The sequence below is a fragment of the Sinohyriopsis cumingii genome, unplaced genomic scaffold, assembly GCF_028554795.1.
Source record: "Sinohyriopsis cumingii isolate HCF-2022 unplaced genomic scaffold, ASM2855479v2 utg000379l, whole genome shotgun sequence".
Classification (NCBI taxonomy): domain Eukaryota; kingdom Metazoa; phylum Mollusca; class Bivalvia; order Unionida; family Unionidae; genus Sinohyriopsis; species Sinohyriopsis cumingii.
This window is the reverse complement of record NW_028315894.1, coordinates 554,065-698,243: the sequence shown is the minus strand read 5'-3', so window position 1 is coordinate 698,243 and position 144,179 is coordinate 554,065. Positions and strand designations below refer to the sequence as shown.

Below are 144,179 nucleotides of genomic sequence, written 5' to 3'. Positions count from 1 at the left end.
TCAATTTTTAGTAGACCAAAATAGCAATTCTTTTTAAAACTACTGTCGAGCGTGGAATCACGTTCAAAGGTCGCTGGGAGTGCTATGTTCGTATTAATATTGTTATTGTGTATTGGTGAATCTACGTGTTGTATATTTATCTTTGAATACAGCATACATTCAGTTGCTATGTTTCTTGAGGTGTATTTTTATAATTGATTCTTAGGTAGAATAAGAAATGAGTATATAATAAAATAGGTTACTGCATTTGTATGTAAAAACAGCAAGTCCTTTTCTCGGATGAATACGCCACTCCCAAAGGTCGTGCAGTATTAAGCCAAAACTAATCGTTCATATTTTCTCATACAAATACAAATACAGTAACATATTAATATCAGAGGTATATCGACCATTTATTTAGCTAGCCCGTTTTTGTTATGCAATGGGTAGTTTACTGGATTGTAGAGAGATATATACTGGATTGTAGAGAGATATATACAGTTTTCCATTTACAAAATTCGAATGAGTGGACAGAATCAATATAGAAAGAAGCACACGTTTTATTATGGCGTTTCGTGTAGTTCCCTAATTCATAGACGTGAAAAACACTGCAGCGTATGAGCTGAAACAGCATTACATAATTTGATACAAAATTCCTGTGTAATGTTAAATATTTGACTCGGTCATGTCAGATGGAGTCGTAAGGCGCCATATAAATTGGTTTTGATGCGTCTGTTTACAATGTTTCATCTGTAAGGTATGGCGATTAGAACATGGATATTCAACAACCCTGCAGTATAGGATACAAAAAGAAAAATGTCACAACAGTTCGATATTTGTCTGAAGTGATAATTATAGGAGAAATGTAGATATGTTTGATATATGCCGATGCTAATTGGGATTCATACGGCTATATTTAATAATGTCTAGATTGATTGCTTTTGTGACCTGACATTTGCATTATTTGATTTGGAAGAATGCTGTTTTTGGATAACATTTTTTTCAATGAGATACGAGCAGTTGTTCACATCTTGTTCATAAGAGTGTTGAGTTTATTGACTCCTATAGGTTGACATTTAAATCAAGCCTGTTTTCTATGGGCTTTCTTAGCTTTTTTCTGCATTGAGCCTTCATATAGGATATTCTGGATTATATGACAAAATTATTTGGTCAGTGTCTTTTCTGCAAATTATTTTATACCAGTGCGCAGACAAGCAAACAATATAACACAATCATGTCTATTCAAAATACGTTTCCTACATTGTGTCTTTATATAATGTTTATCGGGGTAAGATAAAATTGATTTACAGTGACCACGTCATCAAAACTTGTTTGTTTTCTAAACGGTTGGACTGCAGGAGTTTCATTGTGGTCATTGAAACTGAGCAAATATTTGAATGTAGTTCCATTTTCTTCATTACGCAGGTCTATTCCGTTTGATGAATGTAATTGTAAACAAAGCAATAGACAGAAGATCGTCAATCAAACTAAATCAATATAATTATCATCCAAACAATAAAACTGCTTGGGATGTCATCATTGATTGCATCTTTCAACTAGTTTCTGCATATATTGATGGACATATAAAACACGCAAATGACACAAAGGGTTATCTGTACTAACACCAGTAAGATTTCTTGTGAATATTCTTGAGGCTTCATTGGAAACAAATTACTGTCAATTTAGCTAGTTTGATTGTTTATGTATTGTACTTCAAGGTTACTCAACTTGGTAAAATGCAGTATGAAGCATATTATGTACTAAACCTGTAGCCTGAAATTACTTCAGCTTGATAAAATCAATATATACCTAATGGTAAATAAATCTTACAGGCCTTGAAATAAGTTTTATGTTTTACTGATCTTTGGAATTCCAGTCCATTCATATTAGAGAGTTACGGTTCAAAATATATGTTCCAAAAGTCAGTGTTTTATTGACTTCACATGTTTTATTGTCAACTTTGTTCCATTTTTAATACTTATATTATTGCATTGTAAACGTAAGGAAAACTAGCATAGGTTTTTCTGTATTTGTTTGCAAAACATAATGCCACTATCCTCCACACACCCTTGAAATCTATTCAAATTCATCAATAGTAAAATCATTTTATAGACTATAGTTGGTTGTTCTCAGCATATGGTAATTAGTGTTTACATCTGGATTTGCAAATTTTACTAGAATAAATCTTCGGCATCAGTGATTTGCACAGCCCCTTATCATTAACTTTATTTCCTCAACGTGTCCGGCATGGTACTCTTCTCAAGTATATGTTCTTGTAGCACTTCAGGTATCACAAATCTCTGAATCTTGTCTAAATGTTGCTTGTACTTAACTTAAAAAGATCATCGCTTTGATGTGATATGGCTATGTTTTTCATAAATCTTTGACATCTATACACAAGCATGTTAAGATCAAATGGCTTGCATCCCCGTTTGTTCTGGTTGCATGCTGCTGGGTAAGTGAATGATACACTGATGATCTTGACTGAGGTATTAATCTCCTAAAGTGATTTTCCCTGTTTGTTAGAAGCTATGCATTCACCGTGCATCAACATCTTCGCTATCTTTTGCGCAAAAACAATTATGCAAAATCCTTTATGGAACAATTATTAGCTCTCTTGATAACTGTAATGGAAATGTATTCATATATTGATTGTTCATCTGAATATTTGTAAAGAAAATCAATTTTGCTGACTTAAATTTAAATTATTCTTACCATCGGAATTACCATGGGCAGTAGAAGCATACCGAAAAAGCATTATCTAGGATTTTGAATTTCTCAATGATAAAACTATATTCTCTCCTTTGATTGAACTAGTTATGCATCTTGACTCCATTTTCATAGCCATCTTCATGCTTGTTTTGGTATCGTTCCATTGTCATGTTGTATCTAATTTACCGCTCATTGGATCCATTAGTAGTGAATGACATGCATCGATTTTGATCACTGTCAATATCTGTGCTGTAAAATAAATTAAATTTTCTAAGTAATAGTTGCTTAACAGCTTGTATAATATATACACGCCAAAACGTGGTGGAGTATCCTGCAATCAATACATGTTCACTAATTTCGCAAATGTAAATTCAGGCTTAAACGCTATTAAAAACCAGTTCACATGTTACATATGGTCACCGTTTGCAAATTGGATTACATATTATGCAACAAATTTAAGTTCAATACCATTTTGATAGAACTAATGTTGTTTATGTAACACAAATATTTTACATATTATTAATTTCGTGATCTCATCAGATTTAGTCTTGCTTATCTTGATTTTTTCTCAGTTTATATTTTCTAAATCCCAATGTAATGATCATTATACGTATTTCATGGTTCAGTTCAATACTGATTGCCTCAATAGCACCCCCTCACGCTTGAGTGTTTTTCTTCATTTCAGTTTTATCATCCTCTATGAGAGCAGGCCTATCTCATGTAACTATGTTTTCAAAATCATTTAAACATCCTCAGCCTTCTTATCCGTGTGTTACTTCATCAATGTTACCATGTCCAACGTCTTAAGTATAAACTACTTCTCGACCAATATACTGTCTGTATCTGTTTTAAATTATTCGACGTCAGCTTGTAATTTGCTAAACAGTTCGGTGACTGTTCCAACTAGTGTCACTTTGATTTAAAAGTCACATCTGTAATTTACAGTATAATGTCTCATTTCACACCATTAAGAATTCTTTCACACTATACTTCTTACTTTACGTCTTCCTATCTTTAAGTTATCTATATGAAATCATTATTTGTGTCTGCGGTACTGAGAACATAGTAGTATTAGATGTGATCTTTTTCTACAGAGGTGGCTTGATGATTTCGTGTAATTTCCTAATGATTGTTCTCGGTCCAGTCAGTTTAAAAAGTCCGTAACGTTTGGTAGATTATCTGCTTTCCCTTTACTGAATGAAATTCTTGTACGATGAATCTTTTATTGAATCACAGTGTTAAGAAGTCTAGCGCTTATACATTCTTATATTTTCTAATCGTATTAACAAGCTGTTGCATTTCCGCTCTGTTACAAAAAACCAGTTGATTCGTTGTGAAGTTATTCCATTATGTCTTGAAGACTTTCATATTGATCTCGCTAAACATGGTTAGTGTCTAGTTATCAACGTTTCTAAATACAAATATCTTATTTTGCTGCATCAGTTAATTTGGCAGTTTCATGTAAAAGGAAAGATTAAGTTTAATCCCTTATTAATCGTTTGGCCTACTGCTGAACCTTTTGTATTTTATTTTGTGTCAATATGCGCACGTTTGTTTGTAAATGAAAGATTTCCAAACGTTGTATGCGTGCGCCATGTACTTTACATAAAAAGCACGCCTAACGTTATAGACATACTGGAAAATAAGTTACTCAATCATATTAACATATGATTCTGATTCACAATAATTATGCACCGCTGTAATGATTTGTAACTCCTGTGTTAAATCCGCATACACGTAACAGAACAACTATACAAGTACGTGTCCCAAATCAAACAATTACCTACAACAGCTGAAGATGTCCCACTGCTTGACTATAACCATTTCAAAGTCTTTAGATATATGTCGGTATTCTCTGATCTTTAAGACGTTGTGTTGCTATTGATTTTCTGCACTGACTCTGCAAATCTCACCTTATTTTCTGTTGCTTGAGTATATATGAGACTTCACCAGGTCGAACAATTATGCGACCAGTGTATAAAGGAGTCTTTGAAACATTTCTTCCGACGTCCTGAAATCGGTTTCCTACCTTTCGCTAGTCTGGCAGATTGGTGAAGTGCCGTAATCGTCTCATCTGGGATTTCATCACCAGGGATAAGATACTTCGAATGCTTGCCTGTGTGAGAACCACCGTGCATTTGGCCTTGTCCGGCCGTCCTAAATTCATCGGTTTTCTCATACAGCCCATGTAAAAATAGTGCAGCTTATTTGTGCAGCGTCTATGCAGCGACCATGGCTCGCATTCATACAAAAGGTTCAGTAAAACTATAGTTTTGATGACATTCCGTTTGGTTTACAAACTGACGCATCATCGGTCCCACTTATTAACGCAGTCTGCCAACGTCTGCTTTATCAATTTTATTGTTTGTTGCGTCATCGATGTTGACTGTACATGACAATTTAGCGAAAAGGTAGGGGAACATGTCCACCACCTGAAGCGTTTTGTATCCATTGCAGGGTCATCAGTAAATGGTAGGTCACTAACATTTATTTTCTGTAACGCATTAGATTGGATATCTTGCCCTTAGTTCGGTATATGGCATCAATCCCAATGACATATTCAGCATAGCAGAGAACATTATACTGAAAAAGGCTGACGATAACACATACACGTGCTTGATTCTTATAGGGACTCGGAATGGTTCAGCTGACTCTGAATTGTCCATGACGAGTGAAATCATGCCATAATAGAATTTCCGAACCATTGTCGTGAATTTCTCATGACAAATAGATTTTGCTTTGAACTTACAGCGGTCTTCTCGACAGTGTCACGGCGTTTGTCAGGTCAATGAATGTGGTGTACAAGGAAAAGTTTTTCCAGGCATTTCTCCTGCAGTTCTCAAGCTGCAAATACTGGGTATGTGGCCCCATGCTAGAACAGTTTAACGGTAAAGATTTTGCACTTTTTATGCTAAATAAAAAGGTGATGACTTTTGAAATCCGGATAGCAGATGCGTGACTTCAAACAAGAACTGATGATCCCATGAATCTTAATAGTAGGTGTGGATACTTAGATCCCAACTACAAAAGAAAAGAAAGTGACATTTGCGAAGCTATTGAAAAGACATATTTGCAATATTGGCTCATCATTTCTGAGAAAATATGTGCTAGGTTTGTATATAGATTGTAATTGCAAAAGTTATATCAAGTCCATAAATATTGTCGCTAATACAACTCACTTGAGGATATCTCATTGTTTGTTGTTGCAGTAATAGGGAACTGAGGAGGAAGAACGTGTTGGTTTTTAATATTTTAAGTTTTAGTGGATACAGTTGCATTTTTAGCCTGATAATTCACTTGATTTATTACATATTCTGGATATGAGAAAGCAGTATGCTCATGTATGTGTACTAATCCGAGCATAAGATAACATCGAACATTTTGCGAAGAGTGCTGATCAAATGAAAATTAGCAAAAGATCTTTCAAGTGTTAAAGGTAATGCCGAAAAAGGATCTAATATACAGGCTGAGATGCCTAACACGGCCAATGAGCTCACTGTTCATTAAAATAGTTTTGATAATTGGCGGAAAAATTTAATTTGCAGAGAGATATTTAGACAAAGTTGGAACAAACATTTTGAAAATATATTTAAAAAAATATATGTTTTAGTACTTTAAACACAATACATCAAGCCATCAGTTCGCAATATTGTTGAAAAGTGGGGAGAGAAATCGGATTGATAAACTTCAGACATGTTTAGCTGCACTTTCGTAAAAGGTGCTGGACAAAGAAATCACAACAACAACTCACATCAGTCATTCTAAAATGGTATGAGATGTCATCAGCCCGGCAAATTATAAAGCCTGCATTTATTCTTAGCCACATTGAAAATAAATTGCATGCATGAGGGTTCTGGATGGAGGATTGCACTCTATAAAGTGTTGGACGTAAGCGTTGCGAACTATAGCCCACATAAAAAGTAGCAGTCAAAAAGAAATAACACAATCATAGCATTCGTGGACACAGCTGCATTGTCTTAGATAGACATTACTTTAATCACTCAATCAGAACTGCTCATATCAGCAGAAATACCCTTTTCTGTAGATGCGTGGCATTATGAAGTTTGAGTACTTAAACAAGGACATTACAGCTAACTGGTCTGAGTAGAACAAACCCTTTACCAACCACGATTGTATGTTTATATGCTCCTTTTTGATCAGCAGGCAATATGTTATTAAAATATTGCTCTTTGATTAGAAGAAGAAGCGTTACTATGTAATGACTGAGGGTATGAACAGGTTATATACATACATATATATATATATATATATATATATATATATATATATATATATATAAGAGGTACGACAAAAGATGTACGTCTGGCCTCGCTAATAGCTTGAGGCTAGAATTGGAAATATAAATATTTTTTATGGAAGGAAGGTACCGTTGACAGCATATAGATGGTAAACATATAATTAACCAGGAATGTCATATATGTCAGTAATAGTAAACACAATGATTGACCATAACAGGGTCGGTCGCACGACGAGGTTGGCTCAACAGCTTGCCAAGTGGGTAGAGGTAGCAAAGAAACAGGGTCTGGTGATAACGGATAGCAATTTAGGTCATTTGAAGTGTTTTACGTAAACAATTAATTGTATTGCATTCGACGGCCTTCATTCATTGGCCGCGTGATATCGGTATGACATCATAAATAACTTCAGTAGCTGATCTACTAAAAACAGCGACCACATTGCTCCATCAGCACTATTTCATAAACATACTTATGTTTTCAGCTAGCGTGAGGATTCAACCCCCAACAGTAATCTGCACACGGTGGTGCCAATTCCATCACTATGGACAATTAACATTATGTTTTACCGGCAAGTGAGATATCGCATATACAAACGCATGGCCGGGTTCGATCTGGACTGGATTAAACTGGAACGTATTAGTGAGCCTGTCTTATAACTTTATCATAATGCCACATATACTTGTGACAGATGTAACAGTACGAGGCTCTGTTTCGTTAATTCGCGATCCTACTACAATAACAATTGGATTCTGGAACGCTTTTTGTTGTCATAGGCTGTTTTGCTTTTTGACGTTATCGTGAGGGAGAATGTATATCTGCCTAGTGAATTTCACTTCCTTCGTTCTTATCTAACGCATTATCACAGGAACAACCACGACGTTTTTGGAGTAGTAAAAACATACAAAGATAAGTTATGAAATAATATAGTTATTGCCAATTACAATGATTAATTGAGATGACTTAAGACTTATTCTAACAACTAATTATTATATAATTATTATCTTCAACCGAACTTGAAAATTTAGCGCAATATTTAGCGCGACTCCTTTCCAATCATAAAGCTTGCTGAAATCCATTATCTTGAAGCTCCGTGCACTTGGTCGTTAAAGGAGACCATAAATATAAAGTTTCCTTTTATGTAATTCTCTATGAATTTTAATTAGAATATAGTGTTTATAAATTAAATATCGTAGGCGGGTAGTGACTATATTGCGCGCAAGATACCACGATCCCTTAAGTTGCCTTAAATTGCCGAGTTATTCCGAGTTTTGATGAGACGACAGATCACGTGGTCCTCGAGTACAAACATAAATATGGCGAGCGAGACAGACTGGAGGAAACCAGACTTGGGTTGCTCATTCAAAAGTTGAGTCTGTTTCCGAGATATGTTCGTAACTATATCTGTTGAATTGTGTGTTAACAATGTGTTTAAGACCTGACATTTTTAAAAAAGCAATGTAATTTTAAAATAAATACTTATACATTGTGTGCTGTGCACAAACGTGATAAGGATTAAGTGATGGTGCCCAGTATAAAACTTAAAAATTTACCACAATGCAATAAATTCATTTAAGAAGGATGAGGTTGAATCGTATTATATGTAAATGACATATTCATTACCTACTCCCAACACACATACACACACACGCACACCACCTTCGGTCTGATACATTGAAAAGATATATCCAACAATGAAACACTGAGATATAATATTGAATTCTGGGCGAAGAGACTAGAACGGGGACCGACTTGTGTGTGAAACACTATCCATTATCGGGGAGGTGTAAAAGGCATTGAGAACGGTTTTCATCGGTTGTGACTTAAGCATTAGCTTATCACACAGAAAAAACCCACAAATAAGTCTGCAAAGCAGAAATCATAAGTAATTAATTTAAACATTAAGAAGCTTCCTTCTTATGGTTCAATTACAGTGTATTTTATATGCAGGCTACAGTTAGCGTATTGACAAATCTGATTATATACATGTCTGGTATAAATTTATTTACTGTACTGGTCAATGCTGAACAAATAAATTTTTAGGCACTGGCCCCGGGTTGGTGACTTTAAAACAATCACTAGCAATGACTGAAATTCCCCAAGCCCGGACTGTTCATACCTGTCAACTCTCAAGCCGGGAGAAGAACCTCCCGATTTTGTGGGTATTTCCACACCTACCTCCCGATCTCTTACTATCTCCCGAGTTTTCGCAGAGAACTCTCTATTATTATATTATGTCTATTTATCACTTGTGAATATTGTATTGACGAAATAATTAATATCACATTACAGTTTCTTTTCTTCAGTAAACAGAATATTACGATTAAACATTATTCACGTGAATTACATTTTTTTTTAAAAAAACACTACAACATTACTGTAGTAAAAATATTAAAGAAATTAATTTGTCACCAATTAGCTTCAATTTTATGAATAATCACCGTGAATGCTGCCTAATTTTCACTGCAAACAAAATTGCATCTCCATTTCCGCCAACGAAACTCGGTCAGTTAACACCTGACATTCCTCTACAGTATGTGTAAAGTTTAATTACCATTATTACATTAAAATAAGGAATAAAACAAAATATACCATGCAGTATAAGTGCCCCCACATACATAAATCAGAATAACTATTTTATTCAGTAAACAGTGTTACATGCCTTAAGACTTAAACATAAGGAAATAAGGTGGGATATAAAATATGGGAAAAACAGTTGCCACATGTACGGTAACTAATAGCTGCAGATTTGAACTGTAAAAATGAAGTCATAGGCATCGTAAGTTACAACAAAATAGGGCATCGTTTATTTGCCAATCAATTGCTGATGTTTGCATATACACACTGTAGAACATGGTTTCTTTCAAGTAGGTCTGAAGGACAGTCATTTTCAGAAGATAAATGCGTTGATAAGGATTAACTGTTAATTAGTCACACTGGACTTATGCATGTGCACTTAAGTCTAACCTTTAGCTATTATGCAGTTTAGCCACAGATCACGAGAATATGGATAAAAAGAGTCTTGTCCTGGAGGATAATAAGTTATATAACAGGGAGAAATGGCGCGTCCCATGGGCGCTCGCACATTGGGGCAAAGGGGTGGGGTCAATAGTCACCTCTCCCCAATTTATATTGTCAGCAAGTTAGTTTGAAACTTTAATTTGATACCTGACCTCTTTTCTTTTTGTCCCTGCTATTTAAACATCCCAAGGGATAGTTTTATATCAGTTCCAATCATTACAGATTACCGTTTATACGGACTATGTGTAACCGGCATAGACTGAATTTAAAAAAATATATTTTAATTTTATTTTTAGATTACTGAAAATTGTGTTTTCTCGAAACACGACCGTATAGGGGTTTGTAATTCTTTTTAGCAAAGATTGCAATTGATTAAAGTCATATCTCAATTTCACCTAGGACAGTGGTGATTGTGCCTTGTTAAGGAATGTATGTAAACATCTTGATACTACATTTACTCATTTCATCAGCACGATCAAAGTTTTCTCAGGCCAACAATTTTTGTTCGACAAGCCCGACGGGAACCTCACTTTGAATACAGGATGTGCCCGAACTAAAATTAGAGGGGCCCGGGTTTCGGGCTATCAGATTTATTTTTAGCTCTGCTGGTATAGATAAAGAAAATCTGTGAATTGATTGTTGCAGTTTTTGGCCACTTCCTCTGCTTTCTGCCTATTTTTATAACTCACAAGTCTAACACTTTTCCCAGAATTTTAAAATATCCAACGGTATGTCTGGAACAAAGCCAACTTTTAGTCTAGGCCTAGCATTTGCGTATCCTAGAGCTGCCATTTTTTCAGGATCCCTCTCGTAACATTCTTTTGAAAAATGTAAATGAGCACACAGTGCTGTATGTTGTTACTTTGAGATACTTTATGCCTTTATCTCGTTCAAAAATATTGTTGCCTACAGCCTTTTCTTAATGCGCTATTACACGTGTAAGCCACGCAAAACAGCATTGTCCTTTACTCTGGCAACTGCCAGTCAGGATGCTGGAGTCGCTACTATTACCTCACATTACGAAATTAACCGATTTGGAGCGGAAATTTGCATACGAGGTCACGGAAATTCAGCTCCTAGAAGATATGCCTATATTGAAATATTGGCATTACGGTCACAGATGATACTTCAAAATAAAGTTTTCTTATATAGTTATTTTATTATTATTCTATATTTACGTTTATTTCTGGTCTCCTTAAAGCTGAGCATGTCAGGTTTGTTTAGGAACCTATGGCTAATTCAAGCCAATTGTCCGTAGTAAGCTAGAGAACTAATTTTTTGAGGGTCTGATAAATGTGTTCCAAACAAATCACATTTGTATGCACCCATATTGTAAATTCAAAGGGAAGGTGGCATTCTCTGAGCAGATGAAAATGATTCAACTAGCACATCAAGAGACCACAATGACTGATTTTGAGAGTGCAAATTAAGTAGTTGGGTAGTTGCTTGCAAACAAATGGAACCTTTTCCAGCTGATGTTGCAACAGTGCCCTCTGACATTGATTTGACAGCTTCAATCGTTTCAAGCTGCTGAGTAATTGTTTCTGCAGCCTCAGATATAGCAGCGTTTCTCCAATCAAGTTGGAAGTTATCAAATACAACCCAATTACGTTAATCGCTGTAGAAACGCTAATAACTAAATTAACAAATTTGACATCTGAAATTATGTAGCATTGTTGTTTGTTTCTTTTTATTGTTAACAACCCTGGTTCATGAAATGCAACAGAAGTTTCCAGGTAGGCCTTATGTATCTCCTGACCTTGATTTACTACCATTTCACAAATGTAGCAAGATCTACAGCATTTACCAGCATCACTTTTACTGTTTGGCTAATGCAATGATTCAAGATCTTGTGATAAGTATTACTGACCCCTAGATTACCAGCCAGATAAGATGCATGAGCTAGATGAAGAATATCCTGCCTCGAAAACTTTAGGAACAACGATTTGATAGATCACTGACTTCTTGTCACCAGCGGGTACCTTCACTGGTCTCCATTTCTTCATAAGGACATAATTTTAGGAAATAACAAGCAGGTAAAGTGTGGATTCAGTTTCACTAATAGCCCATTGAAACAAGCGATCTCAGAATTTTCCTCCTGTTCGATAATGAGTGATTGCCTTTTTATCTCTGATTATAATAATAGGATCAAGTAGTAAAATGAAGATACTGTGTTCAACACCTTCTAATTTATTCATGCCAGAAGCAAAATTGACCTCATCAATAAATGTGTCAAATAAAGGAGTAATTTTCTGATTAACGTCATTTTCAGAAGCTTTCCCTCCATAGCTGTAGTAACTACACACTGCACAAGCTGTATGTTAATCCGAGATGTCTTTTCAGTAGGATCTTTCTGATTTCAAACATGGTTTGTCATATGCACGTGAAATGACAACAATCTTATCTCCAGCTTGATTATTGCCTAGCATTAATTTAATGCTCTCAATGGGTTAAGACGTCACTGCTTCCAAAGTCACGCGTCTTGAAACTAAGTCTGAGGATTAATTTACACATTCGAGAGGAATATTAGCATGTCGCACTTTATACCACGAAAAAGAACACTTTCTTTAGAAGAAGGCTCTCAAAAAGATGACAAAGTACCTGATAATAAAAGACTCTGAGAAGCTCTTGCCTCTCCTAAAATATGACTAGGGATATGATTGGCAGAATCACCTATAAGTGATACGGAATCCTTCGACATCAGAATTGTTCATAATTCTCCATAATAAAATTAGAATGAGATTTATATGAGCATACAAATGCATTACATTCAATACATGGCTGTGGCCTTGTTCTCTTGGATGTAAGACCATTTGGGATATTTGTCTTGATTATCTTCTTAATTGTTTGATTTGCAGCAAACATGTATAACATATTATGTCTTCTAGCAATAGGTGTACATAGGAAGAGATAAGGATTTCTCGTTAATCGTATTAGAATCTTGATTCTTATAGGTAGGCCAGACTAAGATTTATGGCTTTGTACCGATGAACTGCCGAGTAGAAGACTTGCTGATTTTGTGAGTCAAGGAATAATCGTCAGCTGTACAAGCATCATTTTAAAAAATTTGGACCTTTCGCTCTTCAAGTCAAGACAGGTCATAACCTCACCATCAACGAAATTCTTAAATTCTTATATTACTATGAGTTGTCGGATGATATCATAATCTTAACCAACCTTCTTGGCTGAGAATCACCTAATAAATATGTATTTTTTTTCCTCTGGCAAATTCGTAATGGATTCGTCTAGTTTCGTTTATTTACAGTTCCTAAACCTTTGCCGATGTCTCAGGTACAAACTCATAACCCTTCAAGATATATTCCACATACATATCATAATCAGCACTTTGTTGTACTGCTGGTTAGGTGCAGACTTCACGAGGATTGCCAATAAGTACACTTTGATATAGTAAGTCAAATGCTCTCCTAGTCATTTAAAACTTTCAGTGTTTTTCCAAGATGAGGAAAATATTTATGTAATTATTTGTCTTTAAAATGGGGTTCTAACTTAACATTTCTGGTAACACTTAACTCTGAACGAGTGTGTTAAGGGAGGAGGTTAAATTCCCTTTCTTCATTTTCTCGTTCTCTCTTTATCTGCATTAGTCTAAGTTTCCTTTCATTTTTCTCTCCCTCTTTACTCTACCTGCAGTTGCAATTGTCTTTTCATTTTCTACGTACTTCTCTTTCGTCGTTTAGTAACTGTATTAGTCGCTCTTCTTTCAGCATCTGCAGTGCCTTTTCCTATTTATATTGCTGCATTTGTTTCTCTCTTTGCTATTTGTTTAATTGAATTTGTCTCATCCGTCTGTCTGAAACTGAGGCCTTCTAAATTCTATTTCCATCATGTGTTTTAATTTCAATTTCATTTCTTTCTTTTCATAACCATGTAAAGACCTGCTAATGAAACTTAATATTTCACCTAAATATTTATTTTTTCTTGCTTCGCTAAAGAAACCTTCGCTCTGAGAGATCATATTGACTGGCAAGCTGAAGAATTTATCCTTTCTTAAGAACTTAGACAATTCCAAATCATAGAGAATGTAAGTTTTCTGAAATAATTTGAAGAAATTCGTGTTCCTCAGACGAGGCCCAAGATGTCCATTACCACTCTATGGTCTTAAACTAAGTTACAGAATAGTGGGAAACCTTGCATGTATTGTAAAACTCAACAAATAATTTAATGACCTATAATACAAAGTGAAAATGTCTAAAGAACTTACAGTATTGTGAATTAAATCCAAATATTCATACACTATATATCACTGGTCCAAATATATACAGTATTCCACTTAAATTGCAATATTAAATGTTTTGATTTGACCTGTAGTCTCGAATGTGGTAATGTTCAAATAGCCTGGATTGAGGTTATGTGCTTAGAGCCTTTTGATTTGTCTTAATATTATAATCCAAATATGTTCTTCTCTGACTTCGCTATAATTTCAAATTAATGTATCTATCAAAGAATATTGTTGATGACCACTTTGTATTGCCCCTGAATAATTTGAACACAACAATGAAACTGATTCCACTTCAAGATGCAAAAGCAAGAATTAATAATTTCTCAAATCAACAACATTATATGAAAAGCTAAGGCACAACAAAAAAAAAACAGGATGTTAGTAAAACGTTCATTTCTAGAATATTTTAAGTTGTCAACAAGTCAAGATCTATTATTAAAATTATGATAAAACATTAGGTACAACATGTTTTCCCATAGGGGAATACCAACGTCCTAGATTCAGATTAAGACAAACATGTTTTGTTATGTTTGCTTCCATTGATAATGATTATAATATTTAGCCTTTCTCAAAGAGATATATTAGCTATGCATTATATTGTTTACAATATCCCATGTCACATACACAGTGAACTTGATTACGGACAAGGCCAGATACAAATTATAAATGTATCAAACATATAATCATTAAAAAAGCCAAAAACATAATTAAAATGCTTAACAGTATCCTCTTCAAATAAATAATCTGTTACTTTGTCTTTCCAGTGACATTACCAAAGGAATGCTTACTGAGTGTAATGCGTTTTTTTGGGGGGGGGAGGGGATGTCGCTTATAAACTCAAAGGTAGGGTAGAAGTTCATCTTAGTTCCGTATACACTTACGTTTACTAAAGATATCATTTTATGAATACTCTTAAAGTTAGAAATAAGGATCAAATTCCGTTCGGTAGTACTGTCCATAACTTAAAATTCTTATGAAAGGTTTTAATCTTACTAAATTGAAACATTCTGGAGACGTACTCATTTTTGCAATGCATTGTTACAAGTTATCTATTTTAATGATGTAATTTTCATATTGTATTTTCATATTGTAGATGACTTTTTGTTTTACTTGGCTGGTTGTGATGTAAAAACGCTATCAGGACAAATGTTGCCCATCTATGCTGGCAGACAATTGCTGGATAGTGACAATAGATGCTCTATTTAATGAATACAAGAGTCAAGCATAGAAACTCCGAGTAGACACTGAATAAGGAATAAATTATGTACTAATATATACTTAATAGATTTTAGCCTTTTGTTGCATAAATCAATTTTATTCATATAACCCTTTTACTGTTTTTCAAAGTATTACATGAACAGGACAGATGAGATATTATCATGTAAAACAACCATTAATACATGCAAATACCTAGGTTTACAATTTAAGATTAAAACTCTACTATCTACAAAATATACATAGACGTAAGACGTAAAACAATATCTTGGAAACAGTAGCCATTTAATTATTTTAATTGTCATATTTGAATTCAGAACATCAAAATCCATCATAAATAATCCATTTTATCTTTGAAGCAGACGACTTCCAAAAATTTGAAGACCACTATAATATGTGGATATAGCTTTTATAGTGTGCTTCTAGTTGTCCTCATGATTCAAGTTTTACATGTCCTCGACAATTCGTTTAAGATATTTTATAAAATCTGATATTTGATACACATTTAAACAATGGCGGCCTTTTTATACAAATATTTTGGTATCAATGATGATGACCAATTTATACTAACGTCACGACGTCATTATGTTCAGCTAATGTTTCATAAGGGCCGATACAAGCATATTGCCCCATATTTCGAAAACTATATTTTGTTTATCATTAAGTAAAGTCAAATATTAGAGAACAAGGTTAACCGATTCTAAACCAACCGTTTGAAATGGCATGGAGCACTCCCATTTGGCTTAATGTTTCATATATAGATGGAAAATAAACGGTTCAGAGATAACACCAGTCCGCAACGGAATGTACATTATGTCTCCTCTGTACGTATGACTGACAACTTCAGTCAAGTTACATGTAAATTATGCTTGAACAAAGCACCAAGCGACATCTCAAGTTAAATCTGCAAACATGATGGTTGCTGAGCAGACAGCGATCCTTACGAAATAGACGTAATGTGTGAGGAAATTCAACAATTATATATATATATATATATATATATATATATATATATATATATATATATATATATATATATATATATATATATATATTAATATATAAATAAATAAATATTTATTTATTATAAATATATATATATATATATATATATATATATATATATATACAAATTTGTTCTACTGGTCACAATATTTGTATCAACAATTTTTTATATCACACTCTGTTGTCAACGGAAACGAATATTTCTTTTATCCATCAGTATATCATATGGTGGTTTGTTTAAAAAACAACTTGTGAAATTTTTTATTTCTCTGAATTTGAGCGACTCATTTAATTAATGACCTCACTAAATTGGTTTGATATGTATGGCGATACTATTTTTATTAACAATGCACAGTTGCTATCTCAGTGGCATATGACCCGTATGCAACATACTATAGACAAATGACTCTTCTTGCGTGACGGTAGCCAGCATGTATTAATGTACATTTAAAATATATTTTGCTGCTGTTATTTTATATACTGAATCATTGTATCTTTATTTTAGGTTGAACTTCTTGAATTGTTAAAACAGATTCAACATATAGTGCCCATTTTAATATTTACTATACGTTTGCGATTTAAACTTCATTGATTATCTTATCTGCTTTAAAGTTAATATGTTGTAAGAAAGTGTCTCGCGCAAATCAAAATTGTCTTTTATGATTAGTGTGTTTAGGAAATGTGATCTAAAAACATACATAACGTCTGAAGATCTAATGAAGAACCACTGGAAAGAACTAAGACGTTGCACGTATATTAATCACCCAGCCGAATATTCTTTTTCTTCATAAAGGTATTAAAACGTATAGCACCAGAAATACTCATAAATGACTCAATACAATTGGATGAAATGAGCTATTTAAAGGAACGACTTTTGTATGCAACAAACATAACCTGGTGATATCACATAATCAGTTGATTACTTCAACATGGAAGCGCAAACTAAAAACACATCTATGTCATTAGGCTAATTTTTTAATACCGATATATTTGTATGCATCAATACAGATAAGTTGACATTAAAAGGGGTGGTTTTCCCTTTGTAGTAGGTCTGAATTAAGTTGTCATCGCGTAAACTCCACCAACAAACGTTAGCTGACTGTCCACTAAAGGTATTCTTGCCATTTCTAAGGCTGGCCAGAGAGCACATATGCCACGTTACAAATCAGCAAATAAATATCACTTCTCAGGCTGACACCATTATCTTTCATCATACTGAAAGTAAGTTGGAATATTAGCAATTGTGATTTCAGTTGAGCTCATTCAGATCCAAATGTTCAAGGCATATTTCTAGAAAAAAATTTTCTGTGTCGACACCAAATATAATCAGCATTTATCTACCACAAATACGACATTAACATATTAAATGATACCATCATTTAATTAGTTTATTAAGTAATGAAAATCCTTTGCAAACAATTTGCTCTTGTAATTATTGACACTCTAATCAGTGATTAGCGCTCGATACGATTGTTCATCTTATCGTTCCATGCATCCTGCCAAGATCGGTAGAATGTTTTCTTGTTTAACGGTGTTAAGGTAAATTATGACACAAACACGCAAGCAAGCACATATGCACATACATACTTTAAACTATTTAAACTCATTATCCAATAAATAAAAGCTAGAGGCAAAATAAGTGTCAATTGTCATCAGTAAGCGGACCTCCAATATGCTTTCCATTATTCCGTTACAGAATAATAAAATGATGTGCAAAAATAATAAGCATATAAAATCCTTCATCCCATAATATACACAAATAATAAACCTGTCAAAATGCAAGTTATTATATCGGGTATTATTTTTTTGCACGGTCCCTTGAGATATATTACTAGTCAAATTCAATTTTCGTCTTGAGTGTATAATTTGTTAAAATTGTGATGCGAAAATTGCATAAATCATTGTATCAACGGGCAATAAACAAGGGCATCACTCTATTCCACTCACCTAGCCGGCATCAAATATAAGCCCAAACGAGCTCTTTATTTTTCATCACAAAGTTATTGACTATTTGATTGTTGGCACATAGTTGCAACAGTATAAACAAAAATACATAATTTAGACCTTTCTGTAACTGTTAATAAGAACATACCCTATAAATAAACCGCAATCTTTTGTCCATCTGAATTTCAAAGACGCTGAAATTGATTCTTAATGAGTAAATTATATGCATGATTATTTACTAATGCTCGCCTATAAAATGTGGTGTCCAAGGGAGTCATATGTTACGTTTTACTCATATTTGTCACAGAAACAACAGTTCCTAAACATTTCAATTGCAGTTAACTTTCTTTACAGTGTTATGTTTTAGGTTCTTTCGCAACGAATCTATCTCCATAACCATTGTCTATTATGTATTTACCTGCTATATATAGGCCAATACAATCTGAATTTAATATTTGTGTCGACTAATTGGTGTGGCTGGTTGATTTGCACAAACAGCCGCTCCCTAAACACAACTATTCATCACTCACAAGTCTTGAAAATCAAAGCCAAAGATATGGCAATAATATCGTCATTTGCTGCTTGAGGACGAAATTGCAATTTTTCAGCTGCACTGCATGAAGCATGGAATTATACAGTAAGCCTTATCAAAATTGCCTGTTAAGAGTAATTTGATGGCAGCACATTATATTAAATCTAGAAAGTATTACAATATCAATAGGGTCGATAGAGCTATTAAATAACTTCATTTGTCCAATGGCTCAAATAACAAAACATGCCCATGACGAATTAATGATTTTGTTTATTTTTGATTTCTTGAAACTTCAAAACATATCTAGTACAAAATAATTATTTATGTTTTCTTTACTAGTAATTTATATCCCATATGTATCTATTATAACTCCAATATTCAAGGCATGATTGCGAGAAGGCACTTTTCACCGATTCCAAAGTCATGCTTAATTCTGACACCTCAAAACCGGCTTTAGATTAAAATACATTTTAATTAAACATTTTACGTTAAACATGGAAATAATTTTTTTAAAATGCAAAACCGTTGTCAAATTAATTTTTCCTACAAATATTAGTATTCAAATAAGTGATAACAAGTATGTGTTATTTGTGCGCTTACTGTTCCATGTACCATTACACGCTTGATAAAAGTAACCTACAAGAAAGTAATATTATTAGCAATGGAATACATATGCTCGCGCACTTTTATCTTATAGAAACATGATTAACCACCACATAAAATGCTATAGATAAACTTACGGAAAATATATATCACTAATTGTACCTATACTCATTGTTTACACTTTCTTATTATGATCTAATCAAATAATGAACATAAAACAATTAAAGGTTGTCAGAATGCAAATTACTAACAAGGCTCTCTGATTTGCAAAGCTACACAATCACACAATTCATTTTACCACTGATCAATAGAAACTCAAAACTCTTATGGTCATTAGTTATTGAACGATGTGTTGTACACTATTTGAAAACAAAAGACGATCTTGAGAAATGTTAAATATAATATTTTTTTCACTCGCCAACAAAGGTCTTTTTAGATGCTGTACAACTCGTCAAATAATTTATAATATATGTTTGGAATATTGAATCATAAGAACGTTCACGGGTCTGATCAACGTTTTGTTCTCCATACAGGTTTGTGAATGGCATATGACTGAGATACCCTGAGGGTGCATCGTCAGTCCTCTGCTTTTCCTTTGCTTTTCCCACACTAAATGTGCTTAGAGAATGAAAGAGAAAACATACAACAATAATACGATACATGAGTCAGTAAAGATTATTATTTCGGGCACGGCAATGAAACTGGAATTTTACAGTGTGTCGCGATAAATAACACTTCAATGTCAATCGTATTTAAAGTCTCTTTAAACTTAATGGCAAGGCATGTTATTACAACTAGCACGCATTGATGTATCATCAGAACTACAACAAAATTTATTTATCAGTTCTTGCATTTACAGGGGACAATGACAAGTGTACAGAGGGAAAATGGGAGGTAAGTTTGTACATTAGTTCCCGTGGAAAGAAACAAGTATTTTTGCCTAAAAACTTGAAATGATTTGCTATAAATAAAAACAATATTCAGTTGCGCATTAACACATTTAATATAAGCAAACATGCTAGAATGCTACGTTGTCTTTATACAGTTGCACCAGTGTCCTCTCCCATTCCCCAATCATCTTTCTTGCAAATAATTTGAGCACGAGTCTTTTCTTATAATACAAATCGCCATAATCTGGCCTGAATCGGCCAGTATCATAGGCTGATAAGTAGTAAATATGTGTCTCATTATTGATTAGTAAGTGATTTAATTCACACATTAGTAGCAATATTCACATAAGAGATAGTTTAGAAATGTCTTGCAGTGTTTTGTTAGTAGCCTTCCATCGGCATGGTGCATCATTAGAAGAAATGCCAAAAGTTCATTATTCACTAAAGATGTAGGATATTTTTGTATTTGTGAAGTACTATCAATTTTGAACCTATATTATGCCACAACATTAACGTTTTCAGGACATGATGGAAGGTTAAGAGGCTTTTTTCTTCTTCATCGTATCCAGTTGTGTGATCTAGCGAAATAAATGAATAAATTAATGAATATATTTCTCCTACGAAACCTAAAATATTCTTAATAAATATACCAGCAAACATTTATAAACAGGTGCAATTGTGTAGGTAGTTGAAGATAACGTTTTATTTTTAACATGGAATTAATAAATATGCCTGTTTTCACTTCCAGATTTCACGAAGTTGATTAAATCTTTTTTTCTGTGACAAGCGCGTAGCATCTAAAGTGTATGAAACACTTTCCAGAAAAAAAAACAAAAAAAAAAAACATTCATCTTCTCCATGCCGAATTGCAGGACAATGTTGGCTACAAAAATAAAACAATTCATGTTCGATAGAGTAAAAGAGAGAGAGTAAAAGAGAGAGTAAAATAGAGAGTAATATGTGTGTGTGAGTGTGTGTTGAAAAGAGTCTAAGATCATATAATTCTCAATGTCCCTGGGCAAATACTTATACTGAAGATCAAATACTTTTCAGCAATGTTTGTACTAAAACTGCATCCATTTATCAACATGTGCTTTGATATTTGTAACGATTTATTTTTTAAGCAAAATAATAATTATTTAGACCGATACTAATAATGTAATTAATTGACGTTACAATTTCGTCAGTCAGTTTTGTAACGGAAAGGAGTGCACAAAGAAATTAATTTACTAACAGACGCTCGTGCAGATAAGTAGGCAAGTGGAGTACACGTAAGAATAGTCGTCAACTGACTGACTCACTGAATAAATGAATGAATACATGAATGAATGATTGAATGAACAAATGAATGAAGGAAAAGAGAAACAGATAGTATAATTACGAAATATATTAATTTACACACAACTAAAAATAAACATGAAGATCAAAAACGAATGTTACAAGAATGCAAGATGATACAATCAAACAAGAATCTTACCTGAAAAAATGCACAAACGACGCGTCATTCAGAACCATTAAAAACCAATAAGACAAACTGGCAATTGTAAAAATCAATCAATATTAGTTTTGAACGTAGGTTTAATTATAGTTTTTATTGGAATGAGCAATAAGGCAATGAGCAGGTCGCTGTCAGGCTCATACAGATACTAGATTTGCAAATCATGCCACCTACTTATTCAGTTTAGTGGCAAAAACAGGTTGGCATTGTATTTTAATTTACTATAACTGACGCTAGTTTCCCTCTGTGTTTTTATAGACATGGATCACTTGAGTGCCTTAATTAATACTTTAGTCTCTTCATGCATCGGGTGATTTAATAGATAGCTGTGTGGGTTAAAACAATTTAGTAAATCAAAACTTGTATACGTGTTATAAACTTAGGATCTATATTTCTTAATACCCCTATGTCATGACTCAAAATGTACTAATGTTTGAAAAAGACATCTTGAACATACTACTGAATGTGGTATCTTTTTACTAAAAACAATGTTTTACAGACTAGTTGACATGTTGGGCGCACCCGCCACCGCAAGAAACCTCGCATGATCTTGATGAATTTAACGTTACCGGAAGACACTTGAGAAAATACTGATTATACGAAAAGGACTGCTAAAAAAGGAACGTTTTCTTTCTTAGCTGCAAGGACATTGCATGTGTGAGGTAGGAGATTAATCCAAACAAGCAGCAGAGAGGGTGAATCCCACAAGCTATTTCGCTTAACAGAACCTTCTATCGAGAACATTTTAGATAGAGATATTATTTTCACAAAATAAACCCTCTATTCAGAAAACACGACAAAATGGGCTTTCTCTGCTGACTTGGAAGAGTTATATCGTGAAAATATCTACCTTACAACTATTTCTGTTAATACAAGGGTCTATCTTGCGAAAACACTCGGAGATGTTTAGCCCTCTCTGCTGCTCTGGAAAATATCCTGGCAGGGGTTGCCTGTCTAGTTAAAAATTGTATCTAACCCAACTCGAGGATATAAAATTAAAAATTACTTATACCAAATAATGGTACACTCAGAATCTTACAGAGCTAGGTTGTCTAGGGAGTGAAGGAAAGGTTTAAAGAAGATGTGCAATTACAACAACAAGCCCAAGTTGAGCATGCAACTGAAGCAAAGGAATTATTTAAGCCTGTTACTGCAGTCACTGAAAAGGTTTTAACTGCTATTGGGGGACCAGAAGAAGGAAAAAGTCTTATTCAAGTATTGCGAGAAGAATCCGCGATGCAACCTGCTAGACGAAAAATAATTGATCTAAAATCGAGATTTACTCCCGAGGGTATAAAGCGAATTGAGGAATTTTCCTTGACAGATGCCCATAGTGGTTATGATTTTGGTAAGTTTGCTTCCGAAAATTTTCAGCGACGAGATCAATATTTAAAACCCGAGTATGTTAAAAGCGCAATTAAAGATACCTGGGGTGATTGGTTGTATAAAATAGCTACAAACGACTACACCACAGACAGAACAGATGTTGGTTATCCATTTCTTGCTAATGGAATATGCGACTACAATAAAGAACAACAAGAACAGCAAAAACAGCAAAAAATAACCAGTCAACAGCAACTGGCGGTAAAACGAGAACAGCAAAAAATAACGCGTCGAAAGCAACTGGCGGAAAAACGAGAACAGCAAAACATAATACGAGAGCAAAAACAACAAGAAAAAATTTAATACAAGAGTAAAAACAACAAGCAAAATGACGTCAACCTTCCCCTGTGCGACAGCCTGAAATAGACCTTTCACTTCCTGCTTCGTTGCAACAGACAGAGAAAAAGCGACGAGGAAGACCCAAGAAACCATCACGGTCGATAACAGTTCCACATGCAGATGTGCCCGATCCATCTCCGTCGCCAACATCTGATGTTTCGGGAGTAGCTTTTGCTAATCATGAACTGGATGAATCTGTTATCCAATCAGTTGAAGAGATGAGTAAAAAATCTCAGCCGCCACCCACTGGCAGTGGTTATGGAATTCCTTGTCCTGATAATATTTTCAATGATGTGTCTCGGCTAGAAGTTCTCATCGGAGGAAGACGTGCCGGAAACAACTCGATGGAAATAACCAATGAGGCCTCTGATATTTGCCGCAGATTATTTCAAGGTGGCATCATGGATGCTCATATGTATCAAGAACTGATCGATGAGCTCGTTGACAGTGATTAAGATCACCGTGATTAAGATCACCGTGACTAGGGTCACCGCGATAGGACACATGACAATAACATAACATAGTCATATATAACATACACACACCTGTGCATGTCAGAGCAGTAAACTCACGATTACCAATCTATAGAGCAACTTAACAGAGATGGCCTTGGCGATACATCTCAGCGATTATTTGCAGGATTGGTACCAAAGTTGGGTCCTCTTGCAAAACAGTTATCTATGAAAGCTATTAATATCGTTGGCGAAAGAGCCCCGACTCAATTGTTGGCGCTGCGGACAAAGCACTCTGGGCAATCAAAGAAAGAATAGCGCGACTAATGAGACGCAAACCGGTGAAATTACCAACCACCGAAACCATGACCGCGAATGTTAGTAAAATAATAAACCAAGCCGCAAATCAAAAACTAGCGGCGCTGGAATCCGATGTGCAAACAAATATTACAGCAAATTTAATAGCGGGATCATCCATTTGAAATCACACGCAGTAGTATAAAATGTTCAAACTGATATCCGATACAGCATTCAATATAGATGAGCCGGTCGAGCGAGACAGATCGGTGCGTGATTATCAATTTTATTCCTATGATGCACGAGATCCAAATCAGCGAGGGCGTATTTAACTTCAAGTTCACGATACAAGTAGATATTTCTTGCCAGCTGAGGCGTTTATTGAAGTAGAAGGCAAACTTACAAAGGCAGATGGTACTACTAACTACGACGCTAATGACCAATTTGGTTTTGTCAACAATGGAATCATGGCGTTGTTTGATAGCGCCGTGTACATGATTAATGGAAAAAATATCGAAATAATTCAAAACAATACTTGGTTTGGCGAGATACTCTGACGACTTTACAAGGTCATCTTGTCCATCAATGATGTTTGCCAAGGATATCACCGATAAGGTTGATCATAATCAGTATGATATAGGAGTACCACGGAATACTGCCAGAAACGCCGCTGCTGATGTTGAGCGAATTGTTATAGCTCCTAACGCGACTTACAACTTGGTATTTGCAACATGCCGAGCAACTCTGTCAGGAAATACCAGAAATTTCTCATTCGCGATTCCACTCTCTCATATCTTTGGATTTTGCAGAGATTACAGAAAGGTCATCTTTGGAGCTAAGCACACAGTTATGCTTCACAGAAAAAGCCACGACAATGATGCGATCTGGCGAGAACCTGGCGATGCTGATATGGTAACACTAACAAAACTTTAGCTGTGGATGCCAGTGCTAACTCCGTCAGTCACAGAAGAACCCCGACTACTCACTTTTATGAATAAAGGTGGTAAATCACTGATGTCATGGCTCACAATAACCACAGACGCCGTCACAAGTCGAGTCAGGAATGTGATTACTTGACATATAGCATTACAGCAGGGGGTTTCTGCACCACGACATATCTTTATTGCGCTGCAGGATGTTTTCCGGACAAACAATCAGTTAAGGTCTCATATGATATTTGACAAGCTTAGTGTCACTGAGGTTTCGCTGAGAATAAACGTCCAGCAAGAACCATCCGAAGATATATCACTGGATTACACAAATAATCATGTGGCGCGCGCATATCAACGCTGGCTGACATTCCTCGCACGCAACATAAATATAGATACTGGCACACAAATATCGCAACTTGATTTCACAAGTTTGTATGCGCTTTATTACTTTTCGCTGGAGCATCTTGACCTGTTCAAGCAGTCTGTTGTTGATATTCACTTCTGAGCTCGTGTCGGCGAGTTACTAGTTACCGCGGCTGGTCCGCCAGTTGTTCACGGTGACTATAGAGCAATCGCGGTCATACCCTCCGATAAGGCAATGTTACTTGAAGGTATAAGTGGCCGAATGAAGGTCGTTGATGCACTAGTGGAAAACATGTAACATTGTTTTAACAATGTGTAGACAATTAGATCAACTGCAAAGTTATAAGAAATGTCATACAGTCACGTTAATGTCACTCTGACTCCTGGTCAGGCTAAGAAATTACAATAAAAAAACGCGAGCACATGTAGGGCAACGATGACACTAAAAAATGATCAGATTACTGGCGGTCCAAACAAGTTATCGCTAACTAAAACCCAACTAAAACATTTTAATAAAACAAAACAAGCAGCGACTGGAGTTCGACTTGATTTCTCTCCAGCCGCGGTCAAAGATATGGTTAAAACCGGTGGCATATTTCCACTTCTCGCAGCAATACCAGCGTTGATAGCTGCTGCTGCCCCTGCAGTCGCTAAAGCCGCTGCGTTAGGAGCAGTTGGTTAAACAGGAAGTAAACTAGCACAAAAAGTCACTGGTGGAGCGATAAAAAAAAAAAAACGGGGGAGATGTCTAAGACTTCCAGGAACTCCACCATCATGGTACCCAAAAAGGTTCTAAGTGTTTTCACACCGATGTCCAATTTTGATTTGCTCGATGCTGTTAAACAATCAAATATAAAAAATTTCAGAGGCGTCTTTATGCGAGATCAATTACCACAACAACCAAATAATCCAGAAACCGGAATTATTAATCTTGATAACATCAATGGTCCAGGAACTCACTGGGTCGCTTACGCGATCGATCCACGTGGAATTATCTATTTTGATTCGTATGGGTTAGCACCGCCAGTTGAATTTCTTCGATATACAAAAAACATCCCCCTGACAAAGTCAGGGACAAAGGTTTGGTATTCAACGTTACCAACACAAACATTAACCGATCCTCCGAGATGTGGCCGTGAAGTATTAAATGTTCTTGATGCGGTCTCGAAATCAGCGAGTTCACCTCACAAAATCGTGCACGAGTATACCATGGGTCGATTTAAACAGTTTCCTATCAAATAATGATTGATATTTACGGAAGATCACTTCTCAACAGAAAAGTAAAACGCGCCGACGTGGATTTATCAAAATATGCGACCAAAGATGAAATCGATAATATTTTAACGTTAACCGGGATAGACCCAGATGAGGTTGTTATTTATTTTTCGCGGCGTTGCGAGATGATACGCAGAAAGCTGCAGGGGAACGTGTAGCGAAGACCGGTGATACAATGACAGGCGAGCTCAATCTCGGCAACAACAAAATAACCGCGTTGAAAGATCCAACATCGCCGGAAGATGACGACACAAAATATTATGTTGACGCCGTTGACTTTAAATTAACCACGTTGCGAGCCAAGTATGATATTCATATAAGCTCGTTCACAAGACTTCGAAGAAACTTTCAAAAAACCGATGATGCCACGGATAAGTTCTTTGGAACTCCTCCCGTCATCGACATGAAACTTTCTGATATCAAGACGAACATTGACATGATCAAACAAAAAAAAAGCAAAACATCTTAGCGGTGATTCCTGAAATCGTTAGCAAAACTAGTTTGATTAAAATTCCACCTGGAGTTACTTCTGGGCATTTTACCAACATAGTGTACACGGTATCATCTGGATTTCCAACATGGTCTCGAAAAATAATACGTTCAAATACATCGCAACAGCCACTGGCGTGTATAGGTTTTCTGTGTTCAGTGCCGCTAAATTTGAAATGTTTACAACAGCATATCCCTGGCGTCATTCTACTGGCAAGTATTCCGGGGTTGTGTCTGTTGTCTTAAATAAAGGAACCGAAGAGGATTTTATGTTGGTAGCAGCTGATGAGACATTAAACTCAACATCTTACTGGTGGTGTTTGGAATTTGTAGCTGAAACGCCTCAATTAGTTACTGCGTAAAATAATAAAATGGCCTCAATGACGCAACAATACAGATACAATCAGGTGCAAAAATGGCATTCAGAGTTAAAAACCATCATTGACACATGCACGATAAAGACAAAAAAATATCGTCGACGTGTAACCATGTTAGACACAATAGTGTATTCGGTATCCGCGGTAGTTGCGTCCACGGGGATATTATTGTCAGCGCTAACACCAGTAACAACTGCAATCGCGATCACAGTTGCAGTTTCAATATCTACAACAATTGCAGTAGTTGCCAATATCATCGCGAAGAAATATCCTCGTGCTGGTCAACGAAATTACACGAGTATGAAAAATTAAACATCGAAGCCACAAGCGCGTATATGAAATTGTCATCGTTGATATCGTCTAATTTCGACGACACAATCATAACAGATTCCGAATTCGCGCAAATTGCCAAGATGTACGGGGATTACACCAAACATTTTGATTTAAAACAAAAGCAGATAAATAATGACAGAGTGGCTACTTCAGCAGATAGTCGCAATTACAAGCCCGGCGCGAACATCTTTGTTAACAGTAACCTCAACTAAGCCAGAATTCAGCATTAATTTTTCAACTGCGATTCCAGTAAGCGAGATCGCGTTAGCACAATTACGAGTATATCACAGTTGGCCCAATATCAAATCAGCGTCGTTTGGTAAATTACTAGCAAATAATTCGTTTGTGTTTGCATATAAAAATAAACCCGATGACACTCCCGATTGGAACGTCATTGGGTTACCAACTGGGTCTTATCAAATCGAAGAAATCAATGAGGAATTACAACGTCGAATAAAAAACATCACCGTTAAGGAATCCAAAATAGAAATAACTGTTCATGAGCCAACGCTGTCGTCCGCGATCGAAATAAACACCCCAGACTACGCCGTGGATATATACAATAGTTCGATCAGAACAGTGTTAGGATGGCCTGAAGTCGCTCCACCTGCACAACCAATACCTTCAACACCTAAAAAGTCTGACTATGTCACTGACACGCAGTCATATCATGAAATTACCCCGTCATATAAACAAGATCTGGATGCTATAAAAAGTGCACCGGGGGGTAGTTGGTTTATCTTCATCAACAAGGACTATATTCAATGGTTTTTTTCTCGTGAACTAGGAGGGAGTGCAACTGTGCTGATTACCCTAAACGGTGTTATTGTACATTTAAAGACCATTAATCAAGAACATAAAACACAACTAACGCAGCTTCGGCGGCTCTTCCAAGAACATCCTTTTTACATAACAAGTTCACGCAGCGAAATTATTAAGCGGATTGAAATATTAAATCAGCTTGCCGCCGACATTGAGTATATTAACCAGCGACTCGTTCAGGCAATAATTTATCATCACACTGATACCGACGACAGGCCCTATAAACGAAATTTTCTAGCTGCATATTCACTGACGGAAGCCACGCTGCCGAATTTTAAATTTCCTGAGTGTAATGTTCCCGAACTAAGAAAATCCGTTACCGACCTCATCAACGAGTCCTTCGACGACATACTTGCACAACACAAAAAAAAACACTATCGGAACCAGCTGTCCTCAGACATGACAATAACCCCGAAGGGCAAGGCAGGCATAAATCCCCGGGCATCGTAAATATAACTAAAGTGGTCGCGGTCAATCTTGTGTGTGATGTCATTGATGGCAGTTACAACACAGACACGACAGTATCAAATCAAGCCGAGCAAGGATTTATTCTTTATTCATTTTCTCCGAAAGATGCACCACCTGGATTTCTGATTGTGCAAGAGCCGATCAATCCGGTTTATCTACGATGTCATAATCCATGGCTGACCAGAATAAATTTCGCGCTGACAGACCAGTCTGGGAATCTTCTTGATTTGCGGAATGAAACATTACATATTAATCTCCTGGTAAAGTCCTAAGGACTTTCATCGTAAACGATTTTCAATTAATAATATTATATTATAATAATGTCCTTGAAGAAAAAATGTGATGATGATTTCATTGATGATAGCAGTGATGTTAGTGACGTCACTGACGACGACAGTGATAACAGTGATGTCACCGTCAACATAAAAATATTTCAATAAATTATTTTAAACAATAAAAAAATATAGCATGTACACGTACGTGAAACGTTTTATACACGACAAACAAGCACTTGAAGAATATATCAAAAAAGTATTTAGCGAATCGTTGATAGGCGGTGTTAAAATAGTTATTGATGACTACGGCAACGATAATTTTTTACTGACAGAATCGCAGTTGGAACAACTACGAGAGAATCATATCACGACAATCATGTGTTTTCCAGACCAAATCATGAATTATACTCACTCGTGCATTTCACGAGATCATCTTGATAAGATATTGCAGTAAAAGTATTTATATATATTTTCTACAACACTGACAAATTCACTGAAATTTATAGGGTAATTACTAGTAAAAATCACAGAAATCGTCCGATTTGCTAATTTCATAACGGTAATTACTAGTAAAAATCACAGAAATTAGTAAAAAAATATTGAAATTTGTCGAAGACTTCACAATTAATCAAGCAAGTATTATATAATGTATCACCGTGTAAAATGTTTCATACATGATAAAGAACTTCTTGATAAAGCTGTCAGAACCGGAAAAGTTACCCCGGAAAAAATAATGGTTGATATATACGGTCATGACGATTTTATACTGACTGATACGCAACTGCAAGTATTGATAAAAGATCACGTTGTGATTGCGCATTGCAGTGTACATGAAATCCACGAGTATATACGCGTATTTAGATCTTAGATTGGATTAGATTTATAAATATGTACCACCACACCGATGTTTTTGTATATGACAAACAAGCGCTCGAGCAAGCAGTTAGGGCTGCATTTGCACAAGAAGAAATTAACGTTAAATTGCTTATGGATGAATACGGAGACGAAGATTTCTTACTAACACAACAACAGTTGGATAATCTTAGACGCAAGCATATTACCGCAATAGTATGTGACAGAGATCAAATTCTCAATTATGCACATTCCTGCATTGAACCCCACCGACTAATAAAAATACCATCTTCGCTCTGACGAGGAAGTAAAAAAGTGATATATTTTTTTACTTTCGATTTCATTTTCAGGTAAATCAAGGTGAGATATTTACTTCCTTGATTTCATCAAGGATGAAATCAGCACTGACTTTGTCAGTGACTTCGTCGTTGACTTCATCATCCTTGACTTTGTCAAGGGACATACAATGTTTCAATTTTCTAATCCGAGTGTTTATTATCTTTTTTGTTTCATACTCGGCCGCCAATGCCAACCTAATCTTTTCAATTGCACGAGACAATGAGACAAATTCATTTATTTGTGCTTCTTCTACTGTAGCCAACGATTTATACAAATTATTTTGAATTTTTTTATGAATCGATATTGTGCAGGAAGAATATAACGCCCTGCACATTTAGCTTCATGTAATGATTCAAAATCAAACACAATTGTTTCAGAATTTAGTGATATATTAAATCCGCTTTCTTCTAAATTTTTAACAGCAACAATCACATTATTGATATTTTCGTAATTGATATTTATATATATTTTTGTACATTTAAAAGAAAAAAAATGTGGGTCGTTTGACCCTATTTACAGGCATATAATATTTACAATTGCATATATAACTTTTCCTAGGACGGTACAGACACATAGTATTTATAACTTAATTCTAACTTATCCTAGGAGGGTACAGACATAGAGTATTTATAACTTAATTCTAACTTATCCTGGGACGGTACAGACATATAGCATTTACAGTAGTACGGTACAGAAGCATATTTACAGCATTGTATTTACAGTAGTACGGTACAGAAGCATATTTACAGCATTGCATATATATATATATATATATATATATATATATATATATATATATATATATATAACTTAATTCTAACTTATCCTAGGACGATACAGACATATAGTATTTACAGTACTTATCCTAACGGAGTCATTTTCTACACTCAACAGCGGGATAATACCATCCCGAAAATCAACCCCTGGATGACGCAAAAAGCATCCGCCATGAGCGGATATGACGAGACGGTATTGACTGCTGTTGAACTTCGAAGACTCCGTCTTCTAACAGGCTCGTATCGTATATAAACCGACTAATACTTGAAAGTTCAAATATAACTCGGGCGTGACTTGTTTAAAATGTTTTTTTCTTAAATATGATTGCGTGGAAAATACAGATGAACCATAACCCCGAACAAGTGCAATAAAATAAAGATTTCATCTGTGAAAAAAAAGATAGATAGACAATTACGCCTTTGTCAAGGATAAAATCATTCTTGACTTTGTTAAGGATAAGGGAAGTTATTTACTTCCTTGTACACAGAAAACCGTCTGCTTGTTGTGTTACCTCTGTGGTATGTAAACGTTTTACCTCTGTAGTGGTAACAGACAGTTAACAAATTCTAAACTGAATTTAAGTTCTGAATTGAAAAATACGTGAACGCGGAAGTGTTATAAATAATAATTGTATACCACTAAGTCGCGCTGGATAAATTTACCCACAATGACATCTCAAGGAATATTGCACAAAGGGAGGGAACTAATTGCATGAGATATGCCTAACGGAGTTATCTCCGTTTTACATCACAGAAAAAAAATTAAATAAATATAATTCTACGTAATTACTTGAAGGTTATCTTCATTATTGATATTGAAAGGTGATTTTCTGCTTATATTTTTTTGACAGAGCGGATTTATATATTTTTTCTGCGATTTTCGTACCGAGGGTACGCAAATATCAAAATACTTGGCAGCTGAATTCATAGATGGAAATATTATTTTTTCATTCGTATCTAAATTTATGCATACAACTCTCTTGGAACTCTTATCACTACGGCCAGTATTACCAGCCCTACAATTTTGGCTTTGCGTCACAATTCTCAGATTGGATAAATTATTATTAAGTCTTTGTCCATCAATGTGATCAATTACAAGACCGTCTTTGATCTCTCCATGGAAACACTCGACCGCGAACCTATGGTCATAATATTGTTTCTTTCCAACAGCAAACACTAAATAACCAGAATTATTAATAGCACCAACTGGTTTTTTCAATCTGCATTTTCTGACTATTCCCTCGCGAGATGCTTCGTAATTTTTAATGGTTGGATGTCGGACAAATTCTTGGCTCATTTATATAATAATATATTTGTCTAATTTATAATTTGTCTGAAAACTTATTTAAATAATCGCGCTCGGATATATCGTTATTTTTTTGTTGTAATATCGCTTGAGTTCACGGTATCGTTTTCCTCCGCACCTTGCACATAACTGTGTTTTTCCCTGACCCCAATACCACATCGCAGGCATGGTATTGGCCCTAAACTTCCACGTCGTACGCTTTGGGAATGTCCCCCGCAGAATTCACCTCTGCAGGATTTATTACAGCGAGTTGATTATTTTGTACCAAGCCACTTACAATGATTCATATATATAATATTTCATATTTAAATATTTGTCTTATATATAATATGGAGGAGTTTGAAGATTATCTACCATTGGCACTGGAAGATTCGATCTTGACAGACTAACCCCTGACTCGCGACGACAATCCCTGACTGATCTGTTTGATATTATCAGGAATGCCAAAAAAGAATTCCGCGACGACGGCGCATCACACGTATGGTCGTCATTTAAAATTATCCGCGGCACCGAAGGTGTCGTTGACAAAGTCAATGTCACCAAAGGTGTCATCGATGCTACAATGAATGATGCACGGAGAAAACAATTATCAATTATCTCTTTGATCAAGGCAGTCGGAAATATTTTTTTAGAATAAAATGTATTGTGCAGGCGGATTCCGATACTTGGATTATCCGTGACAAACTCGACCCTGTCCTTGCTGGCGGAAAGACCATTCTGTTAAGTAGTGGCTGTAAACCAGGAATGCTGACCGGGATTGATAAACCATATTACGCTCGAGCATATCCTGTGACCACGGTCATTTATGGAATCTATCCGATAAAAAAAACAAAAATTGATAAACTCACCCCGATGAGGACGACTTCGTCGTTGGCGCTGAATTGTGTAGACGAACGAGTAATGGGAACATTTTAAAAATGCGATGCGGGGAAACGGTCTGACTGCGTTAAGACAGTCCAAAATAACAGCCTGGGCTGAGCGAGTCAAACACACAGGAGCATCAATAAACGATGTCGCCAAGCTAGAAAGCGCATTAAGATTTCCCATAACCGTAACAACGATAACAAAGGAAGTGTTATACAAATCGAAATATAATCGATACGGAGCTCCAATAAATATCATTGATCATAACGCTCATGCTTGGACTAACGCAGTTACGACATTTCCGCGGGATCGTGTTGTGAAATATTATCAAGGAAATATATTTGATGCTATCAAACAGATAAGCAAAACCGACCCTGTGTCGATGTGGTTGTTTAAAGGTCCGAAGATGGCGAGTATGATCAATTTGTAAAACCCAACGGTGAAGTATACCGGACGGAGTCGTTGCAACAACAAATGAAAAAACTCGCAGAGAAATATGCGAAAATCGAACAAAACACCGACCAGGTGTTAACTAATTGTTTTACAGTTCCGAGTGTTGTCGCCCACGCTGCAAGAGAAAGAAATTCGTGTAGACCAACCTGAAGTGAGTTTCTTTCGGACATACAATTGAGTTGTGTCGAGTATGGACATGGCGGACTGTGGAATACCCGGTATGACCACCGGGATATGATTTCCCTGGATATGACTGCGTGCTACCCGGGAAGCTTTCTCGGGAACGGCGAGTGCCGCGAATATTTTAAGCGATTTGGACATCCCACGAACTCGATGACACGAGTTGCTATAAACGGTCCTTTACCCGACTTTGACTTGACAGGATTTGCTCGTCTAACTTCGTTTGAATTTGCCGCGGAACTTCATCCGTGATGTTATGCTCTGTTTGGCAGACACTTCAGTGAAAAGCGTTGGGCACCAATAGTGTTATTGCGATATATGTTTGACAGCCGAATACTGGTATCGTTGACGGTCAGTGAAGCAATCATATCATATCGACCGCAGACTTCAGTTTGGTTACCAACACCGGAGCGTATCAGTGTAGCTTATGTTATTAGCGAGTATGCACGAGAGAGTCCAAATACCCCGATGGATGTTATTGCAGTGAAGCTCCTAAAGTTCTCAAGATCAAACTCAGCAATAGTGAAAAAACAACAAAAGATCTCGGACGAAGAATAATCGGTAAATTTACTCAAGGTGGTGCATATGATCATAAACTACATCACTCGCGGCTGATTATCGATGATGCTGAATTGGATTTTATAATTGCTGATGCCGTTGCGAGAAATATATTTTGTAATCGGGACGATGCTTACTTGTCCGACGGGGAAAAGTTGGGCACAATTGTAAGTTATATCGACGGAGAATCACCTCAATACACACATTTAAGATCTTCGATGCTCGCTTATGTTTCTATAAATTTGCTATCAATGATGAATCGATTTCCTGACACCGCAGTTAGAGTTGCAACGGATTCATTTTATATCGATAAAAAATATTCCGAATCACTGGCTCGTTTTACAAGCAACGATGAATCATGGAGTTCGTGGAGAATAAAAGCGGAGATGTTACATGGATATTGTGAATCCGCTGATGTTACGATTAAGGATAATTATTGTAAATCAGAATTATCAGAAATGTCTACCGCGCCATCTGTGCATGATCCAATCACTAGACACAAAACTGTTTATATAAACGGACCGGACGGGTCTGGTCAGACAACTCGAGCGATTTAATTATTTCGAAAATCGTCAGATATGATTGTGCTAACACCTACACACAGACTCACCAGGGAGATGAAACAACGAGGAGTTAACTTTTGTACTTGGCACAGCTTTTTCAAATACAGCGGTGGTGTATGGACTCCAGATCGAATGGGAACAAAATATATTCTTGGAAAAATAATTTGGGATGAGATATGTACGGTACCGTTGGAAACGTTAAAAACGTTTCTTGATTGGCTGCTAACAGCGAATACTGCAGTGATAATGTGGCGATCACGGTCAGCCACCTCCGTTTGTCGGCGTATCTCCACATGATTAGTTAAAAGATTTTTTTGATTATTACGAAGAACTGTTTGATGATTATAGAGCACTTGATGCAACGTTGAAGGAATTTAAAACATTAATCAGATTACAACCGAATAAAATTCAATGTGAAATCATACACGAGATGATTCCTGAAACTTCAATGAGCGACTTTTGGAAAACATGGAAACCAGATGATTTGATAGTGGCAAGTAGAAAGATAGTCAGAGACACACTTCAACAACAGCTATTTCAATTACAACAAGAAAAGTTTCCAATGTTGCCAACGCCGTTATGTTATAGACCAGCTGATATGCGGTTACAGAATATAGATGTTGATATTCCTGGAAACTTGACAGGGAAACAGAATTTAGTATTGAATGATATTGTGCTAGTTGATATTAATGCTGTCAAAGACGCACTAAAAATGAATAAATCCCCGTGGACGCTAGGATACACAATGACAATTCATTCATCTCAAGGACTGACTATCAGTGATACAACTGTCTAGATTGTTGACGACCGCATCGAATGGTCAAACTTGGTCTACTTGGCTGTATCCAGAGTCAGAAGAATATCTCAACTGCGGAGAATTGTCTTGGACGAGTCAGTGATCGATGACAACGATAAATGTCAAGTCGACATAATAAAAAGAAAACTAGCCGGTTACAAACAGAGCGACAAAAAAATAATAATCGCGATTTCGACCTCGACGATGACTTCGTCATTGCGCTGAAACAACAGCAGAATAATCACTGTGCGAGCTGTAATTGTATAATTCTATGGCAGTATTCGAATAAAAATTCAAGACAATTTACCGTAGATAGAAAAGATAACAGTCGCGGTCATACACTTGATAATGTGATGCTGACCTGTCTTGAGTGTATTCGACGTCGGGGTACTGGCACCCTTGGTGCTAGTTGAGTGATCCAGGTGGTAATTGTGTGTCCTCGGAAATTACTTGTAATTGCTCACGTGTGAATCCACGTTGAGAAGCAGTCGAATCCAGCCTGTAGATTGCTGGTCTACCAGTGGATCTTGTTATGTTAGATATCTTATGTGTAGTTATACTCCAGATAGGATCAGTTGCTCTTCGTTTACCACCTTCAAGTTCACCTGGTTCATATAAATATCTCACAGTGACATTACCCAGTATTGGTTGCGCTGAAGAATCACGTCGTTGTACGGGTATATATTTTTTTGTGATCGCGATGGCAGGTTTCATGTTGGTTGTTCGAGTTATTTCATTATTTAGCGCAGCTATCACACTTGGTAATCTTGCAACCCATTCGCGCGATCTCGTATTCTGAATGAATTCCTTCGCGTACTTATATCCAAATAACCGCTCAGCAAGTGTTCGATTAAATCGCTCAAAAATCGCCTGATCACGACGAATTTCAGTATGTCCTCGTCTGATGGTAACGTTATGTTGCTTCATCAGCGACGATACTGCACCTTGAAATTCTTTGCCAGGATCAACTTGTAGCAGCTGTGGCCATCGCAGACCACCTTGTGGTCCAGGTCCTCGTTGATAAATTCGTTCAAACGCAGAAGCAACCTCAGACGCTGTTTTAGTCGCTAACGGTTCCGCATCTTTGTATCTACTTGCAACATCAACTACAGTTAACGCGTACCTATATGTGTTTTGACGTCTTCGGATTTTAATAGTATCGTGTGGCAGAAATAATATATCATCCTGATGAACTTCATTTGGCACAGTAACATCAAAATGCGCAAAGTGAATTTGTTTAGGACGCGGTAGATAAATTTGCCATATTGCCTGCTTGGATAACCAATTTTTAGCAGTAACTAGCGTAACTTTTGCTGCTTCAGCGAGTTTACTAATTGCTGCGCTACCTCTCCAATATCCTTTGGGGGAATAATAAATTGACTCCATTATAATTAATTACTAGCACCTAGCGCTAATTTACCTTTCATCGCGGATTTTATTAACCAACTAGCTAACTTTTCTTTGAAAGATTTATCAGTGATGGCATTTAACGCGTGAATTAATTTCACATCCGCGAGATGGCGCTGTTGCAAATCCTTACTTCGGTAAGCTGCATCATACGCATGACACGCCTTATCAATAGCGTTTATCGGATACTCACCTGGTTTTGGTTGATCTTGGTCATCAAGTCTGATATCAAGTCGGGTTCCAGGACCACAGTAATTATATCCTGGAAGATGTTTTTCTCCTGGGTATTTAGCCCACGGAGCTCCCGGTAATTTTCCTAACTTGGCTGCGATATCACCTCCTTTTTTTTTACTCGACGGAATAAATTTAAACTTGTTTGTACCGCATCGTTCACACCTACCTGTAAGCGCTTGTCGATTATTTTTTGCTGTAGTGGTTGTTATGTCTGCAGTTGGGGTATGTGTTCTACATTTCACACAATATAAATCCATATTATTTTATAATATATCTAATGGAGATCACTGACTTTTCTGCTACAAAACGACGAGAGCCAATCAAACAAAACTTAGTGCTACCAAAGTCAATTCGAATGATTATTATAGGCCCATCTGGGTCGGGTAAGACGCAGTTGTTACTTAATTTAATAATGAGGTGGATGAAGTGGGATAAGTTGTATTTGGTAGCTCCATCTGTGGACGATCAGCGATGCTACAACGTGTTAAAAGAGTTTAATGAGAATGCAAAATCGATAAACGACGGTGATGATGTTATTGAATGTATTACATCGATGATTCGCCGGGTATCGATGATATCGACGGGAGCATCAATAATTTAGTCGTGTACGACGATGTGATGTTGGACAAACAGACAAACCCTGCCAGGATATTCTCACGCGGCAGACATAAAAACGTGGATGTGATTTATGTAACTCAACGATATACACAAATCCCGAAAGTGATCAGGGACAACTGTAACATTCTTGCGCTGTTTAACGGCGTTGATACTCATTCACTGAGAAATATACATCAGACTTGGTGCAGCGGCGACATGGATATAAATAAATTTAGACATTTCTTTAGTCGTGCTCAGGCAAAACCACGTGGATTTGTAACGATAAATTTACATGATCCTCGAACACGGTATCGAGCTGGGTTAGATACAATTTTTAACTAGACAGGCAACCCCTGCCAGGATATTTTCCAGAGCAGCAGAGAGGGCTAGACATCTCCGAGTGTTTTCGCAAGATAGACCCTTGTATTAACAGAAATAGTTGTAAGGTAGATATTTTCACGATATAACTCTTCCAAGTCAGCAGAGAAAGCCCATTTTGTCGTGTTTTCTGATTAGAGGGTTTATTTTGTGAAAATAATATCTCTATCTAAAATGTTCTCGATAGAAGGTTCTGTTAAGCGAAATAGCTTGTGGGATTCACCCTCTCTGCTGCTAAACATGCCTCCTTTTATGATCATGCCTATGACTCTACGGTACTTCTGATCGTGTATTAATATTTTACTGTACGTTTGACTCGTGTGCATCACGAGTGGACGTCTTCAGCCATATACTCCTGTACATACACATATAAAAACATTTACCTAACATTGAGAATAGCCATCTGCAAAAGAAGCGTTCATCATTTTGTACATTATTTACTGTTCAATTATAAACAAATGCTGGATACATACGTGCATACCTGCATGTAAACGTAGATAACGCATACCCGTGAAGTGTTAAATACGTAGGGAGACAGATGCCTCGACGAGTTTAATTTCCACATCTCATAAATTATTGTCAATTTATGATAATACATAGCTGATGAGCATATATAACATTTATTTACTAATTTACATTAGATGTTTACACTGCAATGATCGGTATGGGATTACTTGGATTTGCCGTGTTGCTGGCAGTCATTGGAATTTTTGCTGGTCATACAGAGGCGCAAAATTGCATCTAATAAAACAAGTATGACTTTATCTCAAGTGCCCCTTTACAGGCGCTAGGTTTAAAGAATTATATTTATAATTGTGATTCCTCGATTTTAACCATAACAAGGACTTCAATTGAAGCTCTAATATGAGAGTTTGAGCTAACATAATACTAGTAATAAAAATCGGCACATACATTCTTATAGTTAAACTATGTCCTAACATAATACACTTTGTTATCAATCTGATTAGAAAATGCACGCAAGAACAGTTTTAATTATTTTTTTCTGAACTTTGCAATGTTTTCGGCGTAAAATTAAATTAACATTTGGCTGTCCGTATGAAGTCGTGGGTAATATAATAATCAGTGTGCCTATTTCAGTGGATCACCATGAAACATGTGAAACACTTTATCCTCATCTCCAGAACGTGATCTCGCTACAGCCGTTATACATTTACCTTTTTAGGCATGGAACCCGATGTAGTTTACAACACAGCTAATCTCGTTTTGTAACATTTGATTTGACTCTTCATACCCTTTTTGACCATTATTTGACAATTTGCATAATGACAAATTTATGCGCCTCACACAACCTTTGTTAAAATTATATTGTCATGTGTCTCTGTCAACTAAATGAAGTTTCAGATAGACTCTTGTGGATTCAGCTGATCCTGATTGTGCATATGCCTGTGTTTGCGCTTGGGTGTGCATTTATAGATCATTGTGAAAATTGGTACATATTAAAATATGTTTTTTCAACCGTTTCAAGTTTTGAATGAGTGCCTTTTTAACGTACCACTGTATGCAAATTGTGACATAATCTGTGAACTCAGCTCCTCTTACATTTTTATTCCATTGCTATAAAATGTGGTATATATTATGAACATCATCAGAAAAATATATTTTGTCCATTAATTTTACTCGACCTATTTGCAGGAGTTTTAAATTGGATAAGCCATTTATTTGTTACATCGAGATATACAGGTAGGAGAGGTGGGGGCATAACTAAGTGAGCCAATTGCTCAACATTCGTCTAGTTTGCTAAAACTATTCAACAAATATTATTGACAAGCCCATCTATTGGCAAAATTGCCACCAAGTTTTCAAAACTATAACTTTCTTTTAGTCGGTTTAATATGAAATCTATAATATATTCTCTGAACTGAGCACTAATTAATTTCTCGCCCATACTCTGCTGCCAATAGATTCCCTAATACTGAATCAACCAATTGTGAATCTTCGGGTACCTACACATGGAGAAATGTTACAAGGAAATTTCAGGATACAGAATAGATCATTACCTGATCCAAACACACATCAAACAACAAACAGAAGACCTTAGAGACTAATGTATTGAAATCATAACAGGAAATCTAGAAGTTTGCCTAACCTTTTTGGACTCAACACTAGACTCTTTTTACCCATTAAGGAGTGACGTATCTTCGCAATTATTGTACTCCCCTTCATATATAATTAGGAGGAGCCATACGAATGACACAAAAAATGTGATGCGATAAAGAAGAGACGCTTTCCCAAATGTGAAGACAACCGGTTTGACGATTTAAGTGCGCTTGAAAAAGTTAACAAAATCAAGACAGTCTGTACAGATGAACGTAATCCTGACGCACAATCTTAAATTCTTAATAACCTTGGACATAAAAGTTACAGAAAGTGTCCCAATCTCCTAAGAACATCACAGTTATACTATCAATAAGATTTGCTAACAGATTCGCGGTGTTGAAAGACGCGGGAAGGCGTTGAATACGACCCGCTTGACTCTACATTGTGTTCATCAATGAGCAGCTAGGTGTTTAAACGACATGCAATATTGACTCTGTATTCCTCGACAATCCATGCCCTTGTCCAGTTGTAACGAGGGATATGCTTCTTCTGAGTCTTTCAAATTTAGACCTGAATTCTTGCCGAAGATATGTTGTCAGCACTCTATAATGTGGGGATTCATGTGCAATTAAAATGTAATAGTATTGCTAAAAACGAAAGTTCATCTGACTAACAAATAAGACACCATAATTGGTCTGAATCTGTTCTAGAAATAGAATTAAGTAAACGTTTAGTCATTAATTTTTCTAAGTACAGTAATACTGATGCTATTATAAACGAAGCTTAATATAAACGTGTTAGGTTTATATTCAGCTTTATTGATATGGAAATTGTTGTTGTGGGGTTTAACGCAATTTTTCAGCACATGATAGGCTATGCATGGCGGCCAGTATTATTGGTGGAGGAAGAACCCGGGAAAACACCGGGAAGAACCACCGACCCACGAGAAGCTACTGGCAAGCTTTCTCACATACCCACATTGGCCGAATCCTAGACTCGAACCCACGCAGACAGAGGTGAGATGGCAGTGATCCGTAACGGAGAGCGCTTTAGACCACTCGGCCACTCGGGGTCCCGATATGGAAATTAATTAGCACGATTATAATCCAGTCACAGCTAAATTCTTATTAAAGTACTGCATTGCCCCGAACATTATAAGGCTGTGAATTACGGTACAACCCCAGCCCCCATAGCATACTCATCATATATTTTATTTGAACAAATGAAATGATTATTGAAATGCCTTTGCACTGTGTTTATTTTGTAATTTACCCATGTCAAATTGTTGGAAATATCGTGCCTAAACCATTTTCCTCTGCGGATGAGTGCCAGACAATATATGCTTATGTTTTGATCATTTCATAGGTGCATGTAATATTCTTACGCAGTATTGTGATTGCTGTGGGTGCCATATTATTGAGACATTTGAGTTGCATGTATTTAGATTTATTGTCCGATATACTTTATGTTAATATTATTTATATCTATGTCCCGATATGTTCTGATTCTTATTGGCAATGATGATAGTATGTATGTATTTATACATTCTTTGTATCACAAATGTTGCTTTCACGTAGAAAATGTTTCTAAAATCGATTTACTGTGCACCCTGCTGATATCTAATGCGTTTTGACACTATTGCTACCTATTTCAAATTTATGTTCTACGCGAACTGATGTCAGCTTGAGTGCTATTTTCCAATAGCTCATTTTGCATCCATACGGTGTTTACTAATACAGCAATTATTCATATTTACTTGTTTAAATACTCTCGCTTATTTCTATGTTGCATGTGAATCGTTCATTAACCTTCGCTAGGAATCTCATCTTGTTCTTAATATTTTACATTATCTTTTGCCAAATTACTACCATGTTTTCAGCTGTTCATTCTTTCGTGTGCTTTATGACTGGCATTACTCTTTCTAATACGAAGATAACAAAAATATGAATCTATCTCTCTCATTACAGTTATCAGACCAATTTATTTAGAATTAACAAACATTTTTTGTTTTGGTTAGGTACGTTTAATAAAAGAAATCCTTCTGCCCGTTCATTGCAATGTATTTTAAATTTCTCCATAAATTTATTTATTAAATGCAAAATTCGATGCACAATAGCGCTTACAGTATACATGTCCCATTGCCGAATTAATAAATGATACCTTTCCGGTGTTCATAGAGGTTACACACTTTCATCACTTATTAACTGACCAAAACCTACAAAACGATTAACAGAATGATTTTATTTTACTCTGTGCCGCCTTCATTATTGGAATCTCGATCATTTTACTACACTAACTTATTTTGTTTGTTCACAATTTTTCGATTCAATCGATTCATGTACACTTTATGTTTTGATAGGATGGTTTATCCGTATACGATGACACAAGAGGCAACAGCACGAATGGAAACTCAAATAAAGAACAATGGAATACCAGACACGGAGAAAGAATCCCATTAGGACTATGCAGATTTGCCTGTCCGATACAAAAACATATAGCCTCTGATTCTGAGGAATGAACAAAGGAAAAGTTAAAAGACATTAATTGGTCGTTAACCGAAACGTCTTTGTTTATTATTGCACAACATAAGTTTTTTACCTTTGAAGATCACAGTGGCTTTGCCCCATAAATTGCTATCGTCATATATTATAAAAAATAATACTGCCAAACTATAAGTTGGATGCAATGTCTTTATAAGACGTACGTATCTTTACGAATAGCAAGAAGTAGAGCATACAAATGTTTTTTACGCATTTAATTACAATGTCTCTCAGCAAACGATATTTATTTTAATTTAAGACTTATAAATTGAACTGTTGCATACTTATATATGATACAAACACTGTAACCTACCCTCGCTTCGACATATGCCGAAGTTAACTGTTGGCACGTGCTTCATTTCCCTTTGCATAGTCCAAGAGATGTAAACAAGCCAACACTTACATTCATTGCAACAACAATAGTAGCGGTAACTTGTTATTAATAGCATATGAACAAATCTTCCTACCCGGACTGAATAATGTATATGGGTTTGAATTGCATGTGCATAAAGTACAATCATGATGTATGTTGTCTTATTGGTAAAGAAGATATGATTCTGATCGCTTGCACTTTACAGGTCGACCGAATTCGTCTTCAGGCCGTTTTGCTGCGTATGGATGGTTTTCAGTGATCCCCTCTTCACCACAGCCCAGGCTCATACGCATACATCAAAATTTACTTTCGCCGTAAGTCTCGAGAAATATAGCTTACGCTTTCTATTCTACCAAGTAAATTACTTTATGCTGTAAATAAGACCATTTACAAGGAACATGTTTTCCGTCCAACACTTTACCTCTAAATTCGTTTTAGACAATACGTAAACAGTTTCTTTAACTAACAATATTTTGGGCTCAACTTTCAGAACGTTGTCTTTCCCTCTACTGCTGTATCATTAAGATCACAAATGTTATTTAGATATGGCAAATTATACTTAGATGGAACGGTGTATTTAATGTCATAGTTTATTCAAGTCATAATGTTCATTCACATGGTAAATGGCAAACGTTAGATGAATTTATAGTCTACAAACAAATTGTTTCATTTTCATTACTCAAAGAACGAATGCTATTTTGTTCAAATGAGTGTCACTGGCAAGTAGTCCATTGACTATTTTTGCATTATTGATACATGAAAAATAATTTACGAACCTATGAAACAAATTTGATGGTACAGGAAAAACTCAATAACTCATGCAAGTTTTTCTTCCTGTAAAAGAGATACTTCCCAAATGTTGTATTGCCTGCTCATCTTACTCAGTGTATAAAAAATTATTGTTTATCAATATTTGCTTTCATAATTTTGTTAATAGTAATTTATCATTTATTGCATTAGAAAATTGTTGTATTGTTTGGGACTTGAATATATTCGTCTTTGTATATACACCAACTGATAGTTAATTAAAACAATTGAAGAAATAAGTTTATATTTAACGTACCTGTCTCTGTTTAAACGTTTTTTTTTAAAAAAACAACGTAAATTAAGATATATACTTTTGCTGATTAAGCTGGACCTTTACTACAACTCTAGTTTTCTAGAAAGGTAATCCTCTGAATTACTATATAGGCCTTTTCGAGAAGACATACATTTCTTGCAATATGTTTGATTTTAAATAAATTGTATAATTTATTGATAGTTTATATCTTTGAGTTTTTTCCCAGTCATATAAACAGACTATGTTAATTTGAAAGGATAATACATCATTCCAATTTATCAAGGTAGTAGTTTCAATGTAACGTTATTATATGTGCAACTAAGAATATATTTACATCTTCGTTATTGCATAAAGCTCTTATATTTTTTTCGCTGAATTACCACCATGAATACCACTGAGATCAATACCGGCTCTGTGTACGTGTCTTTGAAATTGACATTATCTAGCGCGTGAGAGTGATAATTTTTATAACAAAATTGCATATGAATCAGTTGCGTGTGAATCACGTTATTCAGCAACTAAACTTCAGTCATATTGCGTGTGATACGGACTGCAAAATGGCGAATAACATGAGATAGAGAAACGAAGAACAATACAAATATGAGTATTGATTTGTAACGTTGTTTCTTATTCTTCATTGTTGTTTTTTCACACAATTGAGTACACTTATTTTCATTCATTGTTGATTTCCACGAGAAAATAAGCGTGTTCTACATAAGAGTAGACTATTGTATTTTATCCCTTGTTAGAATTCCTGCAGGAAGTAGTATTGTCATTATTTTGAATTGTTTTGTGTTTATATTGTACTTTATGCATGTACTGTTCTTTGTTCTTGCCATCGTCTTTATATAACTAAATAAATAAATAAAGCGATTTATCACCTCTGCACAAAACTCAAATGTATAAGAAAGAAATCAAAGAAACAATACAATATACACATAATATCCATTTATTCCCAAAGCCAAGAACCACACTCGTTCGGCAGAGGTGTCATTTTGATATTCAAGGTAAACGATCCATAACGGGTTTCCTTTAGCATCATTTCTCTCTCTCTCTCTCTCTCTCTCTCTCTCCATATATATATATATATATATATATATATATATATATATATATATATATATATATATATAAAGAGAGAGAGAGAGAGAGAGAGAGAGTAGAAAGGGACTGGAGACTTATAACTGATTGTTAAGTGTGTACTAGTTCCATCAACCCTGTTTGTCTAACTTGGAGTTTCCTTAAACAAGTCATTTCACTCAGTTGGTGCTAAATAACCTAAGTGTGTCGTGTGCTGCTAAAACACACAGCCAAACGAAACAAATGGATGGACGACATTCTATCTACGTTTCTGGTAAAATAACTATCGATTCATCTTTCTAGTAAACGAGCTATCTAGTCAGGTAACTGTCCTTCATCCCTTTTCTTTTTACTTCCCGTTTGTGAATCTCCTTAATCTAACCTATCCAAACATATGCGCACATATCCTACTTCTTTATCTCGTTGTCTCTTTGTGTTGCACGTGTTTCGGTTTGTCTCTATCTCTCTCAAGTTGTTTATTAGTAACGTAATCAATTGTTGTCTTCTCATCGGCTTCAGTCTTAAGAATCGTCTTATTCGATGCAGTGAATTAGTCATTTTCTTTCAATAGACGCATCACAATGTTGAAATAAAAATGATGTTGCCACACTTTACACCTGTGCATATTTTGTTTTTAAAGTGAAACATTTCAATAATACCCTAATCCATAACTTAGACACATAATACGGTCGGACGTATTGCGAGCAAAGGCGCTAATCATGATGATTTGATAAAGAATAAAAATGGAGTATCCATTTAAGCAAAATGAATTTGAATTTGGCTCTATGAAGCTACAACAATTTGTATGAGGTGCAGCTGATAATACATCCTCATTGTGGAAACAATTATATGGTGTTTTCTCATTGAGTGGTGCAGTCAACGATTGAGCGTTTGCACGGTAGATGATTTCATGGCAACACTATGACATTTGAATGCATACAATTGTCTGAAGCAAATATTCATTGGCAATTGCAACAAAGTCACTAATATCCACTTTTAGTTCATTAATCATTTAATCTGAAAATTTGGCAACCTCATCACCGCGGTTAGAATCTATCACACACACACACACACACACACACACACACACACACACACACACACACACACACATATATATATATATATATATATATATATATATATATATATATATATAATGATAAATCTAATTTTAAACACGACCTACAAAGATGGTTAATTACCCACCCGGATCAATAACAATTCCTGCAAACTTAATTTTAATTAATCTTGATGATGTAAATACTAAACATTCGTTAGTGATGTTGTTTTAATACGTGAAATTTGGGGCATCCTACGAAGATACCGTAGGTCATTTATTAGCATTATCATTTCATTCAGCCGCCAGTAGCGTACTAAGGGGAGGGCGAGTGGACGGGCTGTTTATCGCTGACGGCAGATGTCTTGGGGCGCTAAAACACTTGATATTTTGTTCATAAATGACCAAAAGTGAGAGTTTTTAAAATTGCGACCCTTCATCAGATTACATAAGACACCGAAAAAACCCAGAAATTCACTAACCCTATGCTTGTGCTTCATGAACAAATTTCTACTCTATCCATGGGCATCACCAAACAGCCTCCTAATCTTCTTTCGTATCAAAGCGACTGAGAAGGATACCGACATCGATCGGTACTAACGTCTGGACACAAATATACGTTTATTTGGAATCTGTCAGACAAACACTTGTCATTGAACAGTTGGAGTAATTAAAAGCTCGGAAAACTTATCGCCTTTAAATTGCTGTGCAGACATATATCTTTTTGTAAACAAACCGACCTCAACCAAATCGAGTATGTTAAAATTGACGCATTCAATACTTAACAGTAATATGTTTGAGGTGAAGTTAACGGGTCTAATGTGGAAATGACAGATATGCATCAAATGGTATTTGTCTGTCTCGTGTTAATGACAGAATTTAGATGCCAGTAAAAGCCACATAAATGGCAATACATTACAGGAAAATGTTTGGCGGTCAGGGCAGAGCTGGGGAAGATCACAGAGCTCCCTAAAATCCCCTAGCTAGTTCGTAGAGACACTAGCTCCCTACCAAGAATCTTTCACAGGTACCGTCCTTCGGGATTCTCATTCTGGCCATTTTGTCAATCATCATCGACTTGTGCGCATTTGGTAACGCGGTCTATTACCCTTAGTGCTCAACTGACAACCGCCATTATTTCCAGTTAGGATAAATAATCACTTATGATCCTGACTCGCACACCTCTTAGATCTGACCTTTAGGTCTGTCAAGGCTATTTGCATGAGAACACTAGTCAATCATTTGCTAAGGTCAACGCGCCAGAATCTACCTCTCCTTGTTCGATTAATATTACGGTACTTTCCACTAAATGAAGTTACTACGCTTGGCGGTGTGAGTACATCGAACACATGTTCATCCGCAAAATGGTACATTCCACCATCAGCATTATCAGCATAACCGTTGATAAACACATCTAACATGCCATCTTCTTTGGTTCCTCTGGCTTCCCTAATCAAAGCCAGTATACATGTAACAGAGCCCAAGAGACTGACAACATTAACTTGAATGTCTACGTTGGAAGTTTGTAATTGGGCAAAACTGATCTTGCAAAATCACAACATCACCACCGACAAAGTCAACTACAGCCTGACTGGTAAACCCAGTCAACTCCGCTTTGGTGGTAAACCTGATCAAATCCACATCAGCACCGCGCCTGGTTAAGTAAAGTGAATAAGTATTGATAGACCTCTTGTATAATGTTAAGCGTTCTTTAATGAAAAAGCTATTAAGGGTATGTATTGTCGGGGAATTATCGTGTGTATGCAGCGCCTCAACAAACAAGATTACACTATATTGGCCCATCCAACCTAGTTGGTATCGGTTAGTTGAATAAAGTAATGATAAAAGTCCTTGGCCGCCCCTGGTCATATAAAAAAAAAATTCAATTTGGGATTCAAGACCATATAAGTCAAAATATAAGAAATGACTGTCACTTTGTATGCAACCCAATGAGTTCCAGATCATCTCGTCAAATCTAGGCTGACGTTCAAAATTTCATGCAAGTTCATTTCCCATCAGGATACATCTGATTGTTTGATTTTACCATTGCGAGTACATCACCATTCGTCAACGGATTTGCGAGTTGAGTCGGGTAATCTAAGACCTCTTCCATCTGGTATGTTGCGACTTGTTCCTGGTAATAAAGGACGTTTCTCTTTATTTAATCATATGTGAGCCTTGAGAGCCTTTTACAGCGCTACCGCATGCTGTTCCGACAGCCCCTAAAGAAACCGCTTTTGAAACCGTTAAAGTCACCTCTGATATTAACACTGGAAGGGATGCAATTAATGGAAATATCCCGCATGTACCTTTTCTCAGTTGCATCACCTCTAATTTGGATAATTGTAATGTCACCGGGGTCTTATTTCGTTTGTCTATATTAAGTTAATTAATTTTTTTCTGGATCAACCACTATGGACAATTCGAGTTAACTATGTTAGTGTTTCAGTGTCGTGAGCATGAAAGCAAGCCTATGGGTTGTATTTACAAAACACGTTGCATCGCAACATACGTTTCATGAAAATATGCAGTGTCGCATTCGCCTCAGATCTCTTCATCGATGTCATGATATGCAAAATGAATTCATGCATCAATGCGCACGATGTTTTCCAGTCTTTAACATTGCTGTTGAGCAATATTCCGAAAATTGATTTGGCCTCAATAATAATTTGTGGTGCGTTATTGTTTTAAATTGGAGTTAAGCAACTGATATAAATAAGTGATATCTTTCCTGATTGGAACCAGTCATAACATGCTACTTAAAGGAGTAATAAAACAAGAATCAACGTATGGAATGTATAAACAAGTAGCATTGATATCTTCATTAATCGCAATGGATGCCCAATGTTCAGAATTTCAACAGTAACATGAAACAATGATTCATCTGTCACCAATGGTATCAAAGTAGAGGATTTTCACAACTATGAGTAAGGTATGATGATGTGGCTGTGGGTGATTAAGACAGAAAAATTAAAAAAAATATTAATAATGTTTCATCCAAAAGTAGGATATAAAATAGATAAATTTCCTGTAAGACGCTATCAAACTAAGAAACGATCGAATTTGATTTTTTCTTAGTTCTTGGTCGATACGCATTTTGCATCGCTTCAATTTACTTATGGTTGGATTTTAAGTTCCCTTTCCTGTTTACTAATTTGCCAAATGATTCCGAGTTAGAATATGTTATACTACACTTGTCGGTTATTTTGCACCCCATATTTGATTCATTGAATTCACCAAGGCTTTCTAATCGTGTGGTTTGTCATTGGAAAACTTGGTTGCCCGAGAATGTTCACCACCCTTATCAAGCTGTTAAATGACGACACCACATGAGAGGCTTTGATCAAGGGAAGCACTCAGATAACTTTGGCGTCTCTACCCGAGTTAAGCAGGGTTGTGTGCTCGCCCTTATACTACTTATCCTCTTCTTCATGCAAATACATATACATTGGGTCTACATCAACTATCGCCTTGACGAATCCCCGTTTGACTCGAGTCGGCTCACTGCAGGATAAAGTCATTGGAAAGACTACTTCTCGAAGGTGTGTTTGCAGATGACTGAGCTCTTATTGCACACAAGAAAGCCACATACAGACCATTGTGATTACGTTATATGAGTTATCCAGGCTGTATGGTTTGACAATAAGCCTGGATAAAAAGAGATGTAGTCCTTCAGCCAAATCGTTACATAGACCCACCACAGCCCACCATCAAGATTGAGGGGAGAGAGTTGAATATCTGGGAAGCACCATATCTTCGGGGCTCTGGACAATGAAATCACAGCCAATATACGGAAAATAAGCCACGTCTTATGATTGACTTTGTATCCGTTTTCTGCAGCAAAACGACATTGGGATGCCTACTGAGATCAAGGTCTTTAAAGCTGTCTTCCTCACCTACCTGCTCTTTGACTGTGAAATTTGGACCGTATACAGCAGGCATGTGAAGTGGCTAGAGCAGTTCCACGCGCACTCACCACGGTCAATCATGCAAATCCGATGGCAAGACTGGGTTTTCAGCTTAGAAGTACCCAACATTACCGGTGTTTCTAGCATCGAGACACTACTGCTGAAAGCTCAGCTTAGATGGTCTGGCCAAGTCATTCGGATGGAGGTGACCAGAAAACCGAGACAGCTCTTCTAAGGTGTGCTTAAACAGGGAAAGCGGCAACGAGGGCGCTTCGTGAAAAGGTACAAAGACAACCTTACATGTAACCTAACATGGTGCGGACTCCATGACAAGAAGCTTCATTCATGAATCGGTATGTCTAGCTCAAGCTCATTGCAAAGGCTGTCGAAATAGTGGAAGATGACCGCAAACAACGCATCACAGCCACCAGGGAAAAATGGCACATCACAACATCCCGGACCATCAAGTCTACACAGTTCCTATTGCCAACCTGTAACATCCTGTGTATATCCTGCTTTGGACTCAGGAGCCACATGGATTGTCACCGTAAGGTGCACAAAAGGCATCATGATTGTACACAATAGACAACCGTAGAAGATGAAGAAGGCATTTGTTGGCTCCATCAGTAAAATTGGCTTTGCGGATATTGTCGAGTAGGTCGATTATGACTTTAATATGCTCTTCCTTGATATGCGTGTATACATGAATATTGTTAAATGAAACTGTCGATGTTTTCCACCTTTTTCAACACTTTGCGAATAAGACAAGCTTACAACCCACCGGCGCTCACCAAACCAAAATGCAATGATTTAAATTGGTATAGACCATTACGGATCGTGAATGCCTTTAACACGGGAACATTATCTTCTATGGGTACCTGCTAATAACATTTGGTGAGATCTAACTTTTAAATATATTGGTGCCTGACAATTTGAAAACAAGCCATCCATAGCTAGCATCGGTTCTGTATCAAACAAGTTGAATTTATTTAGTTAACGACAATCTATACAAAAACAGTTTGTTCTGTCTTTCTTTCCTAATAGTACCACGGGGGATTAATTAAAGGAGCTGTATGGTTAAATCACATTACCCTTTTATCTTATCCTCATCAATCTTCCACTGCGCATTAAGATGTATTGAAGATCCTTTAATTCTGGTTGATTCTGAAGTACTTACATTTATTTCAAATTGTATTATCCCAGATTTCCTGGTCTGTCCGTAACGCACCTGGCTACTTACATACAATTTCCAAACGTGCTGCAGTTGTTATTCAGGAAACAATGAGTACACGCCAAACGTATCTATTTCAGCTTTTCTTATCCGCATAGGGTATTCAATGGTAACCTCTTAATGAGATCCTCTTTTAGCTCGCTACCCGACTTGTTCTCGTTTACCATAGTATATACTCCATTCAGTACTCGTTTTACTACATTTGTATGACAGTATTCGCACGATCGACATAAAGATATGTTGCTATTCACACCAGGCCAATAATATTTGGCTAACACCTTCTCTGACAATCAATGTAGTCTCTTAAGATCACATTGTGTGAAATTTATCCCCGAGTTTCAACGGTATTGTCTGACCATGTAGCCATATCAAGCATATCAAACATTTTTCTATCTACTATAGTCAACCAGCCGTTGTAAATAAAATTGCCATCCTATGTCATAGCGTGTCAAAATTGCCGTCTTAGTGTGTCATAATTTAACACGTCGTCCGCGGGGGCCCTGAGTGGCCGAGTGGTCTAAAGCGCTCTCCGTTACGGATCACTGCCATCTCACCTCTGTCTGCGGCGGTTCGAGTCTAGGATTCAGCCAATGTGGGTATGTGAGAAAGCTTGCCAGTAGCTTCTCGTGGGTCGGTGGTTCTTTCCGGGGTTTTCCCGGGTTCTTCCTCCACCATTAATACTGGCCGCCATGTATAGCCTATCGTGTGCTGAAAAATGGCGTTAAGCCCCAAAACAACAACAACAACAACAACGTCGTCCGCGGAGAAACGCGAATAAAAGCTAACGTTTACCAATCAGTAGCTCGGGGAATCTCTCTTATGGACACTGCAATAGCTTTCAAATATAAGTGAATATCAATCCATGTGATCCTTATCGTCGTCAAATTCAGTAAATTTTGGGCATCTTAACTTGCTCGAGTCAGACTGTTGTTTCTCATTTCCAACTTTTCCATTTCAGCTTTACTATTTCCAACTTCTTTTCTTAAACTTCTCTTCTTTTCTCCTCTTACTGATTTCTTTTGCTATTTTCTAATTATATCATTCCTTCTTTATTTAGTCTCCATGTGTTTATCATTTGTCATTGGTGCTAATTTAACGTGTGACCTTTGCATTAGAGAAAACTGCTAAGAGTATTTTACACAGGATTTGATAAGATTGTCTGGGAGAACGATTTTTCGAAGTATTGAGGAGGTGTTTGCATCCGCAACTTAAGAGTACGTTATTAATGAATTATCTCTTTAACAGATTTACCAAGTTCGAGGCTGTCTTTTGCGATCACAATCGTTTCTCAGGCGTTTTCGTTGACATCAACAATTGCGTGTGGCATTCATTAATTAGTCTACGCAACTGTTAAATGACTTTCTTATTATCCTTGGTGGAATTGGCTATTTTACAAATTGGACCCTCGTATTCTTCTGTTTCTGAAAAAGCAGAAAAGTCACCAACCCCAGTATTTTGGGAGGGGAGTTCCAGATCTTTCCGTCGAATAAGAAATTATTAACAAGATCCACTTGATCAATCACAAAGTTTTCTTAGACAACTATGTTGTCCAATCTCATGATGTCCGAATGCAAAAGTCGTAAATCAGTTGGGAAATATCCATTGCTTGGTATCTAGCGGTGACAATCTTTCTTTGTTGCAACGGTCAATTTTGCATGGCATTACCAAATACGATATTGTTAATGAGCTTCATCACATCTTTTCCGAAGTCGGTGGTGGCCTTTGCTGTCAGATCATTATTTATTTGGATATATCTGACTATTCAAGCGATTTGGAGAAAAAGATGCAACCGATGCACTTTACTTATACGTATTCCGAATCGTATGCACAACTGCAGATTTCATATGTGCTATACATAATTGTCTTAGGTAACAAGAATTTAGACAAGCTTCGTGGATTCAGTAAATGTGCGTCCTGGTTCGTCTGCGATCATTGTACATTGATACGGGGATAATCAATTGCGGGGTACTGACAATGTTTTTGGTATTCATGCATAACAGTTACTGGTGTGGTGAATTACTTCACGGTAGTCTGTTCTAACTTCCAAAACAAATACCCATTGTCATTATTGCTCTTGTAGTTTATGTTTTTGTATGTCAGTATGCTCGGGATCAATCCATTTAAACATCCGCAATAGGTGCACCGATATAAATATTATTTGCACACACACACACACACACACACAGAGATATATATATATATATATATATATATATATATATATATATATATATATATATATATAACTGTTTGCGTCATGGTGGACGTATCCGTCTATCTCTGGATTGCTCTAGCATGTCGATGATTTGCCATTCAAATACTTACCTCGAACTCTTTATCAACATCATCTAGCAATTCTAACTCGAGTCTTAATTTTCGTAGATATGCATTTCATGCAATTTCCCGTGAAATGAAAGAATATGCGGGATCGTGCTTCTACCCCTGCATAGCAGTGTCACGATTTGTTTCAAATGCATATGACAGCATGCACTCTGCAGCCTTGGATTGATTCCAATGCAATAAAAGTTATTTTCTCAAGCAGTTGTTCTTTTCAAAAATGCATGCCGGAAAGGTCGGAGTTGAAATTTCTTACCGTGTCGGTTAAGAAACCGGCTAGATTATTTATACAATAATAATGAAATAGCAGCTCTGTGCTAATCATATCGCACATCGCCAACAGACCAATATAGTCTGCTCGATTTGTAAATATAGGGCTATTGCAAATTTAATGATAGTGCAGTCGATTGAAACCTTTATCCTAAGTGAAAACATTAACGGGTTATGTAATTCTGATTGTTAGCGTGGCCTTACAAACCTACACCGGAACTTTTATATCACCAATATTGATTTCACCCAAATATTGCTGATTTTGACGCGTGTTCTTTATGGTCACTGGCGGTATGTAACGTGGCTAAGATAATCCATTCAAAATGTATATCACTATCGATTTTATATTTATCGCTGACTGTGGTGAAACATACTCTGGGGTTCGTATATAAATCGATCCGCAGAACAGATGGTTTCGGGATGAAAGAAGCTTCAAATGTAAGTAATCAGTCAAACGTTCATTCTTATCATGAATTAGCATTTTTGTCCCAGGTCTCGACATTCTTCTCAATTTCTTCGTTGGTATCTTTGGTGACTTTGCATTATACAATTGTACGAGTACCACTGTGAATCAACTAAGTTGAGACTTTAAAACCACCCTTGTCATAATTAAGCGGAATATTCAAGTGCCCAGTTAGAATAATATCAACTTTAACTTCTGAGGTAAAATAATACTAGTATATTTCCAGGAACCATATTTGATAGGAGCTGACTAACACATTAACCTCGCTTGTATGTTTGTTGGAAAATTGACTAGTTATTGACTCATTCATTACTTCTTTTATGTAACGTAAATTCAGTTACATGTAAATGTTGTGCTTTCTTGGTGGCATTAATAGTAATGGTACATGTGATATGATAACGACATAGATCTTATTCACGAACATACTCGTCAACGTCAATAGCAATAGCATATGTAATACGATGACGGCTTTTTCCTCTTGGAACACACATAACAATTTAAGTATGTCAGCTTTTATTGCACCTCTAGGTATTCGTATGCTGGTGTGCTCGCGTGAATATTGTTTCATCAGGTGCACCGTTATAACCAGTTTCGGATTATAAGGTGGTATCTGGTGCAAAATCATAGGTCCTAATGCCACAAGTATGTCAGCATTTTCGCAGATTTGTCATTAGTATTCCAAACTATTGCAAGATTGTTCTTAGTTAAAAAGCTGATGACATGCTTACATGTAAAGAAATCTTTCTCTAATTGCAATTTTCTTCAATGAAATGTTTTAAAGATTTTCTCTACCAGTCTATAAACATGCAATCACTTGAATATAATATATTATTTAATTTACTTCGGTGTATGATTTATCAACGGGAATTATAGGTTCGGCAAATCTTTGTCGACTAGCGCGATACTACTCGTGAACAGACCAGCGTGTCTGGTAAAGCTGACTATATGAGTTGACTCCGATACCGCATTTTAATACATAGCTGATTGTACCTGAGATTTGTCACACCTATAAGTGTTACAAAAATGTTTACTTGAATCTAACTTCAGGACCTTACAAGTTTGGGCGCAATGAAATCTGTTACGTCGCAGGACAAGTGACGTTTGCATATAAAACGGTTAGGTAAACAATTATTCATTCATTTTTTTGTGATCAGTCTGTATAGTCACTAATCGATGTGATAAGCTATTTTGTGGGAGGAAGTATGAATGGTTTTATTGGAATTACAAACTGCTCATGACTTCTCGGACGTAAACACTACTTTGAGTTTATTCAGGACTCTTTCAAAGACTTTATGGATAATACTGTTGTGATGAATAAAGATTATTAAGATTATTGAAATTCATTCAGAGCATTTCATATTTCTGGATTTGTGCTAGGACATTCGATATCATTTAATTCAGAATAAATACTGTATTTGTCTCTTAAATTTCACTTTGTTTCTGATATAAAATTGACGATCATACGATCGCAACATAATATCAAGCGCAATTATATATATATATATATATATATATATATATATATATATATATATATATATATATATAGAGAGAGAGAGAGAGAGAGAGAGAGAGAGAGAAAGAGGAATAGATGAAAAAGACCCAATTTAAATCTGAATTCTTTATCAATTCTTAAAAAAAATAACGTATGCAAAGGGACATGCAAATGGTCCCGGAGAAATATAATATCTGAAGGTCGACACCGTTTTGTTTTGGTCGTTCGCCCCCACCCCTTTTTCTACTACACCTGTATAAGGACTGTCATTATCTCTGATTGCTCTCGACGAACTCCGTCAATACTTATTTTGTAGATCAAGCATTATCATAGGTTTAGTATGTCAAAGAACGATCCATGTCTAGATCTTTTTCTCAGGGGTGGACTATAGACGGTCCATATATGGTATTACAGTGTAATCACCTTACGGGCTTTGTTATTGATTTAATATGTTTAGCCCATATTGCTCGCAAGCAGTTCAACAAATTTTCGGAAAACATGTCCTACTTTCGGAACTGGTCGCTGATTGTAGAGTCTCATACACGGTTTGACATTATATTGGTAAGCGGGGTTCAGAAAGTGCAGTGCACTGAAACAATCGGCCCACATTCCACCTCCTGTGTATAGCCAGTGCATATATTGAGTAGTTGTGATTGTAGCGTTTCAACATAGTATAGGAGCCCACTTGGGCCAATAGTTGTGAGTGCCCTGAAGAACGTTCAAGTTTATAGCATTTGTAATCTATAACAAGTGGCAACATACTGCATCCGGAATAATGAATACTGAACAAACTTAATGTCAAAATTTTTAAATCGGTACTATGTAACTGGTTACCTATTCCTTATTCAAACAGTAACTTATTCCTTATTTCTTATTTAATTGGCAATGTGGGTTAAGGAATGATACCCAAGTTGATTTCAGTTGCAATTTAGCAATATATCACTCTTTTCTGACTCACAATGAGTCGGGCAGATGAGTGTTATTGATTTTGTATGCTAAGGTAAACTTAGAAAGTCTTGATTTTAGAGCCACTAGTCCAACTATAAATTTAGTATCACCGAATAAGGTTTTAAAGATGAAACATACCAAATGTTAGTTTGAATTGCAGCTACAGTTCTTTTCTATATATTTATATATTAATGTCTGATTGTTTTTCTATCTATCTATATTTCTATATCCTAGTAGTTGGGATCGATCATGTGTACAAAAGCCAACTTTACCTAGAATTGTGACAGCCTATCCCTGTATAGTCTGATTTATCACAACAAAACCCAGACAGGCTGCTTGATGGCTCTATATATGTGTATACATGAACCCGCCTATTTCTTACCTGATACGACGCCGGAAATGCAAGGTGCAAAGTTTTCATTTACATTTGAGTAGTTACCAAGTCTTAAGTATTGTATTTCACACATTTTAAGCGTACATTATTTACTTGTATGGTATAACTGTCTGCATTATTAGCACAGAGTATTGTGGTAAAGTCCTTTTATTGTTATACAACTCAGTTTTGAAAAGGTGACCGTCGTTTCGCACCGAGGAATCTAGTGTATGTTACTAAAGAATAAAAAAATACCTGGTAGTGACATGTATTAGACAGGCTGCCACAATTAAACGTTGGCTTATTCAGGATTTACCTGCAGTGTACGTGTTAAATTGTAGGACTTATATTCTCCTACCATCGTCAATCTGGGTGAATTGTTTGTGGATATTACAGAAGAAGTTCATAGTATGTATAGCATTATTTATTTGCTAACCTCATTTAAAAAGTAAGTAACGATGTTGCATGGGTATATAGAAAGTGGTTCTAAAACGTCACGCCTTCTGCTTATCTAACTAATAGGAAATAGCGGTTTAGAACATAGTTTTTATTTCAATATTTGTATACAACAAGGTAAAATGAAACAAATGTACAGTATTCTCTAGAACATGGTTCGATAGTTCTGGAATGCATTTATTATTGATTTAGGAACTGTGTTGGACGCATGGAAAATTACTATATATTAGCTACAGCTGTTGGCCTGAATCAGTAATAACTTCCAACTTGACCTGAATACGTTTCAGTACTTCATAGATTCCGAAAATGTGCTCATTTAAACTACCTAGTAAGATTTGTTTTCGATACTTCTCTTGATATATATATATATATATATATATATATATATATATATATATATATATATATATGTGTGTGTGTGTGTGTGTGTGTGTGTGTGTGTGTGTGTGTGTGATCTTTCCTGTTCATTATCTAAATATGAATAAATGTAGTGATATTGGATTTGGGTACTCTAAAGAAGCATTAGATATAAGGAAACATGTCTTCGATCACAATATGGATAAATTAAATAATTCTTGTATTAACTGGTGGGCAATAAGAAAGGGGATAACAAGCCTTTCTTTAAAAAAAAATAACTGCTGGTTAGGTCTGCGTATTATACGGCTCATTACAAACGGCGTAATTACCATAATACATTACTACATACATACATGCAAACATAAATACATACATATTTACATAACATGCATACATACATACATACATACATACATACATACCTGGGGGCCCCGAGTGGCCGAGTGGTCTAAAGCGCTCTCCGTTACGGATCACTGCCATCTCACCTCTGTCTGCGTGGGTTCGAGTGTCAGATTCAGCCAATGTGAGTAGTGAAGGGGGATACCCTAGCGACAATGGGAATTAGCATTACAGACCCCCCCCCCCCCCGGGACAATCTGGCGACAATGGAAAATTAACATGGAGAAAAATCGTGGGACAATCTGGCGACAATGGAAATTAACATGGAGAAAAATCGTGGGACTGTTGAGCGACAAGGGAAATTAACATGGAGAAAAATCGTGGGACAATCTGGCGACAATGGGAAATTAACATGGAGAAAAATCGTGGGACTGTTTAGCGACAAAGGAATTTAAACAGGGTGGGACTGTATAGCGTCAAGGGAAATTGAACATGGGATTTTTTTTATTTTTAAAAAAAAAAAAATAAAAATAAAAATAAAAAAGGGGTAGGCAATCGAAAGTCATTCTCTTTTCGAGACCTATGAGTGGCCCTGAAAAGGGCCTTTGGATTTATGTTAATGTATCCATTAACATAAGGGGCACCGCATTGGTCTTCTTCTTGTCCTTAGGCTGCGCCTCACTGTAGGACCGTAAATCAGCACTCTTTTGAGGCATCCTTGTCTTTCTACGTAGATCCTACGTATCCACAGACTGGTGTCTGTCCTGTGGACAACGGTCCACTTGGATCGGACATACATGAGCATGTCCGTCCTAAACATCATTGAAGACACAAGGGTGGATGATTCAACTGTGGTCCACATCTTGAGGCGACGAGAACAGGCGAATCAATGCAGTGAACTGCGCTTATTTATAGGTAGAGGAAGGATTGAAACGGATTGAGTTCATTCACCAATCCGAACACACGTTACAAAATTCAGTCAGCCCGCATCCAATCCGAAGAGAGCAGTCTGTGACGTCACGTGGTCTATATAGATTCGCTAGCGCCTGTGTGCTGTCAATCTATGCGACAGTGATTGAACATGACGGAAACTCAGAAAACGATCCATTGGGGTGCACCAGCAGTGGAGACCTCCCAAGGGAACCCGGACTTACTTTCAAAAGAGGTAAATTGGGATTTTGTGGATTTTCTTACCTCGCAAGAATTTGTTCCGGAACCTTCGTTACCTTCTTCATTACCTCAAGTGGAGAATTTTAGACAGAGACAGAAAGAAGAATTGGAGAAATTTATACAACGACAAAAGGAAGCGGAACAAGCTTTTCTCCTACAGCAACAGCAGCAAGAAGAAGAGGTAAGAAAAAAACAACAACAAGAAGAAGTAGCAGCAAAGAAACAAGAGGGTGAAAATCAAACGTTCACGGTACTGTTGGACATTTTAGCGGAGTTAAGGAGTCTGAAACAAATGTATCAGACTTCTTTAGTACGACCGAAGAGAATACGACCTTCCCGAGCTAAACACGTCAGCCCTGTGACTAAGCCTGTCGTACCACCCTTAGTGATTTCAACCAAATCATCATCATCATCAACAGTACGCAGTCCAGAAGTAGGCCTTGGCCGTGGCAAAGGTTTAAGGCAGTTAAAGTTGATTGCTTAAACTCACCCCTACACCAAAAAGTCCCTTTTCAGGGCCACCCACATTTCTCGAAAAGAAATACAATTTCAAGTGCCAATAACTCAAAACAAAAAAAAACAAAAAAATTTTTACCCCTATAGTACGTGTCTGTGTATGACTGCGTGAGTGTACGTTCTTATTTTAAAATCAAAACTCAAAGACACTTACCTTATATAATTAATTTATTTTTTTATCCATAGTTACAATCCAATTCACAATTCACAACAGAGCACTTTAAAAAGTTCGTTTACTTCTTCTGTCTCATTGTTTAGTCTCTCTGTTTTTTAAATTTCTTTACCCTCACTGTCTTTTCCTCCTCTTCCTCTTCACTTTCTTCCCTTCTTCTTTTCTTCTCCTCTTTCTTTTTTTCTTACCTGGCTGCTTTCTTCCTCTGAAGAATCCCTCTCTTCCTCTGAAGAATCCCTCTTTTCTTCTGACTCATCTTGTTTCTTTTTTGGGCAATCTGGAGACCAATGTCCTTTTTCTTGACAATAATAACAGGTATCTTGACTTCTGTCTTTTCTAGCCCCTTTTTTCTTTTTTGACGGTCTGGACACTCTGAAGACCAATGCCCTTTCTTCTGACAGATATAGCAAGTATCTTCACTTTTATCTCGAAAGGAAGGAGAGTAGTCCGTGGGCTGGTCTGAAGAAAATTTTCTAATGACCCCTCGCAAAGCTCTGATGAAACGTTCGATTTGGCTAGTCTCTTCCATCGTTGTGCTCGGTTTGAGAGTAAAATGAATAGTGAAAGGACAAGACACACACCCTTTTATATACGCTGGTCTACCATGACTATAAATTAGTCCATGGTGTTTAAACTTGAGTCATTTGACGTTTTTTACTCAAGATAAAACGATCCTATTCATTCGAGAAGAAAGAAGAAGAAAGTAAGAGGCAGAAACGTGATCTATCGCCTCGTACCAGGGCTGAAGTCTTTGCACAAATTCATGCCAGTGATTTTGAAGAGGACATGAGTGAACCAGAATCCGAACCCTCTAAACCAAGTTCGCCACCCTTAGTCAACCCTGAAAAGTACTATTCCATTCGAGAGACCGAAAAGCGCTCCTCTAGAAAAATTAGAACCACGGCTTACAAATACACAGTGAAGTTTAAAGATTTCAAGGCTGAAGTACCGTTAGAGAAAGCACAAGGGTTCATCACTGGGGTGTGGGATTCTTTGCTCACCTCACTCAAGCGACAATGTCAACCCAAAGAAGACGATCGCTTGAGACTTTCCATACAACACGACGGTTTGAAATCCCCTGTTTGGATCGAGTTTAGCACCCCTGCAGAATTGACCGCTTCCAAAGTCATGGACAAGATTCAACACGTGCAACAATCTAATGAACATTTGACATCACCGATGGAAAAGCCACACTAGATATGACCAACGTCTCTCCTCCTCAAGGGACTGGACGCAAAAAGATGTTATTGGTGGACGACCTTCGTAACACCAAAACAAGTCTCGTCCGAATTAACAACCCTCAAGACCAGATGTGTTTAGCCCGTGCCATCGTGGTGGGACTAACCTATGCCAACAAGAACGACACGGCAGAATGGAAAAGAACCTGGAAAACTATTCAACGATCCGACCGAGCCAAACAACGAAATGAAGCAGAACTCCTGTTACAACAAGCCGGACTGTCCAAAGACACACCCTTTGGCATTCCTGAGATGCAAAAATTGCAAGATGCCCTCGCTTCACGATACACATTGAAAGTGTACCCTCAAGAAATGCGCGGGCCTCTGTTGTTTCGATGGAAAGACTTTAAGGACGGAAAATACATTCATGTCTATTATCACGATGACCATTTCGATACCATTACCAGTATCACCGGATTCCTGGGATACGGTTATTACTGTGAGAAATGTGACCATGGTTATAATAATCGAGCATTGCGGATTGAAATGCTCAGGATGTTTGGCCTCTCCACCCTGTCTGAGCGAAGGACCAGTGCCTTGTTCAACTTGTCTGCTCACGTTTGTCAGACCTACCTGTTACCAACAATATTTGAAGACGCAAGGTTCACAGAAGAAATGTGCTTGTCAACTGCTGAGATTGTGCCCTACGTGTGGACAAGGCATACGTACCAATAATGCCAAGGCACACGTTTGTTCAAAAAAGAAAACATGTCACATTTGTCATGACATCGTGGACTTGGAACACCAATGCTACGTGCAAAAATACCAACTCCCACCAGAGAAAGAGGACGGTCACAAGAACAAAGGCAATTTCATCTTTTTCGATTTCGAATGCATGCAAGAAACCGGCATTCACATTCCTAATTTCTGCGTGGCTCATCGAGCGTGCAAGAAGTGCATTCAGGAACCTATCTTCAGTCATTGCCCTCACTGCAGCAAGATTCCTGGAGGGCGTGAAAAAATCTTTCGGGGACCGAACACGTTAGCCGATTTTGCCCAATGGGTTTTAGACCCCATCGACAAGACGTGGAGCCAAGAGGACATCGAACGTTACGGAGATTGTCATCGTCATGCCACAGTGATGGCTCACAATTTCTCCGGATACGATGGACAGTTTCTTTTGAGATACTATACGGAACAAGGCACCGAGCGTCCTAAAGTCATTTTGAACGGAGCCAAAATCATTTTCATGCAAGTGGGACAAGTACAGTTTAAAGATTCGATGAGCTATTTGGCCATGCCTTTGAGCCGAATGCCTAAAATGTTTGGAATGACAGAAATGGCTAAAGGGTACTTTCCACACTTTTTCAATACGGAAGCCAATCAACAAGCCGTTCTACCCCATTTACCTGAGGCTCACTATTACGACCCCGACAACATGCGTACCGAACAACGAGAAGCTTTCTACGCTTGGTACCAGGCTCACGCCTCGGACCCTTTCGACTTTCAGGAAGAAATGTTAAAGTATTGTCGTTCCGACGTGGACATTTTACGACGTTGCTGTGGAAAATTTCGAGAACTGTTCATGGAACACGGAGGGGTCGATCCTTTGAAAGAAGCTTGCACCATTGCCAAAGCGTGTTCCTTAGTGTACCGGCAACGATTCATGCCTGGAAACACCGTAGCTGTCATCAGTCCTCAAGCGACCCACTATGTCAAACGTCAATACTCGGTCAAAGCCCTACGCTGGTTACATTACTTGTGCGACAAGGAAGACAAGTGGATTCAGCATGCCCGCAACGGAGGGGGCGAAAAGACCATCGGAACGCATTCGGTCGTGTGCAAATTCTTCGGGGGTCGGTCCTCCCAGATACTTAATCGTGTGCAAATATTGTCGCTTTCCTACAGGGCACCCACAATTGTTCACGGAACACATCGACCTGAAAAACTTTCGACAATACGAAGGTCTGATCAAGTGTAAAGTTTTGCCGCCCACGGACTTGTACCATCCCGTGTTATCTCACCATTGCCAAGGCAAACTGATGTTTCCTTTGTGCCGTACTTGTGCCGAAACGTGCAACCAAGACCAACCTTGTCAGCACACCCAGGAAGAACGGGCCTTGACGGGAACCTGGGTCAGCGTAGAATTGTTCAAATTTCTGGACATGGGATACCAACTGTTAGAAGTGTACGAAATTTGCCACTTTCCCAAGACACAACAATACCACAAAGGTGACCCCAGTCAGAAAGGCATTTTCGCAGACTACGTGGATGCCTTTTTGAAACTGAAGCAAGAAGCCAGCGGCTATCTTTCCTGGTGTCACACTCCCGAAGACCAAATACAATTCAAAGAGAAATACTATGAACAAGAAGGCATCACTTTAGACCACATCGAGAAAAACGAAGGCAGGCGATCGTTTGCCAAAGTGATGTTAAATTGCTTGTGGGGTAAAGTGGCACAACAACCGTGTTTACCCAAGACGGAATATTTGACAGAACCTTCCCGCTACTTCCAGATGATTCACGACAAAACCAAATACATGAAACACGTGGACGTCGTTCGCGAGGATTTGATCTTGGTCAATTACGAAGAAGATCTGGACTTTGTACAAGACGACCCTTTTGAAAATGTCATCATTGCGGCTTACGTGACAGCTCATGCTCGCTTAAAATTGTACGAAGCTTTAGAACTGTTAGGGGAACGCGTCCTGTACTTTGACAAGGACAGTTGCATTTACATCCATCATCCGAGTCAACAGCACCCTGACATCGAAGGAGACCGTTTAGGAGCCTGGCCAGACGAGCATCCCGACGACAAGATTCTAAGTTTCGTCAGTGGCGGTCCCAAAAATTACGGCTACGAATATCCGGGACCCACAAGGAGAAGTGCACACGACGTGCAAAGTGAAAGGACTGACTCTGAATTATCGTACCAGTCGTGTGGTCAACTTTGGGGTATTGAAAGAAGCCTTGCAATCGGGAGAGGATGGAAACTTTAAAGTGACCACCTATCAACCGAACAAGATTGTACGTTTACCCACTCACCAAATCGTCAGTCGGCCCTTGGAAAAAGTCTATCAAATCGTGTACCAGAAGCGAGTGCGACTACCCAACTACTTTACATTGCCGTATGGACACGTTGGTATAAAACATTGGTTGTAAGAGGATATCCACCCACCAGAAGGATGACTTCGCCACAGCAAGAATCGAGTGAGAAACCCGATGAGAACTCCAAGTTCAAACCCTACCATTTCCCAGTCTTCTTACCTGACTATTGTGATTGTGTCCGTCGATTGGACACGTTTCAGAAATGGCCTACGGATAGGGAAGGATTACCTTCTTCGCATGTTTTAGCTAGAACAGGATTTGTCTACTTGGGACCTGAGTCAGGATTGGGATACGAAGTACAGTGTTTCGCCTGTTGCCTGAAGTTACGAATGGATCTATGTATCTACAAAGATTCAGCTATTCTGGAACATACTCGATGGTCTCCGCACTGCCCTTACCTTTCTATGGCCTTTCCACCCATGACATTACGGTACAATGTTGATGGTACCTTAGAGACGGTACCTTCCAAAACAAGACATAAAAAACATAAAAAAGGAACGATGTACATGCTTGAGACTGCATTGCGACTAGTATAAAAAGGGGCTATGGTCAAGATCGATAGTTCATTGGGACTACCAAGACCGAGAAAAACAAGATGAATACTTTCAGAGAAACACAAAACAAGTTTAGACAGGCACAATTCAAGTGTGGGGCTTCGGAAGTGGAATGCGATTGTGAGCCTTGCGATGGGTACGATGCTGTACGTTGTGACCTTAGTGATGCCGTAAAGCATCGTGGGAACTTTGTTCTCACTACCTCTATCATGGAAAGTGATGCTGTTCGTGTCAAACCTGAGGGATGCGAAAGCGATGCCGCTCGTCCTCTTGGACATTTTACTGGGTTTCGTTTTAAAGGGGAATGTTCACCTTCACGTCTACCCCCCTACGGATGTCATGCAGCTCTGAGCAAACTCCTGTCCATGTCACCCAACCCTCATCGAAACGAACCTATGAAAGACGAATATTCGTTTCCTGTGAGTTTGTCGGAATACTGCGACTTTGAAAATCGACTTCAATCGTTCAAAGGAAAATGGCCTAAGTATCTGGGAGGACCGACCCCCGAAGAATTAGCCAGAGCCGGATTTTTCTACTTGGGCGAAGGAGATAAAGTCAAGTGCTTCAGTTGCGGTGTGTCACTTCACCGCTGGGAACCGCAAGATTCGGCCTACGTAGAACATGCTCGATGGTCACCGAATTGGCATTACTTACCCTTAGTGGGACCGAGACATTGAAGTAACTTACCATAATCTGTTCATGGATACTTTACAAGAGAACATTCGTGCTTTGCCTGTGGAGTTGAGAGAACGCATTTACCGAGAGCTGGTCAAAATACAAGTGAAACATAAAGAACAATTGCATCCGTTACGTAATCGGTGTTTGAACCACTGGTACCTGAATGCTATACAAGGACTGATTCAGTTGAAAGTGTTCCATTGCACAGACATTGATCAACGATCCCCTAGTTTTAAAAAGGATTGGTTTGCTCTGGATGATTATATCTACTACATTGTAAACTTACTGCATCGAATTCCAGAGGAAGAGTTAACGAATTACCAACATCTTGTACACAATGTTAACTTAGTGAAAGAGGAAACTTCTGAACGAATTGTAATGTGTAAATTAGTAACTAAACGATTTAAATTCGGCACTGAAGTAAAACCATGTCTGTGCAAACGGTACATTTCTTGTGTCAGACAAAAGAGGATTTAGTATGACCTATTCATGGATACTTTGCTAGAGAACATTCGTGCTTTGCCTGTGGAGTTGAGAGAACGCATTTACCGAGAACTGATCAAAATACAAGTGAAACGCAAATGCAAAGTTATTCAACTGTTTTTAAATTATGCTCTGTTCCAAAGTATAAGAAGACTGATTATGAGTGGATATTACATCAGGCACAAAGGTAAACGAGGCTATTGGCCACCACCCAAGGATTCCAAAAACAGTGTATATACTTATGGATACTTTACAAGAGAACATTCGTGCTTTGCCTGTGGAGTTGAGAGAAAGAATTTACCGAGAGCTGGTCAAAATACAAGTCAGACGTAAAGAACAATCGCATCAGTTACGTCACCAGATCTTTAACCACTGGTACCTGAATGGTATAAGAGGACTGATTCGTCAGAAATTTTTTCAGTGGTCAGACCTTGTTGAACACTTTCAGTTTGTGAATGATGAACTAGACGTTCGTAATTTTGGTTACTTCGAGATTCACCTACTGCAACGTATTGAGGAAGACGGTTTAAAGGATTACCAACATTTGTTACGTGGAATCTGCTTAGCGGAAGACGAAACATCAAGACAAACTCTGACGTTTCGGTTACAGTATGTAACATTTAAATTCCCTACTGGAGGACGAACATGTCTAGTTAGAAATTACCTTTATTGCTTCCGAAACAAAGAGACTATAAAATCAGGCTACCATGCCACGGATTATGTCACATATTATTGAACAGATTCCGTGGAAGGAACTCAATGACCATATTCAAACCGTGGATCATTACCATCGTTTATTACAAGAACTGTATCCATTCAATTTGGGTCGCCAAGTGGTGTGTGTCTTAGTGACTTGTTTTCTGGGATTTAGTTTACCAGCCGATTCTTTGTGGACTCTTTACGATCAGTACTTACCACACCCCCATGGCCTTAAATGGTCACGAAAAACTCCTTTTGCTCAAAGCCTTGCGGTTTCATCTGGATACTTCTCGACCTCTACGTGTAAAAAAGATTCGTCAACTTTTAGCTACCCAAGACGTGTATGACGATGTGTGTGTAGCTTGTGACTTACACCCCCATTGGACAGATGTCCGTGCCTGGAAAGAATGGGATTTTGAGGCTTGGACCCAAGAAGTTGCCCAGTATGCACGAGAGTTTTTCAAGGAAAAAAGTTACTTTTCAACCCGTGTTAGTGACGGTGCCAGAAGAACCCGTCACCTAGGACGGGACTGTTCTGGACAGACCTGAAAGACCCTTTCGGGAGGACACTTGTGTGACCTTACCCCCTACTATAGAACTGGTCAGAACATTACCCAAAACATGTTGTACAGACACTTGTGTTTATTCCACGTTAATGGTTATCATGTGCCTTTTATCCTTGTACTTAAGCCTTTGGCTTTTATGTATTTTTGTCTTTCGTATTCATGTTTAAAACATTCAATAAACGTGTTCTGAAAAAAGTATATAAACTCTCGTCTTGTTTGTTTTCGTGTCACAAGTGACATTCCTAACACTATGGCTACCTCTGCTGTCTCTGCTCCCTCTTCCTCTACTGTCAAAGTCATCGACGAACACTTAGATCGTGCCAGTTGGGAGGCTTTGTATCTTCGCCATCCCTTTAACATGCTCATTGCCGGACCTAGCGGTTCAGGCAAAACCGAATTCGTCAAACGTTTGATCGAACATAAACATCATTTGATCGATCGACCACCTCAGCGGATCGTGTGGTGTTACAAAGAGTGGCAATCGGCGTACAGCCTCTTGCGAGAAAGTCAAGGCGATTCCATCGTGTTTGTGGAAGGCATTCCTAAAGAAGACGACGGCATCGTCTCTGACTCCCGTCAAACCCATTTGGTCATTTTTGACGACATGTTAGGAGAAGACGAAGAAGAAATTAAACTGTGGTTCACGCGCAAAGGGCATCACCGTAATGCCAGTGTCGTTTACATCACCCAAAACTTGTTTCAACAAAGTAAAGCCCATCGCACCATCAGTCTCAATGCGCATTACGTGGTCTTGTTTAAAAGCCCTCGAGATAAATCGCAAGTGCAAGTCTTAGCCAAACAGTTAGGAACGCCTTGGCTGACTCAGGCGTACGACGATGCCACTCAAACGCCACACGTCTATTTACTCGTCGACTTGAAACCTACGACCCCCGAGGATTTGCGATTTCGTACCCACTTGTTTCACCACTGGGGCCAAGACGGAGGGCCTGTCCTGTACACGTCTCCGTCCTCGACTTAATTTCACTCCACAAACAAATCTATAAAAACCTCAGACCCTTTTCGTCTGTCTCACACAGTGTGAACATGACGTCCATTCAGTCGCATCTTCCCGTCCAATTGATTCGTGCTTTGTATGGCATCAGTCGAGAAAAAAATCCACAAATACGAGCTCGTGTCTTAGAAGCTAGTCTCAAAGAAGTCTTACGATGGTTCACGGTGACGGCACGTCAAATACTCCAAGGAATCATTCAGATTCCTCATCAAACCAAACGCTTTTTTGATCGAAACAAAGTCGATTTGACCCAACTGGCCGATCCTCGCATCGACACTCAAACCAAAAAACAAATCATTTTGAAACCTGGAGGGAGCGGTACTCTAGGAGGGGTCATCATTCGCTCTCTCTTAAGATGAGATCCTAATGTCCCCAAACTTCTCTCCAAGAAAAAAGTCAAACGAAGCTCCAAGAAGAAGAAAAAGACCAGGTCCCCAAGAAGAAGAACTTCTCCAGTGGCGGGACCCTCCTCTTACCAGACACCACTCCGGAAAAAGAAAAGAAGCCCCCAGAAAAAGAAAAGTCCACAGAAGAAAACTAGTCGCAAGAGAGGCACTTCGGCCAGGACGCAACCTTACACTCGCAAACCACGACCTGCCACGACTTTGACCGCGTCTCCGGCAGCCTCACGTTCATCCACTTCTCCGTTGATGACAACAAGAACTGAAGAGTACTTGGAGACGTTGATCACACCAAGAACTTCTCCGTTGATGACCCCAAAAAGAACTTCCCCAGTGGCAGGACCCTCCAATTTAGTGGCAGTGGCTGCTGCTCACAAAGTACCTTCTCCCAAAATCAAAGTCCAAGAAAGATCGGGCATGTTACAAAGTTTACTGGATTTGTCCAAGCAAGAACTGGCTCGATTTAGTCCGTTGCGTACCCCTCCACGACGTGTCATGCCTGTCCTCAAACTGATACGACGTAAAGACAATCAGTGGCGACGCGTTCCAGTATAAAAACGGCCTGTGACCAAGTCGGGGTTATCAGTGTTTTTGGTGGTCCTGAAGACTCAAAGATGTCACCCTCCAGAAAACCCCAAGGAAAGAAAAGGAAAGGACTACCACCACGTTTAGTCAAACATGGGGACATGTTATCTGTCCTGTCCAAAGCTTCTCCACCTCTACGAAAAAAACTCATTCAATCGGCCTCCAAAGAGGTCATCGATACCGTGTGCGAATGTTGTTTGAACGTCTTGAAAGGCACGATCCCTTTGTCTAAACACCAGAAACAATGCTTAAGCAAACATCGTCACGTTCTTCGCCAAATGGTTCAAAAGAAAATTCCGATTCGTCAAAAGAAGATGTTGGTCCAACGTCGAGGCATTTTACCCCTCTTGTTAGGTCCCTTGCTGAAAGGAGTCTTGGGAACCATGTTGGGAGGACTGGTGGGAGCAAGATAAAAAGGCCCTCGGAAGTCCCAAGATCTCAGAATTGACCCCTGACAACCCCATGGAAGGACGAAAACTAGCTTTAGTGCCTTACAAACGATGAATGGAATACCATCGATGGCAAGAACAACGCACCCCGCATTTACCTCCCAATCCCCATTTGAGCGAGATGTCCCAGTTACAACACGAATTGCAGTCATTGATGGATCGCCAAGATTTGTCCGAAACAGAAAAATCGCAAAAGTACGGTCAACTCTTGCAACGACTGCAACTCTTTCACCAGAAAGCTTTAGACGAAACAGCTCTACCCACTCTGAAAGATTTTAAGACCTTGATGAAAAGTCCAGCACCATCACCAGTACCAGTACCAGTACCAGTACAAGTGACCAAGACAGAAAAAGAAGAAGAAGAAGAAAAAGAAGGGTTTCAAACTCCACCAGAAAAAGTACGCAAGTTAACAACACCACCTACCTCCAGAATTGGATGGACTAAAATGATGATGGTCACCCCTTCTTCATCACAAGAGAAAAAGAAAGTGAAGACAGAAGTGAAGACAGAAGTGAAACAAGAACCGATATCCCCCGCTCAGACATCCTCCTCTTCAACACCTATTGCCGGTCGCACACGCAAAGCATTGCAATCCAAGAAAATACCCCAAGAGAAAAAGAGTAGCATCCTCCAAGAATGGGTGTCTTATTAACACACCAACCAAGACAAAAAAAAAATGGAAAAAGTCTTAGCCAGCATTTAATACGATCCCTCGCATCCTGCAGGTTACGCAGGAGTTCAAAAATTGTATCGTGCTGCCAAAACTCGATTGAAAAGTCTCCGTTTACCTCAAGTGCAACGATGGTTACAAGAACAAGCTACCTACACTTTACACAAACCCATTCGACGCAAGTTTGCCAGAAGTCGCACCCGAGTGGAAGTCATCGATCATCAATGGCAAGCCGATTTAGCCGATGTCTCTCATTTGGCCAGCTACAATCGTGGCTACAAATATTTGTTTTGTGTCATCGACGTCTTTTCCAAATTTGCCTGGGTCGTGCCCTTGACTTCCAAATCGAGCAGCGAGTTAGTGCGAGCCTTGCAACGGGTGTTGAAACAAAGTGGTCGTCACCCTCTTCGATGACAAACGGACAAAGGTAACGAATTTATGAACCAAGCTTTCTAAAAAGGATTAAAGAAACGTGACATTCATTTTTTTACCACCGAGAATCCTGAAACCAAAGCCAGTATCGTGGAACGTTTTCAACGCACTTTGAAAGAACGCATGTGGAAATATTTTACGCATCACTACATCAACATCTTACCGCACCTGGTGCAAGCGTACAACCAATCTTACCATCGAAGCATCGGACGTGCCCCGCAAGAAGTGACTCCCGACAACGAAGTGCTGCTGTTTGAGCGCCTGTTTGGTACGTACCCGACGAGGGCTGTCCCCAAGAAAAGTGGAGAGTTGGCCGTAGGAGATTGGGTGCGCATTGGCAAAACCAAACGCACTTTCGACAAAGGTTACTTACCTAACTGGACGACCGAATTGTTTCGCGTCACTGGACGAGTGCATGGCCGTCATCCTGCCGTCTATAAATTGGAAGACATGAACGGAGACGTGCTCAAAGGAACGTTTTATTTGCCCGAGTTACAACGTGTGACCAAAAAAGAAGACGACGTGTGCGACATCGAAAGCATTCTCGAACGCAGAACCCGTAAAGTAGGCAAACGACGTGTCAAAAAAGTCAAACTACGTTGGAAAGGATATCCACCCAGTTTTGATTCTTGGATCGACGCTTCGCAAGTCATCGACTATAAAATGAAGTGACCGTCATGCCCTTTCACACAGACGCAGCTACGTCGACCACTCCTTCACCTAGTTCTTCTGTGCAAGATTTACAAAAAGCATCCCTTGTGGGTGTGGTGTGGAGAACGTGTGCCTAAAACGCAAATCGTCTTTTTCTGCCAAATCTTCGTGGTGTATTGTGTCATCGGGGCAGCCATTGCCAATTTGAGTCTGCAACAAGGAGACAAACAATTGTGGACCATTTTATTGAGCAGTTACATCGGTTACCTGCTTCCCAATCCCTCCCTGAAATTCACCTCGAACGGGAACCACGGGAACCTTGTGTCCTGTGCCAGTGCCAGTGCCAGTCACCACTCCAACAATAACAACCACAACCAGAACCCCATTTTGGGCGGAGACACGCCTCTGACGTCCAGTAACCCCTCCGACAGCCACAGAACTCTGGAATTATGAGTCACGAAAACCAATTTTACTTAACCTTACCCAGTGACAGTTCCATGGAAGTGTTTCCCAAGAACACGTTGTGCTGTTACACGGCCAAATTACCTCAGGCCATCCCCTTAGATCACGAAGCCCATTGGGAAGTGGCTTTAGTGGAAATCATTCACCCGACCCAAGTTATCAATGTCCTTCCCAATCAAAATTCTTTTAAGGTGGAAGTTCATGACGAGCAAATGCAAAAGTACTTGAATGCCAATGTCAAATATGACAATAAAACCTATAATTACAAAACACAAACGTGGACCTACAACTTGTTGATTCCCCCAGGCTATCATTTTAGTAGTCAACATTTGGTCAGCACCATAAGCTCCAGGTTTAATGTCGTGTTTCTGAAACCTTTGGAAAGTACCCAAAAAAGTGTCACCATGGAGTACCACAAAGCAGCTCATCGCTTCTTGATGAAATTTGACCGGAGTAAAATCCTGTCCATTTTATTTTGTCCTGAATTGTTTGACATGCTGGGCGGAGACATGGACATGAGAATGGCCATGCTCAAGAAAAACGAATTACCAGTCATTTACGACAACGAGTCTTTTACCAAGTTATTTCGTGCCCCGGTAGAACTGAACCAAGGACTGAATTTGATGTTCGTGTATTCCGATGTGGTGGAGTACAACGTGGTGGGACACACCTCTGTGCCGTTACTGCGTGTCATTCCTTTCAAAGTGGATTCTGCCACGAACGCTGACGAGGAAGGTGGAAACACTTATCACGTTCACCGCGAATTTGTACATCCTCACTATTTGCCGGTCAGCAAGTCGTATTTGGACACGGTCAACATTGCTATAAAAGGAGATCTGGGACAAAATATTCCATTCACCATGAAACTCCATTTTCGAAAACGGTCCTCTCACGACTCGTAAGTCATGTATCCAGTGTACCGAGGGGTTGCTCGACAGCGAGGACACGGTTTAGGAGATATGTTAAAATCGGCCTTTCGTTCGGTGGCCCCGGTGTTGAAACGGATGGTGACACGCGGATTGCACGTCTTGAAAGATGCGGCACTGACACAAGGCAAAGAATTTCTCCAAAATGTCATCATCGACAAGCAAAACCCTAAAGAAGCCTTCATGAGGGCAGGCAAAAATGTCTTGCTGCAAACGGGCAAAGACATTTTAGGTCGACGAGACACACCTATAAATGCCCTGCATGCTACCGAGTCAGGCATTCAGCAAGGACAAGGCAGAAAGAGACGACGAAGAAAACACCCTTTCGCCAGACTTCACACGTCTAAAGCGAGAAAGGCCAAGAAAAGAAGAACCGTTCGAGACTTAGACGTTTTCGATTATTGAGAAAGAGAAAAAAATGATGTACCGAGAGTCTTGCGCTTGTTCCAAGTCAGAACTGGATCTGTTTGCCATGCCCCCCACCATGATGACCATGCAAGAATCCCAGTGGGTGGAATTTCATCCCGTCTCCTCTTTGACCGATTCCGGTCCCATCGAGTTTGAAATCAAAGGACAACCCGAAGATTACATCGATCTGAATAGCAGTTACCTGTATTTGAAAGTGAAAGTGATTGAACCACCCAACGCTAACATAGACAATGATGATGTAGTAGCTCCCGTCAATAATTTCATGCATTCTTTGTTTAGCGAAGTGGACTTGTACTTGAATAACAACCTGGTCAGCAGCAGCATGGATACTTACCCTTACCGAGCGTACCTGGAAAATCTCTTGACGTACGGAAAAGAAGCCAAAAACACTCATCTGGATGCTTGCGTGGTATGGAAACCTGACAAAGCGACTAAGTTCAACAGCATTACAGTTGCTGGGGATGCTCAAAATACAACGGGATTTGTAGAACGACGAACGAAAATTCATCTAAGTCGTAGTTTACAACAGAAGGATCGTTTACATTTGGATATGTGGTTGCAAGAGAAGTATTTGCTGAACGGGATGGATATCTGCTTGAGACTGAATCTCAGCAGTGCCGCTTTCCATTTGATGGCTGCTGCTGATGCCACTTACAAAACCATCATCCAAGAAGCCCGACTTTACGTGCGTCGTGTGGAAGTGTTACCTAAAGTGGGAAACGACGTCAGTCAGACGTTGAGCAGAACCACCACCAAGTATCCGATACGACGCGTGGAAGTGAAAACGTTCACCATTCCCACTGGACAGCGATCCATGATCGAAGATCCTCTGTTCCAAGGACAGTTACCCAAACGTTTGATCCTTGGTATCGTCAAGAATTCAGCCTTCAAAGGAGCCTAGAACGAAAATCCTTTTGCGTTTCAACATTACAAAGTGTCCAAGACTGAAGTCAGTCGTGATGGCAAGACCTTGTGTACCCGACCTTTCGAGCCTAACTTTACCCAGAACAATTTACTTGAGATCGTACTTGTCCCTGTACGAAGCTACCGGTCAGTTAGGAACCAACACCAGTCACGGCATTACGTACGAGGATTACGCAGGAGGCTATGCTTTGTGGGCTTTCGATTTCACTCCAGACCAAGGCAGCGACGAGGGACATTTCCACCCTATAAAAATCTGGCCAGATTCGTGTGGAAATTCAGTTTAGTACAAATCTACTAGAGACGGTGAACGTCCTCCTGTATGCAGAATTTGACAATACCATATAAATCAACAGTTTGAGAGAAGTCATTCTAGATTATTAGAAGCCATGGAAGACTGTTATCCCTCTTTACAAGATGGAGAAACTTTGGACATGGAATGTGAGGAGACCATGGAAAAGAAGAAGTGATCATGATGAAGTCGAGATGGCCAGAACAAGAAGCCCATTTAGTCTCCTGTTTTGCCAAACACTTTTCGAAAAAATGACGGAATTGATCAAGAAAAATTGCTATGGATGTCAAAACGATCATCCCAGTCAAATTCAACACGATAAATGCCTGATGCTGAGTCAAGAAGAAAAATTGGACGAGTATCTGGACGAAGCTTGGAGTCTCATCTCGGATCGGACGAAGACGTGTGGCATCAGTGGTATAAAGAGTTGCGTGAACATTCTTGTCCACCATTAACCACTCAAGAGATCGATCGTATCGAAGCTCTCCTGAATCAAAGTGAGGAGACGAAACGAAGAAACGGTTATTTGTCAGACATTTTCAAGGAAAAAGTCAGGATCGAATTGATGACTTATTATTACCTGTGAAGAAGAAGAAAAAACCACACACAAATGGATACCTGGGAACTTTATTACCTTTTGAACCACAGTTCGTACACGGCTTCTTGGAATCCTGTCGTCTGTGCTAAAGATGAACTCCCTCATTGCAAACCTCAAGACCATCTAGCTTATGTCATCAACACGGACGACAGTCATTTCCCAGGAACCCACTGGGTAGCCGTTTGCTTTCCTCAAGAAGGATGTGTGGAATATTTCGATTCGTATGGATTGCCCCCTTTGGAAGACGATATCATCGACTTTATGAGAAGAAATGCTCAAACCACCCGATTCAATAATGTGAAATTACAAGGCACAGATCCCTTGGTGTGTGGACAGTACTGTGTGTATTTTCTGCATCATCGCAGCCTGGGTTATTCCTTAGAACATTTAGTGACTCATTTTGATCCTGGTTCTTCTTCAAGAAACGATGTGAAAGCAGATCGATGGTTTTGTGACCATTATGCTTATCTTTTGTCTCAAGCTAGGAAACGTAGTGTCCATCAATGGCCTAATGACTTCCACCAGTGGAAATCACAATTTCATTCACAACGTTGTCAGCCCTGTTTAAAGTAGAGTATGAATTAAAAAAGAAAATGTTTGTGATTTGAAAAAAATGTTTGATGTTATAGTGTTGGATTATTGTTTAAAAAATGTTAGAGTTGTTGGTTAGTGTTAAGTAATTTTTAATAAAAAATGTTATGTTTTGAAATATTGACTTTGTCGTTTGTTTGGCTATAAGAATGTTTGATTGATGCTCTTTGACTTCTTACTATCCCTCTCATGACACTCATTGAACGTTGCGGCTCGAAAACCGTGGAGGGATGTTTTCCTTCACGTCCGCGCTTTGACTTTAAGAACCGGAGAGAGTTTCCAGTCTAACCATCCATTGTCGACTCATCCTCCTACGAAGATGTGCTCCAAACTAGCTAAGCTAAACGAAGCCTACGTGAATCTGCATAGGGTCAGACACAGTCTGATACCAAAAGCTGAAGAGACAGAGAATGTGAGAATGTTAAAAGTCACTGAAGACCTGATAGAAGAGCTCTTCAGAGAAGAAGTGAACAGGGAGAAAGAAGAATGGACAGAGAAGTACAGACTTCAGAGACAGCAGCAACAGCAACAACAACAGCAGCAGCAGCAGCAGCAGCAGCAGCAACCTGAACCTGACAGAGGCTTTGTCGATTGTCGTATCGACACCAAAGAGTTCTTCTACTCTTTCCGAAGAAGCAGACCTATCGTCAGAAAGTCTATCCTCAGAGGACGTCGCATTCTTAGAAACTAAAAGATTGCCATAGCAAACAAAAAAAAAACAAACCCAGCCCTTTTCAGGGCTACCCCAATACTCTAGAAAATAAATAACAATCGATTTGCCAATGTGTGTAGGTAGAGTAGTGAAAATATAAACACTGACTCTTTTTTATAGTGTGAGTGTATGTGTTTGTGTATAGGATTGTGTGTTTGTAAGTGCTCACGTACGTTGGTGTGGATAGTAGATTAAGATCATGTCTTTTTTTTTTTTTGCTGTTAGACGTGTGGGGAGAGTAGATTTGGGGGTTTGATTGGATTGCTTTGCGTATGTGAATAGTATATTGAAGTGATTAATGAAAATTTTTTAGAATAGTAATGGGTAGTATACAAAAGTGAGTGAGTGTTTCTTTTAGGTCCGCGCGTTGTTTGGTCATGATCTAGGTAAGATCAATTTTATGTTTTTAAGGGGATGTTTTCCATCACGTCCGCGCTTTTGCTATAAATTGAAACTCGCTGGGCAGTCTAGCTACCCTGTTCATTCGTTGACAAAACAATGAATACCAGAATTGTGAAACTGCTAGAACTCCAGATGCACCTGGAATATTCCAGGCGCATACTAAATGAACTGGCCGCGGAGGCCATTGTCGAAGAGGCAAGGATGAAAGAGGAGGAGGAGGAACGAAGAAAAAAAGAAGAGGAGGAGAGAAGAAACAACGAAGAGGAGAGAGGAAATTTCAGAATCCCAGAGACAGAAAATTGGGATTCTGAAGCCACTTATCCCGCCTCTGCACTCCCAAGAAGAAAGGTGAAAGGAGACTGGGGAAGGTGCCATCATTAGATAGGTGCATCTGGAGTTCAGAAAAAAACACAACAAACAGCCCTTTTCAGGGCTACCCAATACTCTAGAAAAGAAATAACAATCAATTTGCCAATGTGTGTAGGTAGAGTAGTGTGAATATAAACACTGACTCTTTTTTTGTGTGAGGGTATGTGTTTATGTGTTTGTGTTTGTAAGCGCTCACGTATGTTTGTGTGAATAGCAGATTATGGGTTTGTTTACTGTTTCTTAGCGTATGTGGAGAGTATAGTTTGGGTTTTGTAAACGCTCACGTACGATTGTGTGGATAGTAGATTATGGATTTAGTTTTAATGATTTGCGTGTGTAAATAGTAGATTTGGGGTTTGTTTATTGATGGTTCACGTATATGGATAGTAGATCATATGAAATGAGAAAAGTAGGGGATGTTTTCCTTCACGTCCGCGCGTTGTTTGGTCATGATCTAGGTAAGATCAATTTTATGTCTTAGGGGGATGTTTTCCATCACGTCCGCGCTTTTCGTATAAGAACCCACAGTATTCGTCGTTCAAACCATTCTACAGAGAAGATGGCTTCAAACCACCTGGATAAAATGCAAACATTGCAAGACGTCCTGGACAATTTGGGCATAATGGAACAAATGCTAGTGAGACTAAATGAAGACCACTATTCTTATAGTCCCCATCGAGTAAAGATGGAGATTAATAACTTAAGAAAAGTAAAGGACATGATAAGTGGTGTGATGAAAGAAATAAAGGAGGAGAAGGAGGATGAAGAGGAAAGGATAAGGATAAGAGCATGGAATGAAAAAAATGAAAAAGAAGAAGAAAATGAGAAGAGGAAGAAAGAAGAGGAGGAGAAGAAGAAAGAAGAGACAAAAAAAGGAAGAAAAGAAGAGAAAGAGTGAAGGAGAGAAAATAAGAAGTTGGTGGAGAAAAAGAAGAAATTAGAAGCAGAAGAAACCCAAAGGCCCTTTTCAGGGCCACTCATAGGTCTCGAAAAGAGAATGACTTTCGATTGCCTACCCCTTTTTTATTTTTATTTTTATTTTTAAAAAAAAATAAAATAAATCCCATGTTCAATTTCCCTTGACGCTATACAGTCCCACCCTATTTAAATTCCTTTGTCGCTAAACAGTCCCACGATTTTTCTCCATGTTAATTTCCCATTGTCGCCAGACTGTCCCACGATTTTTCTCCATGTTAATTTCCTTTGTCGCTCAACAGTCCCACGATTTTTCTCCATGTTAATTTCCATTGTCGCCAGATTGTCCCACGATTTTTCTCCATGTTAATTTTCCATTGTCGCCAGATTGTCCGGGGGGGGGGGTCTGTAATGCTAATTCCCATTGTCGCTAGGGTATCCCCCTTAACTACTAATGTGGGTATGTGAGAAAGCTTGCCAGTAGCTTCTCGTGGGTCAGTGGTTCTTTCCGGGGTTTTCCCAGGTTCTTCCTCCACCATTAATACTGGCCGCCATGTATAGCCTATCTTGTGCTGAAAAATGGCGTTAAACCCTACAACAACAACAACAACCTACCTACCTACCTGCCTACGTACGTACGTACGTACGTACGTACCTACCTACTTACATATACATACATACATACACAAAAACAGATAAACAAAACAGGATATTAGTTAGTCCCTCCGGAAGACTGCGCAATGAAAAAAAACATACGGAGAAATTGCGTAATGAGTTAAAAGATAATACGGAGAAATTGAAAGTAGGGGCATGAATGTCTGATTAAACGTTTTCCTATTATATGTAGGGTATGGCGCCGTGCAAAATATGTTTGAAACAGGCATAATATAACAATCTAACAAGCAACGGGTTAAAGGAAATAGTGTTTATGCGTCCAAATATTATGATCTTTTCTCCAGATGTATCTTCTGCGAACGAGAAACATTCCAAGTATTCTCATCCACGTTCATTGATCTAACATCCTTCATTATTCATGTATCTCACATTCCGTCTTTTAGCACAACTTTAGCACAATATTTAAAGGTACAATATTTTAACCCCCACTTTAGCTTTTTTGGTGCAATTTTCACAAAATCACGAATTGACACAGCCTGTTAAACAGGCCAGGTCCCCTTAGACTGTGTTGCCATCATAATCTAACAATTAACAACTAGAATAAATATTCCATTTTGCGTTATAAATATGTACTTTTTGTGCCTATTTTATTTTTTTCGATCATGAAATAAAACGTTCATGCATCATCAATGATGAAAATAATACAAACAAATGGTTCACGATATTTCTGAGGAGAAAAATCCCCCCAAAATGACCTAAGAAAGAATAAATAATTATTCAAAACCAAATGACTGATGAAGGCGACTTCACCGGCATAGGTTAATAAATATGTATTTGTATACTATTTGTGATGGGGACTCGATGTTGCGAAGATATTTCTCAAATCGAGTAATTGGTAAACGTTCTAGGAATAGACGTCATAATTAATTAACAGTATTTACGAGACTTTATGTTAGCATGGATTATTTCGTAAAATCGACCATCCCTAATGTCTTAGCATACAAAAATTTGTTGATATTTTTTAGTAATTTGAAATAGGACAAACACTTTGTGTTAGATGTTTAGACCGTGTGTCGTGGTTCATGAAGTGAAATACTAATACTATGGCAAAACGCACTTGACAATGATGTTGATCAGGCAATTATTCCCTTAGCTCACACATTTTGGGTCAGGCTTTAAATTGGGTCAATTTTGCTCCTGGAATGGATCGAGCAAGTGATATTGATCACAGTGATCCTTTGTTTACTGTGCATTTTTGTTATTCTAATCAGGGTAACACATAAAAATCAATAGTCGTCGAACAGGAACAACATCATGAAATCTGTTTGATTGTTTCAGATGGTTATTAGCAAAAATGAAGCCACACAAGCGCATGTTTGCTATTTATTTTTTAAAATGGGGTCCTTATGAAAATTATAGACCACCTGAGGTACCCACTAGTGATAAGTGGTCAGCGAGGTGTGAAATTGTTGCTCTTAAACAGGATATTATAAGTTCAGTCAACGAAACTCCTTTGGCTGGTCATTTATGTGTCAGTACGACTTATCACACGATCTTGAATCATTGCTATTGACCTAAAATTAAACGTAATGTTTCTAAATACTCTAGATCTTGTCACAATTGTCAAATGGTAAGAAAAACTAACCAGAACATATATTATGCATTTGTCAGATGGTAAGAAAAACCAGCCAGAAAATGCATCATGCATTTGAGGAACCATTTACAACCAAGTTAAATATATCACAGATATACAAGGGAAATGGCTTTTCAGCCTGGCGATAGGGTTCTGACTCTCATGCCCATGCATCAAAGTCCTCTTGAAGCTGAGTAGTGTGATCATTATAACGTTAGAAGGAAATGAAATGACTTAAATTACATCATTAATATTCCTGATTAATGCAATTAATTTAGTTGTACCTGTCCCACACAACGAGGATTTAGACGATTGAACGAAACCGGGCTGTAGTAACTTTGGTGAAACCAATCTTCGGAATTCAAAAATATAGAATGATCTGGACTAGAATGTTTCACAGAAGGGATGCGTGAACTAAAACATATATTAGCTGAATACGAGCACTGGTTTCGAGATGTTTCAATACGAACAGAAGAACTCTACAATGACGTTGGAATTGTAGATCCTGCACTTGTGAAACAACATATATACAGGATGCATCGTCTCAAATAGGAAGGTGTGAAAAAATGCATTATTTGCTGGAGAATCATTTTATAGAACCAATTAAAAGTGATTTGAGTTCACCATGTATTTTTATACCGAAGCCAGATAATACTTTCCGCAAGTCCAAAGACTATTGAAAAGAGAACGGATTGACCAAAACAGATTTATTTCCTTTGCCATGAATCAATGACTGTATTGACAAAATTAGGAATTCAAACTATGTCACCAAGTGTAACCTTTTGAAAGGGTTTTGGCAAATTTCACTCATGGAAAGAAAATTTCGACATTCGTAGCTCCAGATGGCCCTTACTGATATACAGTGATGCCGGTTGGAATAAATGGAAGCTCTGTACTTTAAATGAGCATAATTTCACCTGAACAATATAACTGTGACACTTATATATATGATGTCATCATCTACATTGACTCCTGGAAAGATCACTTGGAAACAGTTTCCGAAATTGTTTGATAGTCTCGTTAATGCAAATTTGACAATAAATTCAGGCATAGGTGATTTTTGCCGTATATGTGTAACATTCTCAGAAAATATCGAAAGACAAGGTCAAGATAAACATATAAAAGTTAGGCCAACGTTGTCTCTGAATGCCCTGTGCTTATCAACCAGAATCGGACGATGCTAATTGTGGATGTGGATATATATTATCAGAGATTTCGTCTCCAATGTTTCCATAATTGCTGAACCACTGCAAACAGACCAAGAAAACCAAGTTTATACGGTTTAAAAAATATCACGAGGCTTTGAAAAATTAAAGGTCATTCTTAAGAGAGAACCAGTTCTTTTAGCTTCAAGTTTCAGTCGATTATTTACAATGCCTGCTGATGCTAATGCTAATGGAGTCGATGGAGTATTGATTCAATAAAGGCACAACTGGTGTAAATGATCCAGCATACTACTTTTCTAAAAAGATATGCAAGGTCCTGAGAAATCATTCCACAATCGAGAAGGAATGTTTGTCTTTGATATTGGCTTTGGTGTACTTTGGAGTGTCTATTTTTGTTCAGCTCCTTTTCCAATTATTGTATTTAGTAATCACATCATCCTTACTTTCATTAGCAAGACGATAAACATAAGCCAGAGTTTTTTAAGGTGAAATTTGATAATGCATGAATACAATATTGACACCAGACTGAAACGCAGATGCAATTTCACGTGAATAGAAGTATTATATTGCTTCATTTATATTTGTATGTCATTCATAATGTTTCATCTTATGCTATTTTAATCACATGTGGGTTTGAGTAATACTTGAAACCAGTCTTTATCGTATGCATCTTTCTTTTCCGTTGTGGGGAGAGTTGGTTATTATGTATATTTAATTGGCATTGTGTTGGTTTTTCTCCATCATTGAATGTTCTTTATGTCTGTATTTTGTACTTGACTTTTGTCCAAATCTAGTTAATTGCGTACCTGACGAGTGATAACGTTTTTGTAAGCAATATAGTACAAAGCTAATATTTCTCTCTCAGTATAGCTTGAATATTCAGATCATTATTAAATATGTTCACTTCAATTTGCGTTAAAGATAGTATTAATTCAGACCTTTGAACCATCAAGAATGGAAATTTCCCATAAAGTTGACACAGCATTTCCAGAATTAGTTGCGACCAAATTCACGTAGATGAGAATGTAATTATGTTTACCTAATATTTATTCATTTCCGAAGTAGAATAGGTCTTAATTTTGTATTCACTTGTTAGTTTTGGTGTATTTAGTTTTACAAATTATTATTCACTAGAATTACAAGCTGCTCAATGAGATTATTGGACTAAAACATTAGTTTGGTGTTAAGAGTTTAGAGTCTTAAAAAAGTAACAGAAAAGGCAACAAACTTTGTAAAATTCAAAAAATAATTTTTTCCAGAATACAAAATGAAAATTAGAAAACAAAACTTAACGGTATTGCGAATTGAATTGAATTCAAAATAATCCAAGAATTACAGACACAAGTCGACAAATTTTAAGTCCTCAATTTTTGTGTGTAGAAGTGCAGAGTAAATCCAAACACTGAAGGCGATGATGTGTCTGTGGTAGCTTATTAAGTGTTGAGGTGTCAACAGTCTTTTGTTGAATCACAGTAATATAATTTCAGGTTTGAATTCACTATATATTCCGATAAATGTCTCTCTCTAAGAAATATCTCAGAGCAATTTTGCATTTCCTGATAAAATAATCTCTTGCATTTTATAATTTGAAGAGATAGAATTTAACCCCCAAAATAAACGGCCACTATTTATAATATAATATGATTGTCCTAGATGTTTAAAGCACGGATGCAAAATCCTCGCATTAATGATTTAATAGTTCTCTTTTTGATCTCAGGTCAAAATTAACATTTTCTAAATAAAACTATTACCCACTGGACGATAAACCTTTTTGAATGATCATGATGTTTACAGAATAAAAACCATAACCTGGATTATATAAAATACAGCAAGGACATTCCAAAACATAGACATAGACCCAAATAAATATATTCACTTCTATTAATAATAATATTGGTTTTAAATCAATACACATGGAAAAAAAATTGAATTATTTTTAGTTGTTTGCACAAATAAAATTCACAATTCAATTCTGATCAAGGAGAAATGAATTCAGTTTCGGAAAAGGTCAAGCCCAACATACAATGTTAAAATACAATCGCATGTAATGGAGTCAAACAAATATTACAAAAGCTAAATAACGAGCAATGCAAAAGAAACATACATAACACTTCCCCTCATAAATGAAAAGAAAGATTTACTTAATAAAGCTTTGTTATTACTATTGTCAAATATACTTGGGATTCAAAACTTACAAAAGATAAAATCTTATGAATGACACAAAATAAACATTAAACAATATATTTCCATGCACGTGAAAATGAATGTTATTAAATTGTATTTTCCCTTTATGTGCCAAATGTCAATACTGTATTCCAATAACACCAAACTCGACCTTAATTATCTCTAATATTTGGTTTTTTTTGTCTTGTCGATGTTAGTAGGGGTTTATGATCACAAAACTCAATAATCGGAGGAGCTGAACTAATATGGACTTCAGAAGTATTGCAATGCCAATAGCAGAGCCAACACTTTCTTGTTGATTGTGCAATAATTTGTCTAATGCTTTATTATTTTCTTACAAAAGGTAGCACACTGGATGATCTGAACCATTATTGTCTTTTTGAATTAATACTACACCAACCCAACATCATTTGCTTCTACAGACATTTTAAATTATTGACTGAATTGTTGTTCTGCAAGAACTGGTTCGCTCTTTAGTATGACCTTTAACTTATCAAAAACCTTCTGACAGTTTTCAGACAAATGGAATTTGGATTTCTTGCTCAAACAATTTGCTGTAAGTTCAGCAAATATTAAAAAATTTGAACAAAATTTCTAATAGTATCCAACCATCTCCCAAAATTGCATCAGTTGCTTTTTGCCTGATAGCCACATGGAATTCAGAGACAGTCTTGGCCTCATCATCTATAGGTTTAACCTTCCCATGTCCCACAATATGTCTTATAAATGTAGCACAAGCACGGCGAATCTCACTTTCAGATAAATTGGTTGTCAAATTTGCACCACGTATAGTCTGTCAAATAATTTCATAATTGTCGCTAAGTGATATTTCCAGGTGCTGTTGTAGATGATGACAATATCGACGTAAGCATCATAATTATCTAGACCATATGTAATCATATTAATCAAACATTGAAATGTAATAGGTGAACCCTTCATCCCAAATGGTAACACGTTTTATTGATAAAGTCCTTCTTGAGTCACGAATGCCGAAATTTCCTTCCCCTTCCAACAGTGGAATTTGGCAAAATCCTTTCAGAAGGTCAAATATGGTGATATACTTTGCGTTTTAAATTGTATCAAAGCAGTCATCCATTCTTGGTAATGGAAATGAATCTGATTTAGTCACACTGTTCACCTTTCTATAATCAGTGTACATGTGGAACGTAATATCTGGTTTCAAAAAAGTATACATTGTGAACTCAAATCAGGTTTGCTCGGTTATATGAAATAATTATCCAAGAAATACTGAATTTCCTTTATAAAACACTCCCGTTTGAGAAGGTTCATGATGTACGGGTATTATTTCACAGGTGTGTAATTTACACTTTCATCGTCATGGGAGATATTATTTATTCTTGGAGAAACATCTGGAGATAAGTACTCATATTCAAATAATAACTGTTTTACTTCATTCTTTTCTTGTTGTTGGAAATGTAAAAATGTATGTTCCAGATTAGTCATAATCTCTGAATTCCGAAGATTTGTTACTCCAAAGTCAATAGAGTCCGATTGCATTCCATCGATTAAATCCTCAGTGTGTTGGACAGGTACAGCTAAGAACATTGCATGATTAATCTGGCTATCTCTATCCACATACTCCTTAAAGATATTTATATAGCAAAGTTGATTCTGTGTTCGCCTCCCAGGGGTATTTGTGATATAATTAAATCATTTACTATCTTTTCAACTGTGTAAGGACCATAATACATAGCCTGAAGAGATTTTGTGGCATGGCCAAGAGTGCCAGAACTCTATCACCAGCCCGAATTTCTGTTTCCTTTGCATTTGTATCATAGTTTAATTTAATTTTGTGACAGAGTAGAGTGCAGCTTAGTTCTTGTAACCTCACAATCCATTGACAACTTATACTTAAAATTGGAAACGTAATCTAGAAGATTAATTTCTATATCTTCATTAGAGTGAAGTTTATATTTAACAGCGTCAATGGTCTACGCACAGTATGCCCAAAAACTAGTTCAAAGTGACTGATTCTTTAAGATTCTATAACTGATTCCAAAGCAGCAAACAATAGTAAACCAACGCCTTTGTCCCGTCTTTTCCGTATCAAAACATTAAAACAGTATGACCGAATCATATTTTGCAAAGTTTGACGAAATCTTTCTAAAGCCTCATTACTCTCAGAGTGATAGGCAGAAGAAATGAATTGTTAAATACCTAATTTGTACATAACGTGCTGAAAAAATCTAGACATAAAATTTGACTCTTGATCAGGTTGGACAGATTTGGGAAGGCCAAACTGAGTAACACACTTCATCAAAGCTTTTACCTTTGTTTTAGTTTTAATATTATTTAAAGGAATTGCCTCTAACAATCTTGTTGACTGACACATTATGGTCAACAAGTATATGTTGCCTGACTTGGACTTTGGTAGGGGGCCGACGCAATCTGCCATTAATTTGCTGAATCGTTAGGCAAATTTAGGAATGCGTTGCAAATGAGACTTAGATATCTTCAGATTTCATTTTTCTATCACTTGAATAGTGTGACAAGGTCTGCAGTATTTCCAAACATCACCTTTAATTTTTAGCCAATAAAAGTAGTTCAAGACCTTCTAATGAGTGTTATTGATCAATAAATGACTGGCGAAAGGAGCTTCATAGGGGGAAACAAAGAATTCCGTCAGTACGATTTTGGAACTACACTATATTTCACTTATCACCCGTCACCTGCAGGTACCACAGGTGGTCTCCATTGTCTCATGAGAAACCTATTTTAACAAAGTAACGACTAGGTACTCCTGTGGATTCAGTTGCACTAATGGCTCTCTAAAACAAACAGGAGATCGTCGCCCTAATTAAAATAAGGACAATGAGTAGTTAAAAGAAGATTTATGTAATCAATGCCTTCTGATCAGTCCAAACGAGAAGCAAAATGATCTTATCAAACGCCAGACCAATAGACGTGTCAGCTAAAGGAATACTTAAGAGCTTTTTTGCCATAGCTCTAGTAACTGTACAAGCTGGGTATAAATCGGGGATTTCCTTTTCAATAGGATCAGCTTTCTGATCCAAATGAGGCTTGTCAGTTACAAGTCGTTTAGCCACAACCTTATATCCACGTCAATTCCTTGACAGAAAGGAATGCACTCAACGGTTCCTACTGTCACGGGTCCTGCTACTAAGTTTGAATAAAGTTACACAATGGAGAGGAATATTAACAACGCCGCACTCTACTCTCCGAATAAAAACGCTCTCATTACAATAAGACTTCTCAGAATAGGCAATGTACCTGATAATAAAAGACTCTGAGAAGCTCCTGTATCCCTTAATTTTGTAATAGGGATAAGGTTAGCCGAATCACCCATGGGTGATATAAAACCCGTCGACATGAATGGTTCATAATTCTCCATAACAAAATCAGATTTGGGTGTGATCGAGCTAACAAATGAATTGTTTTCGATACATGACCGTGACCTAATTTTAGAAATAAGGGCATTTTGAATAGATCTGATTTGATTATGTTGCTTTTTCAAACTGTAACAATAGATACAGGTAGGAAAAGATAAGGACGTTTGATCAATCTTATCAGAAACATGATTTCTAAAAGTTGTGCCAGATGAGGCGTGGAAAGGCTCATTTTAGGCTGAAACATTTTTTTTACAAGAGGACTGCTGAGTGAAATACTGACATGCAAACGAAACTTTGAGATAAGGTATACTCGTCAGCAGTACGAGCAGCATTTGATAAAGTTTCGACCTTATGCTCGTCGAGATAAGTTTTAACGTCACTACGGACACAGTTCTTTAACTCTTCAACTAATATGAGTTGTCTAAGATTTTTGAAATCTTTATTAAACTTTTTAGAAGGGCACAATTTATCAAATTGTCGTGCTTTTTCCCATGCAAATTCGACATAAGTCTACTCAGTTGGTTTTCTAGAATTCCTACGAACTTGTCAATATGCCTCACGTACCAACTCATAACTATTAAATATATATTCCTTGACCACATCATTATCAGCAATCTGCTGCAGTAGCAGTAAAACGCAAATGTCACGAGCTTTGCAAGTAAGTATACAAAGTAATTATAAAGTTTTGTTTTCTCTTGGTCACTTCAAAATTGCTGCGATTTCCTCAAAGAAAACAAACTATTATCTATTTCTTTTTCCGGAAAAGGAGATGCTAAATTGATATTTCTGAAAACATCAAAAGTGTGGGAGAGGTTTCCACTCGCCAGCTGTATTATTTTTAATCTAATTTGAAATTCAATAGTGTTCTTTTCTAATTGCATTTACAATAGCCTATCTTCTTTTTTTCTGCTATTGTCTTTCTCTCTGTACTGTCTCTTTCTCAAATTGCATTTTTCGTTCATCTTTCTCTTTCTCAAACTGCATTTCTCTAACTTTCCTCTCTCTTTGCATTTGCATTTTTATCATTTATATATGAAACTGAACCTGTCTTATGTTTAATTCCAACTATTTTAGCTGTACTTTCAGTTTCAAAATTTTCCAGCCATTCATGGATAGGATTCAAAACAAAGTTCTCTGCTTTAAATAATATTGTAAAAGCATGCTGGTTTCACTAAATATTTCTAAACTGTGGCATAATAACTGAGATTTTGAGAATTATAAAACACGTTCACTTTAAATTTCCAAAAAATGTTTTCTGAAATATTTTAGAGAAATTCGCATCCGGGCTTAGTACCCAATTTTCTGTTATGAGTTTAATGTCTAAAAAGAAGAAACAAAGAAGAGTGAAAGGCAACAAACTTTGTAAAATTCAACAAATAATTTATTTGTCTAGAATACAAAGTAAAATTAGACTAAGTCCCAAAATAGTCCAAACATTACAGACACAAGTACAGGTAATCTCAAGTCCTGAATACAATCCAGCAAACGTCCAGAATAAACCCCCAAACGAAAGGCGATGACGTGTATGTGGCAGCTTATTAAGTACTGATGTGTCAGCAGTCTTTTGCTGAATCAAAGTAAAATATTTCCAATTTTAATTAACTATATATTACATAGAATGTCTCTATCTAAGATTTTTTCGGAGCACATTTGCATTTCCAGAGAAAATAATCGTATGAATTCAGTAATTTGAAGAAAAAAATATTCAGCCCCCAAATATCTCCACTCAACATAAAATACAATTTGATTGTGCAACGACTTAAAGAACGAATGAAATATTCCTCTCAGCTGCAAGATTATACACTACTCTACTTGATCTCAGCTCACAATTAGCAAATGCTCAAAAATCCCATTACCTAATGGAAAATAACCCTCTAAGATGACATAATATTTACAAAATATAAACCATAATCTGGATAATATTCATAAAATTCCGAAACATATACCCAAATAAACACATTGACTTCTTCTATTTATAATGATCCTGATATTAAGATCATACACAGAATGAAAAATTTAACTATGTATTAGTTGTTTACACAGAATAACATAATAACCGTCAATCAGGTCAAGCAGAAATGAGTTCAATTTTGGACAAGTTCAAGTCCAACATACAGTGTTACATTACAGTAGCATGTAATGAAATATAAATTAAATTATATATGATCACAACCACACACACACATATATATACATTTATGTATGTTTATATATATATGTATATATATATATACATATATATATATATATATATATATATATATATATATATATATATATATATATATATATATATATATATATATATGTTTATGTATATATATATATATATATAAACTCTTGATTTGATTGATTTAGGTAGAAAATATTTTGTTTTAAATGCAGTTGGTATTAGATTTTGATATATACGGTTCTGTCAAGCAGATGAGGAACAAACTGGTTCTTTAATACATCACCAAAACAATGTTTATACCTGTTTAAAACCATGCATTCAGTGGGGGCGAAACCGTATTGTTCGTGTATTTATTTGTCTTATGAGGACGTACAGTTTGGAGGAAGAACATATCATATACTATTGCAAGTTTAATTCCACAGGACACAAGAAACCTCTTTGGATAAAATTTATTGAAGTAATGGAAGAGAGCAGAATCTGAATCAACTGCATTTGACTTTAATTGGATTGAAGATACTCGCCCTCGGATTTCTAAATTTACTGTAACAAAATGACATCAGAGACATACAGGTTTGTCTTGTTTTGAATGTTGAATAACATTAGATGGAGTGTGGTATAGCAATTGTTAATATGTAGTTTTAGAGGTCAAATATTCAGAATATTAATTCAAGTATGACAAGGAAACAAGCTTTATTTTATAAGATATTTGGTTATGATAACACTTTGCTAACTTTTGTGTTGCTAATCACGTGTAACGAAACAGCAAATCAAGAAAGAACTTCGTTAAAGTTAAAGGTATTCTACTTTCCCTTTATCCTCTTAATCTTTGCATTTGTAGACTATATAGTTTTTGGAACAAATATTACGGCTAGCACAAACAAAAGTTAAACGTTCCATTAATATGTGCGCTTCTTTTCAAATCAAGGCTGCTATGTGAATTTTTGTACAAATATGCACTTAAGGAAAAACTTCATACACGTACCGACTTTTAGAACAACACCAAAAAAAATTCAAAAATAAAAAAAAATTCTAGAATTGTCTCTTTTATACAGATGTGACTCTATTTTAAGATTAAATGTTACACACAGATTAATTATTTGCCTGATAACAGCACTATCTCCGTTTTTGTTTCAGAAATAAGCTGTGGAATTTGAATTTTACTTTCTGTTTTATCGTGGTTCTTGCCTTGAGTTTTGGAACCGATCTGACGGAGGGTAAGATTATTGTCTGTGTCTTTTGGCATATAAGCAGATCAGAGTTTCTAACGAAACAATATAAAAATGACAGAGACGCTAATGCGACAATGTGAGAAATTTATAGAAAATGATATACGAGATTTGCAGGTATTTTGGTATCTTGAAGAAACATATATGTGTGTGAGTGGGGGTTGTGTGAGTGTTTGCGTGTGATTTGGATTTTTAACGTATCACTACGATGTCTGCAATGTGGAAGGTTATAATGATGTCTAGCATCGGAACAGCATGCAGCAGACACTTATCTTCATGTCCCACCCAGTCCAATTATTGTGACACAAGACCGACCACTCCTAACAATAACCTCTTATTGCTGAACGCCTAGTGAGGCAGCGATGAAAAATGTCAGTAAGATAGTAAATATGAGTAAAATGTTTAAATTTACATTTGAAATTACATTTTGAAGAAAAAAATATCGTATATAATTAATATGGGCATGGAAGGGTATATTGTGTGATAACTCATAAATGCTAACCTTGTATTATTTAACAATATAAATTTTCGCCAATCATGGAAAAAGAAAAGGCTCAGCATAAGCCAGTTTATTCGCCGCTGGCAATACATATATTGTTTCAGAATGTACACTGAGCTTCGCCACTTATTAGAAGAGTACTTATCACCTTTGTTTGCTCTTCTGCAAATTTCTCGTTTTACAATGACATATTAAAACATTTATTTCTTAATACAAGTGACTAGTATCTATTGAAAAATGAACAGTTAATCTTGTTGACAGTATATATACTGTTTGATGAGCATATCTTCATATAGTACACATGAACCTATAATATGCCATTCATTGTTTCTATCTGTTATCAGGACTGAATGCACTGTTGACTAGTGTACTAGTCATATTTTGACTTTATCAGAATCCTAATATAGTGTAATAGTAAAGTATACTTATATATATATATATATATATATATATATATATATATATATATATATATATATATATATATATATATATATATATTATTGCACATAGTTTGCACTTACAAATTCATGTAAAGTTATGACTCATCGCACCCAGTACACCCGACAACAAGTTTGACGTTATATATATTTCGTTGCTACAAAAATTACCTTTGCAGAGAACAATTTCAATTTATTAATATAATCATACATGTCTCGTCTTTGTGAAGATGAACTTACCTATAACCTTAAAGGAAGATAACATGGTGGATATGATGTGCAGAATAAACTGTACATATGTGTAGCTGGACCTCTAAATCTGTGGAGTTTTCATATACCTTTTGGTTTCGTTCTGTTCGGTTACTTAAAGACCATAAGGTCTCGTAATATAAAATTGGGAGCACTCACTTACGAATGTCGTTAAATATGTAAAAGATGATAGAATTTCTTTTGATAGTTACGTTCACTTCGTACTTGAATTTCACTTGTAATTTAATTTCACATATTTATGAAATTTTTAATGGCAGAACAAGCTTTCACAGTCAATGTCATCTAAAGTGGTGAAGTTTATTTAAAATCTCACCCAGGAAGGGCTAGAGTGACTTTTTCGGAATCGAAGTCCTTTTTAACCATACAAGAGATATAAAATTTTGGTAACCCTGCACCTGGTCCTCATATAACGTTTACAGAATTATACAAAAAAGACCCGGTGGAATAATTATTAAACATTCATCAGCGTACGAATTAAACAATTCAAATGCAGAGGAAAGAGAGCGAAATACAAACTCAGTGATGGGAAAAGAAGAGGGGGAGGCAGAGAGAAGTAGAGTGTGCGAGAGAGAGAGAGAGAGAGAGAGAGAGAGAGAGAGAGCAAGTTAGAAAGAGAAAAAAAGAGAGAGAGAGAGAGAGTAAAGAGACATACAAATCAAGAGAAAGGAACGGGAAATACAATTTAGATTGAAATAATTGGAATTGGCAGAGTGAACTTATTCTTCCCTTTTGCACACAAGTTCACGTAGTGATATAATCAGAAATATTAGGCTAGTACTCACTTTTAAAGAAAAAGAAGCAGATCAATAGTTTTCTCATTTTGAGCAAATTGCTGAAAAACTGAAATTGCAAAAAGACCGTTAGACTGTATTTATACAAAGCGTGCTCATTGGCAGATGAGTGAAGTCTACACTTCTCAGTTTGTAAAACAAAATGCCTATCACGATTTGGTTAAGAAATATATCTTAAAGGATTATTAGTTGGTACCTGAGGCATAACTACGAAAGCATGCGAATTGTAGAAGATCAACTGAACAGACCCATATTGAATTTGTAAGTGGCAATAACTATTTTACAGCTAAGAAGGTTGATCAAGATTGCAAGACAGCTCGTATTAGCTGAAGTGTTAAAGAATTGCATCCACAGTGACATTAACAACGTCCTCGATGAATTAAAGGTGGAAACGTAAGAAAGTGCTGCCCGTTCAGCCGATGAATATTCCTATACTCACAACATTTATTTCTCAATAAGTCTTCCTCTCGGCTGCTGTTTGGTTACAAACACCATCTCAATTTCATATGAGTACTTCAAAACCGCAAGCCAGCACAACTTTAGTATTCAAATAGCTGATAAGTATGATCAGAAATCTGTATATTTAAAATACATAATTCCTCTTGTATTGTGTCAAATGTCAACCACACAGCTGTGAACTCTGATCCCAAATGTACTCCACCATACAGATCTTAAACAAGAATGAATTAACTGTGTATCATATCCATATTTTAGCGCATTTTCACTTGATTTATAATGTACAAATATGTGACGGTTTTAAAAGGAGAAACCTTTATTAACCGTAAACAAGACTGACCTTGACGTAAACATGTTGTTAACAACTTAAAATCATGAACAAAATTTAGCTATGTAAACATGTTACAAATTACAACCATGAACAAAACTAAGTGCAAAATATAAATCAAATATAAATAACAAATAATATATTTAAAGACAGCGAAGTGACAGTTTTAAATAATCTGCAAGTTGTTTATATAAATAGTTTTGGGATCACAAGATGTTATGATCCTAAATGAGAGAGAAGCTGTATTAATTTATTTAAATAAGTCATTTAGTCGCACAATTATTATTAGTGTAGCTTCGATACTCGATAATCGTCAAATATATGTTTCCGTCACTCTTTACGATCATTTTAAATCCTTTCTTCGAGCATGTTTATAATCAATCTATTCACTGGTTATATGTAAGATGCATTCAATGCCTTGTGTTTGTCATTGTCGTTTTATGTCTCGTTAGCTATACGTCTTACAGAGTCGCAAAAATGAAGTAGGCGGATGCTTTTGAATGGACGTCAGTATTCCCGCATGCTCATGTTTCTGATTGAAAAGATCAGGAATAATATTTCCGTCCTAATTTGCTCGGCAATACATTTTTTATCTGATTTAAATGTGTCAGTAGCAAAGTCAGTTCAGGCAGAACAATGCCAGCTTCTCCAAAGTCCCAATTTAAAAGAAGGCAAAATTACTCACAAAGGTAAAAAGAGTGCCTATTTTTGTATTTCCTCAGAAAATGGAACAAATTACACATATTTAGCTGCTCATAAAGGTGCGAAACATTTAATGAGTTATTCGTTTGAATGACTTTGACAAGACATTGATTCTGGAATAAAGACTCAGCTTACTCTTCAAGATACACATAATACGTTTGTATTATTAGATTTAGAATTTGTACACATTGCAATGATAATGCAAATATTGTTTGCTTGATATAATTTCTCATACAACTTTTTAGATTCTCTAACAAAGCCAAGTTTATCAGAAATCAATAAAAAAACATCTCGTGTGGATCGTTCATTATTTTTATTTTAATATCGAGTACTTTTTCCAAGGTTTTGCGAGAAAACAAATAACATTTAGCTTAATTATGAACAATGATCAAAATGACACTTATAGAGAAAGAGGCATAGCATCTTAAAGAAACGAAAATCATTTTAATACTTATATTTGTCTGTTTGTTTGGACTTTAATGTTGCAAAAAGAAAATCAGTTATGAGTTCCCTCCATCGCGATGTGAGGTTAGTAGCAATACTGCATTAATATGATTTTTCATCTATACAATTAATAAAAACATGAAATAGGATATCTTAAAGCTTGAAAGGTGATTTGCCTATACAATATCGGTTATTTTAGTCTGCATTTTGCTCCTCATAGATTTGTGTGTTTTATTCATAATTTATTAAGCTTCTAATTATATTTATTCGCGGTGACAATCTGGACGTTTTATGTGTCAAATCATAACAATTTATCAGTTTTATTTCGTAGCAATTGCTTTTTATGTTATTTGAAATATAGGAATAAGATGGATCAATGTACCGTCACAAATTGACAAGTGTGTAGGCGAGACTGCAAATTTGACCTGGGAATATGTGAAGGAAGACAATGAAGACATACGACAGTTCCAATGGCGCTTTAACAATGAAAAACTAATTGCATATAGGTCTGTGAAAAATGGTTTACACGTAGATCATAAATACGAGGGGAGAATAGTTAAAACTGGCGACTCTGGAATCTTGCTGGAAAATGTCTCTTCCAAAGACACAGGAAGCTACACCCTATATCCTGTTATTGCCTGGGAAGAAAGCTCCAGTACGCAATCAATCTGGTTGAATGTCATAGGTATGGGTAATGCCTTCCAGAAAATATCTAATCAGCTTTCTCAGTCTCCCTTTAATTTATCGTCCTCCTGATGTCTGAAATTATTCTGAACCTCATCAAATAGTTAATTTGGGTGTACATGATGGGAATACATTATAATTGACATAATCGTAACAAATGAGTGCAATAAAAATATTTCAACGTGATTATCCACTAGTCATTAGTGTTGACTCTAGTCATTGCTTAAAACAGCAACTGATGCTGGTCTGAAGGGGCAATTGATACGAGTTACAACTTAATGAAGCTACTGTACCAACTTTAAATAACATTTGTCTTTTACTGCACCTAGCCAAATGATAGCATTCAAGATATATTAAATATTGCAAATGTATACAAAAAGTATATGCAGATTAAATGCAACTAATATACGATTGAAAACTTTGCATTTTGCCCAAGACTTTTCAGTATACTTGATGATATGACCTGCCACATATATGTCATAATATACATACTATAGATAGGTACACTTGAATATATTCCTTATTTTACACATATTAAATAACATTAGCGTAATACTAACGAACACTATTTTTATTTTCCTTCATCATGGTTCCTACTTGAAGAAGTAACGATACAGCAATGGTGTACTTGTGACATACTGCCAATATCACCAGAGTGGAGCCGTGGACAAACTATTAATGTTGTGGTAAAAATATGGAAATGTGGTTATACCTTATTGTTCTTAAATAAATATTTTAATCATATATCTCTGATATGACTTTCGATGTAGATGTTTTGTCAATATTTTTTTTATCATACACCAAACTTCCACAAATCGCAAACAATTTATGGAACATGTCTACACGGCGCGTGATTTCTTTTTCATCTGGACTGATTATAGTTATCCTTCTTCTGTCTGTACGCTAGCCACTGAGTATATTACAATGTACGTCAACCAGTAAAGTTGTAACATGTAAAATCTGTATTAAGACATAAGATAAAGATCGCCAAATTACCGCGTATTCTTTCGGTACAAGTCATAAAGTTACATGACACTGAATGAAGTTCTCAATAAATTGGTTTAACACACACACACACAGCATATATATATATATATATATATATATATATATATATATATATATATATATATATATATATATATATATATATATATGTCAAATGGAATCGATTATACAGGATAATGCTTGATAATGGCAATCAGAATTAATATTTAATACAAATGATACTATCATACAAGTTAGATAATGTTTAATTCGTGTCTGCACACACACACATATATATATATGTGTGTGTGTGTGTGTATATAAAATGTATATTACGGATATAATAGTTCGCATTTATATTTTATATGTTTTAGAAATATATTAATATCGCAATACATCTCTGTAATTTTTTAAAATTTAATATCTACGCAATTATTAGATTTTCAGTTTGTATGTAGTAACAATTTACGGCACTGAGGCAGAATAGTGATTTATGGTACCTGCTAACAGTATATATATATTCGAAAAATCTAAAAATGAATTGAGCAAAACCTCCAGGAAGAAAAAAACCCTTCCTAATTAATATAGACGTGAAAAAAGAAGAGGATATATAAAATTGAAAACAATTCGCGTTATGTATATTAACAAACGATAAAGGTACACCATAGCAAAAAGGTAATGCAGTAGCAACTAGATTTGCTGTACATAGATGCACACATATATATACTCATATTTCCTAGAATAAAAATGCCATAGGGCCCATGTTAGCTTATTTTACATATACGGATATTTTCACGTAAAATTGTGTTGTCTACTTATGACATATTCAATCAAAGAGTACTTTGTAAGCCAATTAAAATTGCTGTGTTTCAGACCGATGGTTGTAGCTTAGAGATTAACTCATCATTTTGCTGTATAAAGGGACCGGCCATCAAATGCTTGAAAAACGATCCACAGAAGTTATGTGTCCCTATTAGGGACCCGATCAATCGGATCGAAAACGCCACTCAAAGCAGGAACACTAGTGATCTGACTGAAAACGCTACTCGAAACAGAAATGTGCCCGAACATACAGGTTAGTTACTTGGGGTGTTATATATAACAGGTGTTTAACGATATTCTGACCAGGTGTATTTCGTGATTAACTTATAAAAGTGTTTTGTTCGTTTGTTTTTATTTTTAAACTAGTACAGAATATTATGGCACATTTGAAAATATCGTGACATTGAAAAAGAAATAAATGTCCATCAATATGTTATTGTTTTTCACAGTCGATAAGAGTTCCGGAATAAATTGTAATCGTCTAAACCTGTGATATAGATTCACCTGTCCGATATGGGGCTTTCATTTGAATAGTTAAGGCCAGATCCAAATACACATATAGTTCTACTGGACGAGGTCCCTTATAAATGTTGGACTGGAAGGTAGAACAGAAAGGCTATTAAAGGGCACTCTTTTGGCGTCTAACCTAAAGAGTCTATTCTGAAACAGATTGTATGACCCACATTATGTTTATGTTTATGATTTGGTCAAGAGAGAAAACGATGACTTTTTCTCACTTTCTTTTTAAAACACTTTACATTTACGTTTAGAAAACCAAAACACTGTATTATAAACTGTATTAATCTTCTAATGGTAAAATTTCTCTTTGGCGGCTTCCACCGTGACTGTGTCAATGAACTCTCATCCAGTTCTCATCTTGCCACATTTTCCTAAGTGGCAACGGTCCAGTAACAATTTGCTCTGAACAATGAATTCAAACAACCACGAAAGTGGTCAAAACTGCCTCTCAAATTATTAAACTGAAACGTCTTTACGACCAGACCACCGCAAAAATATAGCTCCGATCAATCTATATCTTCCTGTATTTCTTCTTACATTTATACATTGACTTAATTCAAATTAATGATAGCTTAAAATACAATCGAAATAATCTTACTGTTTCTTTTCAGTAGATAATTATTATATGTTTTGCACGCGCTCGGCGAAATCAAAAAAGATAAAGAAATGTATTATGAGCATCACCAGCGTAAAATTGTAAAACCCAGCAAATGCCACTTAAGAACAATCACATGCAATGAAATGCCCTATTCGCGTGTTTCTTAACATATTATTTCTTTTTCTTTCTTTTCCAGTTGTTGTACCCTCACCTCCAACTCCCTTGCTACCGGAATTAACGTTTTCTTTGTTCGTTGGCTCATCTATTCGTGAATTTGTGTGTGTCAGTGTTTGTGTGTTCATAGGTTAGTTGGTTACGCGTTTAATATACCGTGAATTTCTTTAATGGTTTATCACCAATATTCGTGAAAACTGGCGTGTGATGCAGCTCTAAGAGTGAACTGAATCATAATAATATCAGGTCACCGTGATTCAAACTCACGCTTGAGTCACTGTTTTATTTTCAGCCATTTGCTCGTTACACTATCGTTATCCTGGACCCTCTTACACCTACACTTTTGAAACTTGATATTTGGAAGTATCGCAAAGAGAGTAATTTTACCATACTGACACTAGGTCATTGAAATATGGTTTAAGTCCATTCAAAATTGTATTTCAATTATTCGTTCCATACACAATTGTCACCAACAGATGAAAACGTTTACGAGGGTTAGTCTCGAGGGAAATAACTCAGTAGTACCTAAATTTAGCTGCCTGTGGGCTTTTCAAACATTGCTTACGAGTCAGTAACCTTGGTACATTTAGGTATTCGCTTGTAACGCTCTCTGTGACATAATGTTCACGCTTGAGGGACGTTTTTAGTTTCTCCTATTTGCCAGTTATATATCGTATCTTTGACCCTATTTTATCAAGAAAATGAAACCTTTTATCCACCTTACACTGACGCAAATTTACATGTCACTGCATCGTAAAGAGTGTGTGTGTGATTTGGATTTTTAACGTAGTTTTAACAATTTTTAAGTCATATAGCTACTAAATCTGCAGTGTGATAGTTTATAGTGATGTCAAGCACTGGGGCGTCATGCCGCAGACGTGTAGCATGATGTCCCACCCAGTCACATTATCCTGACACCAGTCCTACTAGTCCTAACACTAGCCTCTTAATGCTGAGCGCCAAGCGAGGCAGCTCTTATTGCTATTTTTGCAAGCCTTTGGTATGACCCGACCGGGAATCGAACCCATGACTACTGGCCACCGGAGAGGTCCGTAAAGAGTGGTACATGGCAGTAGTATGTTTCACTTTCATATATTGGCTTGGATGTTAGTTTTGATTCAGAATATGTGTTTTACGGGTTAGAACCCTATTCCGGCCAGTATGTCATATTTCAGTACAAGGAACTTAATTCTAGAATTATTCTGCACCAGTCCATCAGGCAGGTCGTTATAGTGTCTGCTACTGTATATTTGCATATTTCATTGTTGTTAATTTAGATTTTAAACAACATTACCTACTTTAATACAATTATTATTGTTTTATGAGAGTTTAGTATCGGTTGACATATTGTGTCTTCGGTGTAGCTCATTCTTTCTTGTGAAAGATTAAAGGATCTAATAGCTCACAATAATGTATACAAAATCACCTGTATGCATTATAAGATCAAATGCAACTCCATATAAACCTTACACGTTTAACAAAAGGTCACTGAAATATTAAATTAAGCTCTCTAATTTTGTGTCATTCATATTTCATGACCCCTTAAACTCTTTTTTTATCAGCAGAGGACATTGTAGCTGAAAGCGTAATCAATATATCTTGAGGCATCTTCTTAATAATCTCTGACTCTTGATTAATGTTTCATAACCAGTCTTCAAATATGATTCATGTCTATTTTAGTTCATGCATTTATTAGTATTTTCTAAATGAATTAGTGAATAATTTTGAGAATAGCAACAATCTATCATTTTACTCTTTGAACGCATGCGGTATCCGTCAAATGTACCACAGGTCTTAACAATTGAAAACAATATCCTTTTTTATTTAAAAATTACATTCCTATTTTCTAGCTCCGACATCTGCACAAGTGGAAGGCACTGAATTAGTCATAACAAATGTGTACCTTCCTTTGATCAATACAATTATGCTTGGTTTTCTTTGTATATGTGGTGCTCTCTGGATGCATGGGAAGATTAGTAAGTAGCTGCCAAATGGTATAAGAAAAATGCAAAAATAATCAATTATATTTTAGTTCTATTTTATGAATGATTTTTATATTAATTGCAGCTATTTTAGTGCAATAAAATCAATGAGCGTTCATTTGGATTTAATATTTTGTGAACAAAAGTAAGATCTTACAATAACTGTTTGAATGTTCAGTTGATCCCATCGTATTTAAAAGAAATAGAGCTTTCCTTACAGGCACATATCAGTGGTGGAATAATAGTATATTAGGCCCGATATATGTATGCATACATACATACTTTATATATATATATATATATATATATATATATATATATATATATATATATATATATATATATATATATATATATATATATATATATATATATATATATATATATATATATGGTAATTACTTTAATTTTTAATTACAGGTGAAGGACGATACCATTGTTGGAGAATTCCAACAAAATGCTTTCACCCAGAATCATATCATACCTGTAAGTAAATAAGCAAAAGCATATAAAGTGAGACACACTAACATGAGATGCATGCATATTTGGATACATACATGCATACATACATACATACATACATACATACATACATACATACATACATACATACATACATACATACATACATACATGCATGCATGCATACATACATACATACATACATACATACATACATACATACATATGTCCCTAAATTAATGATCATACTAGAATATTTTGTTTTGTTGCCTTTTCTAATCAATTGATAAATCGATTACTAAGAAATCAGATGGACGTTTTGAAAAGCATAATATCTACCAAAAATATCATCTTTCACTTACTAACTTAACAGGAAAATGTAAAAGTCTAATGTTCTCTATTGGCTCTCCTTGGAATTATTCACATTCCTTAGGATGGACCTTTTGCCTTTTCATAGTAAAGTTCTTATTTTATGCATATACTGATTTTTTATTTTGTCCTGCACAATGTCAGAACTACACATGGTACGTTTCTTCCGTTCGTTCTATGTTATGTGATGGTATATCTCCCCTGAAATACACGATATTTGATGCAAAAGTTTTCATAGTGTCCGACTGAATTAAGTACATCTGGTTTTAAGCTTCTTAAATTGTCACAAAGCTTATTAAAAGAGTAAATGAGAGTTTAAAACCATTCTTCCAGCAAATTTAACATGATGCAGTGCTAAATATGTTCGACATGATATCAGAAAATGAAAATGTAAATAAAGGATATAAAATCGAATTACAAAAATAAGTCGAAGCCACGCTATTTTATAACAGTAAAGAAATTAAACTAAAAAACACATTGCTTCTTCTTCAGTCTATCTCATGTGTTTGCATTTACTACTTTCAGGGGAGATATACCATCTTGAAATATATCGCATAATGTGGCGAAGGGTATCTAAAGAAATGTTCTATGTTTGATTATTACTTTAGCCGTTTCCCCATTTATCACTTCGCTTGATTCAGTTTATACTAGCAGACCTAACTGATTTGATTTGTTTAAAAAATTAATCGATATACTTATATTGATATCTGTGAGTAATTAGACTTGGTAGAATGAATGCTTCGTAAACAAGAATATTACGTTAATGCACCCACAACATAGTATCATACTTCTTCCCAGCAATGATCATGGTTTATGGATAGGTCATGTAATCTGCGAATTTCTTAAACTGTGATTCTTAGCATTTTAGCGGTATTATTTTTCAACTGCCACGTTCGCATGGGTTTCAGGGAAAATAGCACCTGCTCCAACATTGATGAAGCTAACATTTGTGTACAAAAACATCTTACACAATGCTGAGCAAATGTATACGAAGATTGCAGTACGTTTAGAAGAGTCAAATATATGTTTAAGCACAAACCTTCAGGTTGGATATATAACGATTGCTCATAACGCATTTACTATTAGACTGAAACTCAAGAAGATATTCCGACAAAATTATTTAAACTACGTTGAACATAGTTTGCAACTATTTAATAATCACTGTAACAAGATAACCGTGTTGAATTAAAGGATTCGCGACAGAACACATTTGATCGTGATACAAATACAATATTTAATGATGAATGACTTGAATGAGAAAATATTATGATTAACGTGTGCGTATATAATATCCAAATATTGGATCAATTAACATAATCCGCACGAACTTAATAATGAAAATACAAATAAATGACCTTACACAGTACAAGGATAAAGGGTTTCTGATTAATAGTAATTTCACAACCAAAGAATCATGTGTTTTACTCACATAGTAAAAATGTATGCAGTCAAATAGTGAAAATGAGGTTTTTGTTACTCAAATAGTAAAAATGATGAAATTATGGTACAGATGTACAAAATATATTTACAATCCCAAAAACACACTGGGTATTACAAACCCCCCAAAATTAGCTCATTGCTAAAAAGTTACATATCTGTATTTACACACTCTGTAACGAGCACTCTAGGCTACCAGTCACACTGGTCAATCAAGCAGTAAGTATTCCAGGACGGTCGATCTAGCAACCAGCGCCCACCAATCTCGGTCAGCAACGCCCGATCACCTACTACTCGACCAGCAACACTTTACTCAGCTCTACGGCTGCTATGGTTCAGCTTCACAGCTGCTACGGTCAACTTCTATGGTTAGCTCTACAGCTGGTACCACGTCGACTCCGATAACCACGATCACTCTGAACACTCTGGTTATCACTTTGATCACCCTGGTCACTCCAATCAGCTATACCGCTGCGACTCCGATCAGTCTGGTCAGCTAAAACTACATCTAACACCGTGTACTATGCATGACACGGGCATAAACTATAAAACGTAATGACGTTAAATAGGGTAAGCTATACAGATTACCTTAACAGCACAATAACAAAGCAATACATAAGTTCAGAAGTGAACCTAAACCGTCCCCGATAAGAATCGTACGGTATTAAACGTGTCTTAAAATTGCAACTTTATATTGCTAATATAAATCTCTTGCTAAGTCACAAATAAGAATACAAGATATTTGCATGATACTACATTACTAAGCTACATAGAAAATATCCAAAAATAAAACGTGGTAGTACAATAGTTATAACTTATACACAAGAAATAAATAAATGACTAACATACCTTTGCAGCTAAGGATGTACAAGTCCTTAAAGTAGGCTGTGCACTAACAAAACGTTCCGTAATGTAAAGATTTAGTCCTACGGTGAGATATTTATATACAGACGATGCCGCAATACATCGTCTGTGCGCTGGAAGTATTCGGTTCTTCCCATCGAAAGCTAGTACGGCATAGGATGAACCGAACTCACTATTTCGAAATCTTTGTGCACTATACATTATCACCCTCGTGTATCGTTGTACAGAAAAACGAAACCCGAGTACATGTATTTAATAAACAAAAGGATTTATACAATTCCGTGACAATAGCAATAATTATAAAAATGCAAAACTAACAAATAAACATTATAGCTTCAATTATTGTGTATTCGTTGTGTGCGGAATAATGTACATTTTTCAAACTTGTTTCTCCAATTGAATATGAAGTTAGATCCTACACTAACCGCATATATTAATTATACATTAACACACTTTGCAGTGTTATCTTATAAAGTAATCAACACACCTGAACTTATAACATTCCAAATATCTGATAAGTCAGCACGTTGGCAATTTTACATCTGTACTAGCTAATGATACTTCTTTTTATAATAATTTGGATCTACTGCGTAACTTCTTGAGCTAATCTGGAATGAAAGCCGACTTTGAAAACAAACAAACACGGAATGAATTTGATAAATAATAGTTTGTGATGAAGAGTCGAAAACGTCAAATGAGTATTATTTAGAATCACTCAGACTTCAATTACATTTCATAGAATGACTTTCAACGTTATTGCAACCTGTGTTTATTTCCAAATTTCATATGTATAACAGAGGCTATTATAAATGTATTACCCACCTGATAATTTAATAAGCTCTCAAATGATTCTTTAATTGATAATGTTATGGTAATAAGACCGCCAGCCTGGTTTATTTTAGTTCACGGTTTCAGACTCTAACCTGACTCACCAGTCCAAAAACACGAGAATACTTAGGGATATCTTATTCAGTTTCCTTTTCAGTGGAATGATATTAAAGAATGGATTCTTGTCAGTAGTTATTGTGCTGATAGATTAACAGGGTCACATATTCAATCTTTCTTTTGAACTCTCAAGGAATATTTCTTAACTTTGGAACAAACAAACACACACTGATCGATGTTTTCAGATAGTCACAATAAGAAATATTTATTATATATACCGTCTGTACAAGATGAGTGCGGTATTGTAGCTTTATCCGCTGATATTTCTGATATTTGCATTAAGTAATGTATGCATAATGTAATATTAAGAAATTGTACATATTATTTATTAAGAAACATATCTGCAGTTTCAGAAATGGAAACTAAATCCCACCTTTCTTACTTTCATGAGAATGTTAAATTGATAACTGTTACATATGTATTGAACCCTGTTTAATATCTCTGTATTCGTCAGAGAAAACAGTAAACAAATAATCATCGTATACGAAAAAATCAATCAAGCACTTCCCTGACTGGAACGGACGTGTATTATAAAGTTATGAATAGTTGTTTGACATAAATAGTTTATACATATCTGTCTTCGTTGTGAAAGAATGTAATATTACATTGTTGATCTAATCTATATTTTTATGTGAATTGTGTCAATACGAGCATATTTTCAAAGTGTATGTTTTCATATGCGTCGGTATTAAATGTGTAGAGACTTTGGTCCAGATTATTGGAAGCTGCAGATATTAATATAATACGGTAAACAGTGGAGATCGTCTAATATCTAAATACGCTGTTGACGCTTCACTAACTTTAAATGGCAGCAAACTATCTTTTAAATATTTGCATATAAGCTATATATATTGCTTCATACGACGATGTATCTGGACCTATAAAGTAAAGTATACGTTAAGTCAAACCGAACATATCAAGAAAAAGAGAGAGAGAGAGAGAGAGAGAGAGAGAGAGAGAGAGAATTGTATGATCGGTAGTAATGTTAATTAAAGCAGAATAATGACTTAGATCAACTGTAAAGATATTAAATATTTTAAATACCTCTCGCTGGATTGTCATTTCGATTGTTTATACGACACGCTTATTTCCATGCTCCGTTTGCGAAAAGGACGAGGTTCAGTGTTTATAGTGCGCTACTTTCCGAGGCAATAGAGAAAGTTTAAAATAATACGTATAATATTTTTTCCGTACAATGTGGAAGTCATGCTTGAGTTGAGCAACAGTATACTCTGAATAGATCAGTGCAGGCGATTGAATTTGCGTGTTGACTGGATAACTATATATCTTTTTGATAAAGTCGTTTTCATTAGCCCTGTTTTGGCTAATTACAATTTTAAACAGCGCTATAATGTACAGGGGCCCTCTTTACTTTATAACAGCTCGTATGGGCACTTTCCTCGAAATGCTATCTACATTATACTATTATTTTATTACTGTTTCATCATTCGTTACCCATATTTCACTCCTCTATGGTTTGAGGCCGAAAAGGCATCACTAAGACGAAGACGTATACATGAATTTACACCGAATACATATTTGCGTTTCAGACTCAACTGATGCATCTGAAGCGATTTCCTTGGATCGCCTGAAATTTGTAAAAGAGGTACCCTATTCGATGGAACCTTTGATAAATACATAAAGTCAACTGTGCATTTATACAGGATTCGGTTGGAACAATCCCAACGTTACAAGTGATATATAACAATTGTTTCTGAGCTGACTTTCAAATAATATAATAAATGAAATCATATTTATTTCATGTGGTGATGTCCTGTCTATTAAATGCAGCCTAACTACGTTGCAGTTGTTCAATAAATCCTTGTTATTAATGTTCTGTCAAGATGTAAAGTCACATTGTAACTAGCGTATTATGTTGACTATCTATTTACGATTGTACATGTGTTACCTTTATATTTGAAATGCTTGTCAGTCTTTATAATCTTGTACTTAATGTATTCATTTTGTTGGGAAGAGTTTGTCCTACTGAATAATTTATTTAATTCTCTCTCACTTTCTCTTTCGTTCTCTCTCTATCTCTATGTTTCTGTATACATATACATATCTCTCTTTTTCTCTCACTCTCTCTCTCTCTCTCCATATATATATATATATATATATATATATATATATATATATATATATATATATATATATATATATATATATATATATTGTGATGAAATTGGATACCTGGGAGTGTGATGCTACAGTGATAGCGGCAGTTATGTTTTCCCTATAACACTGGTTGAAATAATTAGAACAGTTAATTTTAACGGAACTGTCTGTTTGAGGGCAGTGATCCTAGGGAGTAAGAACTCTTATCTGCTTTCATGTGTCAAGTGTCAGGTTTTAACTAGACCGAAGTGTGGACTGGGAAAGTGGTTCTAATAAGATTCGCAAACTTGAGAGAGGGGAGGTTTCGTAGCTTTCAGTGTGAAAGGATTAATTACATTTTCTCTCTCTCTGTTCTAGGGGATAGTTAGATTGGAACTCTACAGGAAAGTAGGGGTTTCCTTGTGTAATACAACATAAGGCTAAAGGAGTGTACATCGTGTATATTGTAAATAAACATGTAAAGAGCAGAATTATTTTATGAATTTATTTCTGAACCCATCACGTTACAAATTTTGGTGGCAGCGGTGGGATACTTTCATTCTTAGTTGATTATTCTGTCTGTGGTGTTGTGCGCAATTGTGATAAATCAACAGGATGAAATTTCACTAATAGGATATATCTGTTGTGGGTTTGCTTTAGTATGTCGGCAACGGAATCTATTGCACCCAGTGTATCTCTTTTGGAGAGTGATTTTCTTAAAGTTGACTCTAGGATTTAAATCACGGTGATATCAGTGAGGATTACGCTTTGGATTTATGCAGATTCAGACAATTACTATTCATCATGTAAAAATGAAACAAATGGCGGAAGGAGGGCTTGATACCCCAGCAATTATTTTGGACATCGGAGAAATCCAGACACAGGTTTGGGTACAACATTACAGACCTCAACTCCTACATTTAATGTGCAAAGTAGGTCGCAGGTGGAGAAAATAAAGAAGCTAGAGTGGGAATGTGAGGCACTAGAGAGCCAAATTCAGGGAAACCTTAGAAGTCTAGTAAATGTTGCAAACACCAGTGGGAACAGGAATGTTCAAAAGCCATTAGTGAGGCCAGCGACCTACGATGGTTCGTAACCGTGGGAAGACTTTGAACTTGTTGCTAAAATTGACAACTGGACTGAAGACCAAAAAGCAATGTTTCTAGCATCAAATTTACGAGGGAGTGCACAGGCAGTACTAGCAGATTTAAAATCTTCGGAGAGGAGAATATATCGGAAATTGTTAAACGCACTAAGCAAGAGGATAAGGATATGAGGTACACAATCAGTTGTATGGAAGAGTCTGATGAGAGCCGAAAACGGCATGAAATCAATATGGAAAATACGGCAGTTAAGGCTTTATGGAGTCAGTGGGACAGGTTGGAACTCCGGAATGGTGTTTTGTACCGTAGATGGGAAGATGTGACGGGCAAGCGCATTTCCTGGCAACTTGTGGTCCCTGCGGTAATTCGGGATGATGTTATCGCGAACTTGCATGATGCCGTTTTTGCTGGTCACCTTGGAGTGAATAAAACTCTTTCGAGAATATGGGAGCGATTCAACTGGCGGGGTGTAGGAGGAAATGTTAAAGACTGGTGTCGTAGTTGTGGCCAGTGTTCCGCACGAAAGAGGCCATACAAAGTTAACCGGGACCCATGGAAATTTATACTGTTGGTGCACCAACGGAAAGAATCGCCATATACATTTTGGGACTCTTCCCTGTGTCAAATCATGGAAACAAGTACGCCGTTGTTATAAGGGACTATTTCCCGGAATGGATAGAAGTATTCGCAATGCCTGACCAGGAGGCAGAGACTGTGGCAAAAATTCTAGTGGATCAGTTCATCGCTAGATTCGGCGTACCGATGCAAATTCATAAAGATCAAGGAAGGAATTTTGAGTCGAACTTGTTCAAGGAGATGTGTACCCTTTTAGGGGTAGACAAAACGTGGACTACTGCTCTGCACGTACAGTCAGATATAATGGTAGAACGTTTCAATCAGACTATCGAGAATATTCTGGCTACCCTAGATTCCAAAAATCAGGAAAACTGGGATGATATTCTGCCACTGGCACTAATGGCATACCGTAGTGCTGCTCATAACTCAACGAAATTTTCACCAAATGAAATGATGCTTGGTCGAAAAGTGAGGTTACCCATTGATTTGATGTATGGAACTCTAAAGGAAAATCTTTGGAGTCCAGGAATTCTACAGAATTTGTTTCAAAACTAAGGACATACTTGGATTGTGCCCATGAGTTTGCTAGGGATCACGTAAAACATGCGAGCGAAAAGCAGAAATGGTACTAAGACTACCGGACACATATTAAAACGTATAAGACAGGAGACGCTGTGTGGCTGCATGACCCAAAACGGAAAATTGGGATGAGCCCGAAATATCAATCAATTTGGGATGGACCCTATTTTATTCTAAAATGTATCAGTGACCTGGTATATCGCATTCAAAAATCTCCAACTCACAACCCGCGTGTGGTTCATTATAATAGACTAAAACCATTTTATGGTGACAGTACAAACAGGTTGACGGATATTGTTAACATGGAGAAGGAAATTCCTAACTGAGGATCTAGTGATGAAAGTGATTTCGACATGTCTGACAGTGAAACTGGCATTCCGGATGCTACGGAGTACGGGCGCGGCAAGCGGGTGCGACGCCCACCACAGAGATTTAACCCTGGAGTATAGAATGATCTAAGTCATGATCAGGCTCAATAAAGTGACTGTGCTCCGTGACTGTCTAATGACTTAAATTAGTAGAAATGTGGATCAGGAAGATACGTTAGGAAGTGACCATTTTCCCATCACAATCAATATTCAAACAAAAACTCAACACATTCCTAACGAAACCCCACCTAAATGGAGGTACCAACAGGCAGACTGGGACCAATTCCAATTATTACTAGCCATAGTAAATCCAGATAACTTAGAAAGCCCAAGCATTGACATGTATTATGATAACATAACATACACAATTATAGAAGCAGCTAACCGATGCATACCAAAGACAACTAATATCCAAAATAAAAACCCTGTACCATGGTGGACTAAACAGTGCACTATAGCACATAAAGACAAAAAATGGGCCTTAAATAAATATAAACGCACCAAAAATTCTATCTACTTCCAGCAATATAAAGATAAAGAAAAAGCCCTAAAACAGACTATAAAAACTGCTAAAATTAATCTATGGCAAACCTTTGGCTCTAAACTGAGTCTAAAATCAAACTCAAAACAAATATGGGACAAGATAAAAGCCATAAAAGGGAAAGCAACTACCTCAGCCCCAAAAATTAAAAATGCCGTAACAAATAAAGATAAGGCAGACCTCCTAGCGAAGCATTTTTCAAACATGAGTAGCAACAATAATCACACAAGAAACTTTCAAGAACACAAAAAACTAATGGAGGGAACCCAACCTCAAATGTTTCAAGACCAAGGAACAAAAGAATCTCACCTAAATAGCGACATCACAGTACATGGATGGAAGATAGCCCTACGATCCAAAAACGAAACATCCCCTGGTAAGGATCAGTTTGGTTACATTATCTACAAAAAACTACCTATCAATATAAAAATAGCCATAATCAAACTCTTTAACAGGATATGGGATAAAGGCCAACTACCCACCAAATGGAAACAGGCCATAGTAATACCAATCCCCAAGCTAGGTAAGGATCCCAACAACATAAATTCGTACCGACCCATCTCCCTTACAAACAATATTTGCAAAATAATGGAGACAATAATCGCAAATAGGATAAAACACCACCTAGAAACCAATTACCTACTCTCCATAAATCAATGTGGCTTTCGGAACAAACGGTCCACCACTGACCAACTTCTCAGATTGGAAACAGACATCAAACTCGCTTTTAAAGCACATAGGAAAACCGATCGCAACCTCATAGCGGTTTTTTTAGACCTAGGAAAAGCGTTCGACCTAGTATGGACCAATGGACTAATGGCCAAATTAAACCAATTTGGAATAACTGGTGGCTTGTTCAGCTGGATTGGCGATTTCCTCACAGGCCGGAAAATTGCCACAAGAATAGGCAATACCCATTCGGAAGAATTTTCACTTGAAAATGGAACACCGCAAGGTAGTGTAATAAGTCCGTTACTATTTAACCTAATGGTAAACGACCTTGACCTCATTGTAGCCTCCAAAAAAATAAACTTGTCACAATTTGCAGATGATATTGGCATATGGAGGAATGGAAATCCTGCCAATAACACAGTAGTTAAAGAAATCCAGCAGAGCCTAGACAACATAGGGAGATGGGCGGACAAATGGGGTTTCAAAATGTCTCATGAAAAACTGTGGCAATCATATTCACCCCCAAACGAAATAACAACCTAGTTTATCCAAACTTCTATATACAAAATCAATTAATCAAATACGTAACAGTAGTAAAATTCCTCGGAATGTTCTTTGACAACCACCTCACATGGAAACAACACATTGAACAACTCACCCAGAATTGTAAGATCTCAATTTACTCAGGAACATCACAGGGACTGACTGGGGATCCAATCAGGAAACCCTCCTCACGATATATAAAAGCCTAATTAGATCAAAAACTGGATTACGGTTGCCAAGCATATAACTCGGCTAAGCAGCCTGTACTACAAAAACTTGACACTATCCAGGGAAAAGCCTTACTATTATGCACAGGAACACTCCCCTCAACATCATTAAAAGAACTACAAACACTAACAAGAGAACTACCCTTAAAATTACGTAGGCAAGAACTGCTCCTCCGGTACTCCATTCGATTAGATACCCACCCAGACAACCATCCCACCAAAATAGCTATAAATAAGTCTAAAGTTGTCTTCAAATCCAAAATCATACCTATCACACCAAGTGGCAAAGTAATCCTTGAACTAAGAGGAAAGATACCTCTACTACAAAAACAGGTAACAAACAATACAGACCAGAACAAATCACCATGGTTACAAATACCACTAAGGATTAACATTGAAGCTACCAAATTAGGCAATAAAGAAGGACAAGAAAACTTACTAAAACCTGTCCTGGTAAACGAAATCAACCAAAAATACCCGGACTATGTTAAAATATATACCGATGTATCAAAAACAAACAACCACCAAGAACAGCAGCAGCAATAGTCATCCCTGAATTCAATATACAAACGGGATCCAGATTACCTGACTATTGCTCCATTTACGCTACTGAATTCTGGGCTATACTTGAATCACTACAATGGATCAAAGACAACCAAATACCTAAAGCAGTCATTATAAGCGATTCCCTAAGCGTTATCAAGTCGATCCAAAATCGCAATACACACTCTAGGGAACAATTCCTCGACAGGGCATGGCAATTAATCGACGATATCACCACATCACATCTCAATTAGTCGAGCTCATGTGGATACCGTCGCACATTGGAATCTCTGGCAACGAAACAGCAGACAAAGTTGCAAAAACCAAACTAGAAGATCAAAACTCTATCAAGCTTAACTATAGCTCTACAGAAGCAATAAGCTTCGCACAAACATATATAGACCATACATGGCAAGATTTTTGGAACTCCTCCATAAAAGGTAAAAAGCACCATGAAACCCCCAAAAATGTAGATAAGAACATGCAGCTACCTAAGGGTACCTATTTAGAACAGAAAACCATAAACAGGATAATAACTGGAAAAACTAAACTAGCAAAGCAGTTTTGGAAGGTTTATAGGAAATTTTTATAGGTTTATAGGACCCAAACCAGCAACCATTAATTGCTTTAACTGCCACACCACCGAAGATCTACACCACGTATTCAATATATGCTCAAAATATCAACCCGCTCGGAAAATATTTATCAAAAACCAAAAAGAGATTGGATCACCACACACATACCCAGAGTTACTTATGGACTCTAATAAAAATAAACAATCAGCATATAAAAATATAAATCAATTCATAGACTCAGCAGGACTTAGGAACAAAATATAATTACTATCCGCACAAAACCAAAAGACCCAGTAACTAGCTAAATAAATTTAGAAGCCACCACGTAAAAACCCATAACATATCATTCAATTTTATAAACGTATTAATAAATAATTCACTTACGAAGCACCTATAAAAATCTAAGGAAACCGCAAAATCGGATGTCCTAGATGTCCTTAACGAACCGAGTAATCAGCTAGGATTCCGGTCCTAGATGTCCTTAACGAACCGTGCAATCGGCTAGGAATCCGGTCTCTTGCTAAATAAAGTATAAATAACATTCAATCTCTAAAAACATCAATTAATAAATAACTTAAAGAGGTAATATCTAAAAACTTATAAATAACATAACGTAGGAAACACACTCTAAACACCTCGACTAGTAATACCATAATAACCTTGAAAATCTCTCTTCATACATGATATCTACTAAGAACCTCTATAAACAGCATAGAATATCCCCCCTACTTTTAGAACATTTTGAAGAAGAAAAAAAATTCGAGAAAAAAAAAACCACCAGGCAAATGCAACAAGAAACCAGCGATGTAAAGCAAGCAGGACCGTTCCCGAGCTCTCCTTCCCACTAATGACAGCCAACCATTCAACTGTAGGGACCTTTATGGACCCACAGATTGAAACCATAAAAGCCTGGGGGAGGTGGCACCATTCCCTTCCCCAGGAACAACTAGAAGGCTGCGGTGCAGTCAGAAAAAAGTGGCACATGCACAATTGTGCGCACGCCTCTATAATTAAACTCAACAACAACAATGTGCAAATGACTAAATTGCCTTAGAAATACTTGTGAACTATTTTGTTTGGCATAAGTGTTAAGTGTGTAAATAGGATTTAATTAGAAGTATAAAAAATAGGAAGAAAAAAACTAAAGTTTTATATCTCATATTTAATTTTATATGTTGTGAACTCGTATATCAGATTGTTTCATAACTAATGTCGTAAAAGTACTGATACGATGATATAACTCCGACCAAAACAACCAATTCATTGTAATCTATATGAAGAAATTGAATTGACTCAGAGGGTAGCATGTGGGACACATGTTTTCAAAGAGGGGAGCAGTGTGATGAAATTGGATACCTGGGAGTGTGATGCTACAATGATAGGATCAGTTATGCTTTCCCTATAACACTGGTTGAAATAATTAGAGCTGTTAATTATAACGGAACTGTCTGCCTGAGGGCACTAATCCTAGGGAGTGAGAACCCTTATCTGCTTTTGCGTGTCAAATATAAGGTTTAAACTAGACTGAAGTATGGACTGGGAGAGGGGAGGTTTCGTAGGTTTAAGTGTGAAAGGTTTAATTAGATTTTCTCCCTCTCTGTTCTGGGAGATAGTTAGATTGGAACTCTACAGGAAAATGGGGGTTTTCTTGTGTAATGCAACACAAGGCTAAAGGAGTGTACATAGTGTATATTGTAAATAAACATGTAAATATAATTATTTTATGAATTTATTTCTGAACCCATCACGTTACAACGTATATATATATATATATATATATATATATATATATATATATATATATATATATATATATATATATATATATATATATATATATATATATATATATGCATGTTTGTGTGTGTGTGTGTGTGTGTGTATTAGCCTCGCACGTCTGGAAAATTAGTTATGATCTTAATTAGATATTCAAGACAATACTGTGTGTTCGACTCTATCTAGTTATTAGTTATGTAGATGAAAAGCAATACCCAGAAGAAAATAATCATTCCTGATAGACTTATTCACTATTTTTACATGCTTAATTTGTCATGATGATACACAAAGATAAATATTCTCTTTACCAATTTGCATATTCAGTACAAACACATAAATATGCATTTAATTACAAACATACTGAGTGTTTCCCCACTATTTAAAAGGTTATTTCCATACTTTCCTATTTTCAACTTCCTACAAGACTCAAACTGTTTGTAAACGTTATAATAGGGGTAAGTTTTATAGTTTGATATGATTGATTTCGTTGTCTAATCCAAATATCTGAACCGAATTTCGCATATAAAAAGTACCTCTACTTATAAACTGAGAAATTGTTGTTTAAATTCTTGGCTCCAAAGTTTACAGACTACTAACTATTGTAAAATAATTTCGTAGATGTGATTTTTTTGGTAATGTTTTCATTTATTACCTATCTCGTGTTTTCATGTTTATGATAGTGTCAATCTAGCTCTTAACATTTACTAATTGGCTTAATTGTTTCAAATCCAAAATTGTGAACGCTGAGTGTTGAAATGTAAGGCTGCCAAATCGAAATATTACAGAAAACATAATTTTGAATTGTTGGGTTTTGTAATCGATCCGACAATTCGAAACGACCCTGCTGTGGAAACATACCTCGCGACTGAATTTCTTATACAACCACAGAGTATCGTTACAAATAATAGTACTGGTATTTTGTTAACAGATATAGGGCTGAGGTTCCAACCCGCAACAATGTTGCACATAATTCCATGCTTCTTTAAATCACCTAAATTTACACCATAATAAGAGATATTATCAGCAATGACAAACCTACCTAAATATATTAATGTAATATTTGTTTGTGAGGCAACTTTGCTTAACAATCGTATATTGTTGTACACAATGCTAGAGAGTGACTAGTATTTTTATGTGCGAGGAACCCTCTCAAGTGGTTATGCTCTACTAAAACAGCATGGTGTTACTCAAAGCAGCCAATACGCAAAGTAACGGTATAACACTACCCCTGATTTTAAGAATTGGTCCCCAATATAGCAATTACAAAAAAGAAGATTTTGAAAGTAGGACAGGTTAACTCTAAGTATACGTTACACAATTGTTCATATTGTAAATAACAGGCATACCACATTCATTATCTATTCAACAGAGATCATATACAAGCGCCTTCCTCGATGGCATTAAGGTTAGCAATGTCAGCACTAACACATCCCGAACCCAACAATTCCAAACACGAAAATTCATCTTTCCTCTCTGTATTATATAGTCAGAGGATATTAAATCTTACCAATTACCTTCCTTTGGTACCTACAAGTGTTGCTGGTTTAAGCTTCCGCTCGTGAACTAACAAGACATTGTTCATTTCGCCTCCCGTAATCAAATGGATATGTATGCAATTTTCATTCCACCCATTGAGGATTTTATTATTCCATATGTAATAAGGACTATTCTACAGATGGTCTACATTATTAATTGGATTTAAAGAACAATTATGTGAATATTTTTCAACTCTGGGGACTTAGTATCTGCGTTTTTTTATGCATGCATTTTAAGAGGCTACATTGATTTAGATGGCGTTGAAGTTCGTGTTCGCGCGCACTTTCTGTTTATATATCACCCAACAAATAGCAGACATCTCTGATATATTTAATGCCATTAACTATGAATATCCCTCCTCTATCTTGCTTTGTCGTTTGAGAATCAGTTATGCAAAGTAATTAAAGAATGCATGTCAGTGAGAATCTAGTGTCCAATATCTCGTATATGCAAAGTGTACATCGTCTACTACGCGCAGCATGTGTGCCAGTTGGTTGACGAATACCTGATCAACAATCCTGAGTAAAACTGCAAGAAAGAGGGAGTGACGTGGGAAATAAAGGATCGAAAGAACTGATGTTTAAAACATGCGAAATAAAAAACCGAGAAACTTTTATGTTTGTGGCCTGCCTTGATGTATGGGCTGTTATGTTTGGAAAATATCGATACTTTAAGGGAATTTCCATCCAATTCTAGGCAGCCTAGTTGGCAAAGCTACCCCATATGTCCGAACATGACCTTTGTGCCTGTAAGTCCGGGAGCATTAGGTGTATACATGATTTGAGTTTGTGTAGTATCGTCTAGCAGCACCTCAGGTTAGATGCCGTTTAGGCTGCCGACCGTATCTCCAGCCATTCGACTCTCAATCCATACAGTCCAGCCACAGCTGAGTTTCGATGCCGAATTGACTGCACAACTTTAACTCTCAGCCGCCCTGCACTCGTTCCATATCGTTCTGTGACATGATGGTTCCCGCTGCATATCATCCTTTGCTTTGTCAAGTTGAGGAATGGGATGTTAACTTTACCAGGGATCATGTAGATAGATATGTCCGTCCTCATAACATGGCCATTACTCTGGCATTACAGCCGTCCGTATGCCTGATACCCGTACAGACTATTTTCTTTTCAGCATGCCGTCCGTTCCGATTCAAGGGCTACATCTTACGGTTAATGCTAGCCATTTCCACTCAGTTTACCCTCTTGGACGGTACTGAGATGGTAGTAAAGAAGACGGCTACGTGTCGTCTTTGCCTTCGGGAACATTGTATACGGATAGCAATCTTCATCCCGTCCAGAATTGTACCGTACAATGAATATGAGGATAACTAGATTATAGTTCATGTTCAGAGGCAGTCATAGAGTGGACTAAATATAGCATTATTTGGCAAGAAAATGTACGGGGTGTTGCTTATCTTCGGCCGTCCACAATCCCTTCCACTACAGCGGCATATAAGATGCTAAACGTCAGTTATTTATGACGAAAATGAAGTCATCCCTTCCTTCCGTATACACATCAGTTGGGGAAAAACTATGACCTTGCCAAGAGTCTATCTGTCACGACCAGAGCCCTATGCAACTCCAAAGGCTTTCTTTTTTATAACTGAGAGCCAGCTTCCATGATATCGGTTGTCTTCGACCCATTCCGACACCTTTATAACAGATCACTCATCAGACAAGAAATACGCTGAGGTTATTCTGTCCTCGCCTGTTTCTATAAGGTGGATAAATATAGAAATATATTTTTCCCACAACTTCGGACATGTTTCGCAATATAGTGCTCACGTCTTCTTTGCGGGCGTCTCTGGCGCTTTTTCCGGCTTACATTCAAGGTCGGCAATGAACTTTACTCTCTGACCCTATGAACATCTATTTTGATCTCATCTGCTCTTCGGTGGCTAGATAGAGGACTTAAGGTGAAAGGAAGCTAAAATAGACACTAAAGGACTTCCCTTAGATCTCTCTTCGCCGTAATCAGTGTCCTGTAAAGCTTCTCCGATTCACTTTCAAAGACCTGATAACCACAAACAAGGATATACGGGCTTGTTCGCTGCTGAACTCAAAATCTCTCTGCAATCAAAATCCTATGAATGAAGACAATCTGCTAATCAGCTTCGGAGACATTCGTATCAAGGGGATAAGAGACAATATTTGTCACGTCCACGCCTTCGCACTATCGTGTTTGACACGAGTCCCCGACAGACCGCACATAAATATCCGGTAGGCGCCGAACTCTTCTTTATTAAACGCTGTTGAATAGGTCGACCCAAATTGTTTTAGAATGGCTTCGGTCCTAGTTTGACTACACCTTCTCCTATAGCCAACACCTTTCCTAACGGAAATACATTGAACACGGTAAACAACACACTTTTGTGGCAAACCTTTTGGATACTCAACGAGCAACGGAGGGTGGAGATTGTTCGAAATCCACATTATGTTTTTCTAAAGATCTGTTCTGTTTAGGACTGCCAGTGACATTCAAGATCGAGAGACGCATATCTTCACGTTCCAGTCCATCCTCCTCACGGAATGTCTTGCGCTTTACATACCGGGGAAATTGTTATCAGTTTCGCGCTCTCACCTGGTTTGAACATAAGTGCATCGGCCTTTATAGAACCACTCCACTGTATCGTATTCCATTTTTCTAAAGAGTTCGTATGTTTCCACGGTGGTCTATTGGGACGACATCTTTCATAAACGTATGATCTTTTTCATTCTAGTCAAAGGAAAGAACAATCTAATTTCCTGTTACATTATCTTTTTGTGATCTATTGGAGAGTTTCATCTTTGTCCATCTCATCAGATGTTTTAACCCACATGAGTCTAACTTATCTTACTCACCTCGTCCTCACTTAATCAATTTCCATGAAAAATTGGATGACAATCAATGAGTGTCTGCAGCGTCTCGTATTGTCCTAGGCGGCTGTAAAGTTTTACTTCTAAACGTAGCCTTTAAAGATGAATTGCTATCTCAAGTATGCCGCTCTCCTATGCAACTCGATTGCAGAATCAATGTAGCATGTGAGATAATATCATTCCTGGACCATTGACGCGACCAATGCTGGCTCACGTCAGGAATACCTCTCGAACAGCTGAACGCAGATGTGACAAGCTGAAGCACGTTTGGGAGCAACCCCATCATTTTCTGGACTTGACACTGTTAACAACCAGTGGGGTCAAGATGATCTTTCATTGTTTGAGCACTTTTTCAAAGAAATGGAAATCATCATGTCCTACAGGTCGAAGGTGACAAATCTCCTCAAACAGGGCTGTACTAAACCACCTCAGCTTTACATTCTGCCCAGGGCATTCCGTCATTGTGTGCACAACGCAATATAAACATTCAGATCATATTCCATGCAGACTCACAGTCATGTCCAATTCTCTGTGAAGGTGGGAAGAACAGATTATCCACGCAGAGCGGTCACACAACCTGGTCTTTCGTCCGATTTGCACGATATGAGGGTGTGCGATGCTTGACCATTTTACAACCAGGTGGAATCAAAAACTTTCCACTTCCATTTCCCAGTACCGGACTCCAAGGCTTAGTTAGTCCACGTTCTTTCTCTAGGTTGAGAGGGTTTTGAGACTCTTACCTACCATCAACTATCTTACTTCCAAAATTATAAAGAACGAAGGGACCATGAGTGCAAAATGGTCGTGATTGGCCTTCTCCGCTAGCTCAAATCCTGGATTAAAGATCTTCTCGAACAAAGCGATATACCTACTTAGTAAATACCTGGCCGTGTTGATTCTGCTTCCCCAGTCTTGGACCACGTGTTCCGTCCTTGCCCTGACCATCTTTCTTTCACTCATTGCTCTTGTCTGGAGATCACTGCAGCAGAAACAATTCACCCCTTTAATCACGGAAGGAATTTCTAGAAGGTCCCCAACTTTAAAGGCTTACGAAGAGGAGTGACATGGTTTCAGGGACTGGTGCAAAGTAAAAATCATCGTACCTTTAAGTGCCTCTTTCCCACAAGTAGCTGACGTTTTACTTGCCTTATCGAGTTGAACATAAACACGGTTCCGTCATCGTGGTAGGGAGGAATTTTTTCATAACCAAGGCTACTCTGACGTATTCTCCAGATTTGATTTCCATGGGCGTAAAGCATCAACATTGTTTTCCTAATCTGAATCTTTACTGTGCTCTATCTGGCTGAATTGAAAACAAATTTGAGACTTTTGCCAGGATCGCTGTAGCATATTTCATACAAAACTTGTTCACTGATACTGTTTGCTTCCGCATGCAGAGTCAGTGATTAACGTGCCCTCTCTCTTTTTCCAGCGTACCTTCAGTTGCGAACATATCGCTCGGTGGTTCTGATGAGGCAACCCTATTTTAACGGAATTGGTTACCGTCAGTAGGTAATCAAAAGTCATCTTGCCACCTCTCTCTTGTATTAATACGAACCAAGAGGCTTCGAACGTCTGCTCATACATCGTCTGACGCAGACGAATCTAGTTTGTTGATATCAGAGGCGCTTCGTTCCCCCACTCAAACTTGGAGGGAGAACGCAACCATTCGCGCGCTTTCATAGTGGTTTGGGTGGGTTGTATGTATGGCATACTCTAAAATACATTAGAACAAAGTTTTATCATGCAGATTCCAGCTCAAGAGATAAGAATAACCTCGGCGAGCCTTGTTTTGACCGTCATACCTCTATCAAAGATATTGTCGAGGCCATTCGGAAGCATGCATATTCAACCTTCTAGAGCTGTATCTGCTGACCTCCACAGAGACAAATTAAGGGTCTGGAAGATTCGGTCGCATAACCGGCTGCTAAGCTCAGTTAACGTCAGCACAACCTCCAGACAAGCACCCTGCACAACAGCTTTCACTAGATTCGCCAAAAAGGTTCTATGTGGTAAAGAAGATCTCACAATTTCTTCTTTCCAGTCGTAAACCTTTAGGTGAGAGAATTAACCTTCGTTACAAGTCTATGCCCTTCAAAAAGTAAGAGAAAAGAGTGAAAAACAACAAGCTCTGTAAAATTCAACAAATTGTTTATTTCCCTAGAATACAGAATGAAAATGTGAAAAAGAGCTTACGGTATTGAGAATTAAATCCCAAAATAATCCAAGGATTACAAACGCGTACTAATAATTTAAAGTCCTGAATAAAATTCAGAAGTTCAAATTGAATCCAAAACAGAAGGTAATGATTAGTCTAAGGTAGCTCGTAGAATGTTGATGTGTCAGCAGTCTTTTGTTGACTTACATTCATATCATTCCAGATTATAATTCAATATAAATTCGAGTGAATTACAGGAATTTTCTCAAAGCACTTTTGTTTTTGGAGGTAAAATAAACATATGAGTTTCAATCATTTGAAATAAATTTCCAGCCCGAAATGACACACTGAAAATAACATATGATACAACTTAAGTGTACTAGGTCTTAAAGTACGAATTAAAACAATCCTCTCAATTACAAGACTACATACTTTTCTACTTAGCCTCAGTCACAATTAGCATTTTCTAAATACAAAACCTATTATCTAATGAAAAATATCCTTATAGAATGAGCATGATGTTTAAACAAATTAAAAAATATTGGTTATTATTGCATACAAAATCCTGAAGTTATTACAGTTTTTGAATCACTTATATTATATTCACTCAAAGTAGCACAATAAATGAGTCCATTTCTCTCCTTCGTCCAAAAGGTTCCAAATTTCATTTGCTTGGGTTTCAATAGTGTAGAAGATCCATGGTGAATGTGCACAGTGCATATCACATGATGGTCTCCAAGACAGGAACAAGTTTGCAATTAACACCATAGTGGCATAACATTACACATATTCAGATTTATAATTGAGGTTTTGTTTTGGTTCTTTTATTTATTGTTACACAAGTGGAACAATCCGATGAGGTAATCTTGCACCTTCATCAAGCCTCCATTTACCATATTGGATCACTTTTTGTTTCCGTTTAAGTGCTCCTTTTATTCTGTATAATACAGCAATTGACTTCTTCAGGATCTAATTTGGAGCTTTCCACCCTCATTTTAATTTCGATGTTAATTTTGATATATCTAAGTTATTCACATCGTCTTATGATTGGAAGCTGATAGTTTTTTCTGTACTTATGCTACAATCTGGAGATGGGAGATTCTTCCTAACATCTTTTTTAACATAACAGTGTTCACCACTATTGATATTCAGTTATTATAGGTTTCGCTAAATACTCTTGATTTGTCTGCTTTAGCATGTAGAATATCTGATATATTTCTCACCTTGTTATTATTATTAGAAGGAGAGTATACAAGTACCACACAATACACGCTGAACATGAAACAAATACAATATGTTAGATCAACAGCCACTAGGCATAGTTAAACACTATGATAGGTGATTAGATATTATCCATTTTATATTTCGTGTTGTTTGTGTTCGTGTGATTTGGATTTTTAACGTAGCTTTAACAATGTTCATTCATATTGCTACGATGTCTGCAGTGTGGCAGTTTATGGTGATGTCTAGCACTGGGACATTATGCCGCAGACGTGTAGCATGATGTCCCACCCAGTCACATTATCCTCAGAACAGGCCGACCAGTCCTAACAGCCGACCATTTCTAACAGATTGCTCAATTGTCTACTTCTCCACTAAATTGTCATGTCTTAGTACTATTGTATACAGATTACCTTCATCGGGTTATTTATTTTATAGTTTATAATGCGAGTTCACATTCGTCTGTCACTGTTTGTCAGCTAGTTCCAACGTTTTCGTTTTAATAGCTATTGTTTCAGCCTTATTTAGTGTTTTAGGACCGAAGTCTCAAAGCCTCAGCCTGGTTTCCATGTCCAACAAGGTGTCAGTAAATAGTCGTCGAAGACTAGAATTTATTTAGTTTCACCAACCAGCCGCATCTCGATATGCCTGCTTCTGGTCCGTTTTCTGATGATTTGTGTTCATTAAAATAAAAGTTATTCCCCTTTTCAAGAACTCTAAAACATGTTGGGTTTTATATATTTCTGCTTTGTTCAAAGTTCCAAATTTGATTTCAGCACATTTACCATATTGAAGTAACCTTTCCTTTTTCCTGATTCAATTTCATTAAACAAAGAGGAAGCAGCATCAGCGAGACTGCTAGCTCCAAACAATGGATTTGCATGATACCCGTTTAAACCAATTAAATTAAGCGCTTTCCAGGAAGAGTATACCTAAAAATGTAGACAACTGGTAAATATATAGGTGGACATGGAAAACTAGATACGTAAAAGAGAATTCATCTAGAATCCATCTAACTGTAAGATGGACTTTTGTCAAAATTACTGTCATATAAAGAGTTTTGGGACGTAATATTGGACTTGATTTATCTTCCAACCAACATTTAGGCAGAACTCAGATCTTAGACACTAGCATCTATTATATGAAAGAGGAGTCTGGACTTAATTAGCATACATGTCAGCGAAATTAAAAACTTACATCAACTAAATACAAGGCAGAATTTGGACTTCGTGTTTGCTGGAGTTCTTTTGGATGTATATTCTGACATTTTCACTTATGCAATATATAACTAAATCTCTGTATCATATTCATTTTGCAAGATAATGTTCCTTGCTGAAATACATACATGAGTGAAAAAGATTTGTTTTAAATAGTTCATGTAGAACGAAATGTGCTTGCAAGTGTTATTGTGTTTAATATTGTATTACTTTTATTACAGGCTGGTGACATGGAATTGTACACTACTTTATAATTTCAAATTTAAGTTACATACTAATGATGTCTTTAATTTGTTCATGTTTTTGGTAAACGTGGTTGGTTATATATCTAAAGTCGTTTGAGCTATGTTGATATTGTGTGGTTCACACAAAGTCCTAAAACAGCACACGGCAAAATCAGCGAAAACATATAAATTTGGCTTTCATTCCTAGCAGACTGAAGCAGTTGCATTATGTTGGCTCTTTTTGTAGCTGTAAATTAGTTAATGCCAATGTTTCATTGTCTTATGTTTCAGAAAGTGAAAATTGTCTCACAGGTCTCGCCAGAGGGATTTTAAGAAATTAAAGGAAAAACGTACATAAATGCTAAGTGAACAGTTTACTTTCCATCATTTAGCCAAAACTGATGGTACATTTTTAGCGACAACAGAAACAAACAGAGAACATAAAACAAAGCCGGAAGCGGGAGAAGGTTTTTAGGCTAAAGTAGAAGAACATAATAAGTGTACAGTCTAAAGGTGACAGTACATAAAAAAAGAAAACAGTGTAGACTCAACAAATCCAGCAATTGAGAACAGCCAGAAAAAGTACTGGTAAAGTCAAATATGTTCATCAGTTGCATTTTACTGAGCGATATTGCAGACCCGTTGGAGAATGATTTTCCAGTACACCATAACGAACTATCTTCAATGTTGACAGTGTATCAGATACATGACCAATGACCATAGTCGACAATGAAGCACAACTACATATTACCCATCTCCCCAGTAAAGCTGACCTTGTCCAAACCTGTTGAAAATCAAAACTAGAGGAGATAAAATGGCACTATTTTCAAATGTGTGTGCAGCCGCAACAAAAGAGAATGTGCCATAAAAATACAACCCTCTGACGGCAGCTTGGTATGTATATACCAGTAGATGGTACGGAGCCTACAGTTGCTCAAATGCACAAGATATATCTATACCATCATTACGGCAAGACTGTAATCCTAATCCTCTGAACAGTCAACAGCATGGGCCCCACGCGATCCCACATTGGTTAGGTGTGAGTTCAACATTGCCACAACCAACATTGGCCCCAAGGTAATAACCTTGAAACTTAAATATCATGTTGATGTTTCTGAGGTAGATGATGTTGTTTTATATTGTAGAGAATATATCAGAATTTATTATCAATTATCCGCTGCCCACCATAATGTGTGGATATATATATATATATATATATATATATATATATATATATATATATATATATATAAAGTATTTTTAAGCATTTGTCACAATGTCATTTTTACATGATAATTTAAACACTGTTCAAGGTGTGCTATGGTACAGGGGGCATTGATATGGATAAGACTGTTCCCTTATTCTGCTAATTATAATTTTGATAATGAAAACGAAGTTATGTTTTCGTAGAAACAAACTTCACTTTAGCTGCTTTCATAAAGGATCATAGCTCAAACATCAGCATACATGTTTGAAAGGCTTGCTGGTTATATCAAACAAAGGTAAGAACATGTAGTGTTATCATTGTATGACCATCATTCCATAAGGCACAACCTCTTGAAAAATTTATTTTCGGTCACGTAGGAACGGTGGAGTGGTAACTGACCAAACTGTATCAGTGTGGCTACTTTTGTAGTATATTGGCCTCCTTTGCACTAAGTGGACGTATACATCCTCTTTACGTCATAATTATTCTTTGTTTGAGTATTTGTTTTAGTTAACTTAAGTTTATTTTGGAATTCATTTGTCAACTAACATATATTATGTTTGAAGTACTAAACTCTGTATTCCTGTCTTTTCCAATTATTTAAATTCTTATTTATCTCTTGCGTTTACCAATAACTAAAATAATCTTTCAACCCTTTTCCTATGGTGCCTATATTTTTCTATAATTAGCAAACCTTTTAACAGTGCTTAAATTATCATCTAAAATGACAACAGCATTATGAAATTTCAGAAGTACATATTTGTCTATCTGTTCCAGATTTAGCTTAAAAAAGCCGACAAATTTAGTAGTTGATAAAAGTGATATACATATATTTTAATTATTTCAAAATTAATTAATGTCTGCTTTCACACTGCTTGTGTCTGATAAAAGTGATTTTTAAAGGCCAGATAAGTACTTGGAGTTTCCATCGTACAAAATCTGGTCATTAAAATTAATTTTTAATTTTGAAGACAATCAAACTACTTACTTATTGAGATATTATTATAAAACGATCAGAACTGCACAAGGTCTACGGCAGATAAAGCAGCGCAAAACTGCTGCATTCGCACTGATCAGTAAAAAGTCGCAACGTCTTGTATCGTGGCAAGAGTTGGCCAAGTCAAGTGGACGAGGTATATTCACAAAAACTGGAGACATATGACCAAACTTCCACCACACTAGATAAATTATCAAAGGTAATCACTTTCCAATGCAGAACCTGATTCTTCTTATGAATAACATGTTAATGTTTGTGCTGAATCCAAATTATTTTGCTTAAATCATATATTGCATATCATCTTAACATTTTTGCTTTAGCAATGACATCATTGCTGGAAATAATATACCTACATCTTTCCATGCACTGGCTCCACACTGAGTATTAGGACATCGTTTGTGCATCATAAAGTTCAGACTAACAATTTATTGTATCAATACCTTAGGTATTGACAAATTGCTCATGTTGACTGGGAATAGATAGTGTGTGTGATATAGGTTGAAAGTTGACCAGAATCTAAGGAATATTGTAGATGATTTACATTTAGGTATTTTAAGGTCATTATACTTGTGTTCTCGATTTGAGCTCACAAATGTTTTTTAAAAAGATTGCTGTTCCATTTTTTTCTTATTTCCCGTAACATAGTATTGAATGTCTTTCATACATTTGTATGGTCACTTTTGATGAAGTATTATTTCATCACATAATCCTAACAATACTTAACATATGTTTATTATGTTGATAATGCTAAGTTTACAAACTTTATTGAGACCAAAAACTTAAAGTACACTTTGTTGTGCTACACTTGAATTTTATGTATTCTGCACAATCCCCTAATGATTTACTGTTACTGAGTTTGCATGAATTAATATTAATATTAGGAAGGACTTAATGCTGGGCATATGATGAAACAAACTCAAATTTCAATCCGTTATGGAAGGTTTCTGATTTTGTATACTTTACCTTTTGCCAGAGTATGTGATGGCATAAAATAAGTTAAAGAGCAAGACAGCATTAACTCTGAAGAGAATTTAAGAAAAGTAGCTCATTTATAAGCTAAAATGTCTTAGCAGAAAATATTGAATAACTTTGACACAATGCCTGTTTTGTTAAGCTTGTTCGTAATTTGCATACTTTCTTTCTTTTCAGTACGCAATAATTTGTCTATTTGTATTAGCTCTATGTCATTAGAAAATGTAAACGTGAAGAGTCACGAAAACCCAAACCTAATGTACTGTTGATATGCAAATAAATGCAACTACTTTAAAAATAATATTTTAGACAGCGCAACTGAAAGTCATTTTTCTATTTCGAAAGTCAAAACGGTGTGATAGATTATCGCTTTGTAATCTGTTAATAATAACAATGTTGTACTGATACAATTTGTTCATGTTGAGCAAGGAGGCTTTAATTATCGTGTGTCATGATGTATTATTTATACAAACACAATCTGCAAATTATTTAGCTTTGCTGACACATATTATAAGTGTAATTATCTTGATATGAGTATTAGAACCGTCATTGACAAACATTTCATCCATGCAAGCTAATTTACAAAGTTGGTATGATAACTGTAAATTTCTGATTTGCCATTCCGCTGTCCCGTGTATTTATATTTGGAATTCATGTCCAGTTCATAATTGTTCTACCCTTGTGTTATATATTCATGCTAAAGGGTGTATTTGTATTCTGTTGTTTGCCAAATTGTAATTAAAATATAATGAGTTAAATGTTGAAATCTGTTTGCTTATGTGTTGTAAATTACTCACAAGTCTACGATGAAGGGCGTTTACTAAATAATACATTAAATTGTATTTGGTTGTGCTCGTAATTTGACTTGCAGCTCCAAATGGAATCTTTTTCCAGGCTTAAGTCATACCTCCACTTGCAGCGCTAAACCTAGCCTATTTATAGGCCTGGATCGGTTTTTGCCGTTATTTCCACTCAAGTAGGAAGAATAGACAAAGTCTGGCTCGTAATAGGAGGTCCATTTTCCGCCTATATTGCGCCCTGAATACATAAATTATAAATGTTATCGTGGTTTTAGGTGACAAGGTCTGCTTTAAAATTACAAGTGAAATCTGATTGAAGTCAGGCACTACGTTTTCCAACATGCAATCCCAATTATTCAGTTCTGCCATGATTTTGAACGGGGTTAAATACCCATCTCGCCTGACCAACATACTGTTCAGATATCATTCTAGACTACTTATTGCTTCTTTCTATTTAGCGCGTATGTGTACTTTACTACGTATAAGTACACTAATATAACTGTTTGTTTGAAGACCGTGGTTTGCCATTTCTAGCTCTTGGGTGTTCATTTCTATTTTCAATCCCAAGTAACATTCCCTGCTGATGACTCGAAATTTTCAAATGTAGATTTCATGTGATCTGCAATGAAAAGTACTTTATCTTTAACGTATGTTATTAAACTTTGCATTTTTTCTTTTTTCTCAATTAGTCTCTAGTTTATCATACTGACTTTACTTTACTGAGGTTATTCCATCACTGCTCTCATTAATTTTCATTGTCACACTCTCAGTTTATTTTTAGTTTCAGATGTCCTAGTAATGTCTTCCAAGCTAAAAGAGGTGCATTGTGCTCCATTTCCAAATTATATCAAGCACTTTTAGCAAATATAACCTTTCCTCTATTATTGCCGGAATCAGTTTGTTATATTGTTATTTTAAGAACTCGCTTCTTTGCTAGATTTTCAATAAACTAGATAACATTTTATTAATAAAATTAAAATACTGTAACATTGTGTTACTATCATTTGTTTGATACACGATTTCATCTTTTCCAGATCTTGAAGTTATAATGCGCTCAATTAACTCTACTAATTGAGATAAGAAAGACAATTCATAATAAGATCTAAAGTCAAGGCAAAATATTTAATTTGTTCTCATACTTATTTTGACAGGATGATATATGCAGAGAATTGTTCTCTTTACCAATGTACATATTCAGTTTTAGGAACAGAATATATATGTAATTCCAAAACTCTTTGTTTCAAATCACCTAAATGTTTCAGTCTACAAATTAGATGACAGTATTACACTCAGTGAGTTTGCACTTTCATGTTAAGTGCCCGCGATTGTGATCATGTGGGCCAAAGGATTAGGAAATTGCATGGCTTTCCCCATCGGTGGCAATAGGCTTAAAGTTGAATGCCTGAGCTAAGCAAGCAACGGTACCAAATATATTATGCTACATGGAGCGAAGCTTCAAATATCAGCAAAAATTATTTTTAAACTGTCACATGAGCTTAGAGAAGAATCTTCGCGTGTAGTATTATATAGTACATCTATGATATATATGTATGCTGTAATCGATGACTTCAGCCCCTGCGCTTGCAATGAAGCAACCGCCTGCATGAGCTGGCTCGAGGTCCATATTTATCCTAGTTACAAGGTCCTACAGACAGCCGTCATTGTCGATTAACAGAATCTCAAACGTGCATATATTACGTATACTTTTCTTTAATCACGTATTGTCCACACATGACGAAGCTATAATTTCACACTTGCATGCTTTTGTTTGGTTCTTATCTTTTCTGTCATGTATTCATGAAATTTATTAGAGCCAAGCTCACATATACTCTGCGTTTTCCTAAGATATATGTGTATGCCCTGAAATCATGATTCACGAATCCATTCTGAGGGAAAGTGTCAACTCATATTTAGATAAAGAGTGGTCAGTCATCCTCTAATATGGACACCTCTTCGGCACCAGAAACGTGGTCGTATAAGACCTATGTCCTTTCTATATATATTCTATCCAGAGAGAGAGAGAGAGAGAGACAGAGAGAGAGAGATGATATGTGGGAATGATTAAGAAGAGAGGCAGGAGAAAATAAAATACCTCTAGGAATGGAAAAACGTGTTTAAATATCATATATAGGGCATAAAATATTTTCTCCTTGGGAATATAAAATAATTCCAAATGCGTTAACGCCATTGTGACGTTAGAAATGTTATCATCACTGAGGTGACATCATTTTGATCACTGATATATTTCAACATCTAAATCTCATCATGAAACATATGATAAAGGACAAATTGCATCAATAAACTACACAAAAACACGACTCTGCAGATATTGTGTGAAAAGTAAAATTACACTAGATCCTGCACTTCACTTATCCTGACACATAAACAAAACATGCGGAGATTTCCAGTCGTAGTACTGAGAGGTTTGTATTATGTTAGGGTTACATTGCTACTCACGTTTCATAACAATATTCAGAGTAAATTTAGTTGTATTCTCTGATACTTAAAAAAATGTTTATATTTGTGTGTTCTGTCTTTGCTCCCTCTGCGGCACAATTTAGGACCTTTAAATGATAATTTAAAGCGTGGTTATAACGATAATTTACTTGTGTTCATAGTTCCCGATAATATCAAGCATGTACTTAGTTTTTGTCATTGAAAATGTAACCGAAAACACGTAATTCATATTCAACTTAGTATTACTCATTATCCCACTATGAAAACAAAGTCATATGGACAGCGTTCTTTTGCATACCAGGACCCAGCAACGTGGAATGAATTGCCCACTAAACTTAGACACAAAGACACAGTGATCACATTTAAGAGGGCTCTCAAAGCTAACTTATTTCGACTGCAAAAACAAACTTAAAGACCTAATAATGTTTCCTACTTGAAATATTATCATAAATGTTTTTAATAATTTTTTAAAAATATTTCTAATTTCAAATTTGTTTTTGTAATAATATTATTAAATGTCTTTTATCTTATAGGTGTTGTCTAATGTTGTAAAGCGCTTAGAACTTCTAAAGATTAGGCGCTATACAAAGTCATTATTATTATTATTATTATTATTATTATTATTCAATATAAATTGTACTAGAATTCCAAAAACACTATTGTTTAATCATGTTCTAATTGGAATCCGTACCTCTTGACCTTTCGACAGATGTCACTAATGGAACATTGACTCATCGTGTGGAACAGTTTGACACAGGGCAGTTTTAATTTGCATCATATAGCCAACAAAATGGATTTCATTGGTATTGGAGTGTTGTCAGTGTTTGTGTTTTATGTGAAGAAAAGTGCAGAATGCAGTAGTAAGTACATATGTATGTTCTTCCTATGATACATTCAATATCGTACATGTTTTAATTCTGTATAGCAACTATCACGGTTTATGAGGCCTTTCAGCGAACGGTCCTTAGCCTATTGCTCTTCACACTTTGTAAAATGTCATATAAATATTTGTTAAATGCTAATGCCTGTCAGCACAATAATTATGTATATAGCAGCACCGTTTTCTCTAAAACGAGTGCAAACCGTAGTATCGAAATATGTATTTTCCTCTCAGTAGATGACATTTATATTCCAACTTTTGTACCTCTTTCCTTATGCTTAAAGTATCCGTCAAATAGTTTGGGCACACATACGTTTGTAATATAGTTGGAATTGCTGGGAGGGGCGGAAGGAGGATAGTTTTATAATGTCATCAAATTGTCATTACCTCTGGACGTGTTTATTATTTAAATCATGGTCTCTATATTGCATGACTATTCACTTTGCATAAGTTTTTTCATTTCCACTGGGCGTCCGAAGTAAAGATTTATGAAGAAAGATATTCTAACAAATGTGTAATTAGAACTTAAAGGTGACCAACATGCAAATCTTCATATATAATTTGCTATATGCATAAGGTTCATTTTCTGAAAATTTGTACTTTTTATTCTTACTCGTTACGAAGAAATTTATGAAACACCGATCATCTCTGCCGATCCGTCTTGAATAAAACAACGCGCTTCCCTCCCCTTGACCTCATTTAAGACACTGTGTACACACTGGCATCGTTGATAATGAATTATGGAGAACTCGCCCTGGCAGCAATCATTCCAGGTGTTAGGAGAAGTCGCCCCATGGTGGTCGGAGCAGCCGCCCCACTGCACATGGAGCAGTCGCCCTAAGGATCATATATAGTAATTCTGAGACGTCGCCACATGGTTATTAAGGCTTTATTTATTGTTGTTTTTCTTCAACTTAATAACTTATTAAATCTATAAAACTTGCAATTTTTCAACGTTTCCATTTGATCAACTCCGCTTCTGTAAGAAGTGGTATCGGTCACTTTTGCTCTGCTCTTCAAATCATTAAGTGCATTTTAATTGGAAAAATAAAGCGGGTGTAAGCAGGATGTGACATCTGCAGTTTTATACATGAAAGGGCTCCAACCTAATAACTAAAGTCATCCTGAGACGACTTTATGGCATGGACCTCTATAACCCGAAATCGACTGAATTCTTGCCGTCAATAATGCAAAGGGTTATAATATCATTTCTCTAACTCAACAATTTAATCTGATGTTTCATTGAGATTTTCTAACCATTGACGAATGATACTTGAACTCGATAAAAAGCATCATTGACGCATACTCAGGAAATCCGGTCGCTATTGAGTTCAACATCATGGCTAATGCACATTAAATAGGACGGTTTCTGAAAGCTATCATGTAGTTTATTGCTTATTTTTTGACAGTGTTCGTAATTTTATTATTTCTCAATATAACAAACTATTTAAAGTTGAACGAGAAGTTTATAAAATATTTCACTACTAAATTGCCGATGCAAATAAACACGTTTACTTTATTTTATTATATATAACAATACAATGGTCACTCGTACTAACGGGATTTTGTTACTTTAAATGCATATTTGAACTGCTCAACGTACTTGGGACATAATGAGAAGATCGTCTTTAAAAACAAATTTAAATGTCACATTTGAATCCTGGACTAAACTGAATAACATTTCACATGGTCCGAATCAGCTTGGAAGTTTGGAAAATCAGCCAGATATATGGGCCAAATCAGTCAGCGATTTGTACCGAATCAGCCTGGTCCGAGTTTGATATCAATTACCACATTAATGAATTCTGTTACCATAATAAATTTATCAATCAAGAAAGTTAACAGTAACATTTGTTTACAAAATTGTATCGTGGTCTTCCAGTGTGTGTAGTTATAAGAAATCTAACGATTTTATATGAACTCACAGACTTTCAATTATAAGTGATTTGTTTTTATATTATCGACGTTACACAAACAAGATGAATGCAGAATGGGAAGGAGGTTTTTTATATACAACGTGTGGAATACAGTCTTGAAAGGAAGTGTGGAAGAAAAATGCATATTCATCCGATGCAGTTAAATACAAAATCAAGTGTGCATAATAAATTGATGTTGGAAACATTTAATGAAAAAGCATAAACATTTCTTTAATGCTATTTCATTTGTTAGATAATTTCTTACTTTTCAGAAAGAGAGAAAACAAAAGAGTAAAATAATTGAGGATTTTTCCGTAACTGCTATTATTCGCGCAATTTAGAGCTGCGCATTGAACCATCTTGCTTCTTCTTGACACTTCGCTCCATAAATTGAATACAACTCTTATACGTTAATCGTCTCAAATGACGTCATATCCTGTTTGTATGGAAGAGAGTTAAAAAATTCGGTGAAGGTTCTTTCGGAATACAGGACAATATTTTGTATGAAATGTTTGTGCAAATACAATACATGCAAAGAAAAAAAATTAGTCTTGATACATTATGTACACAAACTAATATATATCCTTATATTTACAATACAATTGTGCAGCTCGGGTTTTTTGTCCCATTTAAATAACAAGCTACGCAAAATCACTATCTTCGCAAGCATTAACTTGATGTATATCCATGACTATCTACATGCCGTAAGGTTATATCTTACGTTTACAATTGGGCCATTACTTTCACTCTTTATACAGCTTTTGCATGGTCCCTTATTTGATACTTTTCTATAGGGGATAGAGTCCACCTACGAAGGAAGCCCTGACGCATTTCGTTCAAAGGAATTGGCGAAATAAAGGGCGCGCTATAGGTACCGGGAATGAAGAACACAAACATGATAATAGATTATATCAATAGTTTGTACTAATTGCACTCCAACTAAGAATATCGTGATTTCAACGCCTCTTGGACAGTATATAATTACGGATCATTTATACCACTAGGACGCGTTCGAAGAAAGTTCGTCAAGCTAATTTCAAGAAATACGCGGATAGATAAAGGAGATCTGGTACAACACATGCCGTAAGAAGATTATATCTTACGTAAATATTTGGGCCATTACTTACCCTCTTTTTACATTCCTTCAGCGACCATATTGTGTCTCATGGAGATAGAGCCAACCTACTAAGGAAGTCCTGACGAATCTCATCGACAAGTAATAACGAAATAATGGTCGTCTTATGGGTACTCAAATCTTTATATATTTGTTTCAATAGTTTGTACCAATTGAGCCTCTACCTAAAGGATTTTGATTCCAACGCCTCTTGAATGTTATCTAGTTAGTCATCCCTTCATACAATAGGACAACTTTGGAACCAATTGCGACAAATTCGCGGCTAGATAAAGGAAGTCGGACAGAGCTCATGACGTAAGATTATATTTTACGTATATATTTGGGCCATTACACACACTCTTAATAGACGTTTGACATTGACCCTTATTTTATCTCTAGGGGATACAATCCATCCACAATGGAAGTCCTGACGAATTTCGTTGAGAGGTGTCAGTAAAAAGGTGCTCGCGATGGGTACCTCAGTAGGAAAGGCAAGCAAATGTTAGTGGATTGTATAAATAGTTTGTACTAATTGAACCCTTACTTAGAGGATTTTGATCTCAACGCCTCTTAATAGTCCACCGTTCTAAAAGCAGGACAATTTTGAAGAAAATTCGTTGCGCTGATTTTGAGAAATGTGCGGCTAAACAAAGGACGTACAACACATGCAGTATAGATTATTCTATCTTACGTACAAGTTTGAGCCATTAAGAGTTTTGACATGGACATTTCTCTGACCTTTTATCTCTATTGTATAGAGTCCATCGAGGAAGGAAGTCCAGACTAGTTTTGTCGAGAAGAATCAGCAAAATATGCAGTGCACTATGGGCACCGGGTATAAAACCACTCAAATGTCAATAGATTGTACCACTAGTTTGTACTAAATGTACTCAGACTTATTTCGAGTTTAACGTCTCTTAGAACGTATCTGAAAAGGGACCCATTCTAACGGTAGGAAAATCTTGATCCTTTCATACATGATAAAAAATATGAAAACAAATTCGCTGAGCCGATTTCGAGAAATTCGTGGCAATATAAACGAGGTCGAGTACAACACATTTGGTTAGAAGACTGTATCTTACATATACATTTGGACCATTATGTCCCCTCTTTAGAGTTCTGACATACGCCAGTGAGTTATGAGCTACCGGCTGTGTAGGTATACACATTAAAGTCATTCAGGTCTATGGCTTCGAAAATATTTGTCCAGTTTAATAGCTCGGCAATCCTCACGTACTGGGCGAAGTCCGCGAGACAGTTTAGGAGGGCGTAGTCTATTCTTCTGTTAGCGTCAGCTCTCCACCGGTAACTTCTACATGACATGATCCAACTGGTTCCAATTAACATCTTGCTGTCTAAAGCCGCTCACCCGGCTTCAGGTCATGATCGAGCGCATTTAGCATCGCAAATCAGCTAGTTAGATATTGTCTGAGCAGAGAGTAGGAGCCGACGTATCAGGCAAGGGGAGGCACGCGACCATCTCCACCAACGAAAGTTGCGATGACGAAAAGGAGTAGTCCGTAAAACTATCAAAATGCGTCAAGCAGTTTTTCGAGCTGTCGGGCTTTACAACGCCGACCTTTTGTACATCTCGCTATGACAGGAGCGCCGGCTCGTCGCGCATGTAGACGCCGAATAAGTGTTTTCGGGTTGGGCGAGCAGTAGCAGGTTATAGTTAGAGATGGCTCTCACCGTCAGCCCGAGACTGAGACCTTGACTTTTCTTGATTTGTCCTTGCCTTCATCGTTGCAGGTGATGGACTTTAAGCTCAGCACAGCTAAGACGTCTATTGGCGGCCTTGAAGTTGGCTACATGTGCCTCGGTCACAGCCGCCTTGGTAGAAATATCCAGAGACGTGTGAGGGGTAAATAGGAGAAACGGGAATATATTGGCTTCTTTGTGATCGGTGAATGCATGGAAAATTGTGTTGCGGGCCAACCGTATGCGCATGTCGAGAGTAGCCATCAGCATTATTAGACGTTAGAGCTGGAACTCACCCTGGCCAGGCTGCAACGATTTTCTCCAGTTGTTCGAGAGTTAGGACAAAATGTCCTTTTGTAGAGCATCACATGCATATGTGTGCCATGGGTGGACTTCTAATCTAGTTTGTTTCCGGCGTGGAGCTTGGACAAACGTCATTACTTCTCCACCACGATAGAAACAGCTTTTTGTCAGTAAGAATGATTCTACAAGCTTTGTCACGCTGAGCTTGAGACATAGTTAGCAACTACCGTCTTTAACAAGAGTATCAAATTCAAAAAGATGTGCGCATAAAATGTCATGGATAATGCAAAATAATTCGTGAACAAATCCAGTGTGATCTACAACGTAGATTACTTTTATGTTTACTTTAGCATCATAACTTATGGATGTCATTTATAACTTTCGATACCTTCCTTTCTACAACAACAAAGGATTTTGATAAAGGCATGTACTTCAAGTCAGCTATTTATTCTGATGCATTTGTACCAGATCTTATAATGATTGCTCTAAATTAAGACCCATTCATCAAGCCATTAACAAGAAGTCAACGTAAAATGTAAGCAAACTAATTCAATCGAAGCAACATTTCAATAAAGATTAGTTTTGAAGTTATCATATATTTTACCACCAATTTCCCGGTACTGGTAGGATGAATTATCCATAAGCATTTCCCACCATTCGAGCTGGTAACGAACTAGAATAATACCCAACATGAGTTGAAAACAAGCACTAAATCATGGATGGACACTTACATATTAAAGATCACAAAATGGTTCATGTCAAAACTCTTAGGAGCTGACGTGATGGCCTAAGTGAACACGTAAGATGTCAACTTCTTACGGCACGTATTGTCCTCGACCTCATCTCTCTAGCCGTGAAACTTATATCGCGGTTTCCTCTCGACGAAATTCGTAAAGTCTTCGTTCAAGGCTAGACTATAGTGCCTGGAGATAAAATATCAAAGAAAGTTCCATGTCAAAACTGTATAAAGAATTTAGACGTAATGCCCCAAATGTATACGCAAGATATAATGTTCTGATGGCATGTGTTGAACGCAACCTTAATCATATAGCTGCAAATTTCTCGAAATCGGCTGTACGATGTTTAAAAATTGTTTCTACTGTTGGATCGCGTACCTAGTTATATACTATGAAAGATACGCTCAAATCAAACTCTTCTAAGGTTCCAATTAGTACAACGTATCGATATAATCTGTTAACATTTGCTTGGTTTTGTATTCCATGCATTCATAGGACGCCCCATGTTTATTTGCTCCACACTATTCTATAGATATAACATGTCAAAAGAAGGGTCCATGTCAAATCTCTGTAAAGATAATACGTAATTGCCCAACTGTGTTTTATCGGCACTCGAATCCCCTTTCTGTAACCCCAATTTCTGGAAATCGGCTACCCGAATGCTAAGTTCCCCAGTTCCAAGCACATCAAGGCAACATCCAATGTGAACTGAAGGTTTGTCAATTCTCCCTTAGGGACATGGTGATGACACAATGATAAATCTCCAAATTCACACTTGTATGGTTTCGTGGTTTCACATTTGCTTGATTCATTAGTAAGCTTGTCGAATCCCAGATGTTAATACTTCACGCTATGTACCACAAGTCAGGACCCAAACAACTAACACTCTAATTAATCATACATCAAATTAACAAACATTTATACCTACCAGTATCCTAAACCCTTCCTACATATAACCCTTGATCTGTCTGTATTCAAATTTATATAACTAATATTAAAAGAACACTCGTATATCTCACATCGAGTTAGAATAACTCTAAAGCATGCCCTAAAGAACTTTCAGCTGCATTAACGAAGTGGCAGCAAATTATATACTGAAACAGGAATAATGAATAAAGAGCCAATTGGGTGTGAATAATGAGTACGTATTCAAATGTACGTGAAAATATTTGAATCGGGAATAAGTAAGTAGTTACGTATTCCTTATTGAATCGGGAATAAGGAATAAGTAACAACTTTATTTTAGTTAACAGAAATAGTAATTGGAGTTCGATCGTTGCTGTTATGAGTCTGAATTATGAAAAACGGCCCGTTCGCAATATTGTTGAAACATTGGTGTGATAAAATAGACTTTAAAATTCAGACATATTTGGCTCCAAGTTTGGAAAGTGGCTGAATAAACGAAATCAAATCAACATCCTTCTTCATGCACAGTTCAACTGTTATTATGATGCCGTTTCACGCTATAGAGCCCACATCGTGGTGAAGGGCATATTATAACAGGTCAAAAATTAGCAGCACACAAGGTCATTACAAACCTAAACGCCGAAAACGGATGCCTTTCCGCTTTGCATCATGTAGACAATAACTCCGATTGTCATCATATAATATACATATAGCACTTGGGAGAGCTCACATCGACAGAAATAGACATTCCTGTAATGGTAAGTGACATCTAAAAATTGAACAAATAACTAAGGTCGATGCTATTAACTTGGTTGGCTGGAGCAAACCACTTTACACGTTGCAATTACATGCCGATGTACACAACTGGGACAGCAGGCAACAATTTATTAAACTGTTTCTGATTAATGATCTCCAGAAAAGTCACAATACCTAAAAAAGGACATGGACAGGCTTCCTTAGAAACAAAATAAGTACATAAAAAATATACGTCTGATGTGCGTCTTGAGGCAAAGCAAAGTATTGGAGCGTGATAAAATGACACGATTTTAGTCAAATGACGGATTTGGATAAAACCTCGTGGCACTTTAATCTCAAAATCGAGCACATGCACCGTATATAATATATGCTGAAGCCGACAAATATGTATACAGAGAATAGCAGTCAATTGCTGATTTTACGCTAAAGATATCATAAGCTCTGAAAGCGAATGTGGAGATCAGAAGCAGGACTAAATGCTTTAAAATACGATGTGTTAGAGAAGAGCTACGCAATCACACACATTTTCAGTCTTTACTAGCATAAACAAGTTTAAGAATGCAATGAATGATATGGGAAGTGTGCATCACAAATTGGTGATTGCACGATTACAAGCATATAACTCTGTTCTCTGCGCACCAAAGGGTTTAGTGCAGAAGACGAAATTACAACAGGCTATGACTATACAATAAATTAAATATATTGCTGTAACGCCTAAACTGTATTCGTGCAGATTAACATGATCGAGGACGACTCGTTTCTAGACTTACTAAGATTTCATACCAGGACTCAGCAGTCGCACGTAGTGTTAATATAGCGAAGAACACTGAGTTTCAAAAGGAAATGAGCAGAGGAACATAAGAGACTACGACAAAAATAGTCGAGATAATCATTTATGTTTTGCCAAGCTGACCGCCGAATTGAGAAGACACCTGACAGGAAATGAAAGTAAGAAAGTAAGGAAACTGCTAGCATAAAAGAAAATATACGTTTGAACCTTGAATAATACCATACCATAACGGTAGCAGAATATAAAACTGTTTGATTACGTTATCAAATACAAAACTGTTATGTAAACTTTGCCAGACAGATTTGAAATTATAATGTTCAAAACAACATGCATATACTACCAAAAACGCCGACAGCTTTATATTTTGTACATGGCCGAAATCAGAGACCGAAAACATGATATTGATGAGCTCCTACCACCACCAGGAAGACAAGCAAAGTTTCAATAACCATACTATCCTCTTCTTTTAACGTTCCGGCGGCTTTTTCTAACATTGCAATTGAGCATTGTCTACGTCGGTTGCCTTATAGACTATACCACATGAAACAAAAAATTAAGTTAAATTGTCTTTAAATATCAATCTCAAGTTTGTGCTTTGCACTCATTATGCCGCAAACAAATCGTCTGTCAGCATGCTCTTTGGGTTTCATACTCAGATATTGACCGGCATTAAGGGATCACACCAAGTCTTATATTGGGCCAATGGCATAATCAGACGCTGTGGCAGATGACCATTTCGGTATCATGGTTATACGGCTAATGCCCTGACATATGGTGGTCATTAAGATCGACCTGCCTTTCCTTTGTCTCCAATCGATTGTCATACATGTTCCAACATCATCAAGAATCAAACAATAAGAATGCTGCTAGATTACTTGATACACACTGTGTAGCATGCAAAGCAAATCGGTAAATTATTGTTTATTGCTATCACAACTAATTGATCCCATTCTAAGTATCTGCACAGTGTTTTAAATAGACCAACCCTCATTCTGACCTGTTAACAAGTATGCTACGTCATCGGCTGGCCCAGTCATGGATCTCTCTAACATTGCAGTCCAGGGTGTACAACTGTACGAGCCACTGACAATATGAAAACCAAATGCCATAGAACATTTCACTAAAGTTCACAGTAACTGACCTTATATGTCGACATCATTCTAACTTGGAGTATACGAAATGTTATACACTATATATCACGCTTAGAAAGACGTTAATATGTGGCAAAAGTATATGCAAAAACATTTTCGCGTCTGCGTTATGTTTATAGGAGAAAATAAACTAATCCTCAATAGTTACCATTACATCTGGTCGCATATCAGTCTACCAAAAGTCTACTGCTCGAACAAATCCCTGACGTTTGAAAACACAGCCAATATGTGGTCCAGAATTCAACACACCAACAAAGAAGAAAGGGAAGAACACGTCCTTGGAGATGTGTTGAACAATTCATCTGGTAAACTCGGATTTGCATTTTACAGAGAATTGCATATTAGCTGTAGTAAATCTCACGCGATGAATTTCAGGTATGTTTAATATTAGATTTTATATTCACTTGACTGACTTGATTTTGTTTCGGTCACGTTTGTAATTTATGATGTAGCTCTGGGTTATGTATTTCAAGATGTGTTAAACAAATTGATACCTAAAGCCTCTCACGTGGCCTAAGTGGTTATAGCGTCCTCCTCGGTTTCTGGAGGTCCTGAGTTCGAAACGCGGCCTAGTTATACCAAAGACTTATAAAAGTAGGAATAGAAGCTGCCTCGCTTGGCGCTCAGCATTATGATGTTAGTGTTAGGGACTGGTCGGCCTGGTGTCATGGTAATGTGAATGGGTGGGACGTAATGTCTGTGGCATGATGCCCCAGTGCTAGACATCACTGTAAATTGCCACACTCCAAACATCGTAACACTATGACTGGAAAATTGTTAAAGCTGTGTTAAAAATCCAAATTACACAAACACAAACACACAGACAAATAGGTACTATATATTCGTTGAACATTTTAACCTGGGTTTGATTGGTAATAGAGATAGCATTAAAGGTAACAAACCTATCGCTGAAACCGTAAATAGGAAACAAAACAATGCGCTAAAGCTCGAGCCAGAGAATTGCCTCAGCTCATGTTATCCATCTAAATCGTAAAGACGACTGTGTTTTTTAGCAGGTCACCGTGTAGATTGTGCAGATGTATTTGTCGGTTGTAAAGTAAGATACTCTTTAGATTTACCTAAAGTGAGATAACTTAATATATTGACAGAAACTGCTGCAGTGGACGTTTTGTCTCTCATTGCTAGTTGTTCTTTTTTATTGTTGCAGTTTGTTAAAGTTGTCTGGCGCTCTGCAAAGCAAGACATATTTGATCCATTCATACAACAAGCGCTCGTCTAGGTACCCGCCTGCGCTGTTCCTGTCGTCTTGCCATAGTCTTGATACGATAGGAAATATACGTCCAGGACTTCTACGGCAGAAAATACAATTTTCACCTTACCAACGAAATGTGCATATGTAAAAAAATGTACATTAGTAGATTATACTACGTTTGTATCTGTATAGTAATTAAATGTGTTGCAGTTTTATCGAGCGCATCTCATTTCAGGTCGAAAAACTTGATGGTTTCTTTTATCAGGTAGCTCCACTGCACTTGGTTTATACGCTCGAAACTGTCTAATCTTAATCTTATGTACATATTTTAATCGATCGTCCGCAGCAAACGGGAGACCTGAACATTATGAGGGTTTGATGAATATATTCCATGCAAGCAATATTTGATCCGAAAACACCGTAAATTTAAACTTTTAAATATTTTTCTCTGATATTCACATTTGTTATGTCATATCAACACGGAGAGCTACAAAGGCACTTCAAAATGTGACAGTCGTAAGCAAAATTTCTAACAGCTACATAAAAGCTTGTTTCCCCTTACAAAGACTCAGTTCGAAAGTATATCAATAGAAAATCAAAATTTAAGCAGCACTCTAAAAGATAACAAATAATGGCGCTGAGTGGATGTATCAGGTGGTTCGTTAGCTGCCTGCTCTGTGGAGAACATATGTAGCATTTTCATGCTGCTTTTCTATATGCGCCCTCTGACGTTGCCTGGACATAACCGGCCAAGGTGTATCTTCTTCAGCCTACACTCTTTCAGCAGATATGGTAGCATGCATGTGAGCAACGGGTTCCTCAGCCTCAGACATATCAGTTTTAACATGTTGTTTCTCATGCATCTGCTTGACAGAGCAAGCTAGCGCTGCTCGCCTAGTTTCACTCATATATCTCAACATAATTTCCCGCTCGATTAAAACCTTATATATTTCTTAATGAGAAGATATACCCTTTGTCTCCTTCGTTCCGACTCTAAGAGCAATCGGTGCTGAATTTTACCGCTCAACGCCTGCCGTTTCCCAATACCACTATAATTTGTTGGACTAGTTCAAATTATTTGAGATAAAATATTTAAAACAGTAGTTTGATCAAATTGGGTATAGATCGAGGTTACTGATCTAGGTCACAGCCTCTAGTCTATATGATCGTTGCTCATATTGGTTAAAAGCACACTGTTATGTGCAACCTGCGGATTATAAAAAGTGAAAAGTGACCACTATGCGAGAAAAATTTTACCAGATCGTAATAGAAGCTGTTGAACTAGATAAGAAATCTCAGAAACTCCATTATCACACTGCTTTGGTAAACATGATTATTTGTTATGACAACGATCTACATGGTATCGCTTTCGTTAGGGCTATTTTATTGATTGTGATCACAGTGCATTAAGTTTTTGTATTGCTACAGAAATAGAAGCATTAACGGTCCCTACATTTCTTTTTCAGATTATAATTTTCTGTTGCAGAGAACATTTTCTGCCAGAGGGAACATGCTTGTATTTGGTATTGTGATTACGCTAAAAATTATGCATTATTACACAAATAGTACCATTGATCGCCACTAAATAATGCTGTTGTAGAGGATAATTTTCTGTAGCAGACAATACTCTCTGTTGCAGGGACAATACTCTATGTTGCATGGATTATTTATATTAAAGAATTACCTTGGTCAATAATGGCAATAAGCTTACAGATCGGTGCCTGTTTCATTTTGAAAGAATTTATGGAGATATTTAATCGCACAGTTATTTCGCCAAATGAATGGAGTGTATGCAATGTTGCATAAGAAATTATAAGCCGTTTCATTTGAATGCACAATGCAGATTTATCAAACAACCCCAAAATGTTATATGTCGTGTCGAACACGCATACGAAAGATACTGATACATTCATTAACTTAGGCACCAACGAGGTGTGCTTGATACTATTTTGAAATATAATTCCGATAAATCATTATCTGAGATTGTGCAAGAACAACAAAATCATCTAATGTTGAGCACAGATGAATGCTGAAA

At 36.8% G+C, this 144,179-nt stretch overlaps 1 protein-coding gene across 6 annotated transcripts; it reads left to right on the top strand.

Moving 5' to 3' along the window:
- Positions 1-56,484: 56,484 nt before the first annotated feature.
- On the top strand, positions 56,485-108,021 carry LOC149774203 (uncharacterized). Of its 6 annotated transcripts, none has more exons than XM_089945599.1 (10): positions 56,485-56,503; positions 90,857-91,004; positions 91,569-91,648; positions 95,952-96,275; positions 96,878-96,960; positions 98,135-98,336; positions 99,397-99,504; positions 101,225-101,350; positions 101,777-101,842; positions 106,984-108,021. In XM_089945599.1, the coding sequence occupies exons 2-10, from the start codon at positions 90,985-90,987 to the stop codon at positions 107,073-107,075; spliced, it is 1,101 nt and encodes a 366-aa protein (XP_089801725.1). In that variant the 5' UTR covers positions 56,485-56,503; positions 90,857-90,984; the 3' UTR covers positions 107,076-108,021. The 6 variants fall into 6 exon arrangements, with proteins under 6 accessions (XP_089801725.1, XP_089801724.1, XP_089801723.1 ...); XM_089945598.1 differs by lacking the exon at positions 56,485-56,503 and adding an exon at positions 58,137-58,232; XM_089945597.1 differs by lacking the exon at positions 56,485-56,503 and adding an exon at positions 58,239-58,607.
- The last annotated feature ends 36,158 nt before the right edge of the window (positions 108,022-144,179 follow it).

What these genes read in the sequence shown, in the direction of transcription:
- LOC149774203 (XM_089945599.1), top strand. Translation starts at nt 90,985, where the DNA reads ATGACATCAGAGACATACAG. An exon ending in AAATGTGCCCGAACATACAG is followed by an intron (nt 98,337 to 99,396) that starts GTTAGTTACTTG and finishes TTTCTTTTCCAG; the next exon opens with TTGTTGTACCCTCACCTCCA. An exon ending in CCCAGAATCATATCATACCT is followed by an intron (nt 101,843 to 106,983) that starts GTAAGTAAATAA and finishes TTTGCGTTTCAG; the next exon opens with ACTCAACTGATGCATCTGAA.